The sequence below is a fragment of the Phoenix dactylifera genome, chromosome 2, assembly GCF_051530095.1.
Source record: "Phoenix dactylifera cultivar Ajwa chromosome 2, Ajwa_hap1_PhDact_Kaust_v1.1, whole genome shotgun sequence".
NCBI classification, from domain to species: domain Eukaryota; kingdom Viridiplantae; phylum Streptophyta; class Magnoliopsida; order Arecales; family Arecaceae; genus Phoenix; species Phoenix dactylifera.
In genome coordinates this window covers 16158434-16302612 of record NC_143191.1, presented here as the reverse complement: position 1 = coordinate 16302612, position 144179 = coordinate 16158434, and the positions used below count along the sequence as shown (strand labels likewise).

General features: G+C 38.8%; 3 protein-coding genes, 3 long non-coding RNA genes and 2 pseudogenes across 31 annotated transcripts in view; 5 read left to right on the top strand and 3 right to left on the bottom strand.

Annotated features, from left to right (window-relative positions):
- The window catches only part of LOC120112164 (uncharacterized), a 20937-nt gene extending 9675 nt beyond the window's left edge, over window positions 1-11262 (top strand). For 7 of the 11 annotated variants that reach the window (XR_016399153.1, XR_016399145.1, XR_016399149.1 and 4 more), the window contains 5 exons: window positions 1-8792; window positions 9512-10159; window positions 10387-10491; window positions 10574-10803; window positions 10948-11262. The exon at window positions 1-8792 is cut by the window's left edge and continues 211 nt beyond it. This is a non-coding gene — a long non-coding RNA (uncharacterized LOC120112164). The remainder of the gene's footprint in view (window positions 8793-9511; window positions 10160-10386; window positions 10492-10573; window positions 10804-10947) is intronic. The other 4 variants (XR_016399155.1, XR_016399146.1, XR_016399147.1 and 1 more) reach the window with 4 other exon arrangements.
- Window positions 11263-20276: 9014 nt separating this feature from the next.
- Window positions 20277-24274, top strand: LOC103696907 (cytochrome P450 709B2-like; annotated as a pseudogene). Its single transcript, XR_016399144.1, has 5 exons — window positions 20277-20766; window positions 21988-22211; window positions 23001-23248; window positions 23344-23719; window positions 23794-24274. The product of XR_016399144.1 is annotated as a cytochrome P450 709B2-like (transcript).
- LOC113461160 (uncharacterized) lies at window positions 21118-50717 on the bottom strand. 2 transcript variants are annotated; one of them, XR_016399156.1, is made up of 3 exons: window positions 50195-50717; window positions 49593-49656; window positions 21118-21429 (listed from the first exon to the last, which is right to left on the bottom strand). It is a non-coding gene; the product is annotated as an uncharacterized LOC113461160 (long non-coding RNA). The 2 variants fall into 2 exon arrangements; XR_015975159.2 differs by lacking the exon at window positions 21118-21429 and adding an exon at window positions 23066-23205.
- LOC148714571 (octanoyltransferase LIP2, mitochondrial pseudogene) lies at window positions 37223-49581 on the bottom strand (annotated as a pseudogene). The gene has a single exon (XR_016399143.1). The product of XR_016399143.1 is annotated as an octanoyltransferase LIP2, mitochondrial pseudogene (transcript).
- Window positions 50718-53200: 2483 nt separating the features above from the next.
- LOC103696054 (cytochrome P450 709B2-like) lies at window positions 53201-58044 on the top strand. Of its 3 annotated transcripts, none has more exons than XM_089928767.1 (6): window positions 53201-53257; window positions 53397-53674; window positions 55108-55331; window positions 56118-56365; window positions 56458-56836; window positions 56917-58044. In XM_089928767.1, the coding sequence occupies exons 1-6, from the start codon at window positions 53226-53228 to the stop codon at window positions 57346-57348; spliced, it is 1593 nt and encodes a 530-aa protein (XP_089784893.1). In that variant the 5' UTR covers window positions 53201-53225; the 3' UTR covers window positions 57349-58044. The 3 variants fall into 3 exon arrangements, with proteins under 3 accessions (XP_089784893.1, XP_038986812.3, XP_089784894.1); XM_039130884.3 differs by having other exon boundaries at window positions 53202-53257; window positions 56461-56836; XM_089928768.1 differs by having other exon boundaries at window positions 53226-53248.
- An 18069-nt stretch (window positions 58045-76113) lies between these two features.
- LOC120112175 (cytochrome P450 709B2-like) lies at window positions 76114-109460 on the top strand. Of its 8 annotated transcripts, none has more exons than XM_088715487.2 (6): window positions 76114-76420; window positions 77572-77738; window positions 78561-78808; window positions 78901-79279; window positions 79360-79785; window positions 108173-109460. In XM_088715487.2, exons 1-6 carry the CDS (start codon window positions 76297-76299, stop codon window positions 108302-108304), a joined length of 1476 nt encoding a protein of 491 aa, XP_088571613.2. In that variant the 5' UTR covers window positions 76114-76296; the 3' UTR covers window positions 108305-109460. The 8 variants fall into 8 exon arrangements, with proteins under 8 accessions (XP_088571613.2, XP_038986822.3, XP_088571614.2 ...); XM_088715488.2 differs by having other exon boundaries at window positions 76118-76420; window positions 78904-79279; XM_039130894.3 differs by lacking the exon at window positions 108173-109460 and having other exon boundaries at window positions 76115-76420; window positions 79360-80036.
- On the bottom strand, window positions 76570-126428 carry LOC113461161 (uncharacterized). 3 transcript variants are annotated; one of them, XR_015975155.2, is made up of 4 exons: window positions 126003-126427; window positions 125664-125926; window positions 125063-125126; window positions 76570-76807 (listed from the first exon to the last, which is right to left on the bottom strand). It is a non-coding gene; the product is annotated as an uncharacterized LOC113461161 (long non-coding RNA). The 3 variants fall into 3 exon arrangements; XR_003383255.4 differs by having other exon boundaries at window positions 125664-125895; window positions 126003-126426; XR_015975154.2 differs by having other exon boundaries at window positions 125664-126428.
- Window positions 126429-133648: 7220 nt separating this feature from the next.
- On the top strand, window positions 133649-138848 carry LOC103696906 (cytochrome P450 709B2-like). 2 transcript variants are annotated; one of them, XM_088715493.2, is made up of 6 exons: window positions 133649-134361; window positions 134488-134765; window positions 136175-136398; window positions 137257-137504; window positions 137597-137975; window positions 138056-138848. In XM_088715493.2, exons 2-6 carry the CDS (start codon window positions 134492-134494, stop codon window positions 138485-138487), a joined length of 1557 nt encoding a protein of 518 aa, XP_088571619.2. In that variant the 5' UTR covers window positions 133649-134361; window positions 134488-134491; the 3' UTR covers window positions 138488-138848. The 2 variants fall into 2 exon arrangements, with proteins under 2 accessions (XP_088571619.2, XP_038986835.3); XM_039130907.3 differs by having other exon boundaries at window positions 133674-134361; window positions 137600-137975.
- The last annotated feature ends 5331 nt before the right edge of the window (window positions 138849-144179 follow it).

Sequence of the window (144179 nt, the reverse complement as noted above, 5' to 3'; positions counted from 1 at the left end):
ACCTACAATAGCACGGCCGTGTTATGAACCGGATCTGGGGTGCAAAAAAAAAAAAATCATGTTCGGATCCGGTGCGTGGCATTTAGTGGTATCAGAGCTTAGGTTTAAGATCATTGGAAATTATGGCAATTAAACTATCAGAAGCTAGATTTAAGATCACTTAGGATTGCGATATGAATGATACAAGAGCTTAAGGTTTAAGACTACTAAAGACTGTGGCACAAGTGGTTTCAAAGTTGGAGGTTTAAGATCATTGAGAATTGTAATAAAATTTGAATCAGAATGAAGGTTTAAGAGCAATAGGAAATGTGATAGGAATGTATGAGAGCTTAAAGTTGAAGATCACTAGTGATTGTGATAAAAATGTACCAAATTTTCAAGTTATGATTAAATTAGATTTTGACTAATATTAAGTGGAGTACTAGCCATGGAATATTAAAGTACATTGTGATTGTTTGTGTATTAGTATATAAGTGATTTTGCAAGATCAACTTGATATCGAGTACTGTGAATAATACTTCTAGTTTGAAGTTAATTATTTTGATAGCAAGATAGGGTTCATTCATAAGTTGTTTAAGGCTTGGACCAAAAAAATATTTTATATTGTTCGAGGATGAAATATGTATAACAATTATGCATGAAACTGTTATATAGAAAGAAAATATATTTGAGGATGAGACTTAAGAGTTTTTCCTTTGTTTACTTGGAATATGAAATATTAGATATTTTCCAATTACAATGTGAATTGATATTTTGATTGAAAGTCATTTAGTAAATTTTGAGAATAATTATCTGTTACGGGATTTTCACCCCGGCAACAGCCTTAGTCCCAACCGAGCCGAGCAGAAAGAGACCGCGTCCCCCACGAGGTATTGTCCGCTTTGGGCGCTCCGGCCCGCGCGTCCAGCGCTGACGGGGGGATTGCCCTCACGGTTTTGTCCCACAAAAGGGCCCTCGTGAGGAAAAGGCTTCGCCCTCCTCATTATAAGGCACGGAACCTTTCCGCTCTAGCCGATGTGGGACTAAATTCAAGGCCCCCTCCCCCCCCACAACATAGCCCCCCCAGCGGGAAGGTTCCGGCCAGGTTTTACCCCAACGGGCCCCCACAGTCCTAGAGGGTAGTCAATGGAGAAAGGAGGCTGGCCCTCCTTCTAGCGCCATCTGTTACGGGATTTTCACCCCGGCAACAGCCTTAGTCCCAACCGAGCCGAGCAGAAAGAGACCGCGTCCCCCACGAGGTATTGTCCGCTTTGGGCGCTCCGGTCCGCGCGTCCAGCGCTGACGGAGGGAGACGTTTCCGGCCCGCGCGTCCAGCGCTGACGGGGGGATTGCCCTCACGGTTTTGTCCCACAAAAGGGCCCTCGTGAGGAAAAGGCTTCGCCCTCCTCATTATAAGGCACGGAACCTTTCCGCTCTAGCCGATGTGGGACTAAATTCAAGGCCCCCTCCCCCCCCACAACATTATCAATCTTGAAAAATATTTGAGGCTCAAATGTTCTACTATGGATAAAGTGCAGTAGTTTATGATCCTGCAATAAATCAATTAAATGAATATTAGTTGATGTTTTGACAAAAAGAAAAAAAGAAAAAAAAAAGAAAAGGGGTTTCTGCTATTAACAAGGAAGAAATCAAAGAAGAGAAACAAGTTCATCAAAATGATATGCAAAAGAAAGAGAAATAAGGTATTAAATAGTTTTATTTATAGACAAGTAGTATTTTGATCAAAATTTATTAGTGAATCCAAAGGATTTTGATGTTTTGAATCAGAGTGCACAGCGAAAACATAGTGGTCTGAATTATTTATCTAAGTTAGTTAGAAGTATTATCCCTTTGATTCGGAAAGTTTTAATAACAAAGATTTGATCCGTTTTCTTATGTAGTAGGATTTTCTGGATAAATGAAAGGAAAATGTTTTGATTTTTTAGATGTCGCTGTGCTATCTTAGATTCTCCAATTTTATGTCGTGCTAAGAAATTCTTAGCATCTTTTGGCTAGAATTAATGGATCATCGATTTTGATCTTGGATTTGGAATATGTTGGTATAGACCTCCGTTCTTCTAAATCTGAAGCTTGAATTTTTTTCAAATAATATCAACCCTCTATCTAATTAAAAGAAATTGAGGTTGTCAATCGACTTTAATGAATATCTATCAAGGGTGGATTAGAGTCGTTTATGATCTAATCTTGTGATAGATCGGTTAATCAAGAGAAATTGATATTTTGACAAAGAAACTTGATGTTCTTATTCAGAATTAAGACGTTGATTTTCTATTATAAAAGAAAAGTTTGATTTAAATCATCTACCAAAAGAATCAAATCTGAAAGTATCAGACCTTATTCCTTTGATAAGATCTAATGATAAAGTTGTATTGATAAGTAGAATTATTGGAAGCCTTGAGTTAATTTTCTAGTAGGGAAGAATGTTGTTGATTCTTAGGATAATCATGATATGACTACGTTACTCTCTGATAGATTCTTCTATTGGGTATGCTAAGTAAAATCTTGAGCATTTCATGACTAGAGTGAGTTGATCATTGATTAGATATGATCTAAATTTTTAAGTATCGAAATAAACCATGTGTTATTTGTTCCATCGTTATGAGTTCTAAATCAAGCCTTGTGACATATTCAATATGGTATCAATATTTGGTCTTCTTGGATTTGTTCTTGTGATTTGATGCCAATCATTTTAAGATAGACCATTGCTGTCTAATGATCATCATTACATCATCATTACATGTTCATTTTGTGAATCCCATTCCTAACCATTACTAACCATCTAATGATTTGACTCTGATTAAGGCCGGTCGATATCTTTTGTGGGATTAGTACTCTACCATAATAAGTGCATGAAATCTATTTTATTCCAAGATCTATCTCAAATACAATTAATTTTATCAATCTTGTTGTCAAATGATCCCAATCTGATCTCATTGCAATCTTAGATTTTAGTTAGTCACTTATTTAGTGCTAATCTTACTCGTATGTATAAATTTTTGACAGTTGATCAAGAGTTAAATATCTCATTAATTTTGATTGAAGAGAATAAGATCTTAGATTTACGTTACTCAATGAGCTGAACATCGCTGAATTTGGAAAGACTAGATTCTATAAATTTCGAGGACAAAATTTTTATTAAGGAGGGGAGAATGTAATAATCGGCCCAAAACGGGCCAATCAGGCCGAAGCTGGTGGACCCAACCGGTTTTAGCCCATGGCTGAAGAAGAGACCAAGACAGGGATCGCAATGCGATCCTCTGGTCTTCTTCCTCGGGGTAACGGAGGCGAGACTGGAGCGAAAATGCCGTGGCCTCTTGAATGGCCTCCGATCTCGCTCAACCGCCACGAGCATCACGACGGTGAACGAACCACGACCATTTTCTTCCTTCCCCGGGGAGGGCTACAAAAGCCCCCGATAGCTCACCCGATCCGAGAAGCCCCTCCTCCCTATTTTCTCCTTGCCCTCGGACCAGGATGTTGCCAGATCTGGGCACTCCGGCGGCCTGATGTTCGCCACCGTTCTCGCTCATGCTGGGTTCTACCTCCGGTATCCTCCACCAGTGCCTCTCCTTGTCGGACTTACCACCCGCGCCCCTACTCTCATTAGTGAGGTAAGATCCATCCATTCCTCCTTTTCTTTACTGCCCTTCCTCCTCCCGATCCACTCGGGAGAATAGATCAAATAGAAGAAGAAAGAAAGAAAGAAAGAAGAAGAAAGGGAAGGGGGGACTCACCGTGGGCACCGGCCGTAGGCGCGGCCGTGCGGCTCCAGGCACGGCAAGCCGGGGGCACCGGCCGCTAGCCGCACGCCATGGCCTTGGGCTGCGAGCACGGCCCCAGGAGCGGCTGCGGCCGCAGGCACCGCCGGTCACTGCTCGTTCCTCCCGAGCATTCCGACGAGCTCGCCCTCCTCCCTTCACGAGAGAAGAAAGAAGAAGAAGGGGGGGGGAGAAGAAGTCGGAAGAAGAGAAGAGGAGGAGAAGAAAAAGAAAGAAGAAAGGAGGAGGAGAAGTTTCGGGAAGGAAAAAGAAGAGAAGAAAAGAAAAAAAGAAGAGAAGGAAAAGAAAAAGAAAAGAAAGAAAAAGAAAAGAAGAAAAAAAAAGAAAATACGTAAATAAATAGTGAATAAGTAGGATTTTAGTCCAAATTATCCGGTTGGAACTTGAGATTTATTCAGGTCCATATTAGAGTTTTAATTTAATAATACATCTGGAACTATTTGATAGGTACAGAGAATTTGACGGACGAGATTAGGATTGTATGGGCGAATTGAGGTAAGTAACCCTGACACTGATCTTATTAATTTAAAAATTACTATTTAATTGTAAGAATAAAATAATAAAAAATATATTTGTTATGATGTATTTTCTTAAAAGTAGGATCAAGCATATGATTGCATGTGATTCATGAGCTTGATTAAATTGCATCCTTCATAAATATTTGAGTACGAATTATGGTTATGATAAATTGCATGAAAGTAAGATTTGTAGCATGATCATGAATTTTATACATTACGATGAATTATGGTTATGATAAATTACATAAAAATGAGATTTGTGGCATGATCATGAATTTTATACATTACGATGCCATTTGTCATTTTTCAACCTATGTATGAAAGTATGATTTATGAAAAAGAATAATGATTTATGAACTCTCATATAGCTATGCCCACCTCTAGAAATAGAGGTCAGTCGACCCCCCTGGAGCTAGCATCCAACGAATATGGCCCTTTGCCAACGGGTTAAAGTTGGTAACGAATATGAATGAGTTATAAAACTCGTCGACTACGAATACGACCCCTGTCACAGGATTATAGTGACCATAGCAACACATCCGTCTAAGAGTAAGATAGTACATTGCTTTATATGACTTGCATTTTTATATGACTTGCATTATCATGTTTATGAACTTGCATGGTTGGAGCATACATTGCTTTATAACTTGTTCTGAATAAATCATCTATGAAATGCTTTATTTTGGTTTTAAATTCTTCAAATGATGCATTGGCATGAGAAAGATTATGCTTGATCTGATAAGATAGTACGTGGTTTCTTACTGAGCCGCAAGCTCATACCCCTCCTGTTGTTTTTTTATTTATTTCAGATAATTAAGGCGATTAGGAGCGGGAAAGAGTAAATGAAAATTGGAGTTGAAGCATAGTTAATAAGTTTGGGTTGTAATATTGTAAACTCAAGTATTTGATTTAGATGCTCTGTACTTGTTTCTTTATGATTAGTAAATAAATTTGATCATATTTGATCTTATTTCATGAAATAAAATTGTTATCACGGGCTTCATGTTTTTGTGGGCAGCAACCTACAATAGCACGGCTGTGTTATGAACCGGATCTAGGGTGTAAAAAAAAATATAAAAATAATGTCCGGATCCGGGGCGTGACAGTTGTGATTTCTAATGATGGTGATCTTCCAAGATTTCTTGGTGAACTCTAAAAGAGGGATCACCAAGGAAACATGTAAGAACTAGATTCTTTCATACTTTAGGTGGATTTTCATATCATTTATCAACTATACACACTCAAAAAGAAAATAGTAGTGATACATGATCATGATAACTAGGATGAGTCTATGCAATTGATTGCAAGTCCTCTGCACTCTGATTGCAATTTGAGATCGGTTCTTCCCTTGAAGCTTTGGTTGGTGAGGAAACAGCATGGCTGAGTTGATCCTTTGCACGATTCAAATCATCAATCATAACGTGCACTTAAAAGCTTATAATCATCGACTAGTGAAACAGTGATCACCATTGCTTTCAATTTGGACACTTCTAAAAAATATTTTGATTGACTGCTCATTGCTGATTGCCAACTTCGGCATGCAAAATTATATATCATGGATGTTAAATGGACTAAAATTGTGTATCATTTGAATTAATAGAATCACTATTTCGTTTTACTTAGATATGCCTCTGCAACATGACATATTCTGATATCTAGTCAGATGGTATTGTGGACAAAAATGGATTCATCATCTACCCTTAGGATATATTTGGTTGGGGGAGAGTTAAGCTCTGAAATGGGAAAGGAAATGCGTGATTCTCATTCAAACTGTTTGGTTCGAAAAAATCCCATTCTCATTCCAATTTCAAGAGGGAATTAGAATGCTCCAATTCTCCAAAATCCATTTCGGACTCTTCTATAGCATTCAAATTTCATTCCGATTTCAGTCATGAACCATATACGTCGAAAAATATGGCCATTCCGATTCCTATTCGAATCTATTCTGATTTTGACTCGATTCCAATTCTGGCTACGAACCAGCATGATTAAGTTTATTAGAGCAGGTATAAAGTTTGTTTCATCGATTATGAACACTTAGAATCAGCCTATTTCATTTTCATGCTGTTCGAGTGATATGGTATGGACCCTCTTGTTTTTTGCATAGACAATTCCGTATTTTGTATTATAGGCTCTTGATACCATGTTTGGTTGTTTTTGTGGCTATATTCACATATGTTTCTTGGTTAAACAACATAAAAAGATTGTTTCTATTTCTACCAAATTCCATATTTTGTATTATAGGCTCTTGATACTATGTTTGGTTGCTTTCTAGGACGCACTATGGCGAACTTATATATAAATATGCTTTTTCATCTTCTATAATTGAAATCTGTTGAGCTATGTGTGAAATAAAAATATATTATATTTGAAAGTTCTTTTTATTTAAGCTTTGAAGTAAAACATGTCAATATTCCTTAGAAATGAGTTTTTATGGATAGAGTCAATACCTTTATCATAGTCCGAACCGTTATCTTCCCACCATCCTCTCCTCTCCAATAAGAATTGAAATCATGATCTCTGTGTTCCATTCCTCAATGAGGTTCATGAGGGTTCTCTATTCTGGATAGGGCTTCCCTATTGATGATCCATAACACTTCTCCAATGGTCTGCTTCCATCAATAGTTGTTTCTAGACCTTGTTGAATTATGAAATACAGTATGTTCCTTTCATTTTCAAACCAAACTACAAAAAAATACACTTTTAGCGACCACTTTCGGCGACTAAATGAATAGTGATCGCTGCAAATAAGGCTATTTGCGACCAACATCCTTGTTAGTTACTGAATGATTGTTCTAGACCGACTAAATGCATATTTGGTCGCAGAAAATCAAAACCAAGTTGGCGGGGTGGAGGTAAAATGTTTGGTGACTAAAGTTTGGTCGCTGAAAATAAGGCTATCTGCGACCAATATTCTTGTTAGTTACTGAATAATTATCCTACACCGACTAAATGCATATTTGGTCGCGGAAAAGCAATACCAAGTTGGCACGAGTCCAATATTTTGCGCGGGCTGGAGGTAAAACTTTTGGCGACTAAATTTTGGTCCTTAAAGGTTCACCTCCAGTGACTAAAAAAAATTTAGTCTAGGAAAACTTTTACGAATAGCGCCTTTTTTCAATGAAAAAATTGGGCAGAAAGTTTGAGTTTTTTAGTGACCAAACTTTCGGTAGTAGAAGGTTCCCGCAAAACCGAACGATGTTGTACTAGCCCCTATAAGATGCTAATTTCTAAGTTAAAAAAAAAAAAACTGATTATTTTCAAACGGTGCCGTTTAACACCTTAATTCACTTAGGCATATCCTCGTCTCTTCGGCTGAATCTCAATCCCACAACTTTTCTTCATACTGAAATTCTTTTTTATTTTTATTATTATAATATAATTTTAAAAGCTCGAGCTCGGTGCTTGACTCCTTGTCAAATAAATATACGGATCGACAGGATACGCGGCATGCGGACGTGGGAACGGAAATCCGCTTAGAAATATATAGAATTCTTGGACATCCTACGGACAGGATCTTTTTTTCATTAGCCCACCCGCATGACGGATTGAAAATCTGCTTAGAAATAAATTTGCACGCATCCTTGTTAGTTACTGAATGATTGTCCTACACCAACTAAATGCATATTTAATCGCGAAAAATCAAAACCAAGTTGGCGCGAGTCTAGTATTTCGCGCGGGCTGGAGGTAAAATTTTTGGCGACTAAATTTTGGTCCCTAAAGGTTCACCTCCAGCGACTAAAAAAAATTTAGTCGAGAAAAGTATGGATATGGGGACGCCGTGTGAGAAACCAAACAAACCCTAATTTTCTATTCCACTATTCGACTTTAACTCCTTGCCTTCACCCGTCGCCGTAGTTAGTGCCGGCCCAAGCCTTGCCCAAAGGAAGGCCTCCCGCCTCCGCTGTCCAGCTCCAGCATCCCGCCTCCACGGCTCCAATGCTCCATCGATCCATCCAACTGCCCATCAGCCATCGTAGGGATAGGGTAAGTGACTAAGTGGGTAACTAGGGTTCTGGCCTTCTGGGTTCATAGCTGCAGCTGCCGCCTGCCCCTTCCTGCTACCCTCAGCCATCAGCCATGCCTACGAAGTACGAAGCCCTGGTGGGCAACGGGCAACGGACAACAGGGCTATGGAGGACCCTATGCCCCTACGATCCATCCTCCATAGCCCGTCTTCTCCATCCGCCGTCCTCGGCAGTCGGCATCTCGGCTTGTCGGCCTCGGTCGAAGACTCTTCTTCGGCGAAGAGTCTAAGTTCTAAACTCTTCTTCGGTTCTTCCTTTTTCCCTAAATTCGTAGCTCGGCTCGGTAACTCAGTTCACCGTTCACGAATCTCACTTCGCCCTTTCCATTCGCCACTCGCTCTCGCCTTCCTCGGAGGGAATCAGGAAGGCGGCGGCGCCGGCGTGACGCGTGATGGCGTCTCTTGGCTCTCTTCCCCTTCTCGGCAGTCGGCCCAGCCCTCCGTCGTCGCCGGAGCCCGGAGCCGGAGGTGAGCTTCCGTGGGTTTTTTTCACTTATTTATTGGGTTTTTCTATGCTCGGAATCCGGATGCCCCGATTTATCTTTTAAACAGTATTTGTACTTAGTTGCAAAGAGAAAGAGTTATATTTGATTCTGGCAGCATAATTACAGATTACTAACCTCCTGTGAATGTGATTAAACAACCGGGGAGGCATGTTTCTGTTGCAGCTTTTATAATTAGAATTTTCAGCTGAATTTTTTTCCCCTCAAGATTTTTTGGCAGCTTGTTTTTCTGCCGCATTTTTTTCTGATTCAAGGTGAGCTATTATTCTGCCAAGTGCCAACCACTATTTTTTATGCAGGGGCTTTCATCCCAAAAACTTGATGTGATGATGTTAGAAATATTGTAGCTATTTGATGTGGATCTCGTCATGGACTCATGGATGTTGTATCTATTGAAGGATTTATGCTTGCAGAGATAGATTTACATTATATTTTTGATGAAAATGTATAATGCTTGCATTATTATTGATTCGGAAGATAGAGAACATGCTGTATAACTGTATAAGTGATATTTGTATGTTTTCTTAATTTGGATTTATGTTGGTTGTTAAAAATATTTGTAGGTTTAACGGGCATCTGACATTCCGTATATTTTATTGTCTATTGCTTTAGGTATAACTTTATATTTATTTTGAAAAATTGACAGTAGCTTTTCATGTCTATGGTCTCCATTAAAATTGACAGTAGCTCTGGCATCACTTCTCACCGTCGAGTTTCTAGTTCGGCACTGCTTGTCGGGACTTGAGTTCTTCGTCGAGTCCAGCATCGCTTCTGTTGACATTTCGGGTTTTATCATTTTCAACTCTCTTATATTTTGATTTATTGTACTGATTGTGTTAATTGTTTAGATTCAAATGTCTAATAGAAAATTTGAATGTGGGTATGAAAAACTCAGAAAGAAAAAAAAAATCGAAAAACTCATTCAATCTCAAAAATGTGCTTTAGATAGATTCGTTGTCACAAATAAACAAAATACTATATCCAATTCAACTCAGAATGAAATAGAGTTTTAAGATGACATAAAAAGAACGAAACAAGCATCTTAAGAACGTCTTACATGTGGACCCTTATAGTCATCCATACGAACATGTGACTCAAGAGGATTGACGCCACTTAATTGACGATGTGTGGAAAAGCAAAGAACACAAGGTAACTTACTTATTTAGTGCTTCAGAGTTTATAAGTAAAATATTTGATCATAATGTTTTCTTTAGATTTTTAATTTGTATTTTTTTGAAGGTGAGATCGAAAGCTGGCAAAAAGAATAGGGAAAAGCTTGAGTACAATCATTGTTTAAGATCTCGGTCATTTGTTGCAACAATGACTATACCGGTAATATGTTTTTGAGTATGTACTGGCTATATTTTTTGTGAACTGCCTGTGAACAGTCTATGGGATAGTTTTGGCTATTGTAAAATAGACAATTTGCTGCAAGTAGATTTTTTATTCTAGTTTGCTGCAAGTATATTTTGGAATCTTTTTATGCAAGTAGATTTGACAGTTATTCTAGTTTTCTTATTATGTAGTGGCTATATGCTAATCTAAATTATACTTTGCAGCTGGAGTTTAATGGTTGTGAAAATCTTGAATTTCCAGAATTCTATAAGAAAACTCATACCAGAAAGAACAAAGAGTGGATTGATCCTATTTGCGCCGTGAAACATGTAGGTATCTAAAATCTCAATAATCATTTAAATCAGTTTGTGCTTTTGCAAGGTTATATACATCTTACAAGTTTGGTGACAGAGTTCTTAAAGAAAAGAGCGAGAGATGGAGCATGAGGAGCTACGGAGGCAATTGGAGCAGGAGAGGAAAGAGCGTGAGGAGGAAAGAAAAGAGCGAGAGGAAGAGCAGAAGCAAATTGCACATCTTACAAGTTTGGTGATAGAGTTCTTAAAGGAAAAGACTCAAACACACAAGTAATCTATCCATCATGATGGGGCTATGTATTCAACTGGTGGTACAAATACTCGTTGGTATGTATTCTCATTTATATTACGTAGGTTATTTAGAGATTTTGACCAAATTAAGCGAAATGTCATTGTGAACTTATACTTGAATTTTAGTTTATTATTTTTCACATGTGGTTATTGATTGTGTATTCTTTTTTGCTTTCTCAGATACATGGTGGAGTTATGAGCATGTGAAATCTAGTTTTTGGTACATGGATAGCTTTTGTTCAGATGATCATGGTGGAGTTGTCTACAAGCAGAATCCAGTTTTTGGTATAAGAATATTTTTGTCTACAGATGGTTGTTTGGATGAATAGCAAGATCAGATATTTTAGAATTTTTAATTTACATTTTGATGTGTTTGGTGATGATTATCTTCTTAACATATTATGGATGAAACATTGTGATGTATGGTTAATAGGTATGCTTGACTTTAGACTTATAGATAATGATATTTATAATAAATGATTATGGATTCTCCAACATTGTGTATACTTCTATTTGGATGAGCAAATGTATTGTGCAATATGGATATTGGATAGGCTGTGTTGATTGTACAAGATTTGGAACGAGCCCAAAAATAAATATTAAGCTTATAATTTGAATTGTTAATTAAATACAGGTTAATACTCTCTGCCACCAAAAAATGTTTGTTGCCAATGTATTCCAATACATTCTATCATCAAACTATTGGGAGGGGAAGACAGACATTCAGTGACCATTTTTTTGATAGCGGAAGACAAATATTCCACGACCAACTATTTGGTCGGCGTTGAAATTAGCGATAACAGATTTGGTCGCTGAAAATTTTCTTCGGCAACCAAACGTTGGTCGTTGTTGGTGTACCTTAGGTGACCACACAATATTGGTCGCCAAAACCTTTCAGTGACTAGGGTTCGGCGACGAAGAGTATGCTAGTCGCGAAAAGGTTTCGGCGACCAAATATGGTTATTCGGCGACTAGAATCTTAGTCGCTGGATATGTATTTTCTTGTAGTTAATTAATCATGAAATTTATTATTATAGTGCTTTTGTTGTTCAAGATTGGTGGCTTAAGTCATGCTCGTTCTTTTACAAATTTGACTGCATTGCTGAGCTCCAGGCTAATTTAACACCAAATTGAGCAGTAGAAAGATAGTAGGGTGAGACAGACTCCTAAGAAGATTTTAGTGGTAAAGGTCATACTAATTTAGGTTTCCACTGGTTTCCTTCCTTCACAAGCATATTTAAAAGATTCTTCTACAACAAAATGACTCTTGTGAAGATTCAGTTTTAAAGATTGTTAGATACTTGTGATCATGCACCAGATTATTTATGGTGGAACTACTTTATCATTCATAAACATATAGCTTCTTGCAGGCCACATGTTTTTGCACAAAGCATATGAAAAGAAACTTACTGTAATAGGCTCAAAATGATGAAGGTTACAGCTTTTGAGATTTATTAATGTTTAACCATATTCCAAATAAACCTACCGTTGGCTGTTTAAAAAGCAAAGAAATGGTTTATGAGAACTAATAGAAGAAACAAGCCAATTGATAAGGAAAGCATGCTTCTGCCTTAAGAAAGGTGGGACTATGCTTAGTGCCTTGTTTTGTTCTGGCCCCCTTAGTTAATAGTAACATTGCAAGATGTCGATATTGACTAGTTACTGAAACTTAATATTATAATGATAATTATTCCAGCCTATGACTAGTTACTCAAACTTAATATTACAATGGTAATTATTTCAGCCTACGACTAGTTGCTGAAACTTAATATTACAATAGTAATTATTCCAGCCTATTTCGTCCAACCTCGTATAGCTCCCTCGAATCTGTGAATCTGAGAATTCATAGATCTTCTTTCAATTTTCTCTCAAAATCTTGTTGAAACTAAAGATTTAGATGCTTTTTCTCATGATGCTTATGGGTTTTCCGTACCGTACTAAGCCTATTGGGTGAATCAGTTCTGATGGCAAAGACCAATGACTTAGAAGTAGAAGTACTAAATATTAAACGCACATGGTGGTTAAAGTTTCTACAATAAATAAAGTGAGAGCCCTACAACAACTAGAAGGTTTAGCACATTTAAGTAGTATAAAATTTGATTGCCACTACAGGAAAATCGGCCTTTTTCGACACTTTTTTTCCAACGCTACGGAGAAGCGTTGGGAAAAAAGGCACACCGCCAAACTTTGCCGACGCGCGCAAAAGCGTCGTCGTAATCAACAGAAAAAGCGTCAGTAATTCTCGAGAATAGACGACACGCAAAAGCGTCGTCGTAATCAACAGAAAAAGCCGACGCTTTTTAACAAAGCGTAGGAATAGACGACGTTTATTAGCGTCGTCGTACTCGCATCCTAAGACGACGCGTATAAGCGTCGTCAAAAGTCAAATTAACAACAAAACCAAGCGGCCGGCCCTCTCCTCATTTTGCATCCCGATCGATCAAGCCCTAGCTCGTCTCCTCCTCCCTTCTCTCCGACGACGAGTGATTGGCCTTGTCCTCTCCGGCGCCGAGCGACGTCCGACGGCAAGCTCCTCTCCTTCTCCCTCCTCTTCGGCGCTAAGCAACCGTCTGCATCCTCCTCTCCTTCTCCCTCCTCTGCGGTGCCAACCGGCCAACCCCATCTCCCTCCGCCTGAGAAAGAGGTAACTCAAAAGATTTTTAGAGGCAAAGATAGGTTACAAAAATGAAGCCTTACATCTTAATGATTCGTATGCTAAATGCTTATTTTAAAAGAAATTTGTAGTGTGCTTATGAAATTAACGATTTTGGCGACAATTTCTATTTGTTTCTACCGGGTACTACTGCATTTCTTGAATTTGAGTAATGCTAATGGAAGTATGCTAGCAAAGACAATCAAATCTCCAAAAAGGGTATTGTGCTTGCTTTTTTGGATAGCTAATCATCCCCAGCATGCTTCTGTTTCTCTTTTATTTGGTTGGATAGGTAAATGTTCATTTGGAAAGTATTCTGTTCCCCAGCCCAGGACAGATACTCAGCATTCGCACCGTTTTCAACCCGGAGTTTAAGAACTTTTTGTATGGGCGATCGATTCCTTCGGCTATGGAGATCCAATCAGTGGTCCGACAAATTATATATGTTAGATCCCTTGAAACTTTGAGCCTTTGGATTTCTCAGGGCTTGGCTTGCACCCCATGAAGCGGAGAGAGGATTACTTTGGGAGAAGTGCTTATTATAAGAGGATCGGGCTAATCCTCTGGGAGGCTTGGATTTAATATTCAAGTTTGGTCTTATCCACATCTATGTCCACATCTTGTTGGATTAGGAGATAACATAATCTTGTAAAATACATTTAACCATTGGTAACCATCTCTAGATTAGCTAATTAACCATGGATTATAATTATGCGTTATTTGCTTGCTACTCACTTTACCTGCCATAAATGCTATGATGGAGAAATATGCTGTTTGATTGAAAGATGGTAGTTGATCGGTCAAGGACTTTTTTAACTTCATTGACAAGAAGATGAGTTAAAGGGTAAACCAGAAAAGAAATTGGAGAGTGAAGAGAGCTCTCTCCTGGTTATCTTAATTATTTCACCTTCCATGAAACGAAGATTACTGAGTTAACCTCCTTTTTGATGCATTGACCAGTTATAAATAACATGTCATTTTAAAATAATCTAGAGTGTTTTATTGGATCCTATGCTCATGGTTCATGTTATATTTTGTCTTCTAAAATAATGTATCGAGTGTTCATAATATTTTGCTCATGGGAAGATCAATAGTGTCTGGTTTCATTTCATTTTAGCCTCACGAGAAGTCCATCTACATTCTTTTGGTACAGCTCATCTCCTAAGACCAAATAATTTATGACATGGAGTTCTAACTTTCTATCAACTTTGGTTGAAGGATGTTTGAGATACTTAATAATAGGATAGTATCAATCATTCTAACTAGCATATAAAGCACCTACCCTCAATTTGTCATTTTGTCCATGTTTATGCTTACAAAAAGACAAGGAGAATTAATAAAAACAAGTGCCAATCTTGTTAACACTATGAGTAGTAGTCTATGCCGACGCAACTTAGCATCGGCAAAAATAGCTACACCGATGCTTTAATAAGCGTCGGTAAATCTTTGGTTTTGCCGACGCTTTCCGTTAGCGTCGGCAAAAATCTTTCCAACTCAGGCGACGCAAAAATCTTTCCAACTCAGGTATCGCCGACGCGTCTACGACGCTTGCTCTTGCGTCGGCGGGGTTTTTGCCGACGCTAATAAGCGTCGGTAAAGGCTATGAAAAACGCCGGTAAAAATTACTATTCCTATAGTGTGCCCACCCACCAGGGACATGAGCAGGGAAAGAGACGTTGTCAGGGAGATTGAACAGGGATCCTCTTGTGAATCAAATTTGAATAATTTGATGGAGATGAAGGGAGAGTAACATAACATCTTTCCATTAATAATTTATCACTATCCAGTGGATCGCCTGCTTGGGATTTTTCCTATAAAGCTATCTTGATTCTGATAAGTGTTCAAGATGCAGTCATTTTTTAAAAATATAAGGATATAAATGGTCATGCCGGAAAACAAGATAAGGATCAGTCCGACTACAAACCAACACGCACATGGAAAAAAGCAAAAAAAAAAAAAACAGAGGGGGGAAAATGAAGCAATACAAGCAGGTGTGCCATTGTACGGATTGGACTTTTTTTGGACGAAGCCAATGATGCACAAAAGAAGCCCTTCCTTGCTTGCATCATCCATGATCTCATTTACAGAGAGCAAACAGGAAACCACAGTCACCAGTTTGTTAGAGCAACATTTGTCAAGCAAACAAAATGTCCAAAACTTATGGTATAAATAAGATGGCAATCTTCCTCTAATACTACTATATCCTTTAGGAAGGAATCAAAGATCGGCTGTCAAAGTTTTTGTGAGGACTCGTGCGAGCGTGTGTTTAGTCCCACATCGGTTATTCGCTGGGTAGATCTTGGGTACTTATATAGGATCAAGGAACCTAAATAATAACTTCCGGCTAGCCATTTTGGGTGAAGTCCTGGATTGTTACAAATGGTATCAGAGCAGACCCGACCCATAACCTATGTGGACTAGGAGACACTGCAGCACGGATCCATTGAGGCCGACCATGGGCCGATCGTAGTATTTGTGATTAGATTTGAATAGATTTGAACTCTTAGCCTGACGAGGATGTCAGAGCTTAAACGAGGGGAGTATGTGAGGATCCGTGCGAGCGTGTGTTTAGTCCCACGTCGGTTATTCGCTGGGTAGATCTTGGGTACTTATACAGGATCAAGGAACCTAAATAATAACTTCCGGTTAGCTATTTTGGGCGAGGTCCTAAGTTGTTACAAATGGTATTAAAGCCTAAATGGATAAATTCTAAGATAAGAAAATCTGACATGACATGAGTGTAGGTGGTAGACACTAGGGACATTGGGACGTTAGTTTATGATGATTAAAACAACCATCTTATATACTTGTAATTAATTGGTAAGCTTATTATTGGCATGCTGCTATCTGATAGATATAGGTCAGAATGCCTCCACGTCGGATGAGAAGGACTAGTCGCGGAGCTACTGATAAGGCACCAAACCCGCAAAATAGCAACACACCTCAACAAGTTGGTAACACCCCTCAGCAGGAGAGGGTCGTCAATCCTACTAATGATACTCAGACAAGACAACAAGAACCAGGCCTAGGCCAGATTATGCAGACCATAGTGGGCCTTATGCAGATGCAACAGCAGGTGCAACAGTAGTTGCTCCAACAACAAGCGCAGTTGCCCCAGACATAGCCACAACAAGGACAAGGGGAACAATGTGAACAGCGTAGCAATATAGCTGAATTTAAGAGGCTGGCTCCTCCAGCTTTTAAGGGGACTATAGAACTGTTGGAAGCAGACAATTGGCTTACAGAGATGGAAAAAGCATTTGCTGTCTTGAGATGCCAGGATGATGAAAAAATTTTGTTTCAACTGGTGGCGGATGTTGGAACATAAATATGAGCAGGATAGGGAGCCACTCACTTAGGAAAAATTTCGAAGAGCATTTTATGATAAGTATTTTCCTCGGAGTGTAAGGATACAGAAAGAGCAGGAGTTTATTCATCTAAAGTAAAGAAATATGACTATTGCAAAATATGAAGCTAAATTTACCGAGCTAGCCAAATTTGTTCCAAAGTTAGTCGAGGATGTGCTAGATCAAGCGCATAAATTTGAGATGAGACTAAAGACTGAAATTAGAAAACAAGTGGTACCTTATGAATTGACTACCTATGCAGTTGTAGTAAATAAGGCTTTAATAATTGAAAGGAAAGTTAATGATGAACGGTTGGAAAGGAAAAGAAATCAAAAGAAGAGGAACATGTCAAATGAATTTCAAGGGCAGAGCAATGAAAACGCCGAGAGTTCAAACAAGAAATCAGCGAGTGACAATCCTAAACAGATGAATATCAATAAATGTTCCAGATGGGGTAAGGCTCATGCTGACAAGGATTGCCATTGGAACACCGGTGCCTGTTTTAGATGCGGTAAGATAGGTCATAAAATTGCAGACTGCCCACAAAAAAACGAGAATAGATCTACTCAAGCAATGGAAGGAAGCTAGGGGCCAAAGACTCAAGGAAGAGTATTTGCACTTATACAACATGACGCACAGGCTTCTGAAGTGTTGACAAGTATTAATCTAGTCCCAATATTTATTTCTATTTATTGTTTAGCCATGCCCACTGCTCTTTGTTAGACAACTCATTATGCTGCTAGAAAAGTTTAAATAGTTACACAACATTTTTTTGATTAATTTTCAAAAGAAGAATATGAACTTTTAAATTTCGAAAGTGTTCACGCGGATTAAGACAATAATGAATGTACCAATAAGTAAGTAATTCTAGAAAAAAATCTAGACTTGATACGAGTATGTTGAGGTTTAAATCAGTGTGTGCAGAGAAAGTGTGGTGAATGGAATTATTCGACATTGGTCAGACAAGACGACTTCGATTTGAAGAATGTTATGACTTAATTTAGAAGAAGTATTTTCTACTCTTGAACTGTATGTACGAAAAATTTCGTGGACAAAATTTCTTTTAAGAGGGGAAGGATGTGAGACCCTAGAACTGGGCTCGGTCCACTTGATAGGCCCAGCCCCAAGGTTTTGGCCTCACGTGCGACCTACTCTTGAACTGTATGTACGAAAAATTTCGTGGACAAAATTTCTTTTAAGGGGGGAAGGATGTGAGACCCTGGAACTGGGCCCGGTCCACTTGACCGGCCCAGCCCCAAGGTTTTGGCCTCACATACGTCGCACGTGAGGGGGCGTGAAGCAGGGGAGATCCGAAGAAGCCAGCGCTTGGTTTTTTTTTAGGGCTTTTTCTCCTCTCGTTGAAGCCATTTGAAGAGGAGCCGCAAACCCCGAGTCTCCTCTAGTTGGGCGATTCCTCGTGCTGCCGGCCGAGAGAGAGGGAGAGAGAGAGAGAGTGCCATTAGAAAGGTGGGTCTTCTTCAGCACGGATCTTCCTCTTCCTCCATTGCCGCCGGAGAGAAAGTTGCCGGAACCTTCGCCGAGGCTGAGGTAAGGTTCCTACCTTTACCTCTTTGTTATACCAATTGAAAAAGAAAGAAAGAAAGAAAGAAAGAAGAAGAGAGGGAAGAAGGAGAAGGCCGACCGTCGCGGGCTCTTCTTCTTCTCCCTTCCGCATGCCTCCTCTGCGGGAAGAAGGAGAGGGCCGGCCGTCGTGGGCGCCGTCGGCCTCGACTTGGCTTCTCCCGAGCTTGCCGACCTCCTTTCGCGGGAGAAGAAAGAAGAAGAAAGAAAGGGGGGGAGGAGAAGAAGTCGGGAGAAGAGGAGGCGGAGAAAGAAATAGAAGAAAGAAGAAAGAAAAGAGGGGAAAGAGAAGAAGTCGGGAGAAGGTTCTGGAGAAGGAGAGAAAAGAAAAGAAAAGAAAAGAAAAGAAAAGAAAGAAAAAAGAAAGAAAGAAAGAATAACAACAATAATAATAATAATAAAATAAAGGGAGGAGGGCGGTTTACGGGTATGAACCCGAATCCGAACCCCAACCCAGGTGCTAGGCACTTCTGTAGGGTCGGCCCTGGGAGGATGTTAAGATTTAAGTTTTATATATATATTATGATGAATTTTAAAAGAAAAATATGATTTTTGGATATTAGGTCCTGCGAGAAATTTGTGAGATTAATTGGATTTGTTGTGGATCGTGTTCGAAGTAAGTAATGAACTGCTTTTTCTAAACTCTTCATTTATATAATATTATTTTTGCATTGAATAAATTGTTAATGAATTTATATGTGATTTATGAATTTTACGAGATGATGATTTGAATGAAAGATAGATAGATGAATTGGAACAATATTTTTTGGATATATTTACCGTTCTTGCATCGTATATGCATATTTAGATCAGATTAAGATATATTTATTATGTTACAAAAGAATTTTGATGTGCATCAGATTTGGAACTCTCAGCCTGACTATGTTCTGGACCCTGCCAATTGGGGGTTATGCATTGGCAATTCTGGCCCCACCACAGGGTATAAGTGTGGTATTCTAGCCCACTCCGCAGGGTATAAGTACGGTATTCTGGCCCACTCCACAGGATATAAGTGCGGTATTCTGGCCCGCTCCGCAAGGTATAAGTGTGGTTCTGTTTCTGGCCTAGCCGCAGGGTATAAGTGTGGTCGTAGTTAAAAGTTGTTGAGATGATTGTGATTTGTTTCGAATCAGATTTATGATTATGTATATGGATATTTGAAAGATACAGATTTCTATGAATTTGTATTTGAAAAGGAATTGATTATGTTATTATGTTGATTCATCATAATTTGTATTTATATTTTAAGTTATTATATGAATTGACTAATTAAGGTATTTATTACTTACTAGGTTGTTTAGCTCATTATACAATTTCTTGTTGTTTTACATATTCCGAGAACTAACTTATCAGAATTTTAAAATGGGAGAGCGACTAAAAGAACTGAAGCACAAGTTATCTTAGACTAGGATTTATTTGCATTGATGTTTTATCTTAGACTATTGTTAGACATTGTGAGGTTTTGTTATTTAAAGAACAAAGTTTTACATGCTAATAATTTATTGTTCCGCTGTATATTTAGAACTGTGAGACTTTATATTTGTGTCAGTCAATGGAATAAGATTGCATTTATTTTAGCTGAATTAATTTAGTTACATATTTGAGGTTTGGTTAAGATGCCTTGCATGCTCGTGGGGAGAGTTTCCTACGGGTGTGCGGCGGTTGGTGCGGACCCCCGGCTCGCGATCTCGGGCCGGAGGTGTGACAACTTAAATGGTATCAGAGCGAACCCGACCCATAACCTATGTGGACTAGGAGACACTGCAGCACGGATCCATTGAGGCTGACCATGGGCCGATCGTGGTATTTGTGATTAGATTTGAATAGATTTGAACTCTTAGTCTGACGAGGACGTCATGGCTTAAATGAGGGGAATATATGAGGACCCGTGCGAGCGTGTGTTTAGTCCCACATCGGTTATTCGCTGGGTAGATCTTGAGTACTTATACAGGATCAAAGAACCTAAATAATAACTTCTGGCTAGCCATTTTGGGTGAGGTCCTGGATTGTTACAGTTTTCTTTGCTCAAACTGTTTTCCAGAGCCCCGAATTGCTGCTCCTTTGCATGCTTTGGCTGCAAGCAACTAAGTTTTGAAGATTTGGAAGGTACTAGGTTCTAACTTTGAGCTTCTTTTTGTAGGGAGATGAGCAATATTGGATTGGTGTTAGGCGCCTTGGTGGTGGTACTGATCTCTAGCCTTTGGAGGGGATTGGTGTATCTTACATGGAGAACATATGCCATAACAAAGAGGTTCAGGAAGCAAGGGGTAGGGGGGCCTGGTGGCATGTTCTGGTCTGGATCACTTGAGGAGATTCGAAGCATGAAGAAGGCTGGAAGAAAGCTGATCTTGGACATCAACTCAAATGATATCACTCCTAAGGTCCTGCCACACTATCTCAAGTGGATGTCACAATATGGTCTGTTTAAACTCACTAACCTTTCTTCATATTCTAGAGGAAGATGGTATACTACTCGATGCTTTGATAAATGCCTTCTTATTATTTTTTTCCTTCTAAAGGTTTGTTATATATATATAAAATCATTCAATGTCCCCTCATCTTATCTTTTTCATTTTGTCTGGAACACAGTCACAAGATCAGCACACGGAACTTAATAAGGCAAGGTGAAAAATTTAAGAATTTTCCTGTTAAAAAAGCTGAATTTCTATATATATATATATATATATATATATATATATATATATATATATATATATATATATATATATATATATATATATATATATATAATCATTCAGTGTCTCCTCAACTTATCTTCTTCATCTTTTTTGGAACACAGTCACAAGATCAGCACACAGGAATTAATTTTGCAAGTTGCAAGATTTCAGAATTTGCCTCTTAAAAAAGTGGAATTTTTCAAAATTCAGAAATAGCTGTAATAAAATTTACACAGCACATATGTACACACACGCATGAACACACGCACATATGTACACAGACGTGCATGCGGGCGCAAGCACACACACAACCACCCACACATGCACACACCGACTCACTGTCACAAGATCTACACACACACTCAATGTCTCCTTAGTCCTCATTTTATCTTCTTCATCTTTTCTGGAATATAGCAACAAGATCAGCACACACGAACTAATTTGGCAAGGTACAAAATTTCAGAATTTGCCTCTTAAAAAAGTTAAATTTGCCAAAATTCAGAAATAGATTTAATAAAATTTACAAAGTAAAAGAAAATTATATAAAATAATTAGTATAGTAGTAGAAAGAAGCGTGGCAGAGGCAACAACTATAGATATTAATGAAAGCATCATTTCTCTAATGGGGCATAGATGGTCAAGTCTGATTTGATAATTTCTCAATAAGTTGGAGAACACTGTTACCACGTCCTCAAAGGATAAATCCAGAATACATAGACCGGAGAACTTCATATGTCCATGATAGGGTAACAAATGGTAGAAAGGTATGTCATATGTTCACACATTTGAGCACTCAAAAAAAAGTCTGTAAATATTGTTCATGCGTCCAAGAACATGGAAATGAGCTGCACTGTAATAAGTCAAGCTGGTCTTTAATTACAATAAAAATGACCTAATTCAACTAAAAAAAGTCATGTTAAAATATTGTTAAATTTCTTAATTATGTTGCTGCATGCCACAGGAGAAACATTTCTATATTGGTTTGGACCCCATCCAACGATACGTATCACTGATCCAGAGTTGGCTAAACAAGTGCTATCGAACAAATTTGGTTTCTTCCCAAAGGAGACACCAATTCCTAGCCTACTGGCTTTATTGGGTAAGGGTTTGCCTCTCACTCAAGGGGCAGAATGGGCAAGGCACCGGCATGTTGTCAGTCCTGTTTTTATAATGGATAAGCTCAAGGTCAGTTGCATATGAACCCTTAATATTTTACAACAATGCTACTACAACACTTGGCACCATAATCTGTTTTAATAGAACATGTTACAATGATAACACTTAGAAAAGGATGCAAGTTTATATAGGCCCCCCTACGCACACACGAAAACATCCATCCATCCATCCATATGTACATACCAATATACATACGTAGATACAGATATATATATATATGGTTTAAGAAATCAATAGTGATGTCGGTAGCATTGCTTGTTAGAATTTTTATGGTTTTCTATACCCAAAAAGAGAAAACCAGCATAGAGTTAACTCAATTATCCTTTTCTCGACTTCTTCAGTGTTGCCACTACAATATTAATGCTGCAATTTTATGAGACTGATTGCTTGCCCTAAATATAGTGAAATGTAGGAAAAAGATTTATTTAGCCAACCCCAACTAGTTCGGGACCGAGGTTTAGTTGGCTTTGATACCTTGTATTAAAAAATGATATAAGTAAAAAGAGACCAAATATTGGACCCTATTTCATTAACTAATATTGATCTTCGTATTTGATTTCTATGTTGGTATTTCTAACACTGCAACTCCAGCACAGAAAATTGCTTCATGTTTTTCCAATTTGTGAAAGAACTGAAGTAAACCATGATCATGAGTTCAGTCACTGTCCAAGCTTATATGTCTATTAATTTATTTGAACTTTAATAGTACTCAGACACCACATAATCTAAGGGTGGCTGGCATGATTTATGTGCCAGTACACATTTTAATGTGTAACCTAACTGCTTTTAATTTGACAGACGATGACAAAGAAGATGGCAGCATGTGCTCAATCCATGCTAGAATGATGGCAAGATCAGGCAACTCAAGCTGACGGACAAAGAGAGATAGAGGTCAGCAGCCAATTTCAAGAGTTAACAGCAGATGTAATCTCCCACACAGCTTTTGGAAGCAGTTATGTTGAAGGCAAGGAAGTCTTTCAGGCACAAAAGGAGCTTCAGACACCTGCAGCAGAAAGTCTTCTCAATGTGAACATCCCTGGATACAAGTAACTCATTTTTCCTTTTATCCTTTCATGACTATACTATGATTCATAAAACATGGCTTAGCAAATCAAACTACAATCATATCCTTTGTTAGCAGATATATTCCTTCTAGGAGGAATCTGCACAGGTGGAAGCTAGAAAGAAGAGTGAGGAACACACTGATGCACATCATACAGGGCCGATTAGATTCGAAGGACTCCAGCTATGCAAATGATCTGCTTGGGTTGATGATGGAGTCTTGCAGATCAAACCCTAATCAAGAGCGAATGGGTCAAATATTGAGCATGAATGAGATCATAGATGAGTGCAAGACATTCTTCTTTGCTGGACAGGAGACCACCTCCCATTTGCTTACTTGGACTGTGCTCCTGTTGTGTACCAACCAAGAATGGCAGGAGAGGCTCAGAGAGGAGGTGCTCAGAGAATGTGGTATAGGAATTCCCAATGCAGACATGCTCAGCAAGTTAAAATTGGTATATATTTATCAGACACAACGGACATCCTCCTACATAATTTAAGTTATTTACATAATCATCTCTTTTTGCAGGTTGCCATGGTTCTCTTAGAAGCCTTGAGGCTCTATGGTCCAGCAATCATGATGCAAAGAATGGCTGCTAAAGATTTGACTTTAGGAAACCTAGTGATTCCGAAGGACACCAGACTGGCAATACCAATTGCAATTATTCATAGGAATAAAGAGGTTTGGGGAGCTGATGCTGATGAGTTCAATCCTCTTAGATACAAGAATGGGATATCAAAAGCTGCCAAGCACCCCAATGTACTACTTGCATTCTCGATAGGACCGAGAGCATGCATTGGTCAAAACTTTGCAATGTTGGAAGCGAAATCCGTGATCGCCATGATCCTCCAGAGGTTCTCATTATCTCTCTCCCCAACTATATACATGCACCAGCGGACATGCTTACCCTTCAGCCGCAGTATGGGCTTCCTATACTTCTAAGACCCTTGAATGTCTGAAACACCCATTCCATTATTAGCATAGTTATCTCTGTGTATGTGATTGTGCCATGTCATATTACTGTCTCATTGCTATCTTCCATCGAAGCTTGGTCTTGATTTTTTTTTGGCTTGTTAATGTTTTAAGATCTCTGATGTGTGCAAGAGACGCTCAGCTATCATTAGCTCACTTCTCTATATGTATATGAGTGTACTATGTAAAGTTACTATCTTCCATGAGAACTTGGTCTTGATAAATCTACATATCTGAATTGCATTCACCCATATAATTCATATAATTTGAAAAATAGAATCTTTTAAAGGTTGAAGCCTCATTTTTATAGTAGATAATTAGCTTCTAATCCTTTATATATAATTGACTTAGATATTTAGTCTTCCTAATGAATTAAAGGAAATAGTTATTAGAGATAGAGAGGAATGACATCACTAACAGAAGTAACATGTATGCTATCAAAAGAAAAAAAAATAGATGATTGATGTAGATGCACCCACAATTGTAGTCATGTGATCATTACTAGGTCAATTTACTGGAACTTGCTATGGAAGCAATTAAAAATAAAAAATAAGAATTTTCTAACAAAAGAAAAAGAAACTCCTCTTCCAGAATCAACAAATGACAATGAGAAGTAGAGGTAAGTGCCTTTGCAGAAATCAAGAGCTACTTATCAACATTTCTGACAATGGTTAAACCCCTAAACAAGTCATTTCTTCTTTGTCTTTCAACCTTGATTACATATTTATATGTGACCTTTCTATTTATACACACATATATGGTCCTATACAACACTACAGAGGCTCCAACTATTAGGCTGCATTGTTTAACTTGGCTTATTTGAAATGTTCATCACATTGCATCTCTAATTGGGACTTCTTAAAGAGCACAAGTCTTAGGAATGAGGCTATGAGGCACATTTTGCACAGGTATTACACAAAGTGCTTAGAAATTATGTTGTATCATATCTTATGATATAATCATTTTCAACTCCACTCAACTAAGTCTTAATTCCAAACTATTTAGGGTTGGCTTCATGAATCCTTTTACACCATTCCAGTTGGTTTAAATACATATTCTTTGAGAAATGTTGAAATGTTAAGTCCTTCCTTACTATTTCATTTTATGTGATTTTTGGTTTACCTCTATCCCTCTTTACTTCTACATATATCAAACTACTCCTCCACACCGGTGCATCGCTCAACCTATATCCATACCATCAAATTTGTCCTTCTCCTCAATTAGTGCTACAGCCACCTTTTTATGAATAGCTTCATTTTTTTCTTCATTATTTTTTTGTATTATTATACATCTATTTCAGCATTTCCATTTCGACCACACCTATCTAGTGCACATGTTATTTTCTAATTTCTTAAGTTTGTACCATGTAACTGGTCGTATGATTGTCCTATGAAACTTTTTCTTCAACTTGGCAAATATTCTATAAATGCATAATATCTAGTTACTCTCCTCCATTATATCCAACTTGCTTTAACCATATTGGATATCATCCTATTCTTCCCTTTATTAAAAATCAAATCCTAAATATCAAAAATGATCCCTCCTAGAGGCTTCATGATCCTTAGTTTCAGACCACCTTCATTTTTATTTCAAATTTTATTAAAATATCATTCTATGTATTCCATCTTGTCCTACTTAACCTAAAATCCATGGATTCTAATGCACTCTTCCATTATTCTAACTTATGATCGACCTCGATATTAGTTTCATCCACCACGATTATATCATCTGCAAATAGAATGCTTAAGAATATTGTTCTAAATATGCCTAGTAAGTGCATCCATAACTAGTAAAAAAGGCAAGGATTTAGAGTAGATCCTCCATATAAAACTAAACCTACTATGATTAGAAACTTACTAATATTACTACCAGGAGTTTTCATACTAGTAATTGTTGTATCGTACATGTCCTTTGTCACACTAATATATCTAATGAAAAGTCCATTCTTTTCTAACAACCACCATAAGTCTTCTTTAGGAACTATAATATATGCTTTCTCTAAATCAATAAAAATAATATAAAGAGTTTGTCTCTTTTCTCTATACTTCTCTATTAACCTCCAAATGAGAAAAATAATTTCTATTGTCAACCTTCGTGGCAATAAATTGAAGGGATGAATCTTTTGTTTTCTTTTTTCTTTATTATGTTGCTTAGGATGGCCTTACATACAAAGCTAAGATATAGTAAAATATGTTATTATATGTTGACCCTAAAGGGTTGATTTTGATGATGTAAAATAGTTGAATTAAAAGATAACTAATCTATTGCTTTGAGTATAACTGATTAATTTCAAAAAGCAAGAAGAAAGCCTTCAGCCACTCCTAAATAAGGACCATCCATCTGAAGCTCCGCATCAAGAAACTAACTCTAAAAGGCCATAATAATATTTTTTGGAAGCTCAAATACAAAGACAGAAGATTTTATCCTCAGCTATCCCAAGAGTCAACCCCAAGCCTGCAACAAATCGATCTCGGCACACTATCACTGACTGATGTACTTTCATAAGCCGACTCTAACAGATTACGAGTCGACCCCAGAACAGTCTTAGAGGATAGACAGAAAGCCAAAAAATTCATTACATTGACGAGCAAAACTATGAAGTGCTCGAGCTGACTCCAGCTTAGCATGAGTCGATCCTAGACAAAAATGAGCCGACCCAAAATGACCATCGAGAAAAGATGGAGAGTTGAAAAAACATCATATTGACGAGTCAACCCATAGAATTCATAAGCCGACTGTAGTCAAACTAGAGTTGACTTCAGAAAGAGACGAGTCGACCCTAGAACGACCATAGCGGAAAAATAGAGAGCAGTAAAATTTAGTTCATTGAAGAGTTGATTCCATCTGGGCCAGATCCCGTTACCCACAGCTCTCCCATCGATCGTCTCCTCCATAGTAGCCCGCCTCCATGGTGTCCACAAGATAGTCCAGTGGCTCTACAACAACTAGATACTCCGCTTCTCCTACCTGGCCATGGCGCATATGATGGACGACGGATCAGTGCTCGAGCTGCTCGTCCACGTTGGCCTGCTACTCGGACAACGTGGGTCGGACAAAGACATCGAGCTCATGCTTCAATGGATGATGGACAATCCTCCGGAGGAAGAGGAGAAAGCTGACGATGTGTTCGATTATTACGTCTACAAGTATTTGGCGGTGTGCCGGCGACCGGTCTTTTATTGAGGGGCTGCAGCGTTTTGTGTATGGTCAAGGAGACAACGCTCGGGAGGAGGGGTGCATGATATGCTTGGAGGAGTTTGATGCCCCGGCGGAAGTGAGCAAGACCCCGTGCTTGCACGCCTTTTGTTAGAAAAATAAAGGAAGACAGCAGGAAAATAGCGGAGAAGATAAAGTTGGAAGAGATTCTATTTTCCTCACTTTAATTCATACAGATCCCAGCGGTATTTACACATGTCCATGGTAGATTAGTGGCTAACTAATCTAGGTATTAAGCAGTATTAAAATCTAACAGAATGTAACTAATCTTGCGGAGCATAGCCGGAAAAAATTACAGTTTCAATAACAGTTTTTTAGACAACTGTTATGAAACGTTATGGCTGTTATTCTGGTTATGAAATGTGGTGAAAAAACTATTGAAGTTTTATGTGTTCCCGTTATACTGCTGTGGAGCTGGAGGAGTTGGATCAAGCTGATGAAGTTTCAGCTTTGAGATTGGAGTTTCAGCTTTGAAGTGTCAAGCCAATGGTGCTGCTATAGAGGAGTTGCAGCTTGGAGTTACATCCGGACTGATGGTGTTGTAGTTTTGAGACTCCCTCTCAAGATGGGCATGTATGTTTAATGTGCCCATCTTGGATAACAGAAAATGGAATGTAGTAGCAAATAAAGCTTTGGTAAATATATCTGCTAACTGAAATTTTGAAGCAATGTGGACTAGTTTAAGAACACTAGCAAACACCTTTTCCCTGACAAAGTGACAGTCCAGCTCTGTGCTTAGTCCTCTCATGAAAAACCGGATTTCCAGTGAGATGTAGTGCTGCCTGATTATCACAATATAGGAGTGCAGGTTGTGGATGGTTTCTTTTGAAATCTTTCAACAAGGTAATCAACCAAACAATCTCACAACTCATATGAGCTAATGCCCTGTACTCTGCTTCTGCAGAAGATCGAGAAATAGTGGCATGTTTCCTGGATTTCCAGCTAACTAGAGAATCTCCAATAAAAATGCAGAAACCAGTGACTGATCTTCTGGTTTCTGGACATGCTGCCCAGTCTGAATCACTATATGCCTTAAGGCGCAGAGGAGATTGAGAAGAGAAGAAAATACCTTGACCTATGGATCCCTTTAGATATTTCAGAATTATGTGAGCTGCAAGTAGATGAATTTGTGTTGACTTGTCCATGAATTGGCTCAGAACATTGATAGCATATGTTATGTCTGGTCTAGTGATTGTCAGATAGATGAGTCTCCCAATCAATCTTCTATAGTTTGTAACATCAACCAGTAAATCTTTGGATGAGTGTGATAACTTCTGATTGGATTCTATTGGAGTTGTGATCGATTTGCTGCCGAGAAGCCCAGCCTCTTCAAGGATTTCAAGAGTGTATTTTCTTTGGTATAAATGAATACCAGCAACTGATCTTGCAATCTCTAGTTCCAAAAAAATATTTCAGAACTCCTAAATCCTTGATCTTGAATTGAGAGTGTAAATATGCTTTGATAGAGTCAATAGCTATCAAGTTGTTGCTGCCTACAATGATATCATCTACATAAACTATAAGAACTATAAAACCATGCTCATCACTTCTTGTGAATAAGGAATAATCAAATTTGGACTATTGAAAACTAATGGCAGTGAGAGAAGAGAAGAATTTTAAATACCATTGCCGAGAGGCTTGCTTGAGGCCATAGATAGATTTATGTAATCTGCGTACTGATTTCCTATTGGATGACTCTCCCTTAATCTAAAAACCCGAAGGTAATTCCATATATATTTCTTCATCTAGATCACCAGGAAGAAATGCATTGTGGACATCCAATTGACATAAATGTCACTTGTATCTTGCTGCTAAAGCAAGAAATACCCTGATGGTTGTGAGTTTGGCTACAGGGCTGAAGGTTTCTTGGTAATCAAAGCCTTCCCTTTGTGTGTAACCTTTAGTTACCAACCTTGCTTTATATCTCTCAATTGTCCCATCTAAAATTAACTTGATTTTGTAGACATATTTGCAACCTGCTGTTGTTTTCCCTGGAGGTAAAGTAGTGATGGTCCATGTTCTATTGGCCTCTAGAGCATCTATTTCAACCCTCATTGCATCTCTCCAATGTTGAAAGACTCCAGCTTCATTATAGATTGTAGGTTCTTTGGTTAAAGAGAGAGTGTGTGTAGGCTTTGTGAGATGGAGAAAGATGGTCATAGGATAAGTGCTTATGTAGAGGGTGGATAGTGGAAATGATAATTTGGTTGTTCAATTGGTGTAGTAGTGACTAATTTGCAGTGATAATTCTTTAAATAGTTTGGTGGATGTCTGACCCTGTTAGACCTCCTAAGAGGGATCATAGAAACATTAGGGTTATGGGACTCATTAAGAAAGGGTGATTCAGTTGGCATGACTGAGTTTGGACACACAAAAGGTGACACGGCTAAGTATACACATGCTGAAGGTGGCACAGCTGAATCTGCACATGCAAGGGAAGAACTAGGTGCTGGAGAGTGAGGTAAAGGGTTGGTGGTTTCTGTCTGAGTGGGATAGGCTGATACATGAGTATCTGGTAAAGCTGGAGGTAGAACCAGATCTGATGAAGATGGAGAAAATTCAGGGACTTTTGTGTTAGAATTCTGAAAAGAAAATGTGGATTCATGGAAGATGACATTCCTTGGAAATGAAATATTACTGATTTTCTAAGTCATAGACTTGGTAGCCTTTAACCTCTGCTGGATGCCCAAGAAAAATGTATTTTCTGGCTCGAGGATCAAACTTGGTTTGGTTATGCTTGAGAGTGGAAACAAAGCATAAACACCCAAAAACTCTTAAATGGGTGTAAGAAGGAGTGGAAGAAAAAGAGCTTCATAAGGTGACTTCTTGTTGAGAATTGGAGTGGGTGTCCTATTGATCAAATAAGTGGCTGTTAGGACAGCATCTCCCCAAAACTTGATTGGAAGAGATGCTTGAAAAAGAAGAGCTCTAGCAACATTGAGGAGGTGTTGATGTTTTCTTTCAACAATTTTATTTTGTTGTGGAGTATAAACCCAAGTCTTTTGGTGTATAATCCCATTGGAATTATAAAATTCAGACATCTAAAATTCCACACCATTATCAGTTCTGACTTGTTTTACTTTGGCATTAAATTAGGTTTGGACCATACAAATAAAGGACTGCATGAGAGATCTTATTTTAGATTTATGTTTCATGAGGTACAACCAAGTTACTGTTAGGAGTATGCCCTAGAAGCCAATTTGGTAGACACATTGTAATTGTTCTAGAGGCATGAAATTTGTATTTGATCTTCTATTAATTAATAAAATAAGGCATTTTGTTCATTCATGTTATTATGTGTCCATGAATCGTCCTAGGAATTAATAAAATAATAACACATACTCTCAAGAGTTGAGAATTTAAGGCATGTGTAATTAATAGCTAATTTCTGAATTGCTTCTGATTGATGGATTATCACAAAGGACGGTGATCGATCCGATGAGATTAGTGCATAGATCTCTTTCCTTGATGGACGAGTCTTAAGTCCATAGTGTGGGGACACCGGTGTGATTGTGCAAGTGTTTGTTAGAGAACAAGGGTACTAAGCGTGACCAAAGCAAGAAGTCACTTGGATGTCTATCCGCTCGTCAGTGACTTACTTGATGCTGCAGTTGTATGACTAGTACTTAGACCTGCGATGCCTCAGCTAATCACGGTGAGGTTGTTGTAGTTTGACGAGCACATAAGCATGGACCCTAAGGATCCTTATAGTGTAGATTGGTTGTAGTACGTTCGCTGTCGGATTAGGATTGCATCTAAATGGGATCTATCGATCTTGATAGATTAGGAGTGATCCTATGTGATTTATGAGACTAAGTTCGAAAGACCTTGGCCAGAGCAGTTCTGAAAAATGAGTTTTCCAATCTCGAACTTGAGTCAAATAAATTTAACATAAGACAGACGATCGGGTTTGACGAGTTATCCATAACCTTCGTCATGTCGAGATCCATGATAGAGGTACTGTATCATACGCTAACTGCACCTAAAGGTTCATCCATTCTGTTCTGTTGAGTTGTTACTATATGCTACTAGGTGTCACTAGTGGATTGTGAGACTTGAAGACATTCACTTGGTGATCAGTGAACCCTAAGAGTAGAGTTGAAATCGTTTCAACCTATTGAAAGGAGTTTCGATGATATTATGATAGAGATCATAATATATCTCACTATCAGTCAGAATAGAACCTACGGAATCACACACATTAGAGGTTTTGATCGTTTCGATGGTTGGATAACGATTTAGAATCGCAATTGATCTTGATGTCAATTTGATTGACAATTAGAGTTAGTGAATTAAAGAAGAAAGATTTACAATTGGATTGCAATTTAATTGATTTAATTGGACCTAATTAAATTAGGCTTAACCTTATTGGACAAGGATGGGAAGGACTAATTAATTAGAACTCCTTATTAGACAAGAAACTTAATTCATGAAGTCCAATTTGGATCCTAATTAGATTAGGATTTCCATAAATCAATTTGGAGGACACATTGGGTTCTAATTGGATTAAAATTTAATTGATCAAATGGGACCATATAATTCCTAATTGGATTAGGAGACCCATGCATAGAAGGAAGGGAAAGATCCCTTCCTCCGTGCGTGTGGAGCAAAGAAGGAAAGAGGGAGGGGCATCCGCCCCTCCTCCTCCCACGCACAAAGAAAGGAGGGGTGTCTGCCCCTCCTTTCCTTTCATGGTCCACACGCCAAGAGGCCCCTCCTCCTCCTTGTTCACGCAGATTGCCACATGGCATGAGCACGTCCATTGGATTCTTTCCAATCACTTTTAAGTAAGGATTGTGATAGAATTAAGTAAGGGGTGTAGCTGATTTTAGAGGGATAAATCAAGAAGTGATTGATTCTTGAAATTATTCTTTGTTTGTATGGGCATGAGATGCCTTTTTAAGGGCCCTGGCGTGAAGCATAGGAGCATTGAAGTCCCCTTGCAGCCGGCCACCATTCCCCTTTCTCCTTCCTGGCATGAGCAAAGAAAGAAGAAAAGGCGTCTTCTTCATCTTTTTCCTCCTTCCTCTCAAAGTAATCAAGGATTTGATTAAAGGAAGAGGAATTCAACCATCAAAGATGATCTCTGCAAGGGAGCTAGCATCCCGGTGAGATCTTGGAGCGATTTGTACCTCATGTGGATACCTGTAGAGGCCGAACGCTTGTGTTGCTTTGAGCGAACCAAAAATCCTGTGATCATCAGATAGCGGTGAAGTTCTACCAATTCAAAGGTAAAATTTAAATCTTTACAAATTCTATACAATTAGGAATTGTAGTAGATCTGAAATTTAATCTAGTCTTTTAATTTAAATCTTTCCTTTAGATTTCATAAATCTGAGTTAGAGAACTCTATAAAATTTTTAAAATCTCCGTTTCTTAGAACATTTATGAGATGAACAAACCCTGCGCATGTCTTGCCGCTGCGATCGTCGCAACGCGTACAGGGGTAACCCGACAGTGGTATCAGAGCTGCGTTTATGGGATTTAGATTAAAATTGATAGGCTTGATTAGGATTTAATTAAGATCTGCAAATTTCATATGCTTGCTGAAATTTCCGCGTGTTGAAATTTCAGATTTCAGCATGCTGATTTTTTGACTAAAAATCTAGATCTTGCATGATTAATTTTAATTACAATCAGAATGCAATAATTAAAATCATATCTTGCATGATCAGAATTTTAGTTAATAGCATATTTAATTAAAATTTCCAGATCTGAAATTACATAAGATGCATGTGATAAGATTAAATCAAAGATTCATGATCATAAAAGATAAATTTCTATTTATGCCTATGCTTAAAAAAAAATTGATATATGCATGAGATGCATAAGATATGATCAAATCATAGAATCATGTTCATTAAAGGATAATTTTGTTTAGGATTATGCTTAAAAGGGAAATAGATATATGCATGAGATGTATGCATGTTAGGCAATCTTTACATGAGATGTGAATAAAAACCCAAATAGGTTAGGTCATTTACATAAGATGTAAACCTAAACTAATATGTCATTTACATAAGATGTAAACACATATGCAAAGGGTTTAATATTCACATAGGATGTAAATCTAAACAATATGACATTTACATAAGATGTAAACGCATAACATATGAAAGCAGTTTCATATTTACATAAGATGTAAACCCTATTCGAGACCTAAAACCTCCTTAATCAGTCAAGAGTGATCGATACATTGAGCTAGCCATATTTGATTAATTGATCTAATTGGTGTCTAGGAAAGCATTAAAGGTGGTTACTTAATTAAGACCTTACTCTCTGAGTAAGGGGAGCCTCCCACGTGCTTACCTGGCCAATTGATCGATTACCTCCTATGAATAGCTCAAAGTTGGAATCAGTAAGACCAGATTACCTAATATTAAGTCTATAGGTCTTCCACCATAGTAGAGTTGTTAAGGTCTTTCCGGCGTTAATTTGTCTCAGCTGGACATAGTGGGCAAATTGCATCGGGGGGCTGGACCTCTTTATTAGCATGAGATGTTGTGGGGTAAAGATGGGGTTGGGAACCAATAACTATTAGGTGAGGACCCAATGACGACTTTACTTCTGTAGAAATTATGGTGGGTTTAACTTAACCAAGAAACAGGACCAATAACTGTTAGGTGAGGCCCTTATGTCTTGGAGACCAAATAGGTTACAACTTGTTTAAGAAGCATTGTACAAAGAGTTGTACACTCATCGTTTATGTATCACCAATAACTGTTAGATGAGGTGGCATGTAAATTGGTGGAACCATAGCACCCCACTTGAAACCTAGAGTCGCAAGTTTCCGTTTCTCTACTAGAGGAGTGTAGGAGATTCGAGAAAATAGTGGAAGATGTTTGTTTTAAAAGTCCCTAAAACAAATAGAAATTCAAATTCAAATACAAAACTCTAACTAAAATCTTTACTCTCTGCAGATAAAAATGTTAGCCTCTAATCCCTTGACCCGTATCCTTGAGAACAACCGATTGACCGGATCCAATTATAAAGATTGGCTCCGCAACTTGAAAATTGTCTTAAGTTGTGAAAAATTAGGGTATGTACTGGACTATGACGCCCCAATGTTACCAAATCGTCCGAATGCCGAGCAACGTGAGACGCATGATAGGTGGATGGATGATGACAATAAAGTTAGGTGCTATATTTTGGCATCCATGTCCAATGAGCTACAATGCCAGCATGAGAACATGAGAACTGCCAGGAACATACTGAATCACCTGCAAAAGTTGTATGATGAACAAAGTCGCACAGCTCGGTTTGAAGTGTTCAAAAGGCTCTTTAAGGCTAAGATGCACGAAGGGCAGTCTATCCATGATCATGGTCTGACCATGATAAAGGACTTTGAGGAGCTTGAGAAGCTCGGCATGAACATGCACAATGAATTGCAAACTGATTTGATCCTGCAATCCCTTCCTTCTTCATATGGGCAGTTTATAGTAAACTACCACATAAACAAGATTGAATGCACCAAACTTGAATTGTTAAATATGTTGGTAACAACTGAGGGAGCCTTGAAGAGTTCAAGGGGCACAGTTCTTGCTGCCGAGTTGACTTCTACTTCCAAGAGAAAGCCTACTTGGAAGAAGAAGTCCGCAAAGAAGCAGAAGACCGAGAAGAAGCTAAAGAAGGATGTTCCAAAGAAAAAAGAACGCGAACAAGGGAAAGTGTTTCCATTGCAACGAAGACGGCCATTGAAAGAGGAACTGTCCGATCTACATGAGGAGTATAAAGAGCAAGAAGGGTGACACGCCTCCTGAAGGTATGTCAGATATGCTCATTATTGAAACTAATCTAATGATTTCTTCTACTTCCAATTGGGTTATAGATTCTGCTTCTAGTGCTCACTTGTGCACTACCATGTAGGGTCTAAAGAAAAGTAGAAGGCTTACGAAAGGTGCAGCAACCCTCCGGATTGGCAATGGAGCAAGAGTTGCTGTTGTTGCTGTGGGCACCTACCATCTGTGATTACCGTCTGAATTTACTTTGATATTTAGGGATTGTTATTATGTACCTGCTGCTAGCAGAAACTTAATTTCTATATCTTGTCTAACATAAGAAGATTTTGAATGAATAAAGACTACTGTTCCGTTTATTTAAGAAATAAAATGGTTGCACGTGGTTTTATAATTGACAATCTCTATCACTTACATTTGGATGTGTCTGTGAATGTATCTGAGCAAACAGTGAGTACCATAGGATCAAAAATATCTAGAGATGAGATAAATCAAAAGTATTTATGGCACCTCAGGCTTGGTCATATAAAAGAAGACAGAATAAACAAATTGGAGAAATGGCTAGAAGCAATGAAGTCAGAGATGGACTCTATGCATACCAACCAAGTCTGGACTTTAGTAGATCCACCAGAAGGTATAATACCTATTGGATGTAAATGGATCTACAAGAGAAAATTAAGTTCGGATAGCCAAGTAGAGACCTATAAGGCAAAGCTAGTGGCGAAAAGTTATAGTCAGCATGAAGGCATTGACTATCAGGAAATCTTTTCACCTGTAGCCATGCTAAAGTCCATTCGAACATTGCTCGCCATTGCAGCATATTATGATTATGAGATATGGCAGATGGATGTGAAAATTGCTTTTCTAAATGGATATCTTAAAGAAGATATCTACATAGAGCAGCCTTTGGGTTTCACTTCCAGTGATGGTGATCATAAGGTTTGCAAACTGCAAAAATCCATTTATGGATTAAAGCAAGCATCTCGGAATTGGAACGCTCGTTTTAATGATGTTATCAAATCGTTTGATTTCATCAAGAACGAAGAGGAACCGTGTTTTTATAAGAAGATTAGTGGGAGGGCTATTGTATTCTTCGTATTGTACGTGGATGATATCCTCCTAATTGGGAATGATATTCTCATTCTTACTTCGGTCAAGGTATGGTTGTCTAAGAAATTCTCTATGAAATATCTTGGGAAGCATCCTACATTTTGAAAATTAAGATGTAAAGAGATAGATCTAAAAGGATGCTTGGCCTGTCACAGAAAATGTACATAGAAGAAGTGCTGATGAGGTTCAGTATGGAAAACTCTAAAAGGGGATTGCTACCCCTTAGGCATGGGATTCATCTCTCCAAGAAGATGTCCCCCAACACATCTGAAGAGATTCAACACATGAGCAAGATCCCTTATGCTTCGGCTATAGGGAGCCTCATGTATGCCATGCTATGCACACGACCTGATATAGCACATGCTGTGAGTGTCACGAGCAGATATCAGTCGAATCCAGGCAAAGAGCACTGGACAGCTGTGAAGAACATTCTTAAGTACTTGAGAAGAACTAAGGATATATTCTTGGTCTTTGGAGGAGGATCAGAATTAAAGGTAGAACGAAACACAGATTCAGACTTTATGACTAACATTGATGACAGAAAGTCTACATCAGGGTATGTGTTCTTGTGCAATAGTAATTTGGTAAATTAAAAAAGTTCCAAACAACCGATCATTGCAGATTCTACCATTGAAGCTGAGTACATTGTCGCCTCTGAAGCTGCAAAGGAAGCATTCTGGTACAAAAAGTTTGTTGAAGAGTTAGGCCTCTGAGTACATTGTCTCCAAAATAGCTTTTTCTTATTTTGGCATGGCTCGTTAGCATTCTGATTCAAAACACCAAAATCCTTAGTAGTCTTAAATCTTAAGCTCTGATACCACAAGAATGTCACGCTCCATATCCGAATCCGTGACACGGCCGTGCTATTGCCGACTACCGCCCACAATAGCACGCAGCCTCATACACAGGTAACAGGGTAGTCAAACCAACCAAATCTTTTCATATGAAAGCATTCTTAGTACAACATGCTGGTTAGTACCCAAATACAGAGCTTCTATGTAGTTTATGTATACAAAAGTATACTTGCTTTACCCCAAAAGAAAGAAGCCCTGATACAAAATTAAAGTATCTCTGGCAGCTTTCAGTGGTGAGGATCTGAAGAAAAAAAATGTAAATAACGGGTATGAGCTACACAGCTCAGTAAGTAATCATACATAATCTTACTGGATCGAACATAATGGTAACCATGTTTATGCAGGGTTTAAGAAGCTGGCATGCGTATTATCTCACAATTTATCATGGCAAAATATGTATGCTTGGAAAACAAAGCAGTATTTTCAGTCAAACAGAATTTTCATAAAATATGCACATGAAACCGTGCCCCCGGCATGTCGTGGTCCATTCTCTCGGATGCTACTGCGAAGTCCATTCGGCCACTGGCGGGGCCAGTTAGTCATTCTCGGCCACTAGCAAGGCCAGCGAAGTTATTCTCGGCCACTAGCAAGGCCAGCTCAGTTGCATTCGATCAGTAGCATCTTTGAGCCCATTATAGTGCCTCTTGGCTAGATAGTATTTCGTTATACTAACTTGCATGCATGATTAAAATATAAGCATAATCATGGTGCATACATGGCCATAGTTTATGAGATTAGGCAAGTTACTTATCCATCATAACATATCATGCATGAATAACACTTTAAAAACTTAACAAACATAGTACTCATATAATCCACAATAAGATTAAAATAGATTACTTACCTCAATTCACTGTCCAAATTTCTCAAGTCTAGGAGACTAATCCTTAATCACCTAAAACAACATCATAGGGATTACATTATTCCCCATTTATTTATTATAAAATTTCTTAGTTCATCATACTATGAACTTACTTGCTTGAATCCCATCCAAGGATTTAGCCCAAGTCCAATTTGAAGCCTTTGGGGTTCGATTTAAGACCAGATTGGGTCCACATGGGTTGATTGGGTTTTTAATTAAAGGATTGGGCCTCGTTTATAATTGGGTCCAACCTTTTCTAGCCAATTGGGTCCTCTGATTTGGTCAATGTGGCTCATTTGGGCCTGAGTCAAGGTTAGCCCAAGGTCAATTCGACCTTCTGTCGGTTGAATTGGGTTTGAATTGGGCCTGATTCACAATCAATTAGGTCTGCTGAGACCAACTCAGCTTAATTGGATTCGGACCCATTTCAATTTAACTTAAATTAGCTCGGATTTAACCCAATTTATAGTTTGGGCTCGTCCAAACTTAGCCCAATCTGATTGAGCTCGGATTTAGACTTAGCCCAATCTAATTGGGCTTGGGTAGTCAAATTTGGCTAAACCCATTTCATTTCATTTTTTTTCCTTTTCTTCTCTTTTCCTTCTTTTTCTTTTCTTTTTCTTTTTCTTTCTTTTTTTTCTTTCCTTTTCTTCTCCTCCTTTTTCTTTTCTTTTTCTTCTTTTCTTCTCCTTCCCGAAGCTTCCTCTCCTCCCTTCTTCTTTCATCCCGATCTCCCCTTCCTCTTCTCCTCTACTCTCCGGTGAAGAGAGGACGACGGTCTCCTCTCTTCTCCGACGAAGGGAGGACGGCGAGTGGAAGGGGGGAACGACGAGCGGAAGAGGGCCGGGCCACGACCGGCGGCGTCCCCGGCCGAGCCTGCAGCGCTCTCGGCCGAAGCCGGCGGCCGCCGCACAAGATGACGAGGATGAGTCCCCTCTTCCTCTCTTCTTTTTCTTATTCCTCCCTTCACCAACCTCCCATATTCTCTCTCTCGCTCCCAAACCCTCTCTCTTCCTCTCTCTATTCTTCTCCTGTGAAGGAAGAAGGGGAGTTTGGGAGGGCCGGGCCACAGCCGGCGGTGCCATGGCCGGGCTCGCGGCGTCCTCAGCCGTGCCTGCGGCTGAGCCCACGGCCGCGCCCTTGGCCTGCCAGCAGCCGATGCCCGCGCCGACGGTGATCGCGGCCGAAGCCGGTGGCCGTCGCCGGTGGCCCTCGGCCTGCCAGCAGTCCCCTTCCTCCCTTCTTTCTTTGTTTCTTTGTTGTCCTGAATAAATCAAGAGATGAGAAGGCAGGGGGCGTACCTAACTTCTGGGGAGTACCAGCGACGATCCCTGCTCCCACGCGTAGGCTAACGATTCTGAGACTCCGTTCTGCGGGAAGTGGAGAAGGAGATTGTAGTATCCCGTGCTCCGGTGCCTCCACTCCAACACCTCTTCTGCCGGTTCACAGGTTCTTGAGATTTTTGAAGGAAGAACCAGTAGGTTCTTAAGTGGTTTCGGGGGGGGGGGGGGGGTTCGAGGTGTCACGCCCAGCTTCCTCTTCATGAAAGGCTTAACAGCTGGGTCTGCCCCTGATCCCCACCTGGCCCTAGTCAAATCCATGCATAAAGCATGAGGTGGCAGCCATCAAACGGGCTGCCAACTATGGGCCCAGTTAGCCTATTAGATGTCATGGCCCAATGTTCAAATATGGGCCGAAAAAGAAGTAATTGGGCCCAGTTGATTTTTGGACCCAGGTATTACAACTTGGAGGTGTAAGGAAAGGATGGCAATGATCATTTGAGATTGGATTGTAGCTGGTTCGCGGAAAAAGGAGGAGGAAAAGTGTGGTCAACGGGAAAGTAATGAGATGCCTCTTGTTTGGTTGGAGTTTTTAAAGGAGAGAGACGGAAAAGTTGTATTCCCATGGGAATATAATTCCCACATTTCATGAAAAAGTCTTTCCCATGAGAAACATGGGAAAGTAACTTTCCCATGAGGCGGAATCACTCCATTTTTATTTTTTTCCAAAAAGGCCCTTCAGCATTAAAGAAGCATTAAAGAGGCATTAAAGACCTAATTTTTATTAAGGGTATAATAAGAATTATACATAAATTTTCAGGAAAGTGAATGGCCAACCAAACACAAGCACTTTGTAAATTTGTCACTTTCCCATGGTCAATCAAACATACCAAAAGTACTTTCCTAGGCATCCTCTTCCTAGAAATTTGTTTCCCAAGAATCATATTCCTAGGAAGAAAAATGCTTCCCGCAAACCAAACAAGCCCTAAATGACTTCATAACCTGGTTTTACTTTTCAATGATTGGGATTACATGTTAAAACTAGCTAGAGAGACATTCTTTTTGCAATTGTCAGGTGCTCATATCAGGAAGAAAACTAGGTTTGCAGCCCTAATGAAATTACTAGTTCACATGACATTACTAAATACTGGTTGAATGGGCATGCTGGCATGATTCTTCAGCAAATCTTAGAAAACTAATTATTCTATAACGGACACCAAATATTTGACACACTTTCAATCAAATTAGCATGCCTCTAAATTGCAAGGTAGTGCAAGAAGGATGAGATGGAAGAGAGCATAAGAAACACAAAACTGATTTTAAAATTTTCATTCGATGATTGTGTTATTTGTTCCATTAGCTATACACAACAAAATTGCTCCTTAATTTCCATCAAAAAGAAAAAAACTGCTCCTTAACAATAATTAGTACATGGCATTTGATCTCTTGGTCTCTGTTGTGAAATGTCAAGCATTTTGTTGTTCTTTGGTCCAAAGTCATACAATTTCTCATAGCTTACAACTTTAAAATGAAATTTCACACTAGTACAAAATAAAAATAATATGAGTTCAATTACATATACTGATTCAGATAAATAAAAAGATGTTAGCTGGTTGATCATGTATATCATAACAATTACAAGACCCAGCTACAGAAGTTTAAATATCAAAATGCTAAGGAAGTACGCATCAAATACTAGACATGTAAAATTTGAACCCTTTAAGCCTAGAAAAAATCTCCATTATGAGTGACCGATAAAGATTGTCGATAAGAAGGAGGAGGTCTCCAAATAACAAGTAATTACACCAAGAGAGAGAGAGAGAGAGAGGCTATTTTAGAACTTGAGGATGGGATAATAGCAAAGTACCGTCAACTTTTTGAAGGCCTAGGTATATCAATATTTCGAGGATGCAATTCCTTTTAGGAGGTATGTGGAAATGCCTTACCTCTCCCCTACTTCTTTCCTAGCTTTTTCCTCTTCTACCTTTGTTAATCTAGTTGAGGAAGGACTGGAAGTCTTGCCCCCTTCGTTCCTTTTCTCGATGAAATTTTTTTCTTGGGCATCCTATCACGAAGAGGTTAACAACCCCATGATCATCGGCTCTCTATCCTCTACGAGCCAAGAAGCCCCTCCGAGCTGGCTTACCTTCCATTGAACGTAGTTATTGGAGCCTCCCTTGCTTTCAACCCGCCTCCTCTGCTTCTCATTCAACCATCTCCTAATCTCACCATCCTAGCTCCCATTGCCACTTATTGAAGTTCAAAGACCCACCCCTCCATTCGCCCAGCCAATTCTACTTGCTAGACTCATGATTTAACCAGCAGCACATTTGATTCCCTATCTCCCTTGTGGCTGAAATGCCACCACCCACCATGATTCCCTGGAAGGGGGAGGGTGCTTTGCTACCTCACAGGATCCCCATCGCCTCATCACTGGCACCCCCTCCACCTTTGTTTCTCTGGTTTTCCCTCTTTCCTTTCTCTCTCTTCTCTCTCCTTCTCTCCCTCAGTTGAAGGATGACTCTCTCTCTCTCTCTCTTTCTCTAATTTGGGCCTTTGACCATAGACGTCTAATTTAGGCCCTTGACCTCATAAGAGTATGTTTTGCGTCACCCTTCTTTCTGTAGCATACCAAGCAACTTAAAGAGACATACCGTGATGCATTTGTGGGGTTCTTGGATTCAACACCAAGACAAAACTTTACTCACCATAAGTGTGATAGTCGTATGCTGTTATTGAAGCATATATGCACATCATAAGAATGAAAGCACCAGCTTCCATACAATATCAGCATGGGCAACCATCTCTTCTTTTAATATAATGGATATAGAATGCAATGATCCTTTTTTCTGAGTCATCGTTAGGGCATCCCTTAATGTAACCTTTAAAGAGCATTCCATTTCACTCGAGATCTGGTTCTGAGGAAGAGATCTCATCTGCATCATGAACAAACACCATCTCTTCCTAAAGTTACCACTTAATTTTGTTTTTAATGCACACCAAACTTTCCCATAATCCAAAATTGCATCAGCTCCGCCTAAACAATTTAACTTAATGAATTTTCAATATATTTGATAATTAGTCCAACAAAATTTTCAATATAATAACCTAATGAATAAGTTACAACGAAGCAATAAGTACTAGAACGAGTACACACCAATCCAGAAAAATATTGTAATCAATTATGCCTCGTATCTCACTTAAGCTCACCAGTTTTCAAGGACAATGGATCTTGTTTCTATTGGAGGTCACTAAAATGAAATACTCTTGCTAAACACTGTATTAGCTGTTCATGAATCACTTCATCAGATGGAAGTTCCATCTTGGTCTCTCTTCTCAATGATGTCACCCCTTTATCTGAAATTCCACAAGGCACAATATGCTTAAAATAACTTAGATCAGGATCTATATTGAAGGCCAATCCATGAGAAGTGATGCCTGAAGATATTCGAACACCAATGGCACCAATCTTCCTGCCTCCCACCCATACCCCAGTTTCACCTACTTTCCCTGTATGAGCTTTCACACCGTACAGAGCTGCAAGTTCAATCATAGCCGATTCAAGGCCTTCAACATACTTCCGTGCACCAAACCCAATATCCCTAAGAGAGATGATGGGATATAAAATAGCTTGTCGTGGGCCATGAAAGGTTATGTCTCCTCTCTCCGTGTAGTGCAACTCAGCACAATGGCTTTGAGGACGGCCTCAGGCACTAACAACTTGTGATATGTTCTCCGTTTTCCAAGTGTGTAAGTAGGTAGATGTTGAAGGGATAGCACGGTGTCTAGGATTTTACCAGCTTTATGATCTGAAAAAAGTCTCTTGCAGCTTGAGTGCATCCAAGTAGTTGACAATTCCTATCTTCCAAATCTCAATGCTCCATTGAAGTTTCATTTCCACTGAAGTAGTTGACAATTCCTCCAGTGCACTAATATGTTTCTATTACAGAGTTGTCAATTGATCAAGAATTAAATATGTCCTCCGTGTGAAATAGAAAATATAATGCAAGCACCACATGCTTAAGTACATTTACATTCTATTATGCAAATTTCCATCTCAGAATTTTCCAATCCTTCATATTGTGCAATGCAAATTTGAGTAATACGACTGAAAACTTAGCAGCTAACATATCGAACACAAGTTTTATAGATAGCCTGTGCATATGCAAATTTGTTACTTCTAGGACTGGTAGCTATTATGCAGCCTAAACCAGAAGCTAGTATGGGAACAGATTTGGAGATAGACGAATATTACTCAAGAAAAAGGTTGGGGATGATAGTCATATGTAAGTGGTTGTGCTAGATAATATTTAATAAGAAAAAGTATTATTTAAAATTCATCAAAATCACTATATGGGGATTCAACGAATGATAAACAGCAAATAGTTTCGCCCTCATTGAACAAAGCTTGGTCATCATAAAATATACGAACCACCTCAGAAGAATAACGAATAAGTTCTCTAGAAGCATTTGGAATTGGTTGTGAAAAGTTAGTCTGATTACTAAATAAGTATTTTGCCCTTCTCAGGTGTCTGCACTGACTTGCTTCAGCTTTGGTTTCTCTGTGGAGTTTGGGATAGTAACTCAACCCAAATACAGTGGTTGGTCCAGAATTGCCTAGGAGATTGATTTCTTTAAATTTTCCAACTACTGTAATTAGAGAGTACTATTTGTTTTTGATTACTTACTAAACACATGCAGAATACTTTGAAATAGCTTGTTTTGTTATCTGAAATAGATCATCCATCTAAACATAATATCTCCAACCTCAGACCTTCACTCTCTAATGATATGACTATCAAATTTCATAGGCTTTTGACACAGGAAAACTTGGCTACTCTACGTTATGATATGTAGTGTCACAAGATGTGGGAATTTGAGCCACCTAAATTTAATGTTCAAAATTATTCTATTCAAATCAGGTTGCATCAGGAAGTGGAACACAATAATGTCAAAGCCCACCTTAAAACTACTCTTGTAAATACGAACCTTCTATAATTTCAACTGAGTGAACAATAAAATGCTAACAAGTAACCATGTTGCAAATAATGGGAGGCATTTCAGTAACTCATGGATTAGTTGAAGGGGACATGAATGCCAAGTTCTTTCACCTGCACAATGGGAATAGATATATTTATGTGAACCTATTGGGAGCTTATTGACAACCAAGAAGGTATTGAGCATATTTCTCCTATGAATTCTTATGATAAATGGACTGCTCATCTAGAATTGTAGCTTTAAAGATGGTTTTTCTTTGCCAAACTAGTGAATGAGAAAACAGAACAAAATGCCATTACGAAGACCATTATTCCAATGAGAATCCAGTCTTTCAACTCTTATGCATTTCTGAGCATACAAGACATTATAATGATGCCTGATCATTATGTTGTTACACTTCTCTTTTGAAAAATTTTAACCTCCCAATCTAGTGCATACTTTGTTTCAGAAAGAACTTCCAATTGCATCTATATTTGATCACCTGAGAACCATTAGCAATCGTTATTTATGCAAGGGTCCCCTCCTTGACCAAAGAGTGCTCCATCCTCAAGAAGAGCAGCAAGATGCAAGCTTGATGCCAAGATTGCTCGAAACCTAAGGCAAAACACAAGAAAACGAGAACAAGGAAAAATAAAATAACCGAGACGAGATTCTAAGACACGTTACTGTGTTGCTGTCCTTGGGATAGATTTCCGTTTCCCTCAATGGTGCAACCAGTCTCATGCTAGTCTAACCCCAAGAAACAACAAAAACCTCTCATAATAACCTCTCATCAAAATTAAAAAAGGGGCATCACACATTTTGCATCAAATGAAGGTGTCTTCATGACAGGACATCCACCAAGTGTACATATGTCACAATTCATACAAGTCTCAAGTGATTAATGTCTTGAACTTCAGGCACACATACAAATTTAACATACGACACACAATGTGAACAAGGATCACATACAAACTTCAGCACTATTTTATCATAGGCGCCCGGCATATTCGTGCTTTCTCAAATCACTCAACAATTTGTTCCTACCCATTGAACCTTTTCCTGGGATCTCCATTCATAATGTAGGGTTGCCATTGAAGGTGATTTACATTATAGGCTTCAGCTACATTCCTCTTGATGTCTCTAACACTAGTCTTTTTGATAGACCTTTAATTCAAATCCTTTGATCAGACATAATCAATATGTGAATACTCTTTCGGTTATGCCCCAGATGTATAAGTATGGATTTTCCATTATATATTTTACGTTTAGCCTTTGCAATTGCTGCTTGTTTATCACAATGTACAGGTACGACGGGGATTGGCTGGCTCCCCAATTCATCTGCAGACAGATTCCTAAGCCAATTTGCTTCTTCACTAGTGAGGTCAAGAGCACTGAACTCAGCCTCCATAGTAGATTTAGATATCAAGGTATGCTTGGTAGAATTCCAAGCGATAGCAGCACCTCCAAATGAAAACACATACCCACTAGTTTCTTTGGTCTCCGCTTTGGCAGAGATCCAATTTCCATCATTATATGCCTCAATAAAAGGTAGGCATCCTCCATAGACTAATCAACAGGATATTGCACCTTTACGGTACCTCATTACCCTTTCTAGTTCACTGTAGTGAAGTTTATTGGGTTGACTAGTATACCATCTAAGCAGCAAATATCAGGTTTGGTATGATTGTCAAGAAATTTAAGGCACCCAACTATGTAGTAATATTTACATTGTGCCACACTTTCTTCTTCTTCTTCTTTTTCTTTAACCTACTATTAGCATCAAAAGGAGCATGGGCAGGTACATTCATAATAACTGAATCTTTTAAGTATACTTTCACTTTAGTGAGATTGAGTAATAACATTTTCTTCAGGGGTTTTAATTATTTTATGTTCTGAAATCATATCAGCTACTCCTAAGTATTTCATATTAAGATTTTGAGAAAGAAAAGACTTAGTCTCATTTATTTTATCAACACTAGTTCAGAAAATAAAGACAAAGTATCACACCTGAATTACCATCAAATTTACTATATGCAGATTTATCTGATTCATTTCTTGAAAAGCCATTAGATATCACAACAGTATCAAATTTTTCATGCCACTATTTAGGAGTCTTCTCTAAACAGTACAATGATTTAATAGTCTAAATATTTTATGTTCTTGTCCTGGAACTACAAACATTCATGGGCCTTTAATTCTCCATATAAGAAGGCTGTTTTAACAGTCACCTGATGGATACAAATAGATGCTACTGCAATTAAGGTTCTAACTGTGGTGCAACAGATGAGTAAGTATCAAAATATTCAATCCCCTTATGTTGTTTAAACTAACCTATCTTTAAATCTTTTCAACTGTACCATTAGCTCCCAGTTTCCTTCTGAAAAGCCACTTGCATCCAATGGTAAAAATCTAGAAGTAAATCAACTAATTCCCATATATTATTAGCCATTAAGGAATCCATTTCATTTTTATTACTTCTTCCACCAAAAGGGAGAATATATAGATGACATTGCCTCATGAAAAGCTAGCAGGACCACTTTCCACTAGATAGATAAAGAACTCATTACCTATCTTTGGTTCTCTTGTATTACATTTACTCCTAAGTTCAACTATATCATTATTTTTCTTAGATGCAGGAACAGAAAGATCCTATTGGGCAGGGGAGCTTGGGGAGCTTTCCATATTAACTTCGTTCTCAAGAAACCATTGATCACCTACAAGTCACCTTCAACCTACAAGGTTTCAGGCTGGGGGAGCTTGGTGGTTGTAAGAGTGTACCAGGATTTTGTTTTAATTGTTTAACAAAGATTTACTCACTAAAAGTAATGGGTTTGAGATGTTAATGTAAGTAAGAAAGTAAACATGAAAGATCATATAAGGTTATAATTGAAACCATAGTCTGACGAACTGGCCCGTACCGGCCGGTTCGGACCAGTCCGGCCTGCAACTGGTATGCCGGAGCAATGAAAACCAGCACGGGCCGAACCCAGTCGGAGCCGAGGAAGACGAAGAGGAGAGAGAGAGAGAGCAAGGAAGAGAGGGAGGGAGGAGAGGCCTCCGCCACCCACGGAGGGCCACGGGGGCTAGCGGAGGCCGGGGGGGCGGTAGAGCCCGCGGGGCCGCGGTGGAGGCCGAGGTTGCAGAAAAAAATTTAGAAATTTGTAAGTCAAGTCGGCAAATCGATTACTTACTTCATTTAAAAATTCTCAAATTTTTTAATTTGGAGATTTTTAAATGAAGTCGGCAACCGATTTGCCGACTTCAATCAGTTGCCGACTTCACTAAAAAATCCTTAAATTAAAAAACCGCAGCCACATTCCTTGTTTCTTCCGAAACAGGGGACGTGGCCGCGGCCGCGGCCTCCGTCGCCCCCCCACGGGCTCCGCCGCCCCCCCCCCCCACGGCCCTCCGTGGGCGACCTCTCCTCTCCTCCCGCCCTCCCTCCCCCGCTCGCTCTCTCACTCTCTTCTTGTTCGCCGGTTCCGGTGGAGAAGAGTGCTCTGGTTCGGTACCGGTTTAAACTGGTTTGAACCGAAACCGTGCCGGTCTGATAGGCGACCGGTACGCCTACCAGTACCGGTACTGCAAACCTTGATTGAAACAATATATTCGTAAAAGCTTATGATGGCACAAACATTTTGCTAAGTAAAGGTCAGGTTGAATAATGTTTTCCATATACTGTTTAATGTACTAGGACCACAATTAGAAGATTTGGGTGGATTGGATTATTTATTGTTGTGATTTCTAATGATGGTGATCTTCCAAGATTTCTTGGTGAACTCTAGAAGAGGGATCACCAAGGAAACATGTAAGAACTAGATTCTTTCATACTTGAGGTGGATTTTCATATCATTTATTAACTATACACTCAAAAAGAAAATAATTATGATACATGAAGTACATGATAACTAGGATGAGTCTATGCGACTGGTACTCAAAATCCAACATTAAATGCCAAATCATGGTGTCACAAAAGCAGCCCAAACTGGCCATATCTTGCATTGCTCGGTTCCTTCTCCAACAAAGAGGAAGGAGAACAATCCACATATTTCCAAAATGCTCTTCAAAGATGTCGTCTAATTTATTCAACTATTTGTAAAGCGAACTTGAAAAGGACATATTGTTTTGTTTTAACAAAATATTTTAATCTTTTTGGATGATGTATGGTATAAATCTATATGTGGAAGGTGGACTAAAATGTGTTCAAATATAAAAAGAAGTTTGAAGGCACAAAATAATGTTTAAATGTAATGACCATGAAGAGGACATTTCTTGAAGAACCAGCCTACCTTGGCAGAGGTCAAACATGCCAAGTACCTTAATTAATGAGTTTATCAACTAAAAGAAAGAGAAATATTTTAATGACAACAAAGTCGATAAATTAGTCCCAAAAAATACTTAAATGTGCATTAAAAAACTAAAAAGAAAGATTAGATTGGAGGAGGATAAAACTTGTCAAAGTAATTTCAATGATCACTTTATCAACTGAAAGAAAGATTTTTTTAAAAATGATAGAATATTAGATAATATGGCTAAGGTGCAACACAAATATTTATTACCCCCTCCCCCATCCCCTCCCCCACCCCCAAAACACAAAAAGTGAAAAAGGTTAATAAGTTGCTTGGCCATACTCATGTGGTCTTTTCCCATGTATGTCACAAAGGCAATTAGTTAATAGAGGTTTGACCTTAGTAGAAAGAGACATCTGAGACACCCACTTTGAAATCTCTTAAGAGCTTGCATTTGCACTTGCTTCTTAGGTGCTTTTTACTCTAAACTTCTTGTAGATATCCACTTCCCTTCACTAGCATACAAACCCATTCCACACATCTTCCCAGATCAGGTAAATAAGGCTAGGATTCACATGATTGCGCAGCAATTGGTGGAGCCCTCTAATACTTATCTTGGAACAACCTTATCCATGTATGGTCGATTGTTAATAAAAAAACATGTGCCCCTAATTAACTTTATAAGTTGCATGCCTATTATTATTTGTTTTTAGTAAAGCATAAACCATTGCAAGTTTGCATGCTAGACAAATAATTTAGGGTTCGCTGTCTTGGTTTCCAAAGAAAGACAATAAAAAAAAATTAGTGATACTATTATCAAAGTTTTGAATCCAAACAAAGATACGAGAAGCATGTAAATAATTTTTCACTAGAGAACTATTAGAGTAGGTTAAGCAAGCAGTATTAGATGGATTGATGGATTATCATTGGATCGAAGAATACATGATAGAATTGCTTTTTTATTGAACATAAAAAGAAAATAAAAGATAAACAAAATAAGATTTGGTCCAAAAGGTTATCATACTTACCTAGGATCTAAAGATGAATATGGATGATCTTAGTGTCAACCTCGTATTTCACTGCAATACTCACCTATATAGATATTTTAGAGAAAAGCATCAATAATTGTACCACGGGAGAAAAATAATGAAAACTTGTAAGTTGTAACAATTATTTTGGTTGGTATGAGCACATTGCATGTAAAAGTAAATTGCTGAAGGTCTAAGATACCAAAACCTGAGGATCCTAGCATCCAATCAACTAATAGATTGAGATGAAATACTGGACTATTGATGTTTGAAGCATTTTGACAAACATATGAAAGACATACATATCTTTAATAACAAACATCAACATATCCACTTTTCCTCTTTTCTTTTTCCCCCTATTTTTAAAGCAAATATTCATGCATCTCAAAACACTAAGACATTCTGACAAACAAGTGGAAGGCATGCACAATTATTATCATTATAAAAAATCAAGAGCTCACATTCGAAAGAGAAAAGTTAAGATTTAATACGAGAAGGCGACAATAATATCCATCAGAGAAAATATTAATGCTAGGTAACACGAAAAAAATAAAAATAAAAATAAAAAATCACACAAGAGGGAACGACTTTGTTGACCTGACCTTCGTGTTACAGCCTGCTATTTCTCTTTTTCTTCGTCGCCCTCCCGTCTCCTCTGGAACATGATTTTTTCAATAGGTTTGTTATGTAAGAGAAGGCCTGGGCTCGGACCAGACTTGGGCGTGGGCACATGGGTCGGAGCAAGTTCATTTCCGAGCCTCCACGTAAAGGTCTTAAGCAAGCCCTCCGCACTCTAATTGCAATTTGAGATCGGTTCTTCCCTTCAATCTTTGGCTGGTGAGGAAACAACATGGCTGAGTTGATCCTTTGCATGATTCAAATCTTCGATCATAGCGTGCACTTAACAGCTAATAATCATCGACTAGTGAAAGAGTGATCACCATTGCTTTCAATTTGGACACATGCCTGAAAAATATTTTGATTGACTGCGCTCATTGCTGATTGCCATCTTCAGCATTCAGACTTAAATATGATGTTAAATGGACTAAAATTGTGTATCATTTGAATTAATAGAATCACACCCCAAATCCAGAGTATGATATGGCCATGCTATCGAGAATAACAGTCTACGATAACAAAGCCAATATTACATTTAGCTTCAAATCTATCTCAAATATAATAGAATAAATAGGAATTCGTTTTCATTATCTATTAAATGTAACCAATACTAGTTCAAAACAGCTAAATTCAAACATAAAAACCAAACCCATAATATTTACTATTCAAAAAATTACTAGATATGCCTCCGCAACATGACATATTCTGATATCTAGTTGGCTTGATTCTGATTCTAGTTCCAATTCTTGTCGCGAACCAATGCATGCTTAAGTTTATGGAGTGCGCATTAGAGCATGTATGAAGTTTGTTTCATCGATTATGAACACTTAGAATCAGCCTATTTCATTTTAATATTGTTCGAGTGATATGACATGGACCCTCTTATTTAGTGTGTAGACAATTCCGTATTTTGTAACATAGGCTCTTGATAGTTGATAACATGTTTGGTTATTTTCGTGGCTACTTTCATATATATATCTTGGTTAAACAGCATAAAAAGATTGTTCCTATTTTTACCAAATTCCATATTTTGTATTATAGGCTCTTGATACTATGTTTGGTTGCTTTCCTAGACACACTACGGAGAACTTATATATAAACATATATTTTCATCTTCTATAGTTAAAATTTGTTGAGCTATATGTGAAATAGAAATATATTATATCCAAAATATAGCTCTTTTTATTTAAGTTTTAAAATAAAACATGTCAATATTCCTTAGATAGGAGCAAATACCGATAGAGTCAATACCGTTATCCTAGTCCCATCCTTTTATCTTCCCACCATCCTCTCCTCCTCTCCAATAAGAATTGAAATCATTGATCTCTATGTTCCATTCCTCAATGAGGTTCTTGAGGGTTCTCTATTCCGAATAGGACTTCCCTATTGATGGTCCATAACTCTTCTCAAATATGGTCTGCTTCCATCAGTATTTGTTTCTAGACCTTGTTGAATTATGAGCTACAATATATTCCTTTCATTTTCAAACCATTCCTGAAATTTATTATGACAGTGCTTTTGTTCTTTAAGGTTGATGGCTTAAGTCCGGCTTGTTACATTACAAATTGGACTGCATTGTTGTGCACCAGGCTAATTTAACACCAAATTGAGCAGTAGCAAGATAGTACGGTGAGACAGACTCCTAAGAGGATTTTAGTAGCAAAGGTCATACTAATTTAGGTTTCCATTGGTTTCCTTCCTTCACAAGCATATTTACAAGATTCTTCTACAACAAAATGTCTCTTGTGAAGATTCAGTTTTAAAGATTGTTAGACACTTGTGATAATGCATCAGATTATTTATGATGAAACTACTTTATCTTTCGTAAACATATAGCTTGCAGGCCACATGTTTTTGCACAAAGCATATGAAGAGAAACCGATTGTCATAGACTCAAAATGATGTTGTTGGTTACAGATTTGAGATTTATTTATGTTTATCCATATTCCAAATATATATATCATGGGCTGTTTAAAAAGCAAATAAATGATTTATGAGAAGTAATAGAAGAAACAAGCCAAATGATGAAGAAAGCATGCTCCTGCCTTGAGAGAGGTGGGACTCTGCTTAATGTCTTGTTTTGTTCTTTCCCCCTCAGTTAATGATAACATTGCAAGATGTCGAAATTGACTATTTACTGAAACTTAATATTACAATGATAATTATTCCAGCCTATAACTAGTCAGCGAAACTTAATATTATAATGGTAATCATTCCAGCCTATGACTAGTCACCGAAACTTAATATTACAATGGTAATTATTCCAGCCTATTTCGTGCAACCTCGTGTTGCTTGCTCGAATCTGAGACTCTGAGAATTCATAGCTCTTCTTCCAATTTTCTCTCTAAATCTTGTTGAAACTAAAGATTTAGATGCTTTTTTTCCGGATGCTTTCTGGTTTTCCGTACAGTATTAAGCCTGTTGGCTGATTCAGTTCTGATGGCAAAGGCCGATAACTTAGAAGTATTAAACGCACATGGTGGTTAAAGTTTCTCCACTAAATAATGTGAGAGCACTACAGCAACTAGAAGGTTTAGCACATTTAAGGAGTAATAAATTTGATTCCCCACCCACCGTGGACTTAAGCAGATGAAGGGAAAGTGACAACATTTTTCTATTAATAATTTATCACTATCCAGTGGATCGCGCGCTTGGGATTTTTCCTATAAAGCTATCTTGATTCTGATAAGGGTTCAGGATGCAGTCATTTTTCAAAAAGAGTCATTTTTTCTAGAGGAAAACAAGATAAGGATCAGTCCGACCACAAACCAACACGCACATGGAGGAAAACAAAAAAAAACGAGGTGGAAAAATGAAGCAATACGAGCAGGCGTGCCATTGTAAGGATTGGACTTTGTTTGGACAAAGCCAATATTGGACAAAACAAGCCTCTCCTTGCTTGCATCATCCATGATCTCATTTACAGGGAGCAAACAAGAAACCACAGTCACCAGTTTGTCAAGCAAATAAAATGTCCAAAACTTACGGTATAAATAAGATAGCAATCTTCCTCTAATGCTACTATATCCTTCAGGAAGGTATCAAAGGTCGGCTGTCAAAGTTTTCTTTGCTCAAACTGTTTTCCAGAGCCCCGAGTTGCTGCTCCTTTGCATGCTTTGGCTGCATGCAACTAAGTTTTGAAGATTTGGGAGGTACTAGGTTCTAACTTGGAGCTTCTTTTTGTAGGGAGATGAGCAATCTTGGATTGGTGTTAGGCGCCTTGGCGGTGGTACTGATATCAAGCCTTTGGAGGGGATTGGTATATCTTATATGGAGAACATATGCCATACCAAAGAGGTTCAGGAAGCAAGGGGTAGGGGGTCCTTGTGGCAAGTTCTGGTCTGGATCACTTGAGGAGATTCGAAGCATGAAGAAGGCTGGAAGAAAGCTGATCTTGGACATCAACTCACATGATATCACTCCTAGGGTCCTGCCCCACTATCTTAAGTGGATGTCACAATATGGTTTGTTTAAACTCACTAACCTTTCTTCATATTGTAGAGGAAGATGGCATGCCACAGCTCGATGCTTTGATAAATGCCTTCTTATTATTTTTTTCCTTCTAAAGGCTTGTTATATATATATATATATATATATATATATATATATATATATATATATATATATATATATATATATATATATATATATATATATATATAAAATCATTATATATATCATTTTTTCTGGAACACAGTCACAAGATCAGCAAACAGGAACTTAATTTGGCAACGTGAAAAATTTAAGAATTTTCCCGTTAAAAAAGTTGAATTTCTCTATCTCTTTCTCTATATATGTAATCATTCAGTGTCTCCTCAACTTATCTTCTTCATCTTTTGGGGAACACACAGTCACAAGATCAGCATACAGAAACTAATTTGGCAAGTTGCAAGATTTCAGAATTTGCCTCTTAAAAAAAGTGGAATTTGTCAAAATTCAGAAATAGCCTTAATAAAATTTACACACAGAATTTGCCTCTTAAAAAAGTGGAATTTGTCAAAATTCAAAAATAGCTTTAATAAAATTTACACACACACAAGCACATGAATACATGCACACGCACGCATATACACATGAACACGTGGGCGCGCACACCCACCCACACAGACACACAGGCCCACAGTCACAAGATCTACATGCACGTACGCAATAAGTCTCCTCAGTCCTCGTCTTATCTTCTACATCTTTTCTAGAATATAGTGACAAGTTCAGCACACACAAACTAATTTGGCAAGGTGCAAAATTTCAGATTTTGTCCCTTAAAAAAAGTTAAATTTGCCAAAATTCAGAAAAAGATTTAAGAAAATTTACTAAGTAAAAGTAAAGTATATAAAATACTTTCTTTAGTAGTAGAAAGAAGTCTAGCAGAGGCAACAACTATAGATAATAATGAAAGCATCATCTGTAACAGTGACAAAAAGCATGATTAACTATAAGCCATAAAATTTCATTGAATAAATCATTAACAATTCACAATTAAATAGTTAAATTTAACAGATGCTTGATAATTCTTGTCTGCTCCTGCTAGAAGAGAATAATCCAGCATCATTTCTCTAATGGGACACTAACGGTCGAGTATGATTTGATAATTTCTCAATAAGTTGGAGAACATTATTAGCACGTCCTCAAAGGATGAATACAGAATACATAGACCGGAGAACTTCATATGTTGATGATAGAGTGACAAATGGTAGAAAGATATGTCATACATTCACCCATTTGAGCACTCAAAAAAAATCCATAAATATTGTTCATGTGTCCAAGAGCATGGAAATGAGCTGCTTTGTAATAAGTCAAGCTAGTCTTTAGTTACTGTAAAACATGACATAATTCGACTACAAAAAATAAAAAGTTAAAATATTATTAAATTTCTTAATTATGTTGCTGCATACCACAGGAGAAACATTTCTATATTGGTTTGGACCCCATCCAACGATATGTATCACTGATCCAGAGTTGGCTAAGCAAGTGTTGTCGAACAAATTTGGTTTCTTTCCAAAGGTGATGCCAATTCCTAACATATTGGCTTTATTGGGTAAAGGTTTGTCTGTCACTCAAGGGGCAGAATGGGTTAGGCACCGGCATGTTGTCAGTCCTGCTTTTACAATGGATAAGCTCAAGGTCAGTTGCTTATGAACCTTTCATATTTTACAATAATGCTGCAACAACCCTTGGCACCCCCTTGGCCCTCCCACCCCTACCCCACCCCCCGCGCACGTGTTTGCCCGGAAACATCCATCCATCCATACGTGTGTACATACATACGTACATACATAGATACATATATAGATATGGTTTAAGAAACCAATAGTGATGTTGGTAGCATTGCTTATTAGAATTTTTATGTTTTTCTATACCCAAAAATAGAAAGCCAGCATAGAGTTAACTCAATTATTCTTTTCTTGACTTCTTCGATATTGCTACTACAATATTAATGCTGTAATTTTACGAGACTGATTGCTTGCCCTAAACATAGTGGAACGTAGGAAAAGAATTCATTTAGCCAATCCCAACTAGTTTGGGACTAAGGTTTAGCTGAGTTAAGTTATATTGGCTTTGATACCACATATTAAAATATGATGTAAGCAAAAAGAGGCCAACTGTCGGACCCTATTTCATTAATGAATATTGATCGTCGTATTTGATTTCTTTGTTGGTATTTGTAGCACTGTGACTCCAGCATAGAAAATTGCTTCATGTTTTTCCAATTTGTGAAAGAACTGAAGTAAACAACCACATTTCTTGAACAATCATGATGAGTTCAGTCACTGTCCAAACTTATATGTCTATTAATGTATTTAAACTATAATAATAGTACTCAAAGACCACATATTATAAGGGTGGCTGGCATGATTTATGTGCCCGCACACATTTTAATATGTAACCTAACTGCTTTTAGTTTGATAGACGATGACAAAGAAGATGGCAGAATGTGCTCAATCCATGCTAGAACGGTGGCAAGATCTGGCAACTCAAGCTGAGGGCCAAAGAGAGATGGAGGTCAGCAGCCAACTTCAAGAGTTAACATCAGATGTAATCTCCCACACAGCTTTTGGAAGCAGTTATGTTGAGGGCAAGGAAGTCTTTCAGGCACAAAAAGAGCTCCAGACACTTGCAGCAAAAAGTTTTCTCAATGTCAACATCCCTGGATACCAGTAACTCATTTTTCCTTTTATCCTTTCATGACCATACTATGATTCATAAAACATGGCTTAGCAAATCTAACTACAATCATATCTTTTGTTAGCAGATATCTTCCTTCTAGGAGGAATCTGCCCAGGTGGAAGCTAGAAAGAAGAGTGAGGAACACACTGATGCACATCATACAGGGCCGATTAGATTCGAAGGACTCCAGCTATGGAAATGATCTGCTAGGGTTGATGATGGAGTCTTGCAGATCAGACCTTGGTCAAGAGCGAAAGGGTCAACTATTGAGCATGAATGAGATCATGGATGAATGCAAGACATTCTTCTTTGTTGGACAGGAGACCACCTCCCATTTGCTTACTTGGACTGTGTTCTTGTTGTGTACCAACCAACAATGGCAGGAGAGGCTCAGAGAGGAGGTGCTCAAAGAATGTGGTACAGGAATTCCCAATGCAGACATGCTCAGCAAGTTAAAATTGGTATATATTTATCAGACACAACGTACATCCTCCTGCATAATTTGTCTTTAAGTTATTTATATAATCATCTCTTTTTGCAGGTTACCATGGTTCTCTTAGAATCTTTAAGGCTCTATGGCCCAGTAGTCATGATGCAAAGAATGGCTGCTAAAGATATGACCTTAGGAAACCTAGTGATTCCAAAGGACACCAGACTAGTAATACCAATTGCAATTATTCATAGGAATAAAGAGGTTTGGGGGGCTGATGCTGATGAGTTCAATCCTCTTAGATTCAAGAATGGGATATCCAAAGCTGCCAAGCACCCCAATGCACTACTTGCATTCTCGATAGGACCGAGAGCATGCATTGGTCAAAACTTTGCAATGTTGGAAGCGAAAACCGTGATCACCATGATCCTCCAGAGGTTCTCATTATCTCTCTCCCCAAACTATATACATGCACCAGCGGACATGCTTTTCCTTCAGCCCCAGTATGGGCTTCCTATACTTCTAAGACCCATGAACGTCTGAAACACCCATTCCATTATTAGCATATATAATTATCTCTATGTATGTGATTGTGCCATGTAATGTTACTGTCTCATTGCTGTCTTCCGTCGGAGCTTGGTCTTGATAACTTTTTGGCTTGTTATTGTTTTAAGATCTCTGATGTGTGCAAGAGACACTCAGCTATCATTAGTTTACTTCTCTATATGTATATGAGTGTACCATATATTTGTACCATATATGTATATGAGTGTACCATCTCCAGTCCATCTCACATTGGACTGTTTGTGGCCTCTATATAGTACCATATATTGGATGTAAATGCAAAGATCAGATATTAAATTTAACTTATAATACATATGAAAGTGTATTCTAGGTTCTTCGGTGTTAAGCATGCTGAATTTTTTTTTTTTTGGAAAACCATGGCTGAACCTGATCGGGTTGCCTACGTACCCCTTCACAAGGGGGATCAAGCCACACGTAGTTCTTTTAAGTCTCAAAAACGCAGCGGAAAAATTGAATCAAACAATTTTAATTCGTGCATGCTTACAAGATCAAATCTAGAAATCAGCACTGTAAGAACACAAAGGATTATGCTGGAATCGTTTAAACAATTATGCTAAAACTTTTATGTATGATTAACTATCAAATCTGAAACTTAAGAACTCTATTCCAATCAATCTCCGAATATCTATCGAATGGATTCTGGAGATATCTCCGTGAGGAGCCCCAAAAGAGGGTAAAACCTCGGAAAATCGGACCTAGACCTTGACACCATAATAAATGATTAATGCTAGATTAATACCTTTTATGATGGATGAAACTTGTGGATCTGATTCTTGACTTCGCAGCCATGCACACGAATGGCCTCTACAAGAAGTACACGCGAAGCCCTGAAGGATCTTCTTCTGCAACAGTGCTAGCAGCTGCAGAACACATTGAAGGCTAAAATCTACTCTAAGGGGTTCAATCAACTCTTGATCAATCGTCTTGAAGCAGATGCAGATGAGGTTTGTAAGGAAAGTAGAGGACTCAGATCTGATATTGAATCTTCTAGATATCCTCCCTGAAAAACCTAGCTAAAATGGAGAAGAAGAGGAAGAGGAGGTGTGTGACGAAGTAGGCTGCATTGGATTGATTACACCGGCGCCCATCTTGACCCCTTTTTATAGGCACACCATCTGATCATTTGAATTCGAAATTCAAATGCAAATATGGTATTTGTTAGCGCATGAAGGGGATAGTTGCAACAAGATAGATCTTATCTTTGTTTGAATTCAAAATCCAAACAATATTTGGTTCATGCGGGTGAGATAGAATCGAAATGGATGGTGATGATCTTCCATCATCATCTAGCCATTTTCCCACATATTCCACGACCCAAATCCCATCAGATTTCATTGAAAAACAACTTCTGGATCGAATACCGAAAGTTCAGAACATCCGCGAGCTCCAGATTTTCTGGAAGGAGTCGACCTTCCCGATCTACGAGTCGACTCCAAGTCGCCTCGAGTCGACTCCTTCCCCTTCGAGTCGACTCTAAAGCTTCACGGGTCAACTCTGACAGAGAACATTTTCTCTGATACGCCCAGCGAGTCGACCCCTTCATAGCTCGAGTCGACTCCAAGTAGCCTCGAGTCGACCCTAAGGAAACTTGAGTCGACTCCACCTGGGAAAAACAGAAGAGGTCGTCTTTGGAATCTCTGAGAGAGTCGACCCCCGCCAGGTTCGAGTCGAACCCTCTTCTCGAGTCGAATCCTAGGAAACTCGAGTCGACTCCACCTAGAAAAAATAGAAGAGGTCGTCTCTGGATTCTCTGAGAGAGTCGACCCCAGCCAGGCTCGAGTTGACCCCTCTTCTCGAGTCGACTCCTAGGAAACTCGAGTCGACTCCAATCAGGTCAAAAACTCTGATTGAACCCAAAATTGAATCCAATTCAATTTGGCTCATCCTAAATTCATTTACTCAATCAAATTGAGTTTATTAGTAATCCAGTTTCTAATTAATTCTCCAATAATTATTTTAATTATTTTATAGAATAATTTGCCAATCGAATTGACCAAATTATCCTGAATGATTCTTAATCATTCATCAGCCTTCTTGATCAATCAAGAATCTTCTATGCGTGTGACCTCATAGGTTCGAACCTAAGCCGGTAGTATAGGAACAACTTTCTATGCTAATCAATGTGACCATCTAGCAATGGTACCCGATGTCTGGATAGGCCGAATATATGCAAAGCAAATATTCTGGAACCCTGGACTATGGTTACTGTATAATTCAATCCCTTTGACTCCTAATGCCAGGATGACTTAGAGCTCACTGTCAACCCTATAATTAGTACATCCATTATGTGATTAACTTTAGATATCCCGTGACTCCTCACTGAGATTATCCTGGCTAAGGTTTTGCTAAATTAATCACAAGACATTATCTCCTATTTTCAGGAGGGATCAATTCCATCTTGACTCACAACTGACTACGCAAGTACTTGACTACATCCAGTGACCTTCCGTCACTGAATTAGAAATCCAGATAGTCCGGTACCAAAATACAATGAGTTGCTTGCTAGTCATAGGTTGCGGTCTCAGGTCAGAGGGCCAAACTTATACCCATGTCCACTAGGAATATCTCTTGACAGTAGAGCGTTCTGAAATTGGTCACGTCCAGTGAAATGTACTCCTACACTTTACCTGTATGGCATACCAGTGTCTCCACACTCCTTGGTTAAGAAGACAACCAACATATATATCACATAACGACCTAATCTTGATAATGCTGTCGTCCTTGTAACAACATATCATTTGGTCGCGAACTAATTTAAGGACTCGAAGATAAATCCTCCTTTATCATTAATAAGCCCTAAGGATTTCATCATATAAGAGTTCATTTGAAGATGTAAAATGATGAATAATGCCAAAAAATACTTTATTGATTTGTCAATTCATTTACAATATTCAATCATCAACGTACTGACGATTGTCATTTAGGATACAATTTCCAACAACTCCCACTTAGCCTAAAGCCAATCAGCACAGTATCTAATACCCATCTTCGACTTGTGTTCGTTAAACTCTTTGATACCGAGGACTTTGGTAAATGGGTCAGCCAGATTTTTTTTTTGTGTCAATCTTCTGAAGATCAATATCACCTCGTTCTATAATCTCTCGAACTAAGTGATAGCATCGCAGAATATGCTTGGTCCGCTGATGTGTTTTAGGTTCCTTTGTCTGAGCTATGGCTCCAGTGTTATCACAAAATATAGGAACTGGACCATCAATGGAAGGTGCCACTCCCAGCTCGGTGATGAACTTGCGCAACCATACGGCTTACTTGGCTGCATCAGATGCTGCAATATATTCTGCTTCACATGTAGAATCTGCCACTGTATGCTGCTTGGAACTCTTCCAGCAGATGGCCCCACCCTTAAGAGTGAAGATATATCCCGACACACTCTTGCTATCATCTTGATCTGACTAAAAACTTGAATCGGTATATCCCTCAAGTTTTAAGTCAGAATCACTATAGACAAGCCACTAGTCTTTAGTATTTCTCAAATACTTAAGAATGGTTTTCACAACCTTCCAATGGTTGCTACCTGGATCAAACTGGTATCTGCTCACTACTCATAGTGAGTACGCCACGTCTGGTTTAGTACATGTCATGGCATACATTATAGATCCCACCGCTGAAGCATATGGAATTCTATCCATGCTCTCTCTTTCTTAAGGGGTTGTTGGACAATCTCTTTTAGAGAGGTTAATTCCATGGCCCATTGGAAGATAGCCTTTCTTGGACTTAATCATACTGAACCTCTTCAGTATAGTATCAATGTATGTGGATTGGGATAATCCAAGCAATCTTTTAGATCTATCTCTATAGATCTTCATCCCTATGATGTAAGATTCTTTTTCCAAATCCTTTATGACAAATTGAGATGATAGCCAAACCTTTATTTCTTGTAATGTAGGAATATCATTCCCGATTAAAAGAATGTCATCCACATACAAAACTAGAAATATGATTACTGAACCATTGACCTATTTATAAATGCAGGGTTCTTCTTTATTTTTAATGAAGCCATACGTTTTGATTACCTTATCAAAGCGTATGTTCTAACTCCGAGAAGCTTGCTTTAATCCATAAATGGACCTTTGAAGCTTGCACACTTTAGACTCGTCTGCAGATGTAAAACCTTCAGGTTGTATCATATACACTTCCTCTTCTAAATCTCCATTTAGAAATGCGGACTTTACATCTACTTGTCAGATTTCATAGTCTAAATGTGCTGCAAACGCAAGCACAATCCGAATGGACTTGAGCATTGCCACAGGAGAAAATGTCTCATCATAGTCAATACCATAACATTGACGATATTCCTTGGCAATTAGACGGGCTTTATAAGTCTCTACCTTTCCGTCTGCACCCCGTTTCCTTTTGAATATCCACTTACACCCTATGGGTTTAATCCCTTCGAGTGGGTCAACTAATATCCATACATCATTGACCTTCATGGATTCTATTTCGGATTGCATGGCTCCAAGCCATTTATCAGAGTCATACCTCTGCATTACATCCATATATGTGATCGGATCCTCATCGTTTTCATCAAGTTCGATAGGATCCTCGTCCCGAACCAAGAAACCGTAGTATCTGTCCGGCTGACGTAGTACTCTACCTGATCGCCTTAATGGTGCATCTAAGATGGGTTCTGGATCTGATCTAATCAAATCCGACTCAACTGGTTCAGTGGATGGTGACGGGTCTTCTACATGTTGAACTTTCCTAAGCTCAACATTAGAGCTTTTAGTTTCTTCACTAAGGAATTCTTTCTCTAGAAAAACAGCTCTATTGCTTACGAACAACTTTTATTCTTCAGCAAAGTAGAAGTAATATCCTTTAGTTTCTTTAGGATAACCGACAAAGAAATATTTGTCAAACTTGGGTTCAAATTTGTCTGTCTTCAAACGTTTGACGTACGCCGGACACCCCCAAACCCTAAGGTGAGGGAGCATCGGCTTACGTCCAGTCCACATCTCATGTGGTGTTTTATTTACAGACTTACTTGGAATCTTATTTAGAATGTAGCAGGCTGACTCAAGAGCATATCCCCAAAAGGATATGGGCAGATCAGCAAACCCCATCATGGATCGAACCATATCTAACATAGTTCAATTTCTCCTTTCTGATACACCGTTATACTGTGGTGTCCAGGAGGAGTCCATTGGGAGAGAATCCCATTCTCTCCTAGATATGTCAAAAACTCACTGGTGAGGTATTCACCTCCTCGATCTGATCGAAGAGTTTTAATATACTTTCTCATTTATTTTTCTACTTCATTACGATATAATTTGAACATTTCAAATGCTTCAAATTTATGTCTTATTAAATAGGCATAACCATACCTTGAAAGATCATCTGTAAACGTAATGAAATATGAATACCCACCTCTAGCATCTATGCTCATTCGCCCACATACATCAATGTACAAGGGTCAATAAGTCCCTAGCTCGTTCACCTTTTTCTGTAAAAGGCGACTTTGTCATTTTTTCAAGAAGACATGACTCACAGGTTATCAATGATTCACAATCATCAACATTGAGGATTCCCTCTTTACTTAACCTGTTCATCCTGTTCTTATTAATATGACCTAGCCTATGATGTCAAAGGTAGACATCCGTGACATTATCTTTTCTAGGGCGCTTATTGAATTTATACATTACATAAACAGGACGTGACAAAATATAAATGCCATTATTCAGAATTTCATTCATTACAACAACACCATTTCAAATGGCATTGCAATAATCCTTTTTTATTGATATTTCCTAACCATTTTTGGCTAAAAGGCCTACAAAAATGACATTCAATAAAAAACTTGGACAATAGTGACAATCACTAAGGATATTTACATGAGAGCTAAATTTAAGATTAAGAATTTCTAAAGCTATAACTGGAACTGATCTTTCATCTCCAACATTCAGAAACCTTTCTCCTTCTTCAAACCTCTCACTGATTTATAGCCCCTGCAACGAATTGCAAATATTAAAAGGACTACCGGTATCCAATACCTAAGTCGAATTATCACAAATAGAAAAATTGCAAGGTGTTATCATATAAGTACCTTGATTGGCAACTAATTACCCACTTTTCTTAGGCCGGTTTGGATCGAGGGATGCAATATAAAAAGGACAGTTCCTCTTCCAATGTCCTTGCTTCTTGCAGAAGAAGCACTCCGCCTTACTCTGATCAGCCTTTTTATTCTTTTTCTGACTAGGCTGAGCATGGTGCACCTGTTTCTTTTGAATTTTATTTTTCTTTTTCTCTTTCTTAAAGGGGCGACCCTTGGATGAACCTCCCACTAAGTTCACCGTCTTGTTAAGAAGTTGGTGATCATTCTCAAACGTATGTAGTAACCCCAACAATTGGTGATAATTCAGTACAGGTTTCGTCATACGAAAATGAGTGAAAAAAAGGACGGTATGATCCAGGCAATGAGTTTAGTATGGCATCCTTCCCCAATTGATCATGAAGGAAAAAGCCAAGAGAGCTTAGACACTCGATCAACTCAATCATGTACAGTACATGATCAGTTACCGAGGTTCCATCTTTCATTCGGGTGCTGAAGATGGCACAACTAGTTTTGTGCCTCTCAACATCGTTAGGAACGCCGAATGATTCATTCAACACTTGAATGATATCTTCCGGCTGCGTATTCTCAAAATGCTTATTAAACTCATCACTCATTGCTGCCAACATGATGCATCGAACAGTAATCCAGTCACTGAGCCACTTCTGATAAGTGTCTCTGGCCGATCTTGATGCATTAGCAGCGGGCTGCTCAGGTGCTGGATCCGTTATCACATAAAGGATCCTCTCATGCTCTAGCACTATTTTCAGTTTTCTATGCCAAATATTAAAATTTGGACTAGTCAACTTGTCATTTTCCAACAATGAGCGAAGTGACAAATTAGTGGTCATTTCTGCATAAAAAGAAAATTTGGCTATTAGTATATGAATTGACTAAACTCAATAGACTTGGACTTTAGTCTAAAGATACTTCCACTATTTTATACAAATTGGTAGCCTCTACCTCCAATTCGAAAAATTACTCCTAATTTTTTAGTGGGCATTAGAACCCAATAGATCGCATATAGGCCCGAGTGTGGCTCGGCTAACCCATATGCACCTATTGGTAGGTTCTAAACCAGTTGCTTCACCAAGCAACTTCTAGTGATAATTTTACCCTAGGTTCTTCGGCAGGTGTGTGGCGCCTCCACCGAATATCCTAGTCAGGTCCAACCATTAAATGATAGGGTTAAGCCTAATCAACTAATAGACGACCAAGCCTGAGTGTGGCTTGGCTCACCTGACCGTCTATTGAAGGTACACTTAACTCATCATATATTGAATAACAATTCTAATGCTTGATAAGTACCAAGCGTGTCGCGCCTCCAATAATTATCAAAACATTGGACCCATTATCACCTAACTTAATGGGAAGCTATGACCTAGTTATCTCCATAACCATTTCATTTTAGGACCTAATAATTTTAGAGGATTTCATAATTGGGATAGATAAGAGGGTCCGGTTAGTCTAATTTCTTCCACTGACTTCACCAAATTAGATTAGACTCAAACCGGTTAAGGAGGCATCTAAATCAGTCAAACTGATTTTCCTTATAGGCATGGGCTAACTCGAATCATTAAGTGATCCAATCAAAATATGATTGACCATGTCAGCCAGGTAAGTGAGATCGATGGAAGGGATATGTCATTAACTCAACAAAGACGAATTAGTGCGAGTAGCTCCCAATTAAAAACCACCGATCAAAACTACCAAACTTACCTTAGACACCGACTAGTTAATCAATTTTGATTTGATTACTCAAATGACTCGGGCTATACCTCTGAGCCTAAATCAAGTTCCATCTTGGTCTAATCAAAGACATGGACTTGATCCATTTACAACTATTGCAAATTGACCTAGAATTTTTTTGACCTAATCTAGTTACTACTTAATTAGATTTGATCAATTAATTCTATTTGTCCATGTATGATTCTAACCTTAGGTCTAGCCCAATCTTAGGAACTTGATTTGAGCTAACCTAAATGTTCCAAAGAATTATGCAATATCAATTAATTGAGTAAAATTCTATTTCATAACACTTAATTCTCAATTAAGTTTAGACTTATGAAAGTTTTGATCATTGCATATTTCTTTTTAATTATATATTAATTACAATCTTTCAGTTCTTAAAACACATTTTTCCGGCAAATCCCTAATTTGGATTATGGGATCTGATTCTTTTGTCACATTGTTTTATTTCGAGCCATTGAATGGACCAATTCGAGAACAATTGGATGATGACAAAATTACAGATCTGAGTTTTTGTAATTAATCACATGTAATCATATTTAATTCATGTTTAAGTCATCATGTTTTATGTTCATGCATCACATAACAACATGAATTAATACAAACAACATACATCTTATGCATTTGTTTTTCCACTTTTATTTTCAGATTTGATTTGTTTATTAAAATTAGAGATCAATTGAATCATTAATTTAATTTAGATCTAATCTAAATAATATTATTATTTCAGATATGTTTATGTTACAAATCATAACACAAACATGCATCATATGCATTCAAAATTTCAGATCTAGTTAATCATGCATAATCAGCAATTAAATCAATCATAAAAAAAATACTTTAGATCTAATCTAAGCATGCTCATGATTTCAGATTTAATTGCAAAAATTAAAACATAAAAGTTTAAACATGAACCTGGCTCTGATACCACTGAAAGTTTATCCTAGGTTCTTCGGTGTTAAGCATGCTGAATTTTTTTTTTTCAGAAAACCATGGCTGAACCTGATCGGATTGCCTACATACCCCTTCACAAGGAGGATCAAGCCACACGTAGTTCTTTTAAGTTTCAAAAATGCAGCAAAAAAATCGAATCAAACAATTTTAATTCGTGCATGGTTACAAGATCAAATCTAGAAATCAGCACTGTAAGAACACATAGGATTATGCCGGAATCGTTTAAACAATTATGCTAAAACTTTTATGCACGATTAACTATCAAATCTGAAACTTAAGAACTCTATTCCAATTAATCTCTGAATATCCATCGAATAGATTCTGGAGATATCTCCGTTAGGAGCCCCAAAAGAGGATAAAACTTTGGAGAATCGGACCTAGACCTTGACACCATAATATATGATTAATGCTAGATTAATACCTTTTATGATGGATGAAACTTGTGGATCTGATCCTTGACTTCGCAGCCACGTACACGAATGGCCTCTACGAGAAGTACACGCGAAGCCCTGAAAGATTTTCTTCTGCAACAGTGCTAGCAGCTGCAGAACACTTTGAAGGCTGAAATCTGCTCTAAGGGGTTCAATCAACTCTTGATCAATCATCCTGAAGCAGATGGAGATGAGGTTTGTAAAGGAAGTAGAGGACTCAGATTTGATCTTGAATCTTCTAGATATCCATCCTGAAAAACCTAGCTAAAATGGAGAAGAAGAGGAGCTGCATTGGATTGATTACACCAGCGCCCATCTTGACCCCTTTTTATAGGCACGCCATCTGATCATTTGAATTCGAAATTCAAATGCAAATCTGGTATTTGTTGGCGCATGAAGGGGATAGTTGTAACAAGATAGATCTTATCTTTGTTTGAATTCAAAATCCAAAAAATATTTGGTTCATGTGGGTGAGATAGAATCGAAATGGATGGTGAGGATCTTCCATCATCATCTAGCCATTTTTCCACATATTCCACGACCCAAATCCCATCAGATTTTATTGAAAAACAACTACTGGATCGAATCCCGGAAGTTCAAAACGTCCGCAAGCTCCAGATTTTTTGGAAGGAGTCGACCTTCTCGATCTACGAGTCGACTCCAAGTCGCCTCGAGTGGACTCCTTCCCCTCCGAGTCGACTCTAAAGCTTTGCGGGTCGACTCTGACAGAGAACATTTTCTCCGATACGCCCAGCGAGTCGACCCCTTCATAGCTCGAGTCGACTCCACTGGGAAAAACAGAAGAGGTCGTCCCTGGATTCTCTGAGAGAGAGTCAACCCCAGCCAGGCTCGAGTCAACCCTTCTTCTCGAGTCGACTCCACCTGAGAAAAATAGAAGAGGTCATCTCTGGATTCTCTGAGAGAGTCGACCCCAGTCAGGCTCGAGTTGACTTCTAGGAAACTCGAGTCGACTCCAATCAGGTCAAAAACTCTGATTGAACCCAAAATTGAATCCAATTCAATTTGGCTCATCCTAAATCCATTTACTCAATCAAATTGAGTTTATTAGTAATCCAATTACTAATTAATTCTCCAATAATTACTTTAATTATTTTATAGAATAATTTGCTAATCGAATTGAACAAATTACCCCTGAATGATTCTTAATCATTCATCAGCCTTCTTGATCAATCAGGAATCTTCTATGCCTGTGACCTTATAGGTTCAAACCTAAGCCGGTAGTATAGGAACGACTTCCTACACTAATCGATATGACCATCTAGCAATGGTATCTGACGTCCAGATAGACCGCATATATGCGAAGCAAATTCTGGAATCCTGAACTATGGTTATTGTATAATTCAATCTCTTTGACTTCTAATGCCAGGATGACTTAGATCTCACTGTCAACCCTATAATTAGTACATCCATTATGTGATTAACTTTAGATATCCCGTGACTCCTCACTGGGTTACCCTGGCCAAGGTTTTGCTAAATTAATCACAAGACATTATCTTCTGTTTTCAGGAGGGATCAATTCCATCTCGACTCACAACTGACTACGCAAGTACTTAACTGCACCCAGTGACCTTCCGTCACTAAATTAGAAATTCAGGTAGTCCGGTACCAAAGTACAATGAGTTGCTTGCTAGTCACAGATTGCGGTCTCAGGTCAGAGGGCGAAACTTATACCCATGTCCACTCGAAATATCTCTTGACTGTAGAGCATTCCGAAATTGGTCACGTTCAGTGAAATGTACTCCTACACTTCACCTGTATGGCATACTAGTATCTCCACATGCCTTGGTTAAGAGGACAACCAACGTACATGTCACACAATGACCTAATCTTGATAATGCTGTCGTCCTTGTAACAACATATCATTTGGTCGCGAACTAGTTTAAGGACTCGAAGATGAATCCTCCTTTATCATTAATAAGCCCTAAGGACTTCATCATATAAGAGTTCATTTGAAGATATAAAATGATGAATAATGCCGAAAAATACTTTATTGATTTGTCAATTCATTTACAATATTCAATCATCAATATACTGACGATTGTCATTTAGGATACAATTTCCAACAACATATCCCTTTTTAAAATTAACAGAGTAGGTGTTCCCTCTGATTCCTGACCCTTTGTTGCCTTAGCCGACCAACTTTTGTTGTTTGCAATTGATGTTGTAATGTTTCTATGCTAGATTTCTCATCCAATATTGCCGATGTTGTCTGCAAATGTTGTAAGAGCCCATATTTTTGGGCCTAGGCCATGGCCTAGAGGCCGGCCTCTGGGCCATGGTGCTTGCTCGGCCCTTGTGGCATGGGAGGAAGATTTCCGATCAGAGTCTTCCTCTTCTCCTTCTCGATTTTTTCCTTTGATTCCACCGGAGGAGGAAGATTGTAGCTTACCAAAATGCTGCCAATCCTCGTCTATAAAAGACCCCCTTCCTCCTCTTCCTTGGCATCAACCTGGGAGCTCTTCCATTAGAGATTTAGAGCTTTGATCGCTAGGTGATCCGTGGGAGAAGCTTGGAGTGTTCGCCATTCGACCAGCTAGAGAAGCTTGCCGGAGGCAAGGTGCGCTCCCTTTCCTTCTTCTCTTCGGTCTTTGGGCCGCTGTTCTCCTTGAATCCAGTCGACAAACTGCCCGGATTGATGTGAAGCCTGACTCCCCTCTTCGGTCTATTCTATTTCATTTCGGCCAGTCGTCGCCAAGCTTGGCACACCGCCGGCACCTCTGAGGCCATCGACCATAGGGCGTCATCGACCATGGGCCGCCGTTGTCGAACATCCCCTTCAGTCAGGAAGAAGAAAGAAAAAGAGAGAGAGAGAGGGAGAACCACCCGATTCTCTCCTCTTTTCTTGTTCTTCTCTCCCCTCTCTCTAGTTTCTCTCTCTTCTTGTTGGGGTTTCTTATCTCTAGTTTGTTTCAGAGAGATCTTTGTTTGTAAGTGATGAGTTATGCCCTGTTCGATGCGACGTTCGCAGCGAAATTCGAACGGAACGTCGTTCATCGTATGAACGCGCCTCATATCGTAGAATTCAAAAAATTTTCTGGATCCAAATCCAGAAGATCTTTGAACTCATTAGGAAGGGAAGATTAGGATCTGAGGAGGGTTGATTAAGATTCATAAAACTGAAACAAAAATAAGAAGTTATAGATTTGAAGATCTTATCTTCAAAAATTCTGTAGTTGTAGAACACCACAACGTGATGATCTTTCTAGGTTCCTGGTTAAGCCGCACACGTGTCCGGCCTCTATAGGTATCCACACGAGGATCTAATCATCTGAGATAGGGTCTTACCGGAGTGCTAGCTCCTTGCAAAGACCTCTCATGACTATCAAATAGATTAGAAGAAATCTGCAACATACCTCCTTGAAGAAGAACCCATTCTTCTTTGATCTAACTCGCAACGGAGGAAGAGGAAGGAGGAACCTTTGCGCGTGGATCTTCCTTGCCTTGATGCCATAGAAGAGGAGGATGCAGAGGACCCCCTTGCTATTGTGGAGAAGGAGGAAGAATGGGCTTGGGCGTGGAGGAAAGAACTCCTTCTTTCCTTGGGTGAATTGATCTCTTCCTAGGTTCTTCTTCTTTCTTTCTTTCCAACACTTGGAAGAAGATGAACTTGATCTCCCTTGCTGCCGTGGGAAGAAGAGGGGAAGCCTCTTGCTACCATGGGAAGGGAGAAGAAAAGAGAGAGGGAGGCGTGGAGAGGAAGAGAAGAGAATTGATTCATAATGTCTCCGTTGCTACCCTTTTATAGATTGGGTTTAGGGCTTCTCCTAATCTTATTAGGAGTATGGGACTATAACCCACCCTTGGATTAATGCCAAGTGTCCAATCTTTGTGCTCATAGATGCAGTCTGAACCTCTAGGTGTTAGCGTATGATACAGTCCCTCTATCATGGATCCCGACGTGATAGAGGTTATGGATATCTCGTCAAATCCTATCATCCGTCATATGTCAAATTTATACGACTTCCAGTTCGAGATATGGAAAACTCTTTTTTCAAAATGGCCAAGAATTTATCGAACTCAGTCTCATAAATCACATAGGATCACTCCTAATTTATAAAGGTCGATAGATCCCATCTAGATGCAACCCTATTCCAAAATGAACCTATTGCAGCCAATCCACACTATAAGGATCCAAATGGCTAGGGCCCAAGTTCACATGCTCGTCAAACTACAGCAACCTCACAGTGAATAGCTGAGGCATTGCAGGTCGAAGGACCAGTCATACAACTGCAGCATAAGTAGTCACTGACGAGTGGATAGACATTCATATGACTACTATTTTTGGTCACGCTCAGTATCTTGTTCTCTAACAAGTACTCGCATAATCACTCCAGTGTCTCTACACCGTGGACTCGAGACTCGTCCATCTGACTAAGTGATCTGTGTACTAATCTCAGAAAATCGATCACCGTCCCTCGTGATGGATCCATCGATCAGGAGCATTTAGAAATTAATCCCTAATGACACATGCCTCAAATTCTCAACTCCTTGAGAATATGTGTCATCATCTATTAATTTCTTGGATGATTCATGGACACATACAAACATGAATAAAAAACAAATTGCCTAATCTTATTTATTAATAAGAGTCAAATTATAAATTTGTGCCCCAGATTACAAATATGCATCAGCTACGTTGGCTTCTAGGGCATACTTCTAACATATATATGTGTGTGTATATATATATGTAAATATGTATATATATACGTGTATACACACACACGCACGCGCGCGCGCACACACACACACATATATATATATATATATATGTATGTATGTATGTATGTATGTATATATGTATATTTTCGTGAGGCTACAAAGCGTAGAGTATGACAACAACGGGTAAAGGGGAGGATCTAAAGAGGTAGCTAAATTTTATGGTAGAATAGGGGTGAAAGTGGATAAGATAATATTTGTCCAGATCTATTTTCGTATCTTAATCTATTTGGATATGGAAAGAAATTTGAAATTTTGACTAATATCCGTATCCATATCTGTATCCGTCAAAGAAAAATGAATTTGCCACAAATACGACAATCAGGACAATGCAACATCATCAATATCTTCAACAATTTTCTCAAGTGGTGAGAGATTATCCTAGTGAGATGCAACCATGAATTCGGCAACGGAGTATTGAGCTTGACATGGAATTTGAACCGCTGGAAAGTGCTTTGGTTAAACACTCATTTTGGGCCAGCCATCGATGATGCCCAATATGACAGATCAAGCCTGCTCCTATCAAGTGACCTTGAGTGCTGCGACATGCGAAGATATTTGCAAGATCCAATACCTCAGCAGCTAAGGGGCACTCGAAATAGCACACGCACCTTTCCTCCATGTCCGGGCATACCAATTACAACCTGAAGAGCATGAGCGGATTGTTAGAAATTAATTTGTAATTCTAGAAACTTACAATTAATATGAGTAAATTTAAGAGTCATGTAATTCTAGTATTTAATGCTTTGGAAAGTCAAAGAGACATCTTAGGTAAACTAAGAGTCATGGAGATCAAAAAATCATTCTTGAAAAGCTATTAGATATCACGGCACTATCAAATTTTTCATGCCACTATTTTGGAGTCTTCTCTGGCCTGTACAATGATCTAATAGTCTACATATTTTATGTTCTTGTCCTGGAACTACAAACATTCATGGACCTTTTATTCTCCATATAACAAGGCTATTTTAACAGTCCCCTGATGGGTACAAATAGATGCTACAGCAATTAAGGCTCTAATTGTGGTGCAACAGATGAGTAAGTATCAAAATATTCAATTCCCTTATGTTGTATAAACTAACCTAGCTTTAAATCCTTTCAACTATAACATTAGGTCCCTGTTTCCTTCTCAAAAGCCGCTTGCATCCAATGGTAAAAATCTGGAGCCAAATCAATTAATTCCCATATATTATTAGCCACTCTGGAATCCATTTCATTTTTATTGCTACTTCCACCAAAAAGGAGAATATATAGATGACACTGCCTCATGAAAGGCTAGCAGGATTACTTTCCACTAGATAGATAAATAACTCATTACCTAAGTTTGGTTCTCTTCTATTACATTTACTTCTAGGTTCAACTATATCATTATTTTTCTTAGATGCAAGAACAGAAAGATCCTATTTGGCGGAGGAGCTTGGGGAGCTTTCTATATTCACTTCCTTCTCAAGAAGCCATTGATTACATACAAGTCACCTTCAACCTACAAGGTTTCAGGCTTGGGGAGCTTGGTGGCTGTAAGATTGTACCAGGATTTTGTTTTAATTGTTTAACAAAGATTCACTCACTAATAGTAATGGGTTTGAGATGTTAACGTAAGTAAGAAAGTATACATGAAAGATCATATAAGATTATAATAGAAACAATATATTTGTAAAGGCTTATGATGCCACAAGTATTTTGCTAAGTGGAGGTCAGGTTGAAAAATGTTTTCCATACAGTGTCTAATGTACTAGGAGCACAACTAGAAGATTTGGGTGGATTGGATTATGTATTGTTGTGATTTCTAATGATGGTGATCTTCCAAGATTTCTTGGTGAACTCTAGAAGAGGGATCACCAAGGAAACATGTAAGAACTGGATTCTTTCATACTTTAGGTGGATTTTCATATCATTTATCAACTATACACTCAAAAATAAAATAGTATTGATACATGAAGTACATGATAACTAGGATGAGTCTATGCAATTGATTGCAAGTCCTCCGTACTCTGATTGCAATTTGAGATCAGTTCTTCCCTTCAAGCTTTGGTTGGTGAGGAAACAGCAAGGCTGAGCTGATCCTTTGCACAATTCAAATCATCGATCATAATGTGCACTTAAAAGCTTATAATCATCGACTAGTGAAACAATGATCACCATTGCTTTCAATTTGGACACGTCTAAAAAATATTTTGATTGACTGCTCATTGCCGATTGCCAACTTCGGCATTCAAAATTAAATATCATGGACGTCAAATAATTGTGTATCATTTGAATTAATAGAATCACTATTTCGTTTTACTTAGATATGCCTCTGCAACATGACATATTCTGATATGTAGTCAGATGGTATTGTGGACAAAAATGGATTCATCATATACCCTTAGGATATATTTGGTTGGGGGAGAGTTAAACTCTGAAATGGGAAAGGAAATACGTGATTCTCATTCAAAATGTTTGGTTGGAAAAAATTCCATTCTCATTCCAATTTCATAAGGGAATTAGAATGCTCCAATTCTCCAAAATCCATTTCGGACTCTTCTATAGCATTCAAATTCCATTCTGATTTCAGTCACGAACCAAATACGTTGGAAAATATGGCCATTCCGATTCCTTTTCGAATCTATTCTGATTTTGATTCTGATTCCATTTCTGGCCGCGAACTAGCATAATTAAGTTTATAAAGCGTGCATTAAAGCAGGTATAAAGTTTGTTTCATCGATTATGAAAACTTAGAATCAGCCTATTTTATTTTTATGTTGTTCGAGTGATATGGTATGGACCCTCTTGTTTTGTCCATAGACAATTCCGTATTTTGTATTATAGGCTCTTGATCATGTTTGGTTGTTTTTGTGGCTACTTTCACATATGTTTCTTGGTTAAACAGCATAAAAAGATTGTTTCTATTTCTACCAAATTCCATATTTTGTATTATAGGCTCTTGATACTATGTTTGGTTGCTTTTTTGGACGCACAATGGCGAACTTATATATAAATATATTTTTTCATCTTCTATAATTGAAATCTGTTGAGCTATGTGTGAAATAGAAATATATTATATCTGAAAGTTCTTTTTATTTAAGTTTTGAAGTAAAACATGTCAATATTCCTTAGAAAGGAGTTTTTACGGATAGAGTCAATACCTTTATCATAGTCCGAACCTTTATCTTCCCACCATCCTCTCCTCCTCTCCAATAAGAATTGAAATCATTGATCTCTATGTTCCATTCCTTAATGAGGTTCTTGAGGGTTCTCTATTCTGGATAGGGCTTCCCTATTGATGGTCCATAACACTTCTCCAGTAGTTGTATCTAGACCTTGTTGAATGTTGAAATACAGTATGTTCCTTTTATTTTCAAACCAATCATGAAATTTATTATTATAGTGCTTTTGTTGTTCCAGATTGGTGGCTTAAGTTCAGCTTGTTCTATTACAAATTTGACTGCATTGCTGAGCTCCAGGCTAATTTAACACCAAATTGAGCTGTAGAAAGATAGTAGGGTGAGATAGACTCCTAAGAAGATTTTAGTGGCAAAGGTCATACTAATTTAGGTTTCCACCGGTTTTCTTCCTTCACAAACATATTTAAAAGATTCTTCTACAACAAAATGTCTCTTGTGAATATTCAGTTTTAAAGATTGTTAGATACTTGTGATCATGCGCCAGATTATTTATGGTGAAACTACTTTATCTTTCATAAACATATAGCTTCTTGCAGGCCACATGTTTTTGCACAAAGCATATGAAAAGAAACTGACTGTAATAGGCTCAAAATGATGTTGGTTACAGCTTCTGAGATTTATTAATGTTTATCCATATTCCAAATATACCTATTGTTGGCTGTTTAAAAAGCAAAGAAATGGTTTATGAGAACTAATAGAAGAAACAAGCCAATTGATAAGGAAAGCATGCTTCTGCCTTAAGAGAGGTGGGACTATGCTTAGTGTCTTGTTTTGTTCTGGCCCCCTCAGTTAATGGTAACATTGCCAGATGTCGATATTGACTAGTTACTATAACTTAATATTATAATAATAATTATTCCAGCCTATGACTAGTTATTGAAACTTAATATTATAATGCTAATTATTTCAGCCTACGACTAGTTGCCGAAACTTAATATTACAATGGTAATTATTCCAGGCATTTCCGTCTAACCTTGTGTAGCTCCCTCGAATATGCAAATCTGAGAATTCATAGCTCTTCTTCCAATTTTCTCTCAAAATGTTGTTGAAACTAAAGATTTAAATGCTTTTTCTCATGATGCTTATGGGTTTTCTGTACCGTACTAAGCCTATTTGCTGAATCAGTTCTGATGGCAAAGACCAATGACTTAGAAGTAGAAGTATTAAATATTAAACGCACATGGTGGTTAAAGCTTCTCCACTAAATAAAGTGAGAGCCCTACGACAACTAGAAGGCTTAGCACATTTAAGTAGTAATAAATTTGACTGCCACCCACCAGGGACGTGAGCAGGGAAAGAGACGTTGTCAGGGATATTGAACAGGGATCCTCTAGTGAATCAAATTTGAATAATTTGATGGAGATGAAGGGAGAGTAACAGAACATCTTTCTATTAATAATTTATCACTATCCAGTGGATCGCCTGCTTGGGATTTTTCCTACAAACCTATCTTGATTCTGATAAGTTTTCTAGATGCAGTCATTTTTTAAAAATATAAGGATATATATGGTCATGCCGGAAAACAATATAAGGATCAGTCCGACTACAAACCAACACGCACATGGAAAAAAAAAAAAAGAGGGGGAAAAATGAAGCAATACAAGCAGGTGTGCCATTGTAAGGATTGGACTTTGTTTGGACGAAGGCAATAATGCACAAAAGAAGCCCTTCCTTGCTTGCATCATCCATGATCTCATTTACAGAGAGCAAACAGGAAACCACAGTCACCAGTTTGTCACAGCAACATTTGTTAAGCAAACAAAATGTCTAAAACTTATGGTATAAATAAGATAGCAATCTTCCTCTAATGCTACTATATCATTCAGGAAGGTATCAAAGATCGGCTGTCAAAGTTTTCTTTGCTCAAACTGTGTTCCAGAGCCCCGAATTGCTGCTCCTTTGCATGCTTTGGCTGTTTGAAGATTTGGAAGGTACTAGGTTCTAACTTTGAGCTTCTTTTTGTAGGGAGATGAGCAATCTTGGATTGGAACACAGTCAACTTATCTTCCTCATCTTTTTTGGAACACAGTCACAAGATCAGCACACAGGAATTAATTTTGCAAGTTGCAAGATTTCAGAATTTGCCTCTTAAAAAAGTGGAATTTTTCAAAATTCAGAAATAGCTGTAATAAAATTTACACAGCGCACACACACACACGCGCGCGCGCATGAACACACGCACATATGTACACACACGTGCATGCGGGCGCAAGCACACACACAACCACCCACACATACACACACCGACTCACTGTCACAAGATCTACACACACACTCAATATGTCTCCTTAGTCCTCATTTTATCTTCTTCATCTTTTCTGGAATATAGCAACAAGATCAGCACACACGAACTAATTTGGCAAGGTACAAAATTTCAAAATTTGTCTCTTAAAAAATTTAAATTTGCCAAAATTCAGAAATAGATTTAATAAAATTTACAAAGTAAAAAAAAATTATATAAAATAATTAGTATAGTAGTAGAAATAAGCGTGGTGAAAGAGGCAACAACTATAGATATTAATAAAAGCATCATCTCTAATAGTGACAAATAGCATGATTAACTATAATCCATAAAATTTTATTGAATAAATCATTAACAATTCACAATTAAACAATTAAATTCACATATGCTTGATAATTCTTGTCCGCTCCTGCTAGAAGAGAATAAGTCAGCATCATTTCTCTAATGGGGTATAGATGGTCGAGTCTGATTTGATAATTTCTCAATAAGTTGGAGAACACTGTTACCACGACTCAAAGGATAAATCCAGAATACATAGATCGGAGAACTTCATATGTCCATGATAGGGTGACAAATGGTAGAAAGATATGTCATACATTCCCACATTTGAGCACTCAATAAAAAGTCCGTAAATATTGTTCATGTGTCCAAGAACATGGAAATGAGCTGCTCTGTAATAAGTCAAGCTGGTCTTTAATTACTATAAAAATGACATAATTCAACTAAAAAAGTCAAATGTTAAAATATTGTTAAATTTCTTAATTATGTTGCTGCATGCCACAAGAGAAACATTTCTATATTGGTTTGGACCCCATCCAACGATATGTATCACTGATCCAGAGTTGGCTAAACAAGTGCTATCGAACAAATTTGGTTTCTTCCCAAAGGATACACCAATTCCTAGCCTACTGGCTTTATTCGGTATGGGTTTGCCTCTCACTCAAGGGGCGGAATGGGCTAGGCACCGGCATGTTGTCAGTCCTGCTTTTACAATGGATAAGCTCAAGGTCAGTTGCCTATGAACCCTTACTATTTTACAACAATGCTACTACAACACTTGGCACCATAATCTGTTTTAATAGAACATGTTACAATGATAACACTTAGAAAAGGATGCAAGTTTATATAGGCCCCCCTACGCACGCACACGAAAACATCCATCCATCCATCCATATGTGCATACCAATATACATACGCAGATACAGATATATATATGGTTTAAGAAATCAATAGTGATGTCGGTAGCATTGCTTATTAGAATTTTTATGGCTTTCTATACCCAAAAAGAGAGAACCAGCATAGAGTTAACTCAATTATCCTTTTCTCGACTTCTTCAGCATTGCCACTACAATATTAATGCTGCAATTTTACGAGACTGATTGCTTGCCCTAATTATAGTGGAATGTTGGAAAAAGATTTATTTAGCCAACCCCAACTAGTTCGGGACCAAGGTTTAGTTGAGTTGAGTTATGTTGGCTTTGATACCTTGTATTAAAAAATGATATAAATAAAAAGAGACCAAATGTTGGACCCTATTTCATTAATTAATATTGATCTTCGTATTTGATTTCTATGTTGGTATTTCTAACACTGCGACTCCAGCACAGAAAATTGCTTCATGTTTTTCCAATTTGTGAAAGAACTGAAGTAAATGACCACATTTCTTTAACCATCATCATCAGTTCAGTCACTGTCCAAGCTTATATGTCTATTAATTTATTTGAACTATAATAATAGTACTCAAAGACCACATAATCTAAGGGTGGCTGGCATGATTTATGTGCCCGCACACAATTTAATATGTAACCTAACTGTTTTTAGTTTGATAGACGATGACAAAGAAGATGGCAGCATGTGCTCAATCCATGCTAGAATGGTGGCAAGATCTGGCAACTCAAGCTGAGGGCCAAAGAGAGATGGAGGTCAGCAGCCAACTTCAAGAGTTAACATCAGATGTAATCTCCCACACAGCTTTTGGAAGCAGTTATGTTGAGGGCAAGGAAGTCTTTCAGGCACAAAAAGAGCTCCAGACACTTGCAGCAGAAAGTCTTCTCAATGTGAACATCCCTGGATACAAGTAACTCATTTTTCCTTTTATCCTTTCATGACTATACTATGATTCATAAAACATGGCTTAGCAAATCAAACTACAATCATATCCTTTGTTAGCAGATATATTCCTTCTAGGAGGAATCTGCACAGGTGGAAGCTAGAAAGAAGAGTGAGGAACACACTGATGCACATCATACAGGGCCGATTAGATTCGAAGGACTCCAGCTATGCAAATGATCTACTTGGGTTGATGATGGAGTCTTGCAGATCAAACACTGATCAAGAGCGAAAGCGTCAAATATTGAGCATGAATGAGATCATAGATGAGTGCAAGACATTCTTCTTTGCTGGACAGGAGACCACCTCCCATTTGCTTACTTGGACTGTGCTCCTGTTGTGTACCAACCAAGAATGGCACGAGAGGCTCAGAGAGGAGGTGCTCAGAAAATGTGGTACAGGAATTACCAATGCAGACATGCTTAGCAAGTTAAAATTGGTATATATTTATCAGACACAACGGACATCCTCTTGCATAATTTGTCTTTAAGTTATTTACATAATCATATCTTTTTGCAGGTTACCATGGTTCTCTTAGAAGCCTTGAGGCTCTATGGCCCAGCAGTCATGATGCAAAGAATGGCTGCTAAAGATTTGACCTTAGGAAACCTAGTGATTCCGAAGGACACCAGACTGGCAATACCAATTGCAATTATTCATAGGAATAAAGAGGTTTGGGGAGCTAATGCGGATGAGTTCAATCCTCTTAGATACAAGAATGGGATATCAAAAGCTGTCAAGCACCCCAATGCACTACTTGCATTCTCGATAGGACCGAGAGCATGCATTGGTCAAAACTTTGCAATGTTGGAAGCGAAAACCGTGATCGCCATGATCCTCCAGAGGTTCTTATTATCTCTCTCCCCAAACTATATACATGCACCAGCGGACATGCTTACCCTTCAGCCCCAGTATGGGCTTCCTATACTTCTAAGAGCCTTGAAGGTCTGAAACACCCATTCCATTATTAGCATAGTTATCTTTATGTATGTGATTGTGCCATGTCATGTTACTATCTCATTGCTATCTTCCGTCAGAGCTTGGTCTTGACTTTTTTTTGGCTTGTTAATGTTTTAAGATCTCTGATGTGTGCAAGAGACACTCAGCTATCATTAGCTCACTTCTCTATATGTATATGAGTGTACTATGTAAAGTTGCTATCTTCCATGAGAACTTGGTCTTGATAAATCTACATATCTGAATTGCATTCACCTATATAATTCATATAATTTGACAAATAGAATCTTTTAAAGTTTGAAGCCTCATTTTTATAGTAGATAATTAGCTTCATGAATCCTTTATATATAATTGACTTAGATATTTAGTCTTCCCAATGAATTAAAGGAAATAGTTATTAGAGATAGAGAGGAATGACATCACTAACAGAAGTAACATGTATGCTATCAAAAGAAAAAAAAAAAGATGATTGATGTAGATGCACCCACAATTGTAGTCATGTGATCATTACTAGGTCAATTTACTGGAACTTGCTATAGAAGCAATTAAAAATAAAAAATAAGAATTTTCTAACAAAAAAAAAAATAAACTCCTCTTCCAGAATGAACAAATGACAATGAGAAGTAGAGGTCAGTGCCTTTGCAGAAATCAAGAGCTACTTATCAACATTTCTGACAATGGTTAAACCCCTGAACAAGTCATTTCTTCTTTGTCTTTCAACCTTGATTACATATTTATATGTGACCTTTCTATGTATACGCACATATATGGTCCTATACAACACTACAGAGGCTCCAACTATTAGGCTGCATTGTTTAAGTTGGCTTATTTGAAATGTTCATCATATTGCATCTCTAATTGGGACTTCTTAAAGAGCACCAAGTCTCAGGAATGAGGCTATGAGGCACATTTTGCACAGGTATCACACAAAGTGCTTAGAAATTATGTTGTATCATATCTTATGATATAATCATTTTCAACTCCACTCAACTAAGTCTTAATTCCAAACTATTTAGGGTTGGCTTCATGAATCCTTTTACACCATTCCAGTTGGTTTAAATACATATTCTTTGAGCGATGTTGAAATGTTAAGTTCTTCCTTACTATTTCATTTCATGTGATTTTTGGTTTACCTCTATCCCTCTTTACTTCTATATATATCAAACTACTCCTCCATACCGGTGCATCGCTCAACCTATATCCAAACCATCAAATTTGTCCTTCTTCTCAATTAGTGCTACATCCACCTTTTTATGAATAGCTTCATTTTTTATTCATTATTTTTTTGTATTATTATACATCTATTTCAGCATTTCCATTTCGACCACACCTATCTAGTGCACATGTTATTTTCTAATTTCTTAAGTTTGTACCATGTAACTGGTCGTATGGTTGTCCTATGAAACTTTTTCTTCAACTTGGCAACCATTCTATAAATGCATAATATCTAGTTACTCTCCTCCATTATATCTAACTTGCTTTAACCATATTGGATATCATCCTCTTCTTCCCTTTATTAAAAATCAAATCCTAAATATCAAAAATGATCCCTCCTAAGGCTTCATGATCCTTAGTTTTAGACCACCTTCATTTTTGTTTCAAATTTTATTAAAATATCATTCTATGTATTCCATCCTGTCCTACTTAACCTAAAATCCATGGATTCTAATGCACTCTTCCATTATTCTAACTTATGATCGACCTCGATATTAGTTTCATCCACCACGATTATATCATCCGCATCAAGAAACTAACTCTAAAAGGCCATAATAACATTTTTTGGAAGCTCAAATATAAAGACAGAAGATTTTATCCTCAGCTATCCCAAGAGTCAACCCCAAGCCTGCAACAAGTCGATCTCGGCACACTATCGCTAATTGATGTACTTTCATAAGCCGACTCCAACAGATAACGAGTCGACCCCAGAACAGTCTCAGAGGATAGACAGAAAGCCAAAAAATTCATTACATTGATGAGCAAAACCATGAAGAGCTCGAGCCGACTCCAGCTTAGCACGAGTCAATCCTAGACAAAAATGAGCTGACCCAAAATGGCCATCGAGAAAAGATGGAGAGTTAAAAAAATCATCATATTGGCAAGTCAACCCATAGAATTCATAAGCCGACTGTAGTCAAACTAGAGTTGTGAGGACCCGTGCGGGCGTGTGTTTAGTCCCACATCGGTTATTCGCTGGGTAGATCTTGGGTATTTATACAGGATCAAGGAACCCAAATAGTAACTTCTGGCTAGCCATTTTGGGTGAGATCCTGGATCGTTACAAATGGTATCAGAGCGGACCCAGTCCATAATCTATGTGGACTAGGGGACACTGCAGCACAGATCCACTGGGGCTAACCATGAGCCGATCATGGTGTTTGTGATTAGATTTGAATAGATTTGAACCCTTAGCCTGATGAGGACGTCAGGACTTGAACGGGGAAGTATGTGAGGACCCGTGCGGGCGTGTATTTAGTCCCACATCGGTTATTCGCTGGGTAGATCTTGGGTACTTATACAGGATCAAGAAACCCAAATAGTAACTTCCGGCTAGCCATTTTAGGTGATATCCTGGGTCGTTACAAGAGTTGACTTTAGAAAGAGACGAGTCGACCCTAGAACGACCATAGCAGAAAGATAGAGAGCAGTAAAATTTAGTTCGTTGAAGAGTCGATTCCATCTGGGCCAGATCCCATTACCCACAGCTCTCCCATCGATCGTCTCCTCCATAGTAGCCTGCCTCCATGGTGTCCACAAGACACTCCGGCGGCTCTGCAACAACCAGATACTCCGCTTCTCCTACCTGGCCGCGGCGCAGATGATGGACGACGGATCGGTGCTTGAGCTGCTCATCCACATTGGCCTGCTACTCGGACAAAGTGGGTCGGACAAAGATTCGAGCTCATGCTTCAATGGATGATGGACAATCCTCCGGAGGAAGAGGAGACAACTGACGATGTGTTCAATTATTACTTCTACAAGGATTTGGCAGTGTGCCGGCGAGCGGGTCTTTTATTGAGGGGCTGCAGCGTTTCGTGTATGGTCAAGGAGACAGCGCTCGGGACGAGGGGTGCATGATATGCTTGGAGGAGTTCGATGCACCGGCGGAAGTGAGCAAGACGCCGTGCTTGCATGCCTTCTGTTAGAAAAATAAAGGAAGACAGCAGGAAAATAGGGGAGGAGAAAGTTGGAAGAGATTCTATTTTCCTCACTTTAATTCGTACAGATCCCAGCGGTATTTATACATGTCCATAGTAGATTAGTGGGTAACTAATCTAGGTATTAAGTAGTATTAAAATCTAACAGAATGTAACTAATCTTGCTGAGCATAACCGGAAACAATTACAGTTTCAGTAATAGTTTTTTGGACAACTGTTATGAAATGTTATGGCTGTTATTCTGGTTATGAAACGTGGTGAAAAAACTATTGAAGTTTCATGTGTTCCCGTTATACTGCTGTGGAGCTGGAGGAGTTGGATCAAGCTGATGAAGTTTCAGCTTTGAAGTGTCAAGCCAATGGTGTTGCTATAGAGGAGTAGCAGCTTGGAGTTGCATCCGAGCTGATGGTGTTGTAGTTTTGAGACTCCCCCTCAAGATGGGCATGTATGTTTAATGTGCCCATCTTGGATAACAGAAAATGGAATGTAGTAGTGAATAAAGCTTTGGTAAATATATCTGCTAACTGTGATTTTGAAGCAATGTGGACTAGTTAAATAACACTAGCAAACACCTTTTCCCTGACAAAGTGACAGTCCAGCTCTGTGCTTAGTCCTCTCATGAAAAACCGGATTTCCAGTGAGATGTAGTGCTGCCTGATTATCACAATATAGGAGTGCAGGTTGTGGATGGTTTCTTTCAAAATCTTTCAACAAGGTAATCAACCAAACAATCTCACAACTCATATTAGTTAATGCCCTGTACTCTGCTTCTGCAGAAGATCGAAAAATAGTGGCATGTTTCTTGGATTTCCAGCTAACTAGAGAATCTCCGATAAAAATGCAGAAACCAGTGACTGATCTTCTGGTTTCTGGACATGCTGCCCAGTCTGAATCACTATATGCCTTAAGGTGTAGAGGAGATTGAGAAGAGAAGAAAATACCTTGACCTATGGATCCCTTTAGATATTTCAGAATTCTGTGAGCTGCAAGTAGATAAATTTGTGTTGACTTGTCCATGAATTGGCTCAGAACATTGATAGCATATGTTATGTCTGGTCTAGTGATTGTCAGATAGATGAGTCTCCCAATCAATCTTCTATAGTTTGTAACATCAACCGGTAAATCTTTGGATGAGTGTGATAACTTCTGATTGGATTCTATTGGAGTTGTGACTGATTTGCTGCCGAGAAGCCCAGCCTCTTCAAGGATTTCAAGAGTGTATTTTCCTTGGTATAAATGAATACCAGCAACTGATCTTGCAATCTCTAGTTCCAAAAAAATATTTCAGAACTCCTAAATCCTTGATCTTGAATTGATAGTGTAAATATGCTTTGATAGAGTCAATAGCTGTCAAGTTGTTGCTGCCTACAATGATATCATCTACATAAACTATAAGAACTATAAAACCATGCTCATCACTGTTAGGATCTGACACATGCCGCAGAAAATTTCAAAAATTTTCAGATCTGCAGCGGAAGGGCATGCGCGATCCTGTTCATCTTTATGAACGTATTTTAAAACATTTCGTTTGTAGATAGATTAGAATTAAATTCTTATGAACCATTTTTAAGTCATTAAGAAGATTAGATCTTCAGCTTGTGCGGGTAGATGGTCTCCGCAAATCTGATTTACATGGATTTGTTGAAGGTTCGATGGAAGCCACACATGCGTCCGGCCTCTACGGGTATCCACACGAAGTAAAACACCGATCGAAGCTTTTGGATCTTCCCGGGGTGCTAGCTCCCCTGCAGAGATGGCTATTGATGGCTAATATCCTCTCTTTCAATCAACTCTTGAATGCCTAAGGGAGGAAGAAGAAGAAGGTTGGATGTAGGAAGAAGAATGTAAAGCCCACAGCCTTTCCTTTTTCCTTTCGCGTTGGAACCAAAGAATGGAAGGAAGAAGGGCCACGCCACAAGCCTTTTTTTTTCTTGATTTCTTGCGGCTGAAAGGAGGGATGGAAGGAGGTTCCTTGCTGCCGAAAATCCCAAGGAAAAACCATGAAAAATTCGTAGCCCCTTTGAACCTCTCTTTTATGGTGTGTGGATAGAGATGAGCTCCTAAATTTTAGGAGCTTATCTTTATCCTTTTGTGAATTCAAAATAGGAGGGGCGTGGCCCCTCCTTTTTCCTTCACGCCACCAGCCAAGGGAGGGGCGTAGGCCCCTCCCTCTTCTCCCATTTGGTTAGCCCTCACTTAATCTAATTAAGTGGGGAGGGTTGGGTCCAAGTGCTAGGATTCAATCCTATTCAAAATAGGATTTGCACCCATTTCAATTTCCTCCAAATCCTAATCCAATTAGGATTTAATTGAACCGTGACTCAATTGAACTCTTCAATCCTAATCTAATTAGAAGTCTTTAGATTAATTAGATTAAATTAATTAGGACTTAAGAAATCCTAATCTAATTAGGACTTATAAAAAATTTCAGCTCTAAGGCAATTAGGACTTTAGAAATCCTACTCCAAGTAGGACTCTAATTTAATTTTGAAATCCTAATCCAATTAGGACTCCAAGAATCCTACTCCAGGTAGGACTCGTGATCAAGTCCAATTAATTAAATTAAATTGCAATCCGATTGCAATTATTCCTTCTTCAACTCACTAACCTTTAGCGAGTTATCTAATTATCAATCAAATTGATTATTTATGATTCCTAATCACATTTCAACCATCGGATCGGTCAATACCTCTAATGTGTGTGACCCCATAGGTTCTATTCTGACTGGTAGTGAGATATATTGCGATCTCTATCACAATATCATTGAAAACTCCTTTCAATGGATTGAAACAATTCCAACTCAACTAACCAGGGATCATCGACCATCAAGATGTCCCTGTGAGTCTCACCATCCACCAGTGACACCTAGCAGCATGTAGTGGCCACCCAGCAGAATGGAATGATGAACCTCTAGGTACAGTTATCGTATGATACAGTCCTTCTATCGTAGATCCCTACAGACCGGAGGTCATGGATAACTCGTCAAACCCCGTCATCTGTCATATGTCTAGATTTATTCGACTTGAGTTCGAGAGTGAAAACTCTTTCTCCACTGTATATACTACCCAGGCCAAGGTCTTAGAACTCAATCTTATAAATCACATAGGATCACTCCTCATCTATCAAGGTTGATAGATTCCATGTAGGTGCATACCCTACTCCTACAATGAATCTACTGCAGCCAATCTACACTACAAGGACCTAGATGACTAGAGACCATGTATATGTGTAATCAAACTACAATAAGCTCACTGTGAGTAGCCAAAGCACCGCAGGTCAAAGGACCAGTCACACTACTGCAACATCAAGCAAGTTACTGACGAGTGGATAGACATCCAAGTAACTTCTTGTCTTGGTCACGCTAAGTACCCTTGTTCTCTAACAAGCACCTGCACTATCACTTCAGTGTCTCTACACTGTGAACTCGAGTCTCGTCCATCCATAAGGAAAGCGATATGTGCACTGATCTCATCGGATCGATCACCGTCCTCGTGATGATCCATTGATCAGGAGCATTTAGAAATTTATCACCAATGATACATGGCTCAAATTCTCAACACTTGAGAATATGTATCATCATCTTATTAATTCCTTGGACGATTCATAGACACATAAACAATATGAATGAAAAGAAAAGATGCCCATTTATTATTCAATAATAATAAAGTCAAGTACAAAACTATGTCCCAAAATTAATAATATGTCAGCCAGATTGGCTTCTAGGGTATACATCTAACAATCACTTCTTGTGAATAAGAAATAATAAAATTTGGACTATTGAAAACTAATGGCCGTGAGAGAAGAGAAGAATTTTGAATACCATTGCCGAGAGGCTTGCTTGAGGCCATAGATAGATTTATGTAATCTGCATACTGATTTCCTGTTGGATGACTCTCCCATAATCTGAAAATCCGGAGGTAATTCCATATATATTTCTTCATCTAGATCACCAGGAAGAAATGCATTGTGGACATCCAATTGACATAAATGTCACTTGTATCTTGCTGCTAAAGCAAGGAATACCCTGATGGTTGTGAGTTTGGCTACAGGGCTGAAGGTTTCTTGGTTTTCAAAGCCTTCCCTTTGTGTGTAACCTTTAGCTACCAATCTTGCTTTATATCCCTCAATTATCCCATCTGAATTTAACTTGATTTTGCAAACATATTTGCAACCTGCTGTTGTTTTCTCTGGAGGTAAAGTAGTGATGGTCCATGTTCCATTGGCCTCTAGGGCATCTAATTCAGCCCTCATTGCATCTCTCCAATGCTGAGAGACTATAGCTTCATTATAGGTTGTAGGTTCTTTGGTTAAAGAGAGAGTGTGTGTAGGCTTTGTGAGATGGAGAAAGATGGTCATAGGATAAGTGCCTATGTAGAGGGTGGATAGTGGAATGAGAATTTGGTTGTTCAATTGGTGTAGTAGTGACTAATTTGCAGTGATAATTCTTCAAATAGTTTGGTGGATGTCTGACCCTGTTAGACCTGTTGGGATTTATATCCTAAATGTCAATCGTCAGCATATTGATGATTGAATTTTGTAAATAAATTGACAAATTAATAAAGTATTATTTGGCATTATTCATCATTTCATCTTCAAATGAACTCTTATGATGAAGTCCTTAGGACTTATATTATGATAAAGAAGGATTTATCCTTGAGTCCTTAAACTTGTTCGCGACCAAATGATATGTTGTTACAAAGACGGCAGCATTATCGAGATTAGGTTGTGTGACATATACGTTAGTTGTCCTCTTAACCAAGAAGTGTGGAGACACTGATATGCCATATAGGTGAAGTGTATGAGTATATTTCACTGAACGTGACCAATTCCAGAATACTCTACTGTCAAGAGATGTTCCGAGTAGATATGGGTATAAGTATCCCTTGGACCTAAGATCACCATAGTGATTAGTAAGCAACTCACTGTACTTTGGTACCGGACTACCTGAATTTCTAATTCAGTGACGGCAAGGTCACTGGGTGCAGTCAAGTACTTGCGTAGTCAGTTATGAGTCAAGATGGAATTGACTCCTTCTAGAAACAGGAGATAATATCTTGTGATTAATTTAATAAAACCTTGGCCAGGATAATCCTAGTGAGGAGTCACGGGATATCTAAAGTTAATCACATAATGGATGTACTAATTATAAGGTTGACAGTGAGCTCTAAATCATCCTGGCATTAGGAGTCAAAGGGATGAATTATACAGTAACCATAGTCCAGAATTTCAGAATATTTGCTTCGCATATATTCGGCCTATCCGGACATCGGGTACCATTGCTAGATGGTTACATCGATTAGTGTCGGAAGTCGTTCCTATACTACCGGCTTAGGTTCGCACCTATGAGGTCATACGCATAGAAGTTTCCTGATTGATCAAGAAGGCTGATAAATGATTAAGAATCATTCAGGGATAATTTGGTCAATTTGATTGGCAAATTATCTTATAAAATAATTAAAGTAATTATTGGAGGATTAATTAGTAATTAAATTACTAATAAACTCAATTTGATTGAGTAATTGAGCTAAGGATGAGCCAAATTGAATTTGATTTCATGAATTTTAAATAAACCAAAATTATTGCATGGCGCATGGACCCATTGCTTGACACATGGCGACATTGTTTGTTGTTTGAATTTGAATTTAAATATTAAGCAATATATTAAATGATTTCATACATCAAATAACTTTCCAAACTAGCGTGTGAACCTCTGAATCATTTAAATTCGAATTTCCAATGAAATATATGTGACAAGAGGAAGGAAAATTCTGCCCTCTTACGCATGTGTTTAAAATTTGAATTTAAATCAGATTTGGTTGAGATCTGATTTGGGTTGTTCCTATTCCATTGGATGCGCCAACTAAAGGAGGTTTTCTGAAGATAATTTTCGAATTTTTTGAATGAAATTCGGAGGCCATTAAAAGGGGTCAAACATGGGTGCCGGCAACACATCTATTGCAACCTTCTTCCTCACACGCCTCTTCCTCCTCTTCTTCTCCATTTTAGATAGGATTTTCAGGGTAAATATCTAGAAAATTCAAAATCAGATCTGAGTCCTCTACTTCTCTTACAAACCTCATCTCCATCTGCTTCAAGACGATTAATCAAGAATTGATTGAATCTCGGCGAGCAGATTTCAGCTTTCAAGTCTTTTGCAGCTGCTAGCACTGTTGCGAAAGAAGATCCTTCAGGACTTCGCGTGTACTTCTCGTAGAGGCTATTCGTGTGCGTGGCTGCGAAATCAAGGATCAGATCCACAAATTTCATCCATCATAAAAGGTATTAATCTAGTATTAATCATTTATTATGGTGTCAAGATTTAGGTCCGATTCTCCGAGATTTTATCCTCTTTTGGGGCTCCTCACGGAGATATCTCCAAAATCTATTCGATGGATATTCGGAGATTGATTGAAATAGAGTTCTTAAGTTTCAGATCTTATAGTTAATCATGCATAAAAATTTTAGCATAATTGTTTAAATGATTCCGGCATAATCCTATGTGTTCTTAATGTGCTGATTTCTAGATTTGATCTTGTAAGCATGCATGAATTAAATTGTTTGATTCATTTTTTCGCTGCATTTTTGAAACTTAAAAAGGACTACGTGTGGCTTGATCCCCCTTGTGAAGGGGTACGTAGGCAACCCAATCAGATTCAGCCATGGTTTTCCAAAAAAAAAAATTCAGCATGCTAAACACCGAAGAACCTATGATGCACTTTCAGTGGTATTAGAGCCAAGTTCATGTTTAAACTTTTATGTTTTAATTCTTGCAATTAAATCTGAAATCATTAACATGTTTAGATTAGATCTAAAGTACTTTTTATGATTGATTTAATTGCTGATTATGCATGATTAAGTAGATCTAAAATTTTGGATGCATATGATGCTTGTTTGTGTTAAGATTAGTAACATGAATAAATCTAAAATCATAATATTGTTTAGATTAGATCTAAATAAAGTTTATGATTCATATGATCTTTAATTTTAATGAACAAATCAGATCTGAAAATAAAAGTGAAAAAACAAATACATAAGATGTATGTTGTTTGTATTAATTCACGTTGTTATGTATATGTGATGCATGAACATAAATTATAATGATTTAAACATGAATTAAATCTGATTACATGTGATTAATTACAAAAACTCAGATCTGAAAATATGTTTTAAGAACTGAAAGATTGTAATTAACATGTAATATAAAGAAATATACAATGATCAAAACTTTCATAAGTCTAAACTTAATTGAGAATTAAGTGTTATGAAATAGAATTGTAACTCAATTAATTGACATTGCATAATTCTTTGGGCATATGGGTTAGCTTGAATCAAGTTCCTAGGATTGGGTTAGACCTAAGGTTAGAATCATACATGGATTAATAGAATTAATTGATCAAATCTAATTAGGTAGTAACTAGATTAGGTCAAGAAAATTCTAGCTCAATTTGTAATAGTTGTAGATTGATCAAGTCCATGTCTTTGATTAGACCAAGATGAAACTTGATTTAGGCTCAGAGGTATAGCCCGAGTCATTTGAATAATCAAATCGAAATTGATTAACCAGTCGGTGTCTAAGGTAAGTTTGGCAGACTCGATCGGTAGTTTTTAATTAGGAGCTACTCGCACTGATTCGTCTTTGTTGAGTTAATGGTATATCCTTTCCACCAATCTCACTTACCTGGCCGACATGGTCAATCACATTTTGATTGGATCACTTAATGATTCGAGTTAGTCCATGCCTATAAGGAAAATCAGTTTGACTAATTTAGGTGCCTCCTTAACCGGTTTGAGTCTAATCTGATTTAGTGAAGTTAGTGGGAGAAATTAAACTAACCGAACCCTATTATCTATCCCAATTATGAAATCCTCTAAAATTATTAGGTCCTTAAAATAAAATGGTTATGAGGACAACTAGGTCATAGCCTCCCATTAAGTTGGATGATAATGGGTCCAATGTTTTGATAATTATTGGAGATGCGACACGCCTGGTACTTATCAAGCATTGGAATTGTCATTCAATATATGATGAGTTGAGTGTATCTTCAATAGGCGGTCAGGTAAGCCGAGCTACACTCGGGCTTGGTCATTATTTAGTTGATTAGACTGAACCCTATCATTTAATGGTTGGACCTGACTAAGGTATTCGGTGGAGGCGCCACACGCCTGCCGAAAAACCTAGGGCAAAATCATCACTAGAAGTTGCTTGGTGAAGCAATTGGTTAAGAACCTACCAATAGGTGCATATGGGTTGGTCGAGCCACACTCGGGCCTATATACGATCTATTGGGTTCTAGTGCCCACTAAAGAATTAGAAGTAATTTTTCGAATTAGAGGTAGAAGCTACCAATTTGTATGAAATAGTGGGAGTACCTTTAAACTAAAGTCCAAGTCTATTGAGTTTAGTCAATTCATATACTAATAGCCAAATTTTCTTTTTATGCAGAAATGGTCACTAATTTGTCACTTCGCTCATTGTTCGACAATGACAAGTTGACTGGTCCAAATTTCATTAATTGGCATAGGAAACTGAAAATAGTGCTAGAGTATGAGAGGATCCTTTATGTGATAACGGATCAAGCACCTGAGCAGCCCGCTGCCAATGCATCAAGATCAGCCAAAGACACTTATCAAAAGTGGCTCAGTGACCGGATCACTGTTCGATGCATCATGTTGGCAGCAATGAGTGATGAGTTTAGTAGGCGTTTTGAGAATACGCAGCCGGAAGATATCATTCAAGTGTTGAATGAATCATTCGGCGTTCCTGACGACGTTAAGAGGCACAACTAGTTGTGCCATCTTCAGCACCCGAATGAAAGATGGGACCTCGGTAACTGATCATGTACTGTACATGATTGAGTTGATCGAGCGACTAAGCTCTCTTGGCTTTCCCCTTCATGATCAATTGGGGAAGGATGTCATACTAAACTCATTGCCTGGATCATACCGTCCTTTTCTCACTCATTTTCGTATGACGAAACCTATAGTGAATTATCACCAATTGTTGGGGTTACTACAGACGTTTAAAAATGATCACCAACTTCTTAAGAAGACGGTGAACTTAGTGGGAGGTTCATCCAAGGGTCGTGGTCCCTTTAAGAAAGGAAAGAAGAAAAATAAAATCCAAAAGAAACAGGTGCACCATGCTCAGCCTAGTCAGAAAAAGAATAAAAAGGTTGATCAGAGCAAGGCGGAGTGCTTCTTCTGCAAGAAGCAAGGATATTGGAAGATGAACTGTCCTCTTTACATTGCATCCCTCGATCCGAACCGGCCTAAGAAAAATGGGCAATCAGTTGCCAATCAAGGTACTTATATGATAACACCTTGCAATTTTTCTATTTATGATAATTCGACCTGAGTATTGGATACCGGTAGTCCTTTTAATATTTGCAATTCGTTGCAGGGGCTACAAGTCAATAAAAGGTTTGAAGAAGGAGAAAGGTTCCTGAATGTTGGAGATGGAAGACCAGTTCCAGTTCTAGCTTTAGAAATTCTTAAACTTGAATTCAGCTCTCATGTAAATGTCCTTAGTGATTGTCACTATTATCCCAGTTTTCTATTGAATATCATTTCTGTAAGCTTTTTGGCCAAAAATGGTTATGAAATATCAATGAAAAAGGATTATTGCAATATCATTTGGAATAGTGCTGCTGTAATGAATGGAATTTTGAGTAATGGCATTTACATTTTGTCACAGCCTGTTCATGTAATGTATAAATCCAATAAGCGCCCTAGAATAGATAATGTCACGGATGTCTACCTTTGGCATCATAGGCTAGGTCATATTAACAAGAACAGGATGAACAGGTTAAGTAAAGAGGGAATCCTCGATGTTAATGATTGTGAATCATTGACAACCTGTGAATCATGCCTTCTTAGTAAAATGATCAAATCACCTTTTACCGGAAAAGGTGAACGAGCCAGTGATTTAGTGACCCTTGTACATTCTGATGTATGTGGGCCAATGAGTACAAATGCTAGATATGGGTATTCATATTTCATTACGTTTACAGACGATTTTTCTAGGTATGGTTATATCTATTTAATGAAACATAAATCTGAATCATTTGAAATGTTCAAATTATATTGTAATGAAGTAGAAAAACAAACCGAAAAGAGTATTAAAACTCTTCGATTAGATCGAGAAGGTGAATACCTCTTCAGTGAGTTTTTGACATATCTAGAAGAAAATGGGATTCTCTCCCAATGGACTCCTCCTGGTACACCACAATATAATGGTGTGTCAGAAAGGAAAAATCGAACTCTATTAGACATGGTTCGATCCATGATGGGGTTTGCTGATCTGCCCATATCCTTTTGGGGATATGCTCTTGAGTCAGCTGCTATATTCTAAATAAGGTTCCAAGTAAGTTTGTAAATAAAACACTACATGAGATTTGGACTGGACGTAAGCCGATGCTCTCTCACCTTAGGGTTTGAGGGTGTCGGCGTACGTCAAATGAACCCAAGTCTGACAAATATTTCTTTGTTGGTTACCCTAAAGAAACTAAAGGATATTACTTCTATTTTGCTGAAGAACAAAAGTTATTCGTAAGCAATATACAGCAATTTTCTTAGAAAAGAAATTCCTTAGTGAAGGAACAAATAGCTCTAATGTTGAGCTTAGAGAAGTTTAACATGTAAAAGATCCGACACCATCTACTAAACCAGTTGAGTCGGATTTGATTAGATCAGATCCAGAACCCATATTAGATGCACCATTAAGGCGATCGGGTAGAGTACCGCGTCAGCCGGACAGATACTACGGTTTCTTGGTCCGGGACGGGGATCCTATCAAACTTAATGAAAACGATGAGGATTCGATCACATATATGGATGCAATGCAGAAGTATGACTCTGATAAATGGCTTGAAGCCATGCAATCCAAAATGGAATCCATGAAGGTCAATGATGTATGGACATTAGTTGACCCACCTGAAGGGATTAAACCCATTGGGTGTAAGTGGATATTCAAAAGGAAACGGGGCGCAGATGGAAAGGCAGACACCTATAACGCCCATCTGGTTGCTAAGGGATATCGTCAACGTTATGGTATTGACTATGACGAGACGTTTTTTTCTGTGGCAATGCTCAAGTCCATTCGGATTGTGCTTGCAATAGCAGCACATTTAGACTATGAAATCTGGCAAATGAATGTAAAGACCGCATTTTTAAATGAAAATTTAGAATAGGAAGTGTATATGATACAACCTGAAGATTTTACATCTGCAGATGAGTCTAAAGTGTACAAGCTTCAAAAATCCATTTATGGATTAAAGCAAGCTTCACGGAGTTGGAATATACATTTTGATAAGGTAATCAAAACATATGGCTCCATTAAGAATGAAGAGGAACCTTGCATTTATAAATGGGCAAATGGTTCAATTATTATATTCCTTATTTTGTATGTGGATGACATTATTTTAATCGGGAATGACATTCCTGCATTACAAGGAGTAAAGGTTTGGCTATCATCTCAATTTGCCATGAAGGATTTGGGAGAAGCATCTTACATTCTAGGGATGAAGATCTACAGAGATAGATCTAGAAGATTGCTTGGATTATCCCAATCCACATACATTGATACTATACTGAAGAGGTTCAGTATGATTAATTTCAAGAAAGGTTATCTTCCGATGGACCATGGAATTAATCTCTCTAAAAGGGATTGTCCGACAACTCCTCAAAAAAGAGAGTATGGATAGAATTTCATATACTTCGGCAGTGGAATCTCTAATGTATGCCATGACATGTACTAGACCAGACGTGGCATACTCACTAGGAGTAGTGAGCAGATACCAATCTGATCCAGATAGCAACCACTGGAAGGTTGTAAAAACCATCCTTAAGTATTTGAGAAATACTAAAGACCAGTGGCTTGTCTATGGTGATTCTGACTTAAAACTTGAGGGATATACCGATTCAAGTTTACAGTCAGATCAAGATGATAGCAAGTCAGTGTCGGGATATATTTTTACTCTTAAGAGTGGGGTCATCTGCTGGAAGAGTTCCAAGCAGCATACAGTGGCAGATTCTACATGTGAAGTAGAATACATCGCAGCATCTGATGCCGCCAAGGAAGCTGTATGGTTGCGGAAGTTTATCACCGAGCTTGGAGTGACACCCTCCATTGATGGTCCAGTGCCTGTATTTTGTGACAACACTGGAGCCATAGCTCAAGCAAGAAAACCCAAAGCACATCAGCGAACCAAGCATATTCTACGTCGTTACCACCTGGTTCGAGAGATCGTCGAACGAGGTGAAATTGATCTTCAAAAGATTGACAAAAAAAAATCTGACTGACCCATTTACCAAAGTCCTCGGTATCAAAGAGTTCAACGAACACAAGTCGAAGATGGGTATTAGATACTGTGCTGATTGGCTTTAGGCTAAGTAGAAGTTGTTGGGATTTATATTCTAAATGTCAATCGTCAGTATATTGATGATTGAATTTTGTAAATAAATTGATAAATTAATAAAGTATTATTTGGCATTATTCATCATTTCATCTTCAAATGAACTCTTAGATGATGAAGTCCTTAGGACTTATGTTATGATAAAGGAGGATTTATTTTTGAGTCCTTAAACTTGTTCGCGACCAAATGATATGTTGTTACAAGGACGGCAACATTATCGAGATTAGGTCGTTGTGTGACATATACGTTGGTTGTCCTCTTAACCAAGGAGTGTGGAGACACTGATATGCCACACAGGTGAAGTGTAGGAGTACATTTCACGTGACCAATTCCGAAATACTCTACTGTGGAGAGATGTTCCGAGTAGATATGGGTATAAGTATCCCTTGGACCTGAGATCACCATAGTGATTAGCAAGCAACTCACTGTACTTTCGTACCGGACTACCTGAATTTCTAATTCAGTGACGGAAGGTCACTGGGTGCAGTCAAGTACTTACGTAGTCAGTTGTGAGTCAAGATGGAATTGACCTCTTCTGGAAATAGGAGATAATGTCTTGTGATTAATTTAACAAAACCTTGGCCAGGGTAATCCCAGTGAGGAGTCACGGAATATCTAAAGTTAATCACATAATGGATGTACTAATTATAGGGTTGACAGTAAGCTCTAAGTCATCCTGGCATTAGGAGTCAAAGGGATGAATTATACAGTAACCATAGTTCAAGGTTCCAGAATATTTGCTTCGCATATATTTGACCTATCCAAACATCGGGTACCATTGCTAAATGGTTACATCGATTAGTGTAGGAAGTCGTTCCTATACTACCGGCTTAGGTTCAAACCTATGAAGTCACACACATATAGAAGTTTCCTAATTGATCAAGGCTGATGAATGATTAAGAATCATTCAGGGATAATTTGGTCAATTTGATTGGCAAATTATCTTCTAAAATAATTAAAGTAATTATTGAAGGATTAATTAGTAATTAAATTACTAATAAACTCAATTTGATTGAGTAATTAAGCTAAAGATGAGCCAAATTGAATTGGATTCAACTTTGGGCTCAATCAGGGTTTTGACCTGATTGGATTAGGTCAGAACCAAAAGGATTTAAGCTGATCAAATTAATTTTAAATTAATTTGTGCTTAATTGGGGATTGACCTAATTGGATTAGGTGCAACACAAAGTAATTAATTCAATTTGATTGAGTTTGGATGAGCCAAAAATTGAATTGGATTCAATTTGAGCTCAATTAGGGTCTGACCTGATTAAATTGGGTTCAACCAAATTGCTTTGTTTTAATCCGGGTTTGACCAAATTTGATTAGGTGCAACCCAAGGGGATTAGGCTCAGACGATGTGGCAATTAGTGGTGACATGGAATTGAATTTCATGAATTTTAAATAAACCAAAATTATTGCATGGCGCATGGACCCATTGCTTGACATATGATAACATTGTTTGTTGTTTGAATTTGAATTCAAACATTAAGCAATATATTAAATGATTTCATATATCAAATAACTTTCCAAGCTGGCGTGTGAACCTCTGAATCATTTAAATTCGAATTTCAAATGAAATATATGCGACAAGAGGAAGAAAAATTCTGCCACATGGATTTCAAATTTCTCCCCTCTTGCGCATGTGTTTAAATTTTGAATTTAAATCAGATTTGGTTGAGATCTGATTTGGGTTGTTCCTATTCCATTGCACGCGCCAACTAAAGAAGGTTTTTCGAATTTTTTGAATGAAATTCGGAGGCCATTAAAAGGGGTCAAACATAGGTGCCGGCAACACATCCATTGCAGCCTTCTTCCTCACGCCTCCTCCTCTTCTTCTCCATTTTAGATAGGGTTTTCAGGATGAATATCTAGAAGATTCAAGATTAGATCTGAGTCCTCTACTTTCCTTACAAACCTCATCTCCATCTGCTTCAAGACGATTGATCAAGAGTTGATTGAATCCCGGCGAGCAGATTTCAGCTTTCAAGTGTTCTGCAGCTGCTAGCACTGTTGCGGAAGAAGATCCTTCAGGTCTCCGCGTGTACTTCTCGTAGAGGCCATTCGTGTGCGTGGCTGCGAAGTCAAGGATCAGATCCACAATTTTCATCCATCATAAAAGGTATTAATCTAGTATTAATCATTTATTATGGTGTCAAGGTTTAGTCCGATTCTCTGAGGTTTTACGCTCTTTTGGAGCTCCTCACGGAGATATCTCCAGAATCTATTCGATGTATATTTGGAGATTAATTGGAATAGAGTTCTTAAGTTTCAGATCTGATAGTTAATCATGCATAAAAATTTTAGCATAATTGTTTAAACGATTCCGGCATAATCCTATGTGATCTTAATGTGCTGATTTCTAGATTTGATCTTGTAAGCATACATGAATTAAATTGTTTGATTCATTTTTCCGCTCCGTTTTTGAAACTTAAAAAGAACTACATGTGACTTGATCCTCCTTGTGAAGAGGTACGTAGGCAACCCGATCAGGTTCAGCCACGGTTTTCAAAAAAAAAAAAATTCAGCATGCTAAACACCGAAGAACCTAGGATGCACTTTCAAGACCTCCTCAGAGGGATCATAGAAACATTAAGGTTATGGGACTCATTAAAAAAGGGTGATTCAGTTGGCATGACTGAGTCTGGACACACAAAAGGTGACACGGCTAAGTATACACATGCTGAAGGTGGCACAGCTGAATCTGCACATGCAGGGGAAGAACTAGGTGCTACAGATTGAGGTAAAGGGTTGGTGGTTTCTGTCTGAGTGGGATAGGCTGATAAATGAGTATCTGGTAAAGCTGGAGGTAGAACCAGATCTGATGAAGGTGGAGAAAATGCAGGGACGTTTGTGTTAGAATTTTGAAAAGAAAATGTGGATTCATGGAAGATGACATCCCTGGAAATGAAATATGACTGATTTTCTAAGTCATAGACTTTGTAGCCTTTAACCTCTGCTGGATGCCCAAGAAAATGTATTTTCTGGCTCGAGGATCAAACTTGGTTCGGTTATGCTTGAGAGTGGAAACAATGCATAAACACCCAAAAACTCTTAAATGGGTGTAAGAAGGAGTATAAGAAAAAGAGCTTCATTAGGTGACTTCTTGTTGAGAATGGGAGTGGGTGTCCTATTGATCAAATAAGTGGCCGTGAGGGCAGCATCTCCCCAAAACTTGATTGGAAGAGATGCTTGAAAAAGAAGAGCTCTAGCAACATTGAGGAGGTGTTGATGTTTTCTTTCAACAATTCCATTTTGTTGTGGAGTATAAACACAAGTCTTTTGGTGTATAATCCCATTGGAATTATAAAATTCAGACATCTGAAATTGCACACTATTATCAGTTCTAACTTGTTTTACGTTGGCATTAAATTAGGTCTGGACCATACAAATAAAGGACTGTAAGAGAGATCTTATTTCAGATTTATGTTTCATAAGGTACACCCAAGTTACTGTTAGGAGCATGCCCTAGAAGCCAATTTGGCAGACATATTGTAATTGTTCTGGAGGCATGAAATTTGTATTTGATCTTTTATTAATTAATAAAATAAGGCATTTTGTTCATTCATGTTATTATGTGTCCATGAATCGTTCTAGGAATTAATAAAATAATAACACATATTCTCAAGAGTTAAGAATTTAAGGCATATGTAATTAATAGCTAATTTCTGAATTGCTCCTGATCAATAAATCATCACGAAGGACGGTGATCGATCCGATAAGATTAGTGCACAGATCTCTTTTCTTGATGGACGAGTCTTAAGTCCATAGTGTGGAAACACTGGGATGATTGTGCAACTGCTTGTTAGAGAACAAGGGTACTGAGTGTGATCAAAGCAAGAAGTCACTTGGATGTCTATCCACTCATCAGTGACTTACTTGATGCTGCAGTTGTATGACTAGTACTTAGACCTGTGATGCCTCAGCTAATCACGGTGAGGTTGTTGTAGTTTGACGAGCACATAAACATGGGCCCTAAGGGTCCTTATGGTGTAGATTGGCTACAGTAGGTTCGTTGTCGGATTAGGATTGCATTTAGATAGGATCTATCGACCTTGATAGATTAGTAGTGATCCTTTGTGATTTATGAGACAAAGTTCGAAAGATCTTGGCCAAAGCAGTTCTGGAAAAAGAGTTTTCCAATCTCGAACTTGAGTCAAATAAATTTGACATAAGACAGACAATCAGGTTTGACGAGTTATCCATAACCTCCGTCATGTCGGAATCAATGATAGAGATACTGTATCATACGCTAACTGCACCTAGAGGTTCATCCATTCTGTTCTGTTGAGTTGTCACTATATGCTGCTAGGTGTCAAGGTGTCACTAGTGGATTGTGAGACTTGAAGGCATTCACTTGGTAATCAGTGAACCCTAAGAGCAGAATTGAAATCGTTTCAACCCATTGAAAGAAGTTTCGATAATATTATGATAGAGATCATAATACATCTCACTACCAGTCAGAATAGAACCTACGGGGTCACACACATTAGAAGTTTTGATCGTTCCGATGGTTGGATAGCGATTTAGAATCGCAATTGATCTTTATTGTTAATTTGATTGACAATTAGAGTTAGTGAATTAAAGAAGAAGGATTTGCAATTGAATTGCAATTTAATTGATTTAATTGGACCTAATTAAATTAGGCTTAACCTTATTAGATAAGGATGGAAAGGCCTAATTAATTACAACTCCTTATTAGATAAGGAACTTAATTCATGAAGTCCAATTTGGATCTTAATTGGATTAGGATTCGCATAAATAAATTTGGAGGACACATTGGGTTCTAATTGGATTAGAATTTAATTGATCAAGTGGGACCATATAATTCCTAATTGGATTAGGAGACCCATGCATAGAAGGAAGGGAAAGATCCCTTCCTCCATGCGTGTGGAGCAAAGAAGGAAAGAGGGAGGGGCGTCCGTCCCTCCTCACACGCACAAAGGAGGGGCGGATGCCCCTCCTTTCCTTTCATGGTCCGCACGCCAAGAGGAGGGGAGGATGCCCCTCCTCCTTGTTCACGCGGATTGCCACAGGCATGAGCACGTCCCTTGGATTCTTTCCAATCACTTTTAAGTAAGGGTTGTGATAGAATTAAGTAAGAGGGGTAGTTGATTTTGGAGGGATGAATCAAGGAGTGATTGATTCTTGAAATTATTCCTTGTTTTTATGGGCATGAGATGCCTATTTAAAGGGCCCTGGCGTGAAGCATAGGAGCATTGAGTCCCCTTGCAGCCGGCCACCCTTCCCCCTTTCTCGTCCCTGGCGTGAGCGAAGAAAGAAGAAGAGGTGTCTTCTTCATCTTCTTCCTCCTTCAAGGCTTGGCAGCGAAATTTTCCAAGGAGCTTCCTCCTTTTTCTTCCTCTCAAAGTAATCAAGGAGTTGATTAAAAGAAGAGGAATTCAGCCATCAAACGTGATCTCTGCAAGGGAGCTAGCACCCTGGTGAGATCTTGGAGCGATCTATACCTCGTGTGGATACCTATAGAGGCCGGACGCTTGTGTGGCTTTGAGCGAACCAAAATCCTACGATTATCAGATAGCGGTGAAGTTCTACCCGCTCAAAGGTAAAAATTAAATCTTTACAAATTCTATACAATTAGGAATTATAGTATATCTGAAATTAATCTAGTCTTTTAATTTTAATCATTCTTTTAGATTTCATAAATCTGAGTTAGAGAACTCTAAAAAATTTTTGAAATCTATATTCCTTAGAACATTCATGAGATGAATGAACCCCGCACGTGTCTTTCCGCTGCGATCGTCGCAACGCGTGCAGGGGTAACCCAACAGTGGTATCGGAGCCGCGTTTATGGGATTTAGATTAAAATTGATAGGTTTGATTAGAATTTAATTAAGATCTGAAAATTTCATATGCTTGCTGAAATTTCTGTGTGCTGAAATTTTAGATTTCAGCATGCAGATTTTTTGTTTAAAAATCTAGATCTTGCATGATTAATTTTAATTACAATCAGATTGCAATAATTAAAATCATATCTTGCATGATCAGAATTTCAGTTGATAGCATATTTAATTAAAATTTTCAGATCTGAAATTACATAAGATGCATGTGATAAGATTAAATCAAAGATTTATGATCATAAAAGATAAATTTCTATTTATGCCTATGCTTAAAAAGAAATTGATATATGCATGAGATGCATAAGATATGATCAAATCATAGAATCATGTTCATTAAAGGATAATTTTGTTTAGGATTATGCTTAAAAGGGAAATAGATATATGCATGAGATGTATACATGTTAAGTAATCTTTACATGAGATGTGAATAAAAACCTAAATAGGTTAGGTTATTTACATAAGATGTAAACCTAAACTAATATGTCATTTACATAAGATGTAAACACATATGCAAAGGGTTTAATATTCACAAAGGATGTAAACCTAAACAATATGACATTTATATAAGATGTAAACGCATAATATATGAAAGCAGTTTCATATTTACATAAAATGTAAACCCTATTCGAGACCTAAAACCTCCTCAATCAGTCAAAAGTGAACGATACATTGAGCTAGCAATATTTGATTAATTGATCTAATTGGTGTCTAAGAAAGCATTAAAGGTGGTTACTTAATTAGGATGTTACTCTCTGAGTAAGGTGAGCCTCCCACCTGCTTACCTAGCCAATTGATCGATTACCTCCTATAAATAGCTCAAAGTTGGAATCACTAAGACTAGATTACTTAATATTAAGTCTATAGGTCTTCTATCGTAGTAGAGTTGCTAAGGTCTTTCTGGCGTTAATTTGTCTCGGCTGGACACAGTGGGCAAATTGCATCGGGGGGCTGGACCTCTCTATTAGCATGAGATGTTGTGGGATAAAGATGGAGTTGGGAACCAATAACTGTTAGGTGAGGACCCAATGACGACTTTACTTCTGCAGGAATTATGGTGGGTCTAACTTAACCAAGGAATATGACCAATAACTGTTAGGTGAGGCCCTTATGACTTGGAGACCAAGTAGGCTACAACTTGTTTATGAAGCATTGTACAAAGAGTTGTACACTCATCGTTTATGTATCACCAATAACTATTAGGTGAGGTGGCATATAAATTGGTGGGACCATAGCACCCCACTTGAAACCTAGAGTCGCAGGTTTCCGTTTCTCTACTAGAAGAGTGTAGGAGATTCGAGAAAATAGTAGGAGATGTTTGTTTTGTCCTAAAAACAAATAGAAATTCAAATTCAAATACAAAACTCTGTAGATAAAAATGTCAGCCTCTAATCCCTTGACCCGTATCCTTGAGAACAACCGATTGACCGGACCCAATTATAAAGATTGGCTCCGCAACTTGAAAATTGTCTTAAGTTGTGAGAAAATGTACTAGACCATGACGCCCAAGTGTTACCAAATCGTCCGAATGCTGAGCAGTGTGAGACGTATGCTAGGTGGATGGATGATGACAATAAAGTTAGGTGCTATATTTTGGCATCCATGTCTAATGAACTACAATGCCAGCATGAAAACATGAGGATTGCTAGGGATATATTGAATCACCTGCAAGAATTGTATGGTGAACAAAGTCGCACAGCTCAGTTTGAAGTGTCTAAGAGTCTCTTCAAGGTCAAGATGCTCAAAGGGCAGTCTGTCCATGATTATGGTCTAACCACGATAAAGGACTTGGAGGAGCTTGAGAAGCTCGACATGAACATGCACAATGAATTGCAAACTGATTTGATCCTGCAATCCCTTTCTTCTTCATATAGGCAGTTTATAGTAAACTACCACATGAACAAGATTGAATGCACCAAACTTGAATTATTAAATATGTTGGTAACAACTGAGGGAGCCTTGAAGAGTTCAAGGGGCAAAGTTCTCGCTGCCGAGTTGACTTCTACTTCCAAGAGAAAGTCTACCTGGAAGAAGAAAAAGTCTGCAAAGAAGCAGAAGACCGAGAAGAAGCCAAAGAAGGATGTTCCAAAGAAAAAGGCCGCGAACAAGGAAAAGTGTTTCCATTGCAACGAAGACGGCCATTGGAAGAGGAACTGCCCGATCTATATGAGGAGTATAAAGAGCAAGAAGGGTGACGCCTTTTGAAGGTATGTCAGATATACTCATTATTGAAACTAATCTAACGGTTTCTTCTACTTCCAGTTGGATTATAGATTTTGGTTCTAGTGCTCACTTGTGCACTACTATGTAGGGTCTACAGAAAAGTAGAAGGCTTATGGAAGGTGCGGCAACCTTTCGGGTTAACAATGGAGCAAAAGTTGATGCTGTTGCTATCAACACCTACCCTCTGCGATTACTATCTGGATTTACTTTGATACTTAGGGACTGTTATTATGTACCTGCTGCTAGCAGAAACTTGATTTCTGTATCTTGTCTAGCACAGAAAGATTTTGAATTCAATTTCAATAAAGACTATTGTTCCGTTTATTTGAGAAATAAAATGGTTGCACATGGTTTTATGATTGACAGTCTTTATCACTTATATTTGGATGTGTCTGTGAATATATCTGAGCAAACAGTGAGTACCATAGGATCAAAAAGATCTAGAGATGAGATAAATCAAAGTATTTATGGCACCTCAGGCTTGGTCATATAGGAGAAGACAGAATAAACAAATTGGAGAAACATGGGCTACTAGGCTCATTGACTTCCGAGTCATATCCGATTTGTGAATCCTGCCTTCAAGAAAAAATGACCAAATTATCCTTTGTAGGACATGGGGAGAGGTCCACTGAAATACTTATCCTAGTACATATGGATGTGTGCGACCCATTCGATGTGCAAGCTAGGGAAGGTTATTCTTACTTCATAACATTTACCGATGATTGCTCTCGGTATGAGTATGTGTATCTTATTAGATATAAGTCTGAAGCTTTTGAAAAGTTTAAAGAGTTCAGATATGAAGTAGAAAAACAAACAGAAAAACTCATTAAGGTTCTTCGATCAGATCGAGGAGGTGAATACCTTAGTGGAGAACTCTGTGATTTTCTTAAAGAAAATGGTATAGTTTCACAATGGACCCCTCCTGGTACATCTCAGCTCAACGGAGTGTCAAAGAGGAGGAATCGGATCCTATTGGATATAGTCAGGTCCATGATGAGCTTCACTGATTTACCCTTATTCCTTTGGGGAGATGCCCTACTTTCAACAATTTATATATTGAATAGAGTTTCCTCTAAGTCTGTTTCTACCATACCGTATGAGATATGGCATGGTAAGAAACCAAGTCTTGGTCATCTCAATATTTGGAGATGTCCGGCCCACATCAAGCGACAACAGGCAGACAAGTTAGAGGCTAGGACTGTTAGTGCTTGTTTTATAGGATATCCTAAGAAGTCATTAGGATACAAATTTTACGTTCCAGAGGATCACAAAGTGTTTGTGAGCTGATATGCTGTCTTTCTGGAAAAACAGTTTATCCTTGATAAAAGCAGTGGAAGAAAAATTGAGCTCGAAGAGAAAATCTCTAAAGAGCAACGAGCCACTGTGCCTATAGAACCTATTCATATTGAGCCAATACACGTAGAACCTCCTCCACCTCGTAGATCTAGTAGGATTTTCCATCCTCCTGAAAGATACTTAGGTATGCTTATAGAGAAAGTAGGAAAAATGTTCCTCATGGAAAATAGGGATCATTCTAAGGATCCCAATACCTACAATGAGGCGATGTTAGACATCGATTCCGAAAAATGGCTAGAAGCAATGAAGTCAGAGATAGACTCCATGCATACCAACCAAGTCTGGACCTTAGTAGATCCACCAGAAGGTATAGTACCTATTGGATGTAAATGGATCTACAAGAGAAAATTAAGTTCGGATGGCCAGGTAGAGACCTATAAGGCAAAGCTAGTGGCGAAAGGTTATAGTCAGCGTGAAGGCATTGACTATCAGGAAATCTTTTCACCTGTAGCCATGCTGAAGTCCATTCGAACATTGCTCGCCATTACAGCATATCATGATTATGAGATATGGCAGATGGATGTGAAAACTGCTTTTCTAAATGAATATCTTAAAGAAGATATCTATATGGAGCAGCCTTTAGATTTCACTTCCAGTGATGGTGATCACAAGGTCTGCAAACTGCAAAGATCCATCTATGGATTAAAGCAAGCATCTCGGAGTTCGAACACTCGTTTCAATGATGTTATCAAATCGTTTGATTTTATCAAGAACGAAGAGGAACCGTGTTTTTATAAGAAGATTAGTGGGAGGGCTATTGTATTCTTCATATTGTACGTGGATGATATCCTCCTAATTGGGAATGATATTCCCATTCTTACTTCGGTCAAGGTATGGTTGTCTAAGAAATTCTCTATGAAAGATCTTAGGGAAGCATCCTACATTTTGAAAATTAAGATGTATAAAGATAGATCTAAAAGGATGCTTGGCCTGTCACAGAAAATGTATATAGAAGAAGTGCTGAAGAGGTTCAGTATGGAAAACTCTAAAAGGGGATTGCTACCCCTTAGGCATGGGATTCATCTCTCCAAGAAGATGTCCCCCAACACATCTGAAGAGATTCAACGCATGAGCAAGATCCCTTATGCTTCGGCTATAGGGAGCCTCATGTATGCCATGCTATGTACACGACCTGTTATAGCACATGCTGTGAGTGTCACGAACAGATATCAGTCGAATCCAGGCGAAGAGCACTGGACAGCTGTGAAGAACATTCTTAAGTACTTGAGAAGAACTAAAGATATGTTCTTGATCTTTGGAGGAAGATCAGAATTAAAGGTAGAAAGATACACAGATTCAGACTTTATGACTGACATTGATGACAGAAAGTCTACATCAAGGTATGTATTCTTGTGCAATGGTGGTTCGGTACATTGGAAGAGTTCCAAACAACCGATCATTGCAGATTCTACCATGGAAGCTGAGTACATTGCCGCCTCTGAAGCTGCAAAGGAAGCATTCTGGTACAAAAAGTTTGTTGAAGAGTTAGGCGGGATGTCATCAGATGCCATCACACTCTACTGCGACAACAATAGCGCCATAGCACTAGCTAAGGAGCCCAGGTCTCACCGAAGTTCAAACACATAGAGCGGCGATATCACCTGTTACACGACTATCTCGAAAAGAAGTATATAGAGGTGCAGAGAGTGGACTCCATAAATAACGTGGCGGACCCATTCACTAAGCAGGTGAGTCAGCAAAAGACAGAAGCACATCTTGAGAAGATGGGGCTTAGATATATATCTGATTAGCTTTAGTGCAAGTGGAAGATTGTTAGGAGTATGCCCTAGAAGCTAATTTGGCAGACGCATTGTAATTGTTCTGGAGGCATGAAATTTGTATTGATCTTTTATTAATTAATAAAATAAGGCATTTTGTTCATTCATGTTATTATGTGTCCATGAATCGTCCTAGAAATTAATAAATGATAACACATATTCTCAAGAGTTGAGAATTTAAGGCATGTATAATTAATAGCTAATTCCTGAATTACTCTTAATCGAAGGATCATCACGAAGAACGGTGATCGATTCGATGAGATTAGTGCACAGATCTCTTTTCTTGATGGACGAGTCTTAAGTCCATAGTGTGGGGATACTGGGGTGATTGTGCAAGTGCTTTTTAGAGAACAATGGTACTGAGCATTACCAAAACAAGAAGTTATTTGGATGTCTATCCACTCGTCAGTGACTTACTTGATGTTGCAGTTGTATGACTAGTACTTAGACCTGCGATGCCTCAGCTAATCACGGTGAGGTTGCTGTAGTTTGACGAGCATATAAACATAGGCCCTAAGGGTCCTTGTGGTGTAGATTGGTTGCAGTAGGTTCGCTGTCGGATTAGGGTTGCATCTATATAGGATCTATCGACCTTGATAGATTAGGAGTGAGCCTATGTGATTTATGAGACTAAGTTCGAAAGACCTTGGCCACGACAGTTCTGAAAAAAGTGTTTTCCAATCTCCAACTTGAGTCAAATAAATTTAACATAAGGCAGACGATTGGATTTGACGAGTTATCATAACCTCCATCATGTCGAGATTCATTATAGAGGTATTGTATCATATGCTAACTGCACCTAAAGATTCATCTATTCTATTCTGCTGAGTTGTCACTATATACTGCTAGGTGTTACTAGTGGATTGTGAGACTTGAAGGCATTCACTTGGTGATCAGTGAACCCTAAGAGTAGAGTTGAAATCGTTTCAACCCATTGAAAAGAGTTTCGATGATATTATGATCGAGATCATAATATATCTCACTACCAGTCAGAATAGAACCTACGGGGTCACACACATTAGAGGTTTTGATCGTTTCGATGGTTGGATAGCGATTTAGAATCGCAATTGATCTTGATTGTCAATTTGATTGACAATTAGAGTTAGTGAAATAAAGAAGAAGGATTTGCAATTGAATTGCAATTTAATTGATTTAATTGGACCTAATTAAATTAGGCTTAACCTTATTGGATAAGGATGGAAAGGCCTAATTAATTAGAACTTCTTATTAGATAAGGAACTTAATTTATGAAGTCCAATTTGGATCCTAATTGGATTAGGATTCGCATAAATCAATTTGGAAGACACATTAGGTTCTAATTGGATTAGAATTTAATTGATCAAGTAGGACCATGTAATTTCTAATTGGATTAGGAGACCCATGCATGGAAGGAAGGGAAGGATCCCTTCCTCCATGCATGTGGAGCAAAGAAGGAAAGAGGGAGGGGCATCCGCTTTTAGTGCTCTAGAAGCATAATGAATATAGGAACCACTTCAGAAGCATAATGAATAAGTTCTCTAGAAGCATTTGGAATTGGTTGTGAAAGATTAGTCTGATTAGTGATTACTAATTAAGTATTTTGCCCTTCTCAGGTGTCTGCAATGACTTGCTTCAGCTTTGGTTGCTCTGTGGAGTTTGGGATAGTAACTCAACCCAAATACAGAGGTTGGCACAGAATTGCCTCGGAGATTGATTTCTTTAAATTTTCCAACTACTGTAATTAGAGAGTACCACTTGTTTTTGATTACTTACTAAACACATGCAGAATACTTTGAAATAGCTTGTTTTGTTATCTGAAATAGATCATCCATCTAAACATAATATCTCCAACCTCAGACCTTCACTCTCTAATGATATGACTATCAAATTTCATAGGCTTTTGACACAGGAAAACTTGGCTACTCTACGTTATGATATGTAGTGTCACAAGATGTGGGAATTTGAGCCACCTAAATTTAATGTTCAAAATTATTCTATTCAAATCAGGTTGCATCAGGAAGTGGAACACAATAATGTCAAAGCGCATCTTAAAACTACTCTTGTAAATACGAACCTTCTATAATTTCAACTGAGTGAACAATAAAATGCTAACAAGTAACCATGTTGCAAATAATGAGAGGCATTTCAGTAACTCATGGATTAGTTGAAGGGGACATGAATGCCAAGTTCTTTCACCTGCACAATGGGAATAGATATATTTATGTGAACCTATTGGGAGCTTATTGACAACTAAGAAGGTATTGAGCATATTTCTCCTATGAATTCTTATGATAAATGGACTGCTCATCTAGAATTGTAGCTTTAAAGATGGTTTTTCTTTGCCAAACTAGTGAATGAGAAAACAGAATAAAATGCCATTACGAAGACCATTATTCCAATGAGAATCCAGTCTTTCAACTCTTATGTATTTCTGAGCATATAAGACATTATAATGATGCCTGATCACTATGCTGTTACACTTCTCTTTTGAAAAATTTTAACCTCCCAATCTAGTGCATACTTTGTTTCAGAAAGAACTTCCAATTGCATCTATATTTGATCACCTGAGAACCATTAGCAATCGTTATTTATGCAAGGGTCCCCTCCTTGACCAAAGAGTGCTCCATCCTCAAGAAGAGCAGCAAGATGCAAGCTTGATGCCAAGATTGCTCGAAACCTAAGGCAAAACACAAGAAAACGAGAACAAGGAAAAATAAAATAAACGAGACGAGATTCTAAGACACGTTACTGAGTTGCTGTCCTTGGGATAGATTTCCGTTTCCCCTCAATGGTGCAACCGCTCTCATGCTAGTCTAACCCCAAGAAACAACAAAAACCTCTCATAATAACCACTCATCAAAATTTAAAAAGGGGCATCACACATTTTGCATCAAATGAAGGTGTCTTCATGACAGGAACATCCACCAAGTGTACATATGTCACAATTCATACAAGTCCAAAGTGATTAATGTCTTAAACTTCAGGCACGTATACAAATTTAACATACGACACACACAATGTGAGCAAGGATCACACTTTACAGGTTCACAAGTTACAGCCTTGCACGTATTCTCATTGGAAGCATCCCACGTATACAACCATGCAGGCAGATCATCTAAAGACAACCTGCAACAAGTATCCTACACAAATGGCTATGATGACATTCAGAGATTAATACTATTCCTTTTAACCCTGCAGGTCAGCACTAATTTATCATAGGCAGGGCATAAGTGAAGATTATTCACTAGCATATTAGTGCTTTCTCAAATCACTCAACAATTTGTTCCTACCCTTTGAACCTTTTCCTGGGATCTCCATTCATAATGTAGGGTTGCCATTGAAGGTGATTTACATTATAGGCTTCAGCTACATTCCTCTTGATGTCTCTAACACTTGTCTTTTTGATAGACCTTTAATTCGAATCCTTTGGTCAGACATAATCAATATGTGAATACTCTTTCGGTCATGCCCCAGATGTATAATTATGGATTTTCCATTATACATTTTACGTTTAGCCTTTGCAATTGCTGCTTGTTTATCACAATGTACAGGTACCACGGGGATTGGCTGGCTCCCCAATTCATCTGCAAACAGATTCCTAAGCCAATTTGCTTCTTCACTAGTGAGGTCAAGAGCACTGAACTCAGCCTCCGTAGTAGATTTAGATATCAAGGTATGCTTGGTAGAATTCCAAGCGATAGCAGCACCTCCCTATGTAAACACATACCCACTAGTTTCTTTGGTCTCCTCTTTGGCAGAGATCCAATTTCCATCATTATATGCCTCAATAAAAGGTGGGCATCCTCCATAGACTAATCCACAGGATATTGCACGTTTAAGGTACCTCATTACCCCTTCTAGCTCACTGTAGTGAAGTTTATTGGGTTGACTAGTATACCATCTAAGCAGCAAATATCAGGTTTGGTATGATTGTCAAGAAAATTAAGGCACCCAACTATTTAGTAATATTTACATTGTGCCACACTTTCTTCTTCTTCTTCTTTTTCTTTAACCTACTATTAGCATCAAAAGGAGCATGGGCACGTACATTCATAATAACTGAATCTTTTAAGTATACTTTCACTTTAGTGAGATTGAGTAATAACATTTTCTTCAGGGGTTTTAATTATGTTATGTCCTGAAATCATATCAGCTACTCCTAAGTATTTCATATTAAGATTTTGAGAAAGAAAAGACTTAGTCTCATTTATTTTATCAATACTAGTTCAGAAAATAAAGACAAAGTATCACACCTGAATTACCATCAAATTTACTATATGCAGATTTATCTGATTCATTTCTTGAAAAACCATTAGATAACACTACAGTATCAAATTTTTCATGCAACTATTTAGGAGTCTTCTCTAAACAGTACAATGATTTAATAGTCTAAATATTTTATGTTCTTGTCCTGGAACTACAAACATTCATGAACCTTTAATTCTCCATATAAGAAGGCTGTTTTAACAGTCACCTGATGGATACAAATAGATGCTACTGCAATTAAGGTTCTAACTGTGGTGCAACAGATGAGTAAGTATCAAAATATTCAATCCCCTTATGTTGTTTAAACTAACCTATCTTTAAATCTTTTCAACTGTACCATTAGGTCCCAGTTTCCTTCTGAAAAGCCACTTGCATCCAATGGTAAAAATCTAGAAGTAAATCAACTAATTCCCATATATTATTAGCCACTAAGGAATCCATTTCATTTTTATTACTTCTTCCACCAAAAAGGAGAATATATAGATGACATTGCCTCATGAAAAGCTAGCAGGATCACTTTCCACTGGATAGATAAAGAACTCATTACCTAACTTTGGTTCTCTTCTATTACATTTACTCCTAGGTTCAACTATATCATTATTTTTCTTAGATGCAGGAACAGAAAGATCCTATTGGGCAGGGGAGCTTGGGGAGCTTTCCATATTCACTTCCTTCTCAAGAAACCATTGATCACCTACAAGTCACCTTCAACCTACAAGGTTTCAGGCTGGGGGAGCTTGGTGGTTGTAAGAGTGTACCAGGATTTTGTTTTAATTGTTTAACAAAGATTCACTCTGTTGACCCCCTAATGGATTTTGATGAATACAAAACACTAGAGCATAATTCCATTATATCTTAACAATTTAATTAAGGAATTCATGTGTTTTATCTAGAATATTGTTGAGAAATGTCTAGGCAAGTTCCCATAATTTTTATGAATTCATTGAAGAACATTTTGAGTTAATGAAAAAGTTCAGGGACAGCCGAGACGTCTCCTGATAGTTTCAGAGACGTCTCTGGCACAAACAGGAAGAACTGGCACACTTGGAGACGTCCCCGGCACCTGCCGAGTCGTCCCCGCGTTAGCGGAGTCGACTCTCTCAGTAGCGGAGTCGACTCTCTCAGTGGCGGCAGAAAGGCAGTTTTCAAGAGATATGCGCGAGACGTCCCCACTGTACGCCGAGTCGTCCCCGCAGGTAAAAAGGAGAGTTCCCGAGTCGTCCCCAAGATAGCCGAGACGGCTCTCTCAGGATTTTCCAGAGAATGGTTTTTTCGGTGATAAGGCAGCGGAGTCGACCCTGAGACAGCGGAGCCGTCCCCATGCAAAAAGTGCAGACAAGCCGAGACGTCCCCGTAAAGTGCCGAGTCGACCCCAGACAACATAAAAAGTAAAATCCTGTAGGCGAGACGTCCCTCGTTGTAGCGGAGACGTCCCCGGAGCGCCTGGGACGCGACTGACAGCTTTTCAGGTTTGGTTTGAATTTCAAATCCTTCTCTTTTTGTTTCTAACGGCTATATTTGCTTTTTGGGCTATAAAAAGGGACCTCTTAAGTGGTTCTCAACAACTCTTCACCAACCAAAAAGCTAGATCATTCAAGAGAGAAGTTAGAAAGAAAAGCTCAAGGGAGTGAGTGCATTCAAGGAAGGAAATCAAGTATTCTCAAGTCTCCCAAGCGATTTCAAGCTCAACCACTCTCGTGCGCTCGGGATTCGAAGCTCACACTCAACCCTACGCGCTCCACCTCGGAAGAATCAACATTTCCCACGCTTCCAACGGCAAAAGGATTCTTCCGGGTTACATTATTCATAATTGTTATATTTGCTTCTTAGAGCTTTTATTTCCTTTTGTAAACTCTTTTATTGTGGTGCTTGTTCCAGTCAAGGGACTTGGAACAAGGGAAAGGCGTCCCAAGCCTAAGAGAAATTGGGGGTTTTAGGGTTTGTTGTGAGCCCGGTGTAAAACAACGAGTTGGGTAGTGAACTCGCAAAACTACCGTACTGTAATCTTGGATTATAGTGGAAATTCCCAAAGGCGCTTTGGGGAGTGGATGTAGGAGCGGTGAAGGCTCCGAACCACTATAAAACCGTGTGTTTGTGGTTGTCTCTTCTTATCTCTTTATCTTTATTTTAGTTCATATATTTGTGTGTTTTATTTTTAATTAGGCAAAAAGTTTTTAAAACACCCAATTCACCCCCCTCTTGGGTGACCATCTCTGGGCAACAAGTGGTATCAGAGCGGGTGCTCTGTATATTTCTTGAAAGACCTAACCGTCTTAGCCAAAGATCTAGATGGCAACACCCTTTAACAATGTTCCTGCCGAGGGGCAAGCAACCAATAGACCTCCACTCTTCAATGGGACAAATTATACCTATTGGAAGACGAGAATGAGAATTTTCATTCAAGCACAAGACTATGCCTTGTGGAGGGTTATAGTCAAGGGACCACAAGAACCATCACACGTGGTGAATGGCATTCGAGTTCCCAAACCTGAGGAGGATTGGGATGAGAATGATGATAGGATGGCTCAACTCAATTCTAGAGCCATGAACTCATTATTTTGTTCTCTAGATGTAAATGAGTTCAATAGAGTCTCTACATGCAGTTCCGCTAAGGAAATATGGGATAGGCTTGAAGTTACCCACGAGGGTACAAATCAAGTCAAAGAGTCCAAAGTGAACATTCTAGTTCACAAGTATGAATTGTTTAAGATGGAACCTAATGAAACCATCACACGCATGTTTACACGTTTTACCGAAATTATTAATGGTCTAAAAAGCTTGGGCAAATCTTACACTAACCCCGAACTTGTGAGTAAAATTCTCAGGTCACTGCCAAAAGCATGGGAAGCAAAGGTCACGGCGATTGTAGAAGCCAAAGACCTCAACACCTTGGGGCTAGAACAACTCTTGGGCTCATTGATGACGCATGAGCTCACGATGAAGCAGCATGAAGAAGAGTTGCCAAAGAAAAAGACAATCGCACTCAAGGCTACCTCAAGTGTATGTGAAGAAGAGAGCAGTGAGAGTGAAAAAGAAAGTCAAGATGAGGACTTGGGTTTGATAGTAAGGAAATTTAAAAAGTTCATGAGAAGAAAGAAACCATTCCCAAGAAAGAAATTTGGAGGGAGAAATGATTGGGAAAAAGAAAAAGAAAAAGAAAGAGACCCAATCGTATGCTATGACTGCAAGAGACCGGGACATATTCGTTCCGAATGCCCACAACAAAAGAAGCATTTTGGAAAGAAGAAGAAAAAGGCATTGAAGGCAACATGGGATGACAGTGACACATCATCCTCCGAGGAAGAGAAGGAAGAGACCGCCAATCTATGCTTCATGGCGCTCGAAGATGACGAGGTATGTCAAAACCCAACTATAAATTTTACTTTAGAAGAATTATATGATGCTTTTCAAGAACTTATGGGTGATTGTAGTATGTTAGGAGCAAAGAATAAAGAATTAAAAGCCTCAAATCAAAAACTAAAGGAAAATATTGAAAACCTATTAATTGAAAAGGAGAGCGTTAAAAATATGAATACTACTAACCTAAAAATCGAAAATTCAAGACTTAGCACTGAAAATGAAAAGGCAAAAACACTAATCAAGGAATTAAATCTAAAAGTAAATTCCCTACTCAATAGTAATACCTCACTTGCGCAAACTGTTGAATCTCTTAAAAAGGATATGAAAGAACTAGTTAAAGAAAATTTGAATCTTAAGAATGAGGTACATAAGTACAAGCCAATTGTTGAAAAATTCACACAAAGCTCTGAAAAATTAAATCTTATTCTTTCAAATCAAAGAGCTGTTTTCAATAAAGCTGGATTAGGATATAAAACTAATAAGCAACAAAAGTATCTAAAGAATTTCTTTGTAAAAGCAAAAGACGTAAAAACTGAAAAACCAACATGCTTTCTTTGTGGAAAGAACGGACATAAAGCCTACTCTTGTATTCAAAGAAAAATCCAAACTAACAAGGGTACATTTGTAAAAGCTAAAAACATAACTAAAGTATGGGTGCCTAAGGGAGTCAACTACACTAACCACGAAGGACCCAAGAAAACTTGGGTACCTAAGAGCTTCACATGATCATTTTGTAGATATGCCTTGCAGCCGGAAATAAAAAGAGAATGTGGTATCTTGATAGTGGTTGCTCAAGGCATATGACCGGTGACAAGAGTCTCTTCGTCACCTTGGAATCAAAAGAAGGAGGAGTAGTCACATTTGGAGACAATGCTAAAGGTCGAATTATTGGTGTTGGTAAAATCTCCATATCACCCTCCTCATTTATAGATAATGTATTGTTAGTTAATGGACTAAAACATAATTTATTAAGTATAAGTCAATTTTGTGACAAGGGCTTTAAAGTGTCATTTGAATCATCACTATGCATAATTAATAGTCCAATTGATAATGAGATCATACTCACAGGACATAGGCATGGAAACGTTTACATGGTAGATCTTGATGATCTCACCATGAGGGATGGCCAATGTCTTGTAGCCATGAATCCCAAAGTCAATGAGACTAGTTGGTTATGGCATCGTAGGTTAGGGCATGCTAGCATGGATTTAATCTCTAAATTGATCACAAAGGATCTAGTCAAAGGACTACCAAAAATAGACTTTGAAAAGAATAAAATTTGTGCGGCATGTCAATTAGGGAAACAAACAAGAAGTTCTTTCAAGTCTAAGAACATAGTCTCAACATCAAAACCATTAGAACTAATTCACATGGATTTGTTTGGACCCACTAGAACTGCTAGTCTAGGGGGTAAGAAATTTGGTCTTGTCATTGTTGATGATTTTTCACGTTTTACATGGGTTTCATTCTTGCACACAAAGATGAGTCCTTTCTCGCTTTTGTCAAGTTTCATAATAAGGTTTCGAATGAACTCAATCTTAAACTAAAAGCAATTAGGAGTGATCATTAACGAGTTTGAAAATCAACACTTTGAAAAGTTTTGTGACGAAAATGGTATCAATCACAATTTCTCGGCACCTAGGACACCCCAACAAAATGGGGTGGTAGAAAGGAAGAATCGCACACTAGCAGATATGGCTCGTACCATGTTGTGCGAATCGGATCTACCAAAGTATTTCTGGGCTGAAGCAATAAATACCTCATGTTATATCTTAAATCGTGCTTTAGTTAGATCCATCTTAAAGAAAACACCGTATGAATTGATAAAAGGTAAGAAACCAAATATAAGTTATTTTCATGTTTTCGGTTGTCGATGCTTTATTTTGAATAATGGAAAGGACAATCTCAGTAAATTTAGTGCTAAATCAGATGAGGGGATCTTCTTAGGTTATTCCTCATCTAGTAGAGCATACAGGGTCTTCAACAAGAGAACTCTCGTTGTTGAAGAATCCATTCATGTTGTTTTTGATGAAACTAATGGAGCTTCTTCTAGAAAAGAAGAAGATGGTGATGCAGGTATACTTGAAGACCGAATAAAGGAATTCTCCATACAAGACAAACAACATGAGGATGAGGTCAAGGAAGATACAAATCAGCAAGATGAAGAAGGTCAACCTCCATCAAAAATTCAAGATTTTCCTAAAGAATGGAGGTATGCACATGGTCATCCAAAGGATCTAATCCTTGGTGATCCTTCACAAGGTATAAGAACTAGATCCTCTTTAAGAAACACTAGTAATTACCTTGCTTTCGTATCACAAATAGAGCCTAAATCACTAGAAGAAGCTGAAAAAGATGATAATTGGATGAATGCTATGCAAGAGGAATTAAATCAATTCGAAAGAAATGAAGTTTGGACTCTAATGAAAAGACCCCCTAATGTTTCAATTATAGGTACCAAGTGGGTGTATAGAAATAAACTAGATGAAGATGGAATAGTAATAAGAAACAAAGCTAGGCTAGTGGCCAAAGGATATAATCAGGAGGAAGGAATAGATTTTGACGAAACTTTTGCTCCTGTTGCTAGATTAGAGGCTATTAGACTACTTTTAGCATATGCATGCTTCATGGATTTTAAACTTTATCAAATGGATGTAAAAAGTGCATTTTTAAATGGCTATATAATGGAGGAAGTTTATGTAGGACAACCTCCAGGTTTTGAAAATCACTTACATCCAGATTATGTTTATAAATTGCATAAAGCATTGTATGGACTTAAGCAAGCCCCTAGGGCATGGTATGAAAGGTTAAGTAATTTCCTAATTGAGAACAAATTCAAGAGAGGAAATGTAGACAAAACCCTCTTTATTAAAAGAAAAGAAAATGACTTATTGCTTGTACAAATTTATGTGGATGATATAATTTTTGGTGCTACTAATGATAGTCTTTGTCAAGAGTTTGCCAAGCTTATGCAGGGAGAATTTGAAATGAGCATGATGGGTGAGCTCAACTTCTTCCTTGGGTTACAAATAAAACAATCAGAGGAAGGCATCTTCATCAGTCAGTCCAAATACATCAAGGAAATGCTGGAAAAATTCAAGATGAAGGATGCAAAGGAAATCAGCACACCCATGGGCTCAAGTTGCAAGCTAGACAAAGATGAAAAAGGTAAAAGTATAGACTGCAAATTATACAGAGGTATGATAGGCTCTCTACTTTATCTTACTGCTAGTAGACCAGATATATTATTCAGTGTTTGTATGTGTGCTAGATACCAAGCATGTCCTAAGGAATCACACTTGCAAGCTGTTAAGAGAATTTTTAGATATCTAGTAGGGACATCTAATGTAGGCTTATGGTATTCTAAACAATCTGACATAAACTTAATTGCTTATTCCGATGCTGATTTTGCCGGGTGCAAACTCGACAGAAAAAGCACAAGTGGCACATGTCAATTCTTGGGTGCCAATTTGGTTTCTTGGTTTAGCAAGAAACAAAATTCAGTTGCTTTGTCCACAGCTGAGGCTGAGTACATTGCAGCTGGAAGCTGTTGTGCCCAAGTTCTTTGGATTAAGCAACAACTTGAAGACTTCGGTATCAAAATGGATAATATACCAATTAAATGTGATAATACAAGTGCAATTAATTTAACAAAAAATCCTGTCCAACACTCTAAGTCAAAGCATATAGAGATTAGGCATCATTTTATTAGGGATCATGTGCTGAAAAATGATGTGATGATTGAATATGTATGTACAGAAAATCAATTAGCTGATATCTTTACAAAGCCCCTTTGTAAAGAAAGATTCAATTTCTTAAGGAATGCCTTGAGCTTGTATGATCCTAGCAAATGAGTTGAATTTGTATTGGTTTACTTTGCTACTCAAACTAGTAATCAACCTCAAGGTAGACATAAGTGAAAACATGAATTCATCTAAGCTAAATGACGAACTGTTTGACTTTCCGGAGGATGGTTACCCTCCCTTGGACTCTTCATGGAGATATTTTCAGAACCTATTTCATCGGTATTCGAAATTTGGTCAAACATTCCTCATTTCAATATTAATAATTCAAAAAAAAATTATCAAATTATTATAGGTTGTATCATTAAGGGGGAGGATCACAAACAAATTCACTCTAAGTTTATCAAAAGAGATCATATTGATTAGGGTAATTAAACAAAATTGGGAGAAGATAGAATACAGTCTGAAATTTTTCAGTGCCGGAGACGTCTCTGGCAAATCGCAGAGACGTCCCCCCAAGGGGAGACGTCTCGCCTTAGTCGCGGAGACGTCTCGGGGACCGAATGAGGGCTTTTTAAATAGGTCGAAATCGCTCGAGCCGACTCGAGCTTTCTCCCTCATTCCCGACCAAAACGGAAAACCCTAGCCTCCATTTGCTCTCCACCTCAAATCCCAGCCTCCGTTTGCTCTAAATCACAAACCCTAGCATCCATGGCACCAAAGAAAGCTAGGACAACCCGTGGGAGGCGACCTAGAGTAGCGGCCGACGGTGAGGAACGGCGGGAAGAACCCTCCGCGCCTTCTCCTCCGGTTGCTCCGCCAACCACGACGATTTCCTGTGCAAATCGCACAGTCACGACTGGTAGGTACATCGATTTCTCCTTTTTAGATCATGAGGGGTTCTCTATTGGAGAGAGACTCCGAGCTCAAGGGTGGGAGCACCTTTGCACACTAAATACCTCGACCTATCCCGGCCTAGTTAGAGAGTTTTTTAGTAATATGGCATTAGGGGACCAAGGGTACACTGGATGTGTCCGGGGGACATTAGTGGAAGTAAATGAAGATGTCCTATCCACTGTCCTACAAATCCCTAAGGACGGTGAGGCTCCAACCTCACTTCCCCAAAGGGAATTAGCCCTAAATCTGCTGTTAGGACAAGAGGACTGCGGCCCTCTTGATGTTATCAACTCCCAAGACCTAAACGCCGAAATGAGATTACTTTTAAGTATTGTCAACCGGGTCTTGTTTCCCAAAACCGGTCGCTTCGATTTTGTTTCGGAGCGAGACTTAGCTATTATGCATCATATCCTACAAGGGATCCCTCTAAACCTTCCTAGACTCATGCTAAATTACATTGCCCTATGTCATAGGTATTCTAGGTTTAGTATACCCTATGGCATGATCTTTACCTTAATCTTTAAACACTTCAAGGTTCCCATTCCAACAAATGAACCTGCAAAGGCCTTGAGAAACACCGACTACTATAATGAGGGCACAATGAGAAGAATGGAGTTTCATAAGATAGATGGGTCGTGGGTCAAGGTTCCAAAAAGAAAAGCACAAACCATAGAGCCTGAAATCCCACATCATGAGTCTGACCATCACTCTCCTCCACCTAGCCACATGAACATCCCTGATATTCCCTCCAGCTCAGCTGGACCTTCCACGTCCATGCCACCACCTCCTCCAGTCAGTGGGCCCTCCTTCCTATCAGAGGATCAGATGCACACCTTAGCATCGGCCATTTGCCAGCAGATAAGGGAGGAGATGAGATCCATGATCTCCACAGAGTTGGCCCCCATCAGAGCTTCACATGAAGGGCTTCTACAAGAGATGAAGGATATTAGAAGTCAAATTGAAGCTACAACACAAGAAATAATTGGTGTGGGTGCCACCCAAACCATCAGATCATTAGAGCTCAAGGACAGCTTGAAGAGCATTTCCAAGAGTCTTAAAGAGCTAACAAAGCCAGATGGCAATGTGAGCACCTTAGTTGCCCAACTCAGAGGAAGAATTGAAATGGCAACTATAGAGTTTGAGGCACTTGTGGCAGGTTTCCACAAGTCACAGGGAGATCAATTTAAGACCCTCATGGATTCTATCAATGCATTCATAGATGCAGCTTGTAAGGCTTATGCACAAAGTACAACTAATAGGCCCCATGAGCAACGTCGCCGATGATGGATATCTTGTAGGATCTTCTTTTTGTAAATCCTAGGCTATTTTGAAACACCTTTTGTATTAGAAATCAATACTTGTAATGATTTCTTCTTTTGACTATGTACTGACTTCAAAGGTTTATGATGACATATGAATGAATACAATCTTTTTTGAACACTTTGTGTACATTGCCAATTCTGCGTATGTGTTTCTGTGATTGTGTATGTGATTGTATGATATGCCATAAAAATCTTACCACATACCTTGAGTGTTCAAATTTGATACAAAGAAACAATGCACATAAAACAGGGGGAGCACATCTTGTGATAACTATGTTAAACTAAAAGATAAGTCTGAAATGAATTCCAAAACAAAGGGGGAGTGATATGAATACATTAATAGAAATGACTTGGACAGGGGGAGCACAACTTGAATATCCTTGAGTAAAATGAATGCTGAATTCCACTATAAATTGAGTCTTAAGCACCTAAGGATAATTTGTCCCCTTCATGTTGCTGACAAAAAGGGGGAGTAGATAGTATATGGAATGCAAAATTTATAATAGATATTGAATATGGAGATATTGAAAGGGGGAGTATGAAAGGGGGAGTAGACATGGATATTGAATATGGAATGCAAAATTTTTAATCATACTCCAAAGTTGAATTAGGAAAGATAAAATTGAAGAATATTGATTTTAAGATAATTGCCCTTCTGGAAAAGAAAGGGGGAGTCAAAAAGAATCTAGCTTTCAATTATCTTCAGCATCAATATTTCATTTTAACTTGATTCAAACTCAGTTCATATGCCAAAATCATTTAAGAACTATAAAGATCAATCTTATGCACAAGGAAAGAACTGAATTGAGTGATGCACATTGTATCTAGGCCAAAATATTATACTTGTACATCCGATCAAATACTGTGTATATGTTTAAATTTCAAATTTTGCATATACTCAGTGTTTTGTCATCATCAAAAAGGGGGAGATTGTTGACCCCCTAATGGATTTTGATGAATACAAAACACTAGAGCATAATTCCATTATATCTTAACAATTTAATTAAGGAATTCATGTGTTTTATCTAGAATATTGTTGAGAAATGTCTAGGCAAGTTCCCATAATTTTTATGAATTCATTGAAGAACATTTTGAGTTAATGAAAAAGTTCAGGGACAGCCGAGACGTCTCCTGATAGTTTCAGAGACGTCTCTGGCACAAACAGGAAGAACTGGCACACTTGGAGACGTCCCCGGCACCTGCCGAGTCGTCCCCGCGTTAGCGGAGTCGACTCTCTCAGTAGCGGAGTCGACTCTCTCAGTGGCGGCAGAAAGGCAGTTTTCAAGAGATATGCGCGAGACGTCCCCACTGTACGCCGAGTCGTCCCCGCAGGTAAAAAGGAGAGTTCCCGAGTCGTCCCCAAGATAGCCGAGACGGCTCTCTCAGGGTTTTCCAGAGAATGGTTTTTTCGGTGATAAGGCAGCGGAGTCGACCCTGAGACAGCGGAGCCGTCCCCATGCAAAAAGTGCAGACAAGCCGAGACGTCCCCGTAAAGTGCCGAGTCGACCCCAGACAACATAAAAAGTAAAATCCTGTAGGCGAGACGTCCCTCGTTGTAGCGGAGACGTCCCCGGAGCGCCTGAGACGCGACTGACAGCTTTTCAGGTTTGGTTTGAATTTCAAATCCTTCTCTTTTTGTTTCTAACGGCTATATTTGCTTTTTGGGCTATAAAAAGGGACCTCTTAAGTGGTTCTCAACAACTCTTCACCAACCAAAAAGCTAGATCATTCAAGAGAGAAGTTAGAAAGAAAAGCTCAAGGGAGTGAGTGCATTCAAGGAAGGAAATCAAGTATTCTCAAGTCTCCCAAGCGATTTCAAGCTCAACCACTCTCGTGCGCTCGGGATTCGAAGCTCACACTCAACCCTACGCGCTCCACCTCGGAAGAATCAACATTTCCCACGCTTCCAACGGCAAAAGGATTCTTCCGGGTTACATTATTCATAATTGTTATATTTGCTTCTTAGAGCTTTTATTTCCTTTTGTAAACTCTTTTATTGTGGTGCTTGTTCCAGTCAAGGGACTTGGAACAAGGGAAAGGCGTCCCAGGCCTAAGAGAAATTGGGGGTTTTAGGGTTTGTTGTGAGCCCGGTGTAAAACAACGAGTTGGGTAGTGAACTCGCAAAACTACCGTACTGTAATCTTGGATTATAGTGGAAATTCCCAAAGGCGCTTTGGGGAGTGGATGTAGGAGCGGTGAAGGCTCCGAACCACTATAAAACCGTGTGTTTGTGGTTGTCTCTTCTTATCTCTTTATCTTTATTTTAGTTCATATATTTGTGTGTTTTATTTTTAATTAGGCAAAAAGTTTTTAAAACACCCAATTCACCCCCCTCTTGGGTGACCATCTCTGGGCAACACACTCCCTAAAAGTAATGGGTTTGAGATGTTAATGTAAGTAAGAAAGTATACATGAAAGATCATATAAGGTTATAATTGAAACCATGGTCTGACTAACTGGCCCGTACCGTCTGGTTCGGACTAGTCCGGCCTGTAACCGGTATGCCGGAGTAGTGAAAACCGGCACGGGCCGAACCCAGCCGGAGCCGAGGAAGATGAAGAGGAGAGAGAGAGCGGGAAAGAGAGGGAGGGAGGAGAGGGCGGGAAAGAGAGGGAGGGAGGAGAGGCCTCCGCCGCCCACGGAGGGCCGCGGGGGCCGGTGGAAGCACGGGGGGCGGTGGAGCCCGCAGGGCCGTGGCGGAGGTCGAGGTCGCAGAAAAAAATTTAGAAATTTGTAAGTGAAGTCGGTAAATCGATTGCCGACTTCATTTAAAAATTCTCAAATTTTTTAATTTGGAGATTTTTAAGTAAAGTCGGAAACCTATTTGCTGACTTCACTCGGTTGACGACTTCACTAAAAAATTCTTAAACTAAAAAACCGCAGCCGCATTCCCTGTTTCTTTCGAAATAGGGGAAGCGGCCGCGGCCTCCGTCGCACCCCCGTGGGCTCCCCCGCCCCCCCGCCGGCTCCGCCACCCCCCAGCCTCCGCCGCCCCCCCCCCGGCCTTCTGTGGGCGGCCTCTCCTCTCCTCCCGCCCTCCCTCCCCCGCTCGCTCTCTCACTCTCTTCTTCTTCGCCGGCTCCGGCGGAGAAGAGTGTTTTGTTTCGGTACCGGTTTAAACTGGTTTGAACCGAAACCGTGCCGGTCTGATAGGCGACCGGTACGCCTACCAGTACCGGTACGGCGAACCTTGATTGAAACAATATATTCGTAAAAGCTTATGATGGCACAAACATTTTGCTAAGTAGAGGTCAGGTTGAATAATGTTTTCCATATACCGTTTAATGTACTACGACCACAACTAGAAGATTTGGGTGGATTGGATTATTTATTGTTGTGATTTCTAATGATGGTGATCTTCCAAGATTTCTTGGTGAACTCTAGAAGAGGGATCACCAAGGAAACATGTAAGAACTAGATTCTTTCATACTTGAGGTGGACTTTTATATCATTTATTAACTATACACTCAAAAAGAAAATAGTTATGATACATGAAGTACATGATAGCTAGGATGAGTCTATGCGACTGGTACTCAAAATCCAACATTAAATGCCAAATCATGGTGTCACAAAAGCAGCCCAAACTGGCCATATCTTGCATTGCTCGGTTCCTTCTCCAACAAAGAGGAAGGAGAACAGTCCACATATTTCCAAAATGCTCTTCAAAGATGTCGTCTAATTTATTCAACTATTTGTGAAGCGAACTTGAAAAGGACATATTGTTTTGTTTTAACAAAATATTTTAATCTTTTTGGATGATGTATGGTTTAAATCTATATGTGGAAGGTGGACTAAAATGTGTTCAAATATAAAAAGAAGTTTGAAGGTACAAAATAAGGTCTAAATGTAATGACCATGAAGAGGACATTTCTTGAGGAACCAGCCTACCTTGGGAGAGGTCAAACATGCCAAGTACCTTAATTCATGAGTTCATCAACTAAAAGAAAGAGAAATATTTTAATGACAACAAAGTCGATAAATTTGTCCCAAAAAATCCTTAAATGTGTATTAGAAAACTAAAAAGAAAGATTAGATTGGAGGAGGATAAAACTTGTCAAAGTAATTTCAATGATCACTTTATCAACTGAAAGAAAGACTTGTTTAAAAATGATAGTATATTAGATAATATGGCTAAAGTGCAACACAATTATTTATTACCCCCTCCCCCATCCCCTCCCCCACCCCCAAAACACAAAAAGTGAAAAAGGTTAAGAAGTTGCTTGGCCATACTCATGTGGTCTTTTCCCATGTATGTCACAAAGGCAATTAGTTAATAGAGGTTTGACCTTAGTAAAAAGAGACATCTGAGACACCCACTTTGAAATCTCTTAATAGCTTGCATTTGCACTTGCTTCTTAGGTGCTTTTTACTCTAAACTTCTTGTAGCTATCCACTTCCCTTCACTAGCATACAAACCCATTCCCAGACATCTTCCCCGATCAGGTAACTAAGGCTAGGATTCACATGATTGCGCAGCATTTGGTGGAGCCCTCTAATACTTATCTTGGAACAACCTTATCCATGTATGGTCTATTGTTAATAAAAAAACATGTGCCCCTAATTAACTTTATAAGTTGCATGCCTATTATTATTTATTTTTAGTAAAGCATAAACCATTGCAAGTTTGCATGCTAGACAAATAATTTAGGGTTGGTTGTCTTGGTTTCCAAATTAGGACAATAAAAAAATTAGTGATACTATTATCAAAGTTTTGAATCCAAACAAAGATACAAGAAGCATGTAAATAATTTTTCACTAGAGAACTATTAGAGTAGGTTAAGCAAGCAGCATTAGATGGATTGATGGATTATCATTGGATCGAAGAATACATGATAGAATTGCTTTTTTATTGAACATAAAAAGAAAATAAAAGATAAACAAAATAAGATTTGGTCCAAAAGGTTATTATACATACCTAGGATCTAAAGATGAACATGGAGGATCTTAGTGTCAACCTCGTATTTCACTGCAATACTCACCTATATAGATATTTTAGAGAAAAGCATCAATAATTGTACCACGGGAGAAAAATAATGAAAACTTGTAAGTTGTAACAATTATTTTGGTTGGTATGAGCACATTGCATGTAAAATAAATTGCTGAAGGTCTAAGATACCAAAACCTTAGGACCCTAGCATCCAATCAACTAATAGATTGAGATGAAATACTGGACTATTGATGTTTGAAGCATTTTGACAAACACATGAAAGACATATATATCTTTAGTAACAAACATCAACACATCCACTTTTCCTCTTTTCTTTTTCCCCCTATTTTTAAAGCAAATATTCATGCATCTCAAAACACTAAGACATTCTGACAAACAAGTGGAAGGCCTGCATAATTATTATCATTATAAAAAATCAAGAGCTCACATTCGAAAGAGAAAAGCTAAGATTTAATACGTGAAGGCGACAATAATATCCATCAGAGAAAATATTAATACTAGGTAACACGAAAAAAATAAAAATAAAAATAAAAAATCACACACGAGGGAACGAATTTGTTGACCTGACCTTCGTGTTACGGGCTGCTATTTCTCTTTTTCTTCGTCGCCCTCCCGTCTCCTCGGGAGCATAATTTTTTTAATAGGTTTGTCATGTAAGAGAAGGCCTGGGCTCGGACCAGACTTGGGCGTGGGCACATGGGTCGGAGCAAGTTCATTTCCGAGCCTCCATGTAAAGGTCTTAAGCAAGCCCTCCGCACTCTAATTGCAATTTGAGATCGGTTCTTCCCTTCAATCTTTGGCTGGTGAGGAAACAACATGGCTGAGTTGATCCTTTACATGATTCAAATCTTCGATCATAGCGTGCACTTAAAAGCTAATAATCATCGACTAGTGAAAGAGTGATCACCATTGCTTTCAATTTGGACACATGCCTGAAAAATATTTTGATTGACTGCGCTCATTGCTGATTGTGATAGGTCCCGATCAGAAGCAGGAAAGGTGAACAAGAGAGAAGGATGAAGTCGAGCCAAGTAGGAACAAAAGGGAGAAACGGAATGATATATTTTTCAGCTCGTCTTACGGTGAGAGCTAGACCAGTGCAATGAAAATAACACACTCTCTTTTGGGTGAGAGAAGACCCATACAAAGTATCACTCAATTCACGTCCCATATCCCAAAGCATACACCACATTAAATACTTCCTCCCTTTTCCCATGAAACCCGGACCATCACTCTTCACTCCTCACCATCACTCATCCACTCCCGTACCCCACGGCCTGAGCTTCGGAGCTCAACTCCCCCTTACCTCGTCCCACGTCCACCTCGTCGTACCCCACACACGTGGCTTCGGGGCTCGTCTCTTCGCCTCGTTCCGCGTCTCCCATGTCGAGCCGAGCTTGCATGCCTGCCTTCCCACTTCCCACGTTCCGAGCGTCTCCCACTTCCTCCGTTGCTCTCGCAGACGCCGAGCTCTTCTTCCCTCTACTTCCATCGTGGGTGATGAAGGCCCCCAGATATCGGGGATTGGGTCTTCGGACCCGCTGTGGATGAGTGCGCCTATCATCCCTCCCCTCTTCAGGTGAAACCTTGTCCTCAAGGTTTGTCTTAGGATATAGTTCCTTTAGCTGCCCATAGTCCTCCCAAGTTGCGTCCTCTTTCGGAAGCGAACGCCACTGCACCAAGATTTCTTCTGTTAGCTTTCCTCCTTTGTTAACCCATCGGTAGTCCTTGACAAGTTCGGGCTCTAGCACGAGGTTGCCATCCTCCCGTATCGGTGGTGGCGCAGTGCAGGTGGCTTGTCCTTCTCCCAGTCGTCTTTTGAGAAGTGATACGTGGAACACCGGATGGACCTTGGCAGTCTCCGGCAACGCCAGCCGGTAAGCAACTGGCCCTATACGCTCAGTGATGCGATAAGGCCCGAAGTACTTTTGTGCTAGCTTCTGGTGAGCTCGGCGGAAGACTGTTTGCTGCCGGTATGGAGGAAGTTTTAAGAACACCCAGTCGCCTTCTTCAAACGTAACTTCCCTCCGTCTTTTGTCTGCCTGTTGCTTCATGTTGTTCTTCACCTTCTCCAGATTACCTTTCAACTCTTTCAGCAACTGATCGCGGTCGACCAAGTTTTTGTCGACCTCATCTACCACTGAAACACCATCCATATATCGAATAATTGTTGGTGGAAGTCTCCCATATAGTGCTTGAAATGGTGTCATCCCGGCAGTGGAGTGGAAAGTGGTATTGTACCAGTATTCCGCCCAAGCTAAGTTGTGCTCCCATGTCCTTGGGTACTGACTGCACATGCATCGGAGGTATTGCTCCACGCACCTATTAACCACCTCAGTTTGGCCATCAGACTGCGGATGATAAGCCGAACTCATGTTGAGGGAGGTCCCTTGTAGTTTGAAGAATTCTCGCCAGAAGGTGCTCACAAACACAGGATCCCGATCACTAACAATCGACCTTGGCATCCCATGTAAGTGGGCCACTTGGTGCACAAAAAGCTCTGCTACTCCTTTAGCAGTATACGGGTGAGATAGAGGCAAGAAGTGGGCATATTTGGTCAGCCGATCGACGATAACTAGTATTACATCTTTACCTCTGGACCGCGGTAGTCCTTCGATGAAGTCTAGGGAGATGTCTTCCCAGACTTGCGTAGGCGTCGGAAGGGGTTGCAGTAATCCAGCCGGAGCTTGAGCTTCATATTTTTGTTGCTGGCAGACCACACATTCTGCCACAAACCTTCGGATATCCCGCTTCATTGCTTCCCAGTAGAAGGCTTGAGAGACTCGTTTGTAAGTTCTCAAGACTCCGGAATGCCCTCCGACCTTGGTGTTGTGAAATTCCTCCATCAGTTTGTTGCACAGGGGTGACCTCGGAGGAATCAGGACCCGCTCCTTATAATACAGGACTCCTCCCTTGAGTTCGTAATCCTTCATGCACTCAGGTTCGGAGTCTAGCTGCTGGATCTTATTTTGCAGATAGGAGTCCTCTCGGGTGGCAGCCCGGATCTCCTCCCAAATGTCAAAGAGCGGTCGACTAATGGCATGGAGCAGGGCTGCTTCAGGTTGGCGAGACAAGGCATCCGCGGCTGTGTTGTCCTTCCCGGGCTTGTATACAATTTCATACTCGTATCCTAAGAGTTTTGCGACCCACTTCTGTTGTTCTGGTGTACTCACACGCTGTTCTAAGAAGTGTCGAAGGCTTTTCTGGTCGGTGCGGATTTGAAATCTTCTTCCTAACAGGTAAGGTCGCCACATCCGCACGGCCTCCATGATCGCCAGCATTTCTTTGGCATACGTGGACCATCCTTTCTTCCTCACACCCAACGCCTTGCTCATGTAAGCTAAGGGCCTCCCCCCTTGGGTTAGGACAGCTCCAATTCCTTTATCTGAAGCATCAGTTTCAATTACGAAAACCTCTGAAAAGTTGGGCGTGGCTAGTACCGGGGTGGTAGTCATGGCTTCTTTGAGGAGGTTGAACGCTTGCTCGGCCTGTGGACTCCATTGAAACTTCCCTTTCTTTAACAGGGTCGTTAAAGGGGCGGCGATGATCCCGTAATTCTTGACGAACTTCCGATAATACCCGGTAAGTCCCAGGAATCCCCTAAGTTCCGTTACGGTGGTTGGCTGCCTCCACTCCTTCATCGCTTGTATTTTGTTGGCATCCACCTGTACTCCTGCAGCCGAGATGATATGGCCCAGATATTCAACTTGATGTTGCCCAAACAAGCACTTAGATGGTTGTAGATAAAAGCAATGTTCTGTGAGGATCTGGAGCGTAGTATGGAGGTGAGACAAATGGAGCTCCCACGTAGCGCTATACACCAGGATATCGTCAAAGAAAACCAGGATGAACTTGCGTAAGAACCTTCTGAAAACGGAATTCATGATGGCTTGAAACGTTGATGGAGCGTTACATAACCCGAAGGGCATCACCAGGTACTCAAAGTGGCCGTTGTGCGTGCGAAAAGCCGTCTTGTGGATGTCGTCGGGGTGAACTCTGATCTGGTGATATCCTGCTCGAAGGTCCAGCTTGGTGAAGAAGCTGGCTCCGTGCAGCTCATCCAGCATGTCATCAACGGTAGGGATCGGAAATCGGTCTTTTACAGTAACAGCATTCAACGCCCGGTAGTCCGTACAGAACCTCCAGCTGCCATCCTTTTTCTTTACAAGTAAGACGGGAGAAGAAAAGGGGCTCTGACTCTCCCGGATAATCCCGGCGTCCAGCATCTCGGTGACTTGTCGCTCGATCTCATTCTTTTGGTAGTAAGCATACCGATATGGCCGGACGTTGACGGCTGAGGTTCCGTCATAGAGTGGAATCCGGTGGACAAAAGCTCGCTCCGGCGGAAGCCCTCGGGGTTCTTCAAAGAGAGGGGAGAACTCTTGAAGCAGCTTCTGTAGATCTCTGGGGCATTCTCTCGTGTCAGACCCGGAGGGTTGCACCTCGGAGCCTCTGATCATGACAGCAAAAAGTTGAGTCCCTCCTTTTAGTTCTCGCTGAATCCCTGGGAAACTCAGGGCTCGGGCGGGACGTGCCGGTTGTCCGGAGAGCTCACACTCCCGTCCATCCCACCAAAACTTCATAGTCATTTGCTTCCAGTCGCAGAGCACGGGTCCCAGCTTTTCTAGCCATTGGATGCCAAGGACAGCGTCCAACCCGACAAGTGGCAGGGTGTAGAAGTTCACCAGGAATTTCTTCCCTTGCAGCTCAACCTCCACTGCTCGGAACATCTCCCGGCACTGAAGGATGTCTCCGTTCGCAACTCGGACTTCGAACGATACAGTGGAGTCAATGGGGAGTCGCAGTTGCTTGGCTATGCGGTCACTCACAAAGTTGTGAGTGGATCCACTGTCAATGAGGACCGTCATTGGTTGCCCTTGTATTCGCGCCATCACCCGCATCGTCTTCGGTCCAGTCCATCCAGAGAGTGCGTGTAGCGAGATTACTGGTTGCGCTTCTTCCCTGGTCTGGCCCTCGCCATGAAGGTCAGGTTCCCCATCGCCAACTCCGTCCGCGTCCTCCTCTCGGTCCGCTTCGATTAAGTGAACCTGGGGAGTTTTGCACCGGTGCCCTGGAGTGAATTTGTCATTGCACTTGAAGCAAAGACCTCGCTCCCGCCGTTGTTGCATCTCCTCCCATGTGATGCGCCGGATCGGCGTCGGCGCCGGTAGCCGCGGTGCAGGGAGACTCGGGTTGGGCATCCGTGGGATACCAGTCAGTCGTGGTTGAACGCCTCGAGTGGCCTTCTTCTTTTGTTCCAACCTTCCCTCCCTCATGCGAGCAACCGTGATTGCTTCCCGGAGTGAGTGCGGCTGCCTCATGCGAACCTCCTTCGCGATCTCCTCCTTGAGCCCTCCGACGAAGGTTCCGATGAGCGCGTCCTGTGGCCAACCCCGGACTCGGTTAGCCAGCTTCTCAAATTCCTATTGATATTCTCGTACCGAGCCTTGTTGCTGAACTCGGGAGAGCTTCTCGTTAAAATTCACATACTCGTTGGGTCCAAACCGAGCCAATAACTCCCGTTCGAAAACCCTCCAAGTAATGGTGGCCCCTTCATCTTGGTATGCTCGTCGTAACCACTGCCACCAGTGGTTAGCTTCCTCGTCTAAGTAGAACGAGGCGGTTGCTACCCGTCGGTTGACAGGGACTCCTTGGCCGTCGAAATACTGCTCGGCCCGATCCAACCAAACAATCGGATCATCTCCAGTGAACCGCGGGAAGTCCATCCGTGGGTGTCGTTGGACCATCGCGAGTTCCTCCGTCCGTCTGTAACCACCCCCCCTTGGTGACTGAGGAGGGGATATAGGTTGCTCGAACGGTGTCGGCGACTGAGCAGTGATCTGAAGGTGTCGAATAGCCTTTAAGATCTCCGCGAGTCGTCCATCAACCCGCGCCTCCAAGCCATGTAGTTCCTCCCGCATGGTACTCGTCTCAACTTCCAACCGCTCTATTCTCTCCTTGTTAGACATAGCCAGCTCTGATACCAATTGATAGGTCCCGATCAGAAGCAGGAAAGGTGAACAAGAGAGAAGGATGAAGTCGAGCCAAGTAGGAACAAAAGGGAGAAACGGAATGATATATTTTTCAGCTCGTCTTACGGTGAGAGCTAGACCAGTGCAATGAAAATAACACACTCTCTTTTGGGTGAGAGAAGACCCATACAAAGTATCACTCAATTCACGTCCCATATCCCAAAGCATACACCACATTAAATACTTCCTCCCTTTTCCCATGAAACCCGGACCATCACTCTTCACTCCTCACCATCACTCATCCACTCCCGTACCCCACGGCCTGAGCTTCGGAGCTCAACTCCCCCTTACCTCGTCCCACGTCCACCTCGTCGTACCCCACACACGTGGCTTCGGGGCTCGTCTCTTCGCCTCATTCCGCGTCTCCCACGTCGAGCCGAGCTTGCATGCCTGCCTTCCCACTTCCCACGTTCCGAGCGTCTCCCACTTCCTCCGTTGCTCTCGCAGACGCCGAGCTCTTCTTCCCTCTGCTTCCATCGTGGGTGATGAAGGCCCCCAGATATCGGGGATTGGGTCTTCGGACCCGCTGTGGATGAGTGCGCCTATCAGATTGCCATCTTCAGCATTCAGACTTAAATATGATGTTAAATGGACTAAAATTGTGTATCATTTGAATTAATAGAATCACACCCTAAATCCAGAGTATGATATGGCCATGCTATCGAGAATAGCAGTCTACGATAACAAAGCCAATATTACATTTAGCTTCAAATCTATCTCAAATATAATAGAATAAATAGGAATTCGTTTTCATTATCTATTAAATGTAACCAATACTAGTTCAAAACAGCTAAATTCAAACATAAAAACCAAACCTATAATATTTACTATTCAAAAAATTACTAGATATGCCTCCGCAACATGACATATTCTGATATCTAGTTGGCTTGATTCTGATTCTAATTCCAATTCCTATCGCGAACCAATGCATGCTTAAGTTTATGGAGTGCGCATTAGAGTATGTATGAAGTTTGTTTCATCGATTATGAACACTTAGAATCAGCCTATCTCATTTTAATATTGTTGGAGTGATATGATATGGACCCTCTTATTTAGTGTGTAGACAATTCCGTATTTTGTAACATAGGCTCTTGATAGTTGATGCCATGTTTGGTTATTTTCGTGGCTACTTTCATATATATATCTTGGTTAAACAGCATAAAAAGATTGTTCCTATTTTTACCAAATTCCATATTTTGTATTATAGGCTCTTGATACTATGTTTGGTTGCTTTCCTGGACACACTACGGAGAACTTATATATAAACATGTATTTTCATTTTCTATAGTTAAAATTTGTTGAGCTATATGTGAAATAGAAATATATTATATCCAAAATATAGCTCTTTTTATTTAAGTTTTAAAATAAAACATGTCAATATTCCTTAGATAGGAGCAAATGCCGATAGAGTCAATACCGTTATCCTAGTCCCATCCTTTTATCTTCCCACCATCCTCTCCTCCTCTCCAATAAGAATTGAAATCATTGATCTCTATGTTCCATTCCTCAATGAGGTTCTTGAGGGTTCTCTATTCCAAATAGGACTTCCCTATTGATGGTCCATAACTCTTCTCAAATATGGTTTGCTTCCATCAGTATTTGTTTCTAGACCTTGAATTATGAGCTACAATATATTCCTTTCATTTTCAAACCATTCCTGAAATTTATTATGACAGTGCTTTTATTCTTTAAGGTTGATGGCTTAAGTCCGGCTTGTTACATTACAAATTGGACTGCATTGTTGTGCACCAGGCTAATTTAACACCATATTGAGCAGTAGCAAGATAGTACGGTGAGACAGACTCCTAAGAGGATTTTAGTAGCAAATGTCATACTAATTTAGGTTTCCACTGGTTTCCTTCCTTCACAAGCATATTTAAAAGATTCTTCTACAACAAAATGTCTCTTGTGAAGATTCAGTTTTAAAGATTGTTAGACACTTGTGATAATGCATCAGATTATTTATGATGAAACTACTTTATCTTTCATAAACATATAGCTTGCAGGCCACATGTTTTTGCACAAAGCATATGAAGAGAAACCGATTGTCATATACTCAAAACGATGTTGTTGGTTACAGATTTTGAGATTTATTAATGTTTATCCATATTCCAAATATACATATCATGGGCTGTTTAAAAAGCAAATAAATGATTTATGAGAAGTAATAGAAGAAACAAGCCAAATGATGAAGAAAGCATGCTTCTGCCTTGAGAGAGGTGGGACTCTGCTTAATGTCTTGTTTTGTTCTTTCCCCCTCAGTTAATGATAACATTGCAAGATGTCGAAATTGACTAGTTACTGAAACTTAACATTACAATGATAATTATTCCAGCCTATAACTAGTCACCGAAACTTAATATTACAATGGTAATTATTCCAGCCTATGACTAGTCACCAAAACTTAATATTACAATGGTAATTATTCCAGCCTATTTCGTGCAACCTCGTGTTGCTTGCTCGAATCTGCGACTCTGAGAATTCATAGCTCTTCTTCCAATTTTCTCTCTAAATCTTGTTGAAACTAAAGATTTAGATGCTTTTTTTCCGGATGCTTTCTGGTTTTCCTTACAGTATTAAGCCTGTTGGCTGATTCAGTTCTGATGGCAAAGGCCGATAACTTAGAAGTATTAAACGCACATGGTGGTTAAAGTTTCTCCACTAAATAATGTGAGAGCACTACAGCAACTAGAAGCTTTAGCACATTTAAGGAGTAATAAATTTGATTCCCCACCCACCGTGGACTTAAGCAGATGAAGGGAAAGTGACATAACATTTTTCTATTAATAATTTATCACTATCCAGTGGATCGCGCGCTTGGGATTTTTCCTATAAAGCTATCTTGATTCTGATAAGGGTTCAGGATGCAGTCATTTTTCAAAAAGAGTCATTTTTTCTAGAGGAAAACAAGATAAGGATCAGTCCGACCACAAACCAACACGCACATGGAGGGAGAAAAAAAAAAACGAGGTGGAAAAATGAAGCAATACGAGCAGGCGTGCCATTGTAAGGATTGGACTTTGTTTGGACAAAGCCAATATTGGACAAAGCCTCTCCTTGCTTGCATCATCCATGATCTCAATTTCAGAGAGCAAACAAGAAACCACAGTCACCAGTTTGTCACAGCAACATGCGTCAAGCAAACAAAATGTCCAAAACTTACGGTATAAATAAGATAGCAATCTTGCTCTAATGCTAAAATATCCTTCAGGAAGGCATCAAAGGTCGGCTGTCGTAAGTTTTCTTTGCTCAAACTGATTTCCAGATCCCCGAATTGCTGCTCCTTTGCATGCTATGGCTGCAAGCAACTAGGTTTTGAAGATTTGGTACTAGGTTCTAACTTAGAGCTTCTTCTTGTAGGGAGATGAGCAATCTTGGATTGGTGTTGGGCGCCTTGGTGGTGGTACTGATATCAAGCCTTTGGAGGGGATTGGTATATCTTATATGGAGAACATTTGCCATAACAAAGAGGTTCAGGAAGCAAGGGGTAGGGGGTCCTTGTGGCAAGTTCTGGTCTGGATCACTTGAGGAGATTCGAAGCATGAAGAAGGCTGGACGAAAGCTGATCTTGGACATCAACTCACATGATATCACTCCTAGGGTCCTGCCCCACTATCTTAAGTGGATGTCACAATATGGTTTGTTTAAACTCACTAACCTTTCTTCATATTGTAGAGGAAGATGGCATGCCATGCACTCGATGCTTTGATAAATGCCTTCTTATTATTTTTTTCCTTCCAAAGGCTTGTTATATATATATATATATATATAATCATTATATATACCATTTTTTCTGGAACACAGTCACAAGATCAGAATGCAGGAACTTAATTTGGCAAGGTGAAAAATTTAAGAATTTTCCAGTTAAAAAAGTTGATTTTCTCTCTCTCTCTCTCTCTCTCTCTCTCTGTGTATATATATATATATATATATATATATATATGTAATCATTCAGTGTCTCCTCAACTTATCTTCTTCATCTTTTCGGGAACACACAGTCACAAGATCAGCATACAGAAACTAATTTGGCAAGTTGCAAGATTTCAGAATTTGCCTCTTAAAAAAAGTGGAATTTGTCAAAATTCAGAAATAGCCTTAATAAAATTTACACACACAGAATTTGCCTCTTAAAAAAGTGGAATTTGTCAAAAATCAAAAATAGCTTTAATAAAATTTACACACACACAAGCACATGAATACATGCACACGCACGCATATACACATGAACACGTGTGCGCGCACACCCACCCACACAGACACACAGGCACACGGTCACAAGATCTACACACACGTACGCAATAAGTCTCCTCAATCCTCGTCTTATCTTCTTCATCTTTTCTAGAATATAGTGACAAGTTCACCACACACAAACTAATTTGGCAAGGTGCAAAATTTCAGATTTTGTCCCTTAAAAAAAAGTTAAATTTGCCAAAATTCAGAAAAAGATTTAAGAAAATTTACTAAGTAAAAGTAAAGTATATAAAATACTTTCTTTAGTAGTAGAAAGAAGTCTAGCAGAGGCAACAACTATAGATAACAATGAAAGCATCATCTGTAATAGTGACAAATAGCATGATTAACTATAATCCATAAAATTTCATTGAATAAATCATTAACAATTCACAATTAAATAGTTAAATTTAACAGATGCTTGATAATTCTTGTCTGCTCCTGCTAGAAGAGAATAATCCAGCATCATTTCTCTAATGGGACACTAACGGTCGAGTATGATTTGATAATTTCTCAATAAGTTGGAGAACATTATTAGCACGTCCTCAAAGGATAAATACAGAATACATAGACCGGAGAACTTCATATGTTGATGATAGAGTGACAAATGGTAGAAAGATATGTCATACATTCACCCATTTGAGCACTCAAAAAAACTCCATAAATATTGTTCATGTGTCCAAGAACATGGAAATGAGCTGCTTTGTAATAAGTCAAGCTAGTCTTTAGTTACTGTAAAACATGACATAATTCAACTACAAAAGATAAAAAGTTAAAATATTATTAAATTTCTTAACTATGTTGCTGCATGCCACAGGACAAACATTTCTATATTGGTTTGGACCCCATCCAATGATATGTATCACTGATCCAGAGTTGGCTAAGCAAGTGTTGTCGAACAAATTTGGTTTCTTCCCAAAGGTGACACCAATTCCTAGCATATTGGCTTTAGTGGGTAAGGGTTTGTCTCTCACTCAAGGGGCGGAATGGGTTAGGCACCGGCATGTTGTCAGTCCTGCTTTTACAATGGATAAGCTCAAGGTCAGTTGCCTATGTACCTTTCATATTTTATAATAATGCTGCAACAACCCTTGGCACATAACCTGTTTTAATAGAACAGGTTACAATAATAACACTTACAAAAGGATGCAAGTTTACATAGACCACACCCCCCTGGCCCCTCCCACCCCCACCCCCACCCCCCGCGCGCGTGTTTGCCCGAAAACATCCATCCATCCATACGTGTGTACATACCTATGTAAATAAACAGATACATATATAGATATGGTTTAAGAAACCAATAGTGATGTCGGTGGCATTGCTTATTAGAATCTTTATGTTTTTCTATACCCAAAAATAGAAAGCCAGCATAGAGTTAACTCAATTATTCTTTTCTTGACTTCTTCGATATTGCTACTACAATATTAATGCTGCAATTTTACGAACTGATTGCTTGCCTTAAACATAGTGGAATGTAGGAAAAGAATTCATTTAGCCAATTCCAACTAGTTTGGGACTAAGGTTTAGCTGAGTTAAGTTATATTGGCTTTGATACTGCAAATTAAAATATGATGTAAGCAAAAACAGGCCTAATGTTGGACCCTATTTCATTAATGAATATTGATCTTCATATTTGATTTCTTTGTTGGTATTTGTAACACTGTGACTCCAGCACAGAAAATTGCTTCATGTTTTTCCAATTTGTGAAAGAACTGAAGTAAACGACCATATTTCTTGAACAATCATGATGAGTTCAGTCACTGTCCAAACTTATATGTCTATTAATTTATTTGAACTATAATAATAGTACTCAAAGACCACATAATCTAAGGGTGGCTGGCATGATTTATGTGCCTGCACACATTTTAATATGTAACCTAACTGCTTTTAGTTTGATAGACGATGACAAACAAGATGGCAGCATGTGCTCAATCCATGCTAGAACGGTGGCAAGATCTGGCAACTCAAGCTGAGGGCCAAAGAGAGATGGAGGTCAGCAGCCAACTTCAAGAGTTAACATCAGATGTAATCTCCCACACAGCTTTTGGAAGCAGTTATGTTGAGGGCAAGGAAGTCTTTCAGGCACAAAAAGAGCTCCAGACACTTGCAGCAGAAAGTCTTCTCAATGTCAACATCCCTGGATACCAGTAACACATTTTTCCTTTTATCCTTTCATGACCATACTATGATTCATAAAACATGGCTTAGCAAATCTAACTACAATCATATCCTTTGTTAGCAGATATCTTCCTTCTAGGAGGAATCTGCACAGGTGGAAGCTAGAAAGAAGAGTGAGGAACACACTGATGCACATCATACAGGGCCGATTAGATTCGAAGGACTCCAGCTATGGAAATGATCTGCTTGGGTTGATGATGGAGTCTTGCAGATCAGACCCTGGTCAAGAGCGAAAGGGTCAACTATTGAGCATGAATGAGATCATGGATGAGTGCAAGACATTCTTCTTTGTTGGACAGGAGACCACCTCCCATTTGCTTACTTGGACTGTGTTCTTGTTGTGTACCAACCAAGAATGGCAGGAGAGGCTCAGAGAGGAGGTGCTCAGAGAATGTGGTACAGGAATTCCCAATGCAGACATGCTCAGCAAGTTAAAATTGGTATATATTTATCAGACACAACGTACATCCTCCTGCATAATTTGTCTTTAAGTTATTTACATAATCATCTCTTTTTGCAGGTTACCATGGTTCTCTTAGAAGCCTTAAGGCTCTATGGCCCAGTAGTCATGATGCAAAGAATGGCTGCTAAAGATATGACCTTAGGAAACCTAGTGATTCCAAAGGACACCAGACTAGTAATACCAATTGCAATTATTCATAGGAATAAAGAGGTTTGGGGAGCTGATGCTGATGAGTTCAATCCTCTTAGATTCAAGAATGGGATATCCAAAGCTGCCAAGCACCCCAATGCACTACTTGCATTCTCGATAGGACCGAGAGCATGCATTGGTCAAAACTTTGCAATGTTGGAAGCGAAAACCGTGATCACCATGATCCTCCAGAGGTTCTCATTATCTCTCTCCCCAAACTATATACATGCACCAGCGGACATGTTTTTTCTTCAGCCCCAGTATGGGCTTCCTATACTTCTAAGACCCTTGAACGTCTGAAACACCCATTCCATTATTAGCATATATAGTTATCTCTATGTATGTGATTGTGCCATGTAATGTTACTGTCTCATTGTTGTCTTCCGTCGGAGCTTGGTCTTGATAACTTTTTGTCTTGTTAATGTTTTAAGATCTATGATGTGTGCAAGAGACACTCAGCTATCATTAGTTTACTTCTCTATATGTATATGAGTGTACCATATATTTGTACCATATATGTATATGAGTGTACCATCTCCAGTCCTTCTCACATTGGACTGTTTGTGGCCTCCATATATATAGTACCATATATTGGATGTAAATGCAAAGATCAGATATTGAATTTAACTTATAATACATATCCCTTTTTAAAATTAACAAAGTAGGTGTTCCCTCTGATTCCTGACCCTTTGATTGCCTTAGCCGACCAACTTTTGTTGTTTGCAACTGATGTTGTAATGTTTCTATGCTGGATTCTCATCCAATATTGCCCATGTTGTCTGCAAACGTTGTAAGAGCCCATATTTTTGGGCCTAGGCTGGCCTCTGGGCCATGGCGCTTGCTCGACCCTTGTGGCATGGGAGGAAGACTCCTGATTGGAGTCTTCCTCTTCTCCTTCTCGATTTTCCCCTTTGATTCTACCGGAGGAGGAAGGTCGTAGCTTACTAAAATGCTGCCAATCCTCGTCTATAAAAGACCCCCTTCCTTCTCTTCCTTGGCATCAACCTGGGAGCTCTTCCATTAGAGATTTAGAGCTTTGATCGCTAGGTGATCCGTGGGAGAAGCTCGGAGTGTTCACCATTCGACTAGCCGGAGAAGCTCGCCGGAGGCAAGGTGAGCTCCCTTTCCTTCTTCTCTTCGGTCTTTGGGCCTCTATTCTCCTTGAATCCAGTCGACAAGCTGCCGGATTGATGTGAAGCCGGACTCCCCTCTTCGGTCTATTCTATTTCGTTTCGGCCAGTCGTCGCCAAGCTTGGCACACCGCCGGCACCTCTGAGGCCATCGACCATGGGGCATCGTCGACCATGGGCCGTTGTCGTCGAACATCCCCTTCAGTTAGGAAGAAGGAAGAAAGAGAGAGAGAGGGAGGGAGAACCACCCGATTCTCTCCTCTTTTCTTGTTCTTCTCTCCCCTCTCTCTAGTTTCTCTCTCTTCTTGTTGGGGTTTCTTATCTCTAGTTTGTTCCAGAGAGATCTTTGTTTGTAAGGACTGTTGGATAGTCTTGGAATGCAAGGTGGTGGGGGACCTTTTAGAGAATAAATTGAGGATTCTGGGTTATCAGATACTCTAGATAATTTTTAATGTTGACTTGGTTCTGTAGGAGAATAATTTATTAGACAAGAGGATGTTGAGCAAGGTTCTACACACCCTAGTTCGTAGATTGCAGTGGGTAGGTGATTGATCTGTCTGGTTATCAGCAAAGAGATAAAAATCCTTGTACATCAACTTGCTTGATATAAATATTTTTGTACCTATATATGTATGACGTGTTAATGATCAAGATAAGTAAGAAGCAATAATAATTTTATGATGGTTTCTATATTAAATATTATTTTGATCAAGTATGCTTGTGATTAATGGTATAATAGATACATATATGAGCATAACTTACATTCCATGAGATGGTCTTGATAAATCCAAATATCTGAATTGCATTCAGCCATATGATTTTAGAGTTTTTATCTGATTAAAGTATTAGAGGCACCCAAACATAATGGAATTTTAGGCATATAATTTGACAAATAGAATCTTTTAAAGTTTGAAGCCTCATTTTTATAGTAGATAATCACCTTCATGAATCCTTTATATATAATAGACTTAGATATTTTGTCTTCCCAATGAATTAACGGAAATAGTTAATACAGATAGAGAGGAATGGCGTCAATAACAGAAGTGACATGTATGCTATCAAAAGAAAAAAAAAGATGATTGATGTAGATGCACCCACAATTGTAGTCATGTGATCATTACTAGGTCAATTTACTGGATCTTGCTATGGCAGCAAATAAAAATAAAAAATAAGAATTTTCTAACTAAAAAAATAAGAAACTCCTCTTCTAGAATGAACAAATGACAACGAGAAATAGAGGTCAATGCCTTTGTAGAAATCAAGGGCTACTTATTAACATTTCCAACAATGGTTAAATCCCTGAACAAGTCATTTCTTCTTTGTCTTTCAAACCTCGATTACATATTTATATGTGACCTTTCTATTTATACACATATATATGGTCATGCCATACAATACTACAGAGGCTCCAACTATTAGGTTGCATTGTTCAAGATGGCTTATTTGAAATGATCGTCACATTGCATCTCTAATTGGGACTTCTTAAAGACCACCAAGTCCCAGGAATGAGGCTATGAGGCACGTTTGCACGGGCATTACACAAAGTGGCGCATTAAAGAACGTGCTTTACAAATTATATTGTATCTTATCTTATGATATAATCATTTTCATCTCAACTCAACTAAGTCTTAATTCCAAACTAGTTAGGGTTGGCTTCATGAATCCTTTTATACTATTCCAGTTGGTTTAAAGATATATTCTTTAAGAGATGTTGAAATGTCAAGTCCTTCCTTACTATTTCATATCACATGATTTTTGGTTTACCTCTATTCCTTTTTACTTCTACATATATCAAACTACTCCTTCATACCGCTGCATCCCTCAACCTATATTGTATATATCTAACCCATCTAGTTTGTCTTTCTCTCAATTTCTCCTCAATTAGTGCTACATCCACCATATTATGAATAGCTTCATTTTTTATTCATCATTCCCTCGTATTACCATACATCCATTTCAATATTTTAATTTTGACCACACCTATCTTGTGCATATGTTATTTTCTAGTTTCTTAATTTTGTACCATATAACTGGTCAAATGGCTATCCTATAAAACTTTTCCTTCAACTTGGCAAATATTATATAATCACATAATATCGAGTTATGCTTCTCCATTTTATCCAACCTGCTTTAATCATATTGGATATCATTCTCTTCTCCCCTTTATAAATAATCAAATCCAAAATATCAAAATTGATATCTCTTAGGTACTGCATGATCCTTAGTTTCAGACCACCTTCATCCTAATTTCTAATTTTATTAAAATCTCATTCCATGTATTCCATCTTGTCCTACTTAACCTAAAATCCTTCAATTCTAATGCGCTCTTCTATTATTCTAACTTATGATCGACCCCAATATTAGTTTCATCCACTAAGATTATATCATCCGCAAATAGAATGCTTGGGAATGTTGTCCTGAATATGCCTAGCAAGTGCATCCATAACTAGTACAAAAAAGCAAGAATTTAGAGTAGGTCCTCAATATCAACTAAACCTATTATGATTAGAAACTTACTAATATTACTACTAAGAGTTTTCATACTAGTAACTGCTGTACCATACTTGTCCTTAGTCACACGAATGGAAACTCCATTCTTTTCTAACAACCACCATAAGACTTCTTTAGGAACTATATATATATGCTTTCTCTAAATCAATAAAAATAATATAAAGAGTTTGTCTCTTTTCTCTATACTTCTTCATTAACCTCCAAAGGAGAAAAAAGTTCTTTTGTCGACCTTCCTGGCAACAAAAATGAAGGGATGGATCTTTTGTTTTCTTTTTTCCGCATTATGTTGCTTAGGATGGCCTTATATACAAGGCTAAGATATAGTAAAATATGTTATTATATGTTGACCCTAAAGAATTAATTCTGATGATGTAAAATAGTTGAGTTAAAAGTTGACTAATCTATTACCTTGAGTATAATTGATTAATTTTAGGAAGCAAGAAGAAAGCTTTTAGCCACTCTCAAGTAAGTATCATCCATCTGAAGCTCCGTATCAATAAGCTAACTCCAAAAGGCCATGATAGCTTTTTTTGGAAGCTCACATATAAAGACAGAAGATTTCATCTTGAGCTGCCTCAAGAGTCGACTTGAAGCCTGCAACAAGTCGACCCTAGCACACTGTCACTAACTGACGCACCTTCACGAGCCAACTCCAATAGATTGTGCTCGACCCTAGAATAGTCTTAAAGGACAGACAAAAAGTCACAAAATTTATTATATTGATGAGTCGATCTATGAAGTACTCGAGCCGACTCCAACTTAGCACGAGTCGACTCCAGACAAAAGCGAGTGGACCCAGAATGATCATAGAGAAAAGACAAGGAGTTGAAAAAATTATCGTATTGGCGAGTCGACCCATGGAATTCATGAGCCGACTCTACTCAGACTCAAGTTAACCCCAAAAAGAGACAAGTCGACACTAGAAAAGACATAGGAGAAAGATAGCAGTAAAATTTAGTCTGTTGAAGAGTTGACCCCTAAAAGCAACGAGTCGACTCCTGATAATCTCAAGTCGACCTCTAAAAATCTTGAGTCGAATCTGAACTGAGAGAGATGACTTGAAAAGTGCCACAAACGAAAATAGAGTAGAGCAAAAATAGAAGCAAGCTCGAGACGACTCATGAAGATCATGAGTGAACTTCTGAAAATTTCGAGTCGACCCCTCTGCGCTTGACAACTATAACTGCTAGTTTTCCTATGAATCAAAATAGTTGTTTTTATCTCAAACGTCTCTATTAATTGTCTAATGGCTAGAAAAGTGTTCCAACTTCTCCAAAGTGTATAAATTCATAGGAACACCAAAAAAAAATATGAACTTCAGCACTATAAAGAAAAATCTAATAGAGCCCAGAGAAGAAAGCTAAAAAGAGAGAGCTGCAAAGAGAAAATCATTTAAAAGCTTTCATTATGAGCTGAAATACTATATATTCAACATCAGAGAATTGGTGAAGCGCCTTCAAAAGTATTCAAGTCAACCAACAGAGTGTAACTCTATTTATTATTTTGTATTTACTGTCTTGGAGCTATATTCATGGCAACAATATTTACTTCTTTCTATTCTTTGCTGTAATAAGTTTCAAGGATTGAAACTTGAGGAAAAGGTCCATCTAACCTTGAATTGGATTATGTTGAGCCTAGGATAGGCTCGAAGAAGGTTTTGGTTGATTGCCAAAAAAATCAACTAGATTGATTGTGAACCTGAAAAACAACTGGGCTGTAATTTGAGTTATAGATTATAGTAAATTGTTTAGGAAAAAGATCTTGGAGAGTGGATGTAGGTGTAGGTTTACACTGTATCGCTATTATTTTTTTGTATTTGCGTTGATTGCTTTACTTGCTTTTATCTTCAACACATTTACTTATTAGTTTGTTACTAAAGTTTATCTTCTTCTTTCAGGCATTTAATTTCGCTACATTAGTTAAAGTTTTTGAAAAATCTAATTCACTCTCTTCTTGGGCTGCATAACTGGGCAACATTATATATTAACAATTTGCTTTAGGAGCATCCGAGATATGCAATATATGACCTTATAAAATTGCAGAAGCAATTTCAAATGCTAAAGTCCTGGATTTCCTCTTCTCTCCAGATCTTTTCTCTTTTTTTCTTTCCATTTCTCTCATTGATGACAATAGCTGGGTATAAGATCTGAATGAAGAGGTCGTCAGGGGCATCAATATCTTCTCTCCTCATTTTACTAATTAAACAAGGACTTTCGTCAGGCAAGTTCGATTAGATGCAATCAGATTGTATCCACTCTTACCATATCCATATTAGATAGCTTGAGTTATAATGTCTGAATTTGGCATCAAAACCTGACATAAAAGTTAGTACTCTGGATACCAGCAGATTC

Excerpts from the sequence above, each read along its gene's own strand:
- LOC103696054 (XM_089928767.1), top strand. The coding sequence starts at position 53,226 with ATGCTACTATATCCTTCAGGAAGGTATCAAAG. Across the intron at positions 53,258-53,396 it reads CCTTCAGGAAGGTATCAAAG|GGAGATGAGCAATCTTGGAT; the intron begins GTCGGCTGTCAA and ends TTCTTTTTGTAG. Across the intron at positions 56,837-56,916 it reads TGCTCAGCAAGTTAAAATTG|GTTACCATGGTTCTCTTAGA; the intron begins GTATATATTTAT and ends CTCTTTTTGCAG.
- LOC120112175 (XM_088715487.2), top strand. The coding sequence starts at position 76,297 with ATGCTACTATATCATTCAGGAAGGTATCAAAGATCGGCTGTCAAAGTT. Across the intron at positions 76,421-77,571 it reads GCTGTTTGAAGATTTGGAAG|AGTTGGCTAAACAAGTGCTA; the intron begins GTACTAGGTTCT and ends TCACTGATCCAG. Across the intron at positions 78,809-78,900 it reads GTGAACATCCCTGGATACAA|CAGATATATTCCTTCTAGGA; the intron begins GTAACTCATTTT and ends ATCCTTTGTTAG.
- LOC103696906 (XM_088715493.2), top strand. The coding sequence starts at position 134,492 with ATGAGCAATCTTGGATTGGTGTTGGGCGCCTTGGTGGTGGTACTGATA. Across the intron at positions 134,766-136,174 it reads TAAGTGGATGTCACAATATG|GACAAACATTTCTATATTGG; the intron begins GTTTGTTTAAAC and ends TGCATGCCACAG. Across the intron at positions 137,505-137,596 it reads GTCAACATCCCTGGATACCA|CAGATATCTTCCTTCTAGGA; the intron begins GTAACACATTTT and ends ATCCTTTGTTAG.